This window comes from Oncorhynchus clarkii, chromosome 11 (assembly GCF_045791955.1).
Source record: "Oncorhynchus clarkii lewisi isolate Uvic-CL-2024 chromosome 11, UVic_Ocla_1.0, whole genome shotgun sequence".
NCBI classification, from domain to species: domain Eukaryota; kingdom Metazoa; phylum Chordata; class Actinopteri; order Salmoniformes; family Salmonidae; genus Oncorhynchus; species Oncorhynchus clarkii.
Genome location: NC_092157.1, coordinates 25392599 through 25536777, shown reverse-complemented (window position 1 = coordinate 25536777; position 144179 = coordinate 25392599). Strand labels below are relative to the sequence as shown.

Below are 144179 nucleotides of genomic sequence, written 5' to 3'. Positions count from 1 at the left end.
CCCCATTTGTAACTGTATCGATTTTTGCCTCCCATCACTGAAGTTCAACACAAGTCATGTGGACACACACACACACACACACACACACACACACACACACACACACACACACACACACACACACACACACACACACACACACACACACACACACGTCCCTTTGAGGTCTGTCAGTGGTCCATCTTTCACGGGACTGTGTTGAAAATGTGAGCTGACCAGAAAAGACGAGACACCTAACACCTGCTGACAGTCTAGTGTCACGCTGCCTAAGCGAAACACACCGAATTCCCTTACAGTGGATTCTCTGGGTTCTATGAAGAGATTCCAATCCCCAGGGAAGGTTTCCTACAGAGATAACCTTGTTAAAGGACCATTCAAATAGACATTTAAAACTACTGTTTACAGTACACAAAGTACAAACTGGTTAACATGTACATTACTGGGAGATGCTTAAAAGGTTATGTCATTTGTATCAGACGGCAAAACATAACATCAGGAGTCTGGAGCCACTCAAGGCCTTTCCTTCCACACTACTGGGAAATAACAGTGTGAACTGAAATAGTGAGAGATAAATGCATGTTAACTATTTGTTGGAGCTGTGGCTGTTGTGAACTTTGCTCAGCAATGTATCACCAAGAGGAGAGACAAAGTGTATAGTATAGCTACTAATATAGTTGATATTGGACTGCATGTTTCTATCAATAAAAGACATGATGGCAAAATACAGTACTGCAATGAATGATTCAGACAGTATTCGGCTATAACTTTGGTCCCATGGTCATATATAGAGCCTGAGACACCTCAAGACATTGAAGAACCAGTTTGTGTGAAGTGACAGTGGGAAGACTAGTTTGGGTGTGTGGAAAAAGGATCTGTCATCGTTAGTGAGACTGGTGGGCAGTGTGGCAGGTCTGGACTTGCACAAAGCATTCTGGGAGGACAAAGGGGACACACAGGACCTGGATATGGTTTGTCTGAACTAGTTAATGAGTCTATTGTTTTTTATATCTACGGTAAGCCATAGGGGTCAGCTTGCTACCTTCACGTTGCACCCACTGAAGAGCTATGATAGAGGGTTAAGAGACACACGTTGGTCTAAATACTATGTGAAATCACTGTATTCATCGGCAGGGAGAGAGTTACTGTCCATTAATAACACATGACTCTTGTCAAAATTACACTTCTCCCTGGAGAGGCTCAGTTGATGCTTCCCATACGCAGGCTACGAGCCACAGACGAGAGACATCTTCTCAAACCCTGTGATTAGCGCTCTGTAATGCCTGAGAGCACTGAAAATGCTGCTTCAAATCTGCATCGCCCCTCAAAAAACACAGCTGGCTTGATTTTAGATCCGCAGCATTCGGTATTCAGTCCCTACCCATCATATTTGTTGATGAAACATCTCATCTTCGTAACAGAATGACCCAATTCGACAATCTGCAGCAAAGTAATCATGTGTCAAGTCAACATCTTCTGAAATGAAAGATGTTGCGGCTTTAGAGAAGTACTTAGCCTGGAAATCACATTTCACAGATAATGCTGTAGGCCTAACGATTTTATCTATTAACCAATCAGTCAGTTAATTGTTCCAACCGAACATGTTTAGCCTTGACGGACATGAATAGAGCCTTTAAGCATCTGACATTTTCAAACTACAGTCGGTGGTGTTGTACGGGCTTGTCATGATTTATTAATTCATTGAGAGGATTCCACGAAAAGAACAGCTCAGAAATAACTACACTGTCATCACATGACTGTGTAGCTGCCATCAAAGCAGAGAGGAAACAGGTAAATTATACACAGACTTGGCATCTATGAAGAATAAATGGGATTCTTAATAAAATTCTAATCAAGTCATTTTGAATTGAGTTAGAAGAGGGAATGTTAGTTCACCCTGCCCTCATTTGGAGGACAATTGGGTGGAAACCATTTAGGATAATATAGACACAGCATCCCCTAAAACCCTTCAGAATGGCACACCCAGGAAACCCCACCCTAAGGGCCTGTGCCCCAGCTGTAAGCCCAACTGCAGGCTCTGAAATGGGCATCAATTAGAGCTTTCCCACCCTGGATCACCCAGGGAGTTGGATTGTAGGGAAACCAGTAAGCAGATAATTGGATTTTCCCTTCAGGGAATACTGCCTACGTCCCAAATGGCGCACCATGCCATATATAGTGCACTACATTTGACCATGGCCCACAGAGCTCTGGTCAAAAGTTGTACACTATGTAGGAAATAGGGTGCCATTTGGGACAGTAGGAAATAGGGTGCCATTTGGGGGACAACCTGTTTGAAATGGATCTGGTGAATGCATGAAGAGAAACCATCGGACCAGAACAAGACAAACATCTGTAAATAACTTTAAGTCTCTCATAGATAACTTCTCTAAGTGGAAAAACAACCTTCAGCAAATAGCTAAACAATAGCTAATTATTGTTTACAAAACTATTTCCGTAATAGTTCTGATACGTCTTGGCATACTTCAGAGTTACTCTGAAATATTTACCAACATCAACAACCCCATCCCTCTGTCTGCCAGTCTATTTTCTCAACCACCCTCAGGGCATCATGCCACTTCAAATGTTAGAATACAGCTTCAGACAGTAGAATACAACTTCAGACCTCAGAACACAACTTCAGACGTTCAAATACATCTTCAGACATTAGAATACAACCTGAGATGTTACGAGGACATCCAATAAGATGACTCAGTTCCTCCTCTGAATCATTCCCATGCTATGTTTGTTATGTTCACAGGGTTCTAGAGGGCAGTGTTGTGGTCCGCTAGATCAGATGAGGCCAACACTTCTCCTGGAGAGCTACTGGGTATGCCGGCTTTATACCCAACCCCACTGTACTGCAACACATCTGATTCAGCTCATCAAGGTCCTGGTGAGCAGTTCATTAGTAGAATCAGATGTGATTCGATTGGGTTGGAGCAAAAGCCTGCAAGAGAGGTAGCTCTCCGGGAGGAGGATTGGACACCCCTGGTCTAGAGCATTCCTAATCAATCATGACAGCTAGTCTCGACCTGTGACTCTGTCTGAGGGTCGAACTAAGGAGGGGGATAATGTCCTCCTGTCAAACTGTAACAAGGGACAGGTGGTGACTACGCACATCATCCATCATCGCCAGGTGACATTGGGCACTGAATAATTTGGTATCGCTTTATTGAAAGCCTGCAGGTGTAAAGCATTATGATGCACTTACAGTTTAATGCATTGTGAGACTTGTTATAAGCAGCATGTATGTGTTTACAATCTTATCCCGCAATACGTCTTTAAAAAAGAGGTTCAAACCCAGACCCTGAGAACAGGCTAGTGTTAATTCCCATTGAGGGAAGCCCTACTGTACTTTGATTATAAAGCAATTAAGCCCAAGACTGCCCAGAACTTTACTTGTACTCTGGTCTAAGCTGCAGCCTGCACAGACACAAATCCACTCCAAGACTGTGCTGTAGACTCACACCCTCCATCCTCCACTGCAGCACTGGAAGTTAGAGTAACCACATTTAGTACACCCATTCCTAGGACAGTGTTGCCTAGGTAAAAATGTTTTCCGGGAGGGCAGCAATGACAGACATAGCTTATTGAATCTCATTATAGAATATGCATAAAATGCATCTTCCAATTGTAACGTCTGCCTATGCCAACACATTTGGTCTCAAGAACATTTTCTATTTTTAATACCCTCAAATACTAAGTTAGGCATGCCTCATTTAAAAATCCTCACTGTCAATCGTGAATGATAATTCTTATCACGTTTTATTGGTGAATCATCCAGTCTAACAGTAAACTACTTGCATCTGCATACTGGTCTTTTGATTTCAATCAGTTTCATGTCAATATACATTTAGATCTTATTGAATTACTGTCGCGTGAACAAATTCTTCTTCTTATTTTTATTTTAGCTTTTTCCTGGTGTTAAAACAGTATGTTGTTTCAATCCAAGCACATTCTGCCTGGTGGTGCACGCGATCCACTTTTGGCAGCATGAGAGAAAAGGTGAGACTCTTCAGCAAACCATCCTAAAATCTCATGAGAAATTAGGTGTTGTTTTTGGTCTAACAGTAACGTTATACTATGCTATTATATTTGTTTCTGTTAGGTAGAATACTACTGAATCATTATGTGATCTGGCGAGGCATTGATTCAGCTTTGATCAAACTTGACTAAACAAGCACCATTGTGAGAAGTGGCGGAGCGACACTCCGGTGCGCTCCAGCAGCCCTACACCCCTGCTCCCACTGCACCCAACAAGCTAATTGTAGCGCACGTAGCCTACTCTTTTGCCTCAAGCTAAATTTGGTGATCCAAAACGAGAGACCCCATGTGACTGTTTTATGAAAATCTGTGAATATTTGGCCATGGAAACATTTCTGGTTGGTCTCAGGGAATGTAAAACAGTTAGGAAGAGAGACTATTAAAATGGGATTGTGTTAAGTAGCAGCAAATATGTTGAATGAGCAACTAATGAGCATGGAGAGACTCACAATTTTGACGCAATTACCTTATTTATTCAGTCTAATGCACTCTTAGGTTACTTCTGTAGGACTTCAGAGGCACGCTTTTTGTAAGTAGTTAGTCCTGACTGTCCTCCAAATTTAGCTGGAACATAACCCGGATGGATTTGAGAAATGTGATTGGTTGAGGCCTACCTCTCATCTTGTGCCGTGCATGACCAAAAGTATGTGGACACCTGCTCGTCAAACATCTCATTCTAAAATCATAGGCATTTATATGGAGTTGATCCCCGCATTGTACTATAAAAGCCTCCAATCTTCTGGGAAGGCTTTCAACTAGATGTTGGAACATTGCTGTGGGGCTTGCTTCCATTTAGCCACGCACTAGTGAAGTCGGGCACTGATGTTGGGCGATTAGGTCTGGCTCGCAGTCGTCGTTCCAATTCATCCCAAAGGTGTTCGATGGGGTTAAGGTCAGGGCTCTGTGCAGGCCAGTCAAGTTCATCAACAGATCGACAAACCATTTCTGTATTGACCTCGCTTTGTGCATGGGGGTATTGTCATGCTGAAACAAACCTTTGCCACAAAGTTGGGAGCACAGAATCATCTAGAATGTCATTGTATGCTGTAGCGTTAAGATTTCCCTACACTGAAACTAAGGGGCCTATCCCAAACCATGAAAAACAGCCACAGACCATTGTTCCTCCTCCACCTAACTTTACAGTTGGGGCAGGTGGCGTTCTCCTGGCATCTGGCAAACACAGATTCTTCCGTCGGATTTCCAGATGGTGAAGCGTGATTCATCACTCCAGAGAACGTGTTTCCACTGCTGCAAGCTTTACACCACTCCAACCGACACTTGGCATTGCGCATGGTGATCTTTAGCTTGTGTGCGGCTGCTCGGCCATGGTGAGCAGTTCATTAGTAGAATCAGATGTTTGTCTATGGAGATTGTATGGTTGTGTGCTTGATTTTATACACCTGTCAGCAATGAGTGTGGAGGAAATAGCAGAATCCACTCATTTGAAGGGGTGTCCACATACATTTGTATATACAGTTGAAGTCGGAAGTTTACATACACTTAGGTTGGAGTCATTAAAACTCGTTTTTCAACCACTCCACAAATGTCATGTTAAAACAAACTATCGTTTTGGCAAGTCAGATAGGACATCTACTTTGTGCATGACAAGTAATTTTTCCAACAATTGTTTACAGACAGATTAATTTTCTTTATCACAATTCCAGTGGGTTAGTAGTTTACATACACTAAGTTGACTGTGCCTTGAAACAGCTTGGAAAATTCCATAAAATTATGTCATGGCTTTAGAAGCTTCTGATAGGCTAATTGACATAATTTAAGTCAATTTGAGGTGAACCTGTGGATGTATTTCAAGGTATACCGTCAAACTCAGTGCCTCTTTGCTTGACATCATGGGAAAATCAAAAGAAATCAGCCAAGACCTCAGAAATAAATTTGTAGACCTCCACAAGTCTGGTTCATCCTTGGGAGCAATTTCCAGACGCCTGAAGTTACCACGTTCATCTGTACAAACAATAGTATGCAAGTATAAACCCCATGGAACCATGCAGCCGTCATACCGCTCAGGAAGGAGCGGTTCTCAGTTCTGTCTCCTAGAGATGAACGTACCTTGGTGCGAAAAGTGCAAATCAATCCCAGAACAACAGCAAAGGTCCTTGTGAAGATGCTGGAGGAAACAGGTACAAAAGTATCTATATCTACAGTAAAACAAGTCCTATATTGACATAACCTGAAAGGGCACTCAGCAAGGAAGAAGCCACTGCTCCAAAACCTCCATAAAAAAGCGAGACTGCACATGGGGACAAAGATCGTACTTTACGTACAAAATAGTACAAAAATAGAACTGTTTGGCCATATTGACCATCGTTATGTTTGGAGGAAAAAGGGGGAGGCTTGTAAGCCGAAGAACACCATCCCAACCGTGAAGCACGATGGCAGCATCATGTTGTGGGGGTGCTTTGCTGCCGGAGGGACTGGTTCACTTCACAAAATAGATGGCATCATGAGAAATAATAATTATGTGGATATATTGAAGCAACATCTCAAGACATCAGCTTGGTCGCAAATGGGTCTTCCAAATGGACAAATGACCCCAAGCATACTTCCAAAGTTGTGGCAAAATGGACAAGAAAGTAAAGGTATTGGAGCGGTCATCCCAAAGCCCTGACCTCAACCCTACAGAAAATTTGTGGGCAGAACTGAAAAAGTGTTTGCGAGCAAGGAGGCATTCAAACCTGACTCAGTTACACCAACTCTGTCAGGAGGAATGGGCCAAAATTCACCCAACTTATTGTGGGAAGCTTGTGGAAGGCTACCCGAAACGTTTGACCCAAGTTAAACAATTTAAAGGCAATGCTACCAAATACTAATTGAGTGTTTGTAAACTTCTGACCCACTGGGAATCCTAACTGACCCAAGACAGGGAATTTGTACTAGGATTAAATGTCAGGAATTGTGAAAAACTGAGTTTAAATGTATTTGGCTAAGGTGTATGTAAACTTCCGACTTCAACTGTATAGTGTATCTTGTCATAAACACAACGTGAGAGACCGGTCAGAATGTCTGACCCAAATACGGGACAGACCAACTTTTTTTCTAAATGAGTGGCATTTGAATTTGTTGATCAAATGCGGGACATGATTGTTTGGTTGCAGGACGTGGAACAAAGGGCCAAAATGCGGGACTGTCCCGCACAATCCGGGACATGTGGTCACCGCTCCCCCTACTCTAAGTACTGTATGCCCCCGTTTCTCCCAGCGGCTCAAGTTCATTCAAAAGAAACACATTAGCTGTGGTTCATCGGCTAGCTACTTATGAAGAATGGTGGTGCTTTGCTTGCTTGTATCATCTTGTGCTGACTTGTGCTTTATGTGCCTCCACTTACCATACATGATGTACTATGAGTCAATGTAGCTTTTACCATAATAACTTGAGGCCCACGTTCAGATATGGGTGCATAATGTCAAGGCAAAAGGAAAAGAGAAAAAAAATGGAAGAGATTCAGTTGCAAAGTATAGAAGGTGGCAAGCTCGCCCAAAACCACTGACACACAGAAACACTGGAAATCAAAAGGGATGTTACGGAATATATCAGGGAAACAATGACTAGTCAAACATTAGGCAAAGGAAAGCACTAGGCTCTCTGCTTGACGAAATAACAATAATGTAATATGACGACGTAATGGAGACCAGACCAGGGAGAATTATTCACAAAAACAATTAGGGTTGATGAATAGAGGCCAATTCAAGGCGTCATTAGTCCATGTTTTACAGCAGTTTACAGCACAAAACTCATATGGATCTGAGTTAAAGACTACATTTAAAGGGAGCTTATGGAAATTATATATCAACAGTAAAAATGTCCTGGAGGAAGCATTGCCATTTAAAGCAAAACTGCAATCCACAGAGGATAATTAATTAGCTAACTAGTTCTCTGTGCAGTGATGGCTATTTTCGTTCCATTGTGTTCTTGCATGCTGTATGAGAGAGAAACAAACAAATGATTTTCAGACTAGAAACTTAAGGAAAACTAAAAGCATCCCAATGCCAATAAATTCTCTTTGATGCTGCAATTAAAGTATGCAGTACATATTTATTTGGTACCAATTGGGGCCTTTTCAGCCTTAGCATGTAATTCTGTGCAGTTGGGTGTAGCTAGGTCCTCTAATAGCTAGCTCATGAATGTCAGCCAGTCCAGGGATAATTCCATCTATACTAATAACCACAGTGGATGGTTAAGTCCCAAATTACACCTTATTCCCTATGTAGTGTACTTTTGACCAGGGTCCATGGGGCTATAGAAAAAAGTAGTGCACCAATTGAATAGGATGTAAATGTGGACACAACCAATCTGTAATTAACAGTCTTTCTTTGATCAGACTGAAGGACTAAAACCCTCATGCTCAGACCCTGCATTCCAAACAAACACAAATCCAAGGCCACCTAGGAGAAAGAATCTAGCCTATAGTTTCTTTTGTCTCCTTCTCACAAATATTTCATGTGAATGAAAAACTGAAACTTCTCTTTGTGATGAATACACATGGATCAACCGGAGAGGACACAACAATAGGTTTCAGTTGGCTCCTAAAACATCAGCCACATCCCGTCATAGTAGTCCTTAATAAAATAAGGACACATTTTTAAATCATATTCAGAACCAGGCTTAAAGGGTCTGTGGAACCGCCCATGAAAGTATTCAGTATCGTTTGATAAAGGTTTAGGGCATCTTCCGTACTATTTATACAAGCGTGTTTATTTACCTTGATCCCTCTATGAAACTACTGCAAGAGTTTCTGTGTATTCATTGGTGGGGAGTTGAATGACACTGAAGTCAACAGAGAAAGATTCACACAGTCAGTTACAAGGACACAGTCAGTCCCCTCTGATGATATCTACTTTTAACATCCGTATTGGATTATTCAGATGGTTCCCATATGCCCTTACATGGCATTCATGCTGCCTCCTGTAATAAACACAACAATAGTAATAGTATGGTTAGCCACATAGAACTTGTGCTCACACAGCCAACGTCTTACCATTTCAAATGACTTAAGAGGTTAAGCAAACAAGCTCACCTACAAGATAACCCAGTGCCTCTCTGCAGTCAGTGTAGGTCTGGGTTTAAAATGGAAGATACAAGGGTTGTGGCTAGATGGTGCACAGCTACGGTAAAAACAAGTTGCACGTTCAAATCGCGTCAGGGGGAGATTTTAAGCATTTTAGTGAACCTTAACCCTTTTCCTAACCTAATTATCCTAACCTGCTATGTTAATTCTCCTAACCTTCTGCGTAAGTTCTCTTCACCTGCTACGAAAGGTCCCGTCTGTCCATAGCTGTATACCGTCTAGTCAAAACCAGATACAAGCCATAACAGAAGTCAAGTAACATTGAATACAGCTGAGAACAGATCTGTGATCTTCCATTACTGACAATCATGCAGAGGGTCCTGGGAACTGAAAGACTACGTGATAACATAAGCCCTGTGTCCACAATGACGTATGAAGGATGACCTTGGATAACAAGTGTTTGAGACCCTCTCTCAAAGAAAGTGTTCGCCGTGCTGCACTTGATGATCATACAGTCAAACACCCCTTCAAGCGCTTTCAAACTACTTCTGACTGCAAAAATAAGCTGTTGACAAAACACTGAGAATCACACCCACGACACCAAGGACTCGCCGTAACATGTTGAAACACCACCAACCACATAGTTGGCCTCTGCTACAACTTGTAGCTGTAGGCAGGACTCGCTATCTCAGGGAAACTAAAGATCAGAAAAACAAGACCGAGACACATACTCCTACACTTGAACCAAATCCCAAACAAAAGAGAGTGGTTTTCATTTACTAGGCTTCGGCCTATGCATTTCCTAATCCATGTGTTTGGGCTGGTATCAAAACCATGTGTACTATCCCTCCTTCTCGCAGACATGTTGTAATCATAGTGCACATGATTGAATGATTAAAATACCATCAGGAATGTTTTCAGCTGGAACACTGGAACCATCTGAAGTATGAGAATCTCCCCTCGGTGATCAATAAAGTGAATATCTCAACGAAGCCATGCTAACTATCTCAGATGGCATGACAGATGATTTATGCTGGTCAATGTACAATGGCCTAATAACGTTCTACTCAATTCTATCTCATCATTAGAGCAAAGTGGACTCAGTCAGGATAGTAAGGAGGAGAGGAGGACTGAGATGAGCCAGTGGTTAGCTCTGTGGTCCACTCCAGCATATCATGTGAACTCTCAAACTTCATTGGGCTCATGCTGCCATGAAACAGGAGCTGGACTCTGAGGCCTCTATCTCTGTGTTTCTCGCTCGCTCTCTTTCCTTCCTTTGTCTCGCTCTCAGTCTCCCTTCCCTGCGTCTCAAATCAATTCAATATACTTTATTGGCATGCACAGTAAAACATTTCAATGTTCAACGTAAACACATAACAATTATGGTCCAGCAAGGCAGGAATATACTCGACTGATAATAATTATCATTGCTTGGTTATTATCTCTCCTTTATAGTTATATTTCGGTCTGTGCTGTCTGCTTCCCCAGGGGAGAGGGCTTCAGCAGCCTTGACATTATTCAATGGAAAAGGAATGTGTATATTTTAAGGGCAGTAAAGCAGCCTTCCAAGTTAAGACATGCTGCACGCAAAGCATTAAACTGTCAAAACAGAGCCTTCAGAACGTGTCTAGAATGTTCCGTGTTTTTCCATTGTAGTGACATTAACAAACATAATACTGCCATTTGCCTGAAACGCGAAACATTCAAAGACAAGAGCCATGCTCTCAGTTCCGTTTTAAAAGCATTTCGAGTCCAAGTATGAGTGATGAACTCTTCTGTGGGAATCGTTAGTCCTTGCTGCAGGAAACACAACAGTGGCCAAACATTCTCTGAAACCAGTCACTGGTCTCTGAAACCATTCCTTCTTTCTCTCCCAATAACACCACATCCCAGACAGAGCCCTTTTGACACTACAGGAAGACACCAATCAAATAATTGTTCTACTGTATCTCACCAGAGCCAAACCTTGGAGAAAGCCTGTTTTGTGTTTGAAAAGGTACTTAGAAAACCGAGAACCACTTGACTGGGAGAAGAATAGGTTATACATGTTATGAAGTCCTTTAAAAAGGTACCCTTTAAATAAAGTTGCCATTACTAACCAATACTGTGTTAAAGCCTTGGGTGTCACACTGAGTGGGTTGAGTTTTGCTGTCTGGCTGAATCCTGTGCCACTATTTGGGTGTTTAGTTGTGCTGCTCAGTCACTTTGCTGAACTTTCCCTCTCTCGGTTAAGTACATTTACCCAGGCTAACCCAGAAGCAGTTCCATTAACAAGTCGTGTTCTTCCCTTTCCAAACAAACCCACGCTATCTGATAATGACCACCTGTGAAAACGGGAACACTGGGGTTGGGAGGGGAAAGAGCGAGGGAGGTCAGAAACGTCAGTACGTGTGTGAGTGTGAGTGAGCTCGACAGCCACCAGGATTAGTGTTACTGTCTTCCAAATCTCAAGAGTGCCGTTACCTGGGTAACAGTACAGAAGGTAAACCTGGAGTGCCGGCATATCTGATAGCTATCATATCATTCAGCCTGCGCTCTCTCTCACTAAACCTGTCCCACCGAATAAACAAAAGGTTTAAAAAGGTATGACATCCAGGCACATTATTTATCATCCAAACATTCTGCGGGCTGTGAACCCCGACAGAAAATCCATTCATGAATTTCACATATATTCTTATGTGAAAACATGTGACAACATGCAAAAGCAACATGTGGCATGAAACTACAGGCGAAAACATGATCGTGAAATAAATGTGACATCGTGACGAAAAATTTCAACATGTGATACCATGAAAGTACAAATTTGAGCATGTGAAAACCTGATCGACTATGGAATAAATGTGACAACATGGGGGGATCCACGTTAGATTTTTTATTTTAGGAGTGCCATCTCTATGGAGACAATTTGAGTTTCAAATAATTGGCGCAAAATAAAAAAACACACACACACACACACACACACACACACACACACACACACACACACACACACACACACACACACACACACACACACACACACACACACACACACACACACACACACACACACACACACACACACACACACACACAACCGTTCAAAAGTTTGGGGTCACTTAGAAATGTCCATTTTCTGTCCATTAAAATAACATCAAATTGATCAGAAATACAGTGTAGACATTGTTCATGTTGTAAATGACTATTGTAGCTGGAAACGGCTGGTTTTTCATGGAAAATCTACATAGGCGTAAAGAGGCCATTATCAACAACCATCACTCCTGGTTTAAGGTCTTTAAGGTCTCTGGCAGACATTTCTTTCCTGAAGATATAGTTGAGCCAACCCCGGGAGTGCTGCATCATCTGAGGAAGGGGGCAGTGCCTCTTCTTTTCCATTGGAACAATTATGTTCTTCCCTCAAGGCCGAGTGTTTAGGAGAAGAGAGAGAAACGGAGCTCCGACCATGCAGAGGATGGTGAAGATGAAGTTGATGATGATATGGACTGCTCCCAGAACCACAAATACTGTGCTGTACCTGAGCCAGCAGCAGTTGACTTGGCCTGGTCTGAAAAGGAGATGCAAACTGAGATCGCTAGGCTTGGGAGAGAGCTGGAAGTGATAACTACTTCTGACAGTCTTGGTCTGCAGTGGTTTGTGGGATCAGATGAGGACATAGAATTCTACATTAGGAAGGTTGATGACTCTAAACCAACATAACCTATTGTATGCTATCAATAGGTAGTTAATGATGAAATGTATGCTATTTCCGAGTCCTTAACAGTCCTCTTTTGTTTAATTCTTCCAACAGATTGTAGCTTTTTGGAGACTGATTCAGCCAGCAACTGCCAAGCTTGTGAGCGTTACTCAAGCAGCAAGAGCCACTCAGAGGAATGAGGTCACTCTTCCATCCAAGTACTTCATAAGAGTTTGATTGTTTTCATGTACTAAATGACTTGAAACGTTGTGTTATCAATAACATTTTGTTTTGCGAATGTGATGCATGTTAAATGAAATACACAACAATACACACTGGGTGTACAAAATATTAAGAACACCTGCTCTGTCCATGACAGACCGACCAGGTGTATCCAAGTGAAAGCTATAATCCCTCATTTATGTCACCTGTTAATTCCACTTCAATCCGTGTAGATGAAGGGGAGGAGACAGGTTAAAGACGGATTTTAAAGCCTTGAGACATGGTTTGTGTATGTGTGCCATTCAGAGGGTGAATGGGCAAGACAAAAGATTGAAATGCCTTTGAACGGGGTATGCTAGTAAGTGCCAGGCGCACTGGTTTGTGTCAAGAACTGCAACGCTGCTGGGTTTTTCACGCTCAACAGTTTCCCATGTGTATCAAGAATGGTCCACCACCCAAAGGACATCCAGCCAACTTGACACAACTGTGGGAAGCATTAGAGTCAACATGGGCCAGCATCCCTGTTGTACGCTTGACACTTTCTAGAGTCCATGCCCCGACGAATTGACTCTGTTCCGAGGGCAATTTCATTATTTAGGAAGATGTTAATGTTTTGTACACTTAGTGTACATCGACAGTCAACCTCCTGATTATGCCGCTGCATACAAAATGGCCGCGCAAGTCCTATAAAACTAACAACAACTGTGATTCAAATGTACAGCAATGACAACGATTACATACGTTGACTGTGTTTACTGATACAGGCGTTGCAGCCAGTGGATGAACTACTCCTCTTCCTCACACATCTCGCTCTGGGGATGAAGGACAGAGACCTTTCACCCCTCTACAGTCAGTAGGATCATCATCACCTGGGCCAACGTCCTCTACACGCTGCTCGGAGCAGTGACCATCTGGATGTCACGAGAGGAAGTGAAAGCCAACTTGCCGGAGGAATTTAAAAAGCTAACCAGGCACGAAGTCATTGTTGACAGCACCGCTCTTCTGCTGCAGAGTGAGATGTTCTCAAACTCCAAATCCCACTGCACAATGAAGGCATTAGTGGGAATAGCTCTTCATGGACGATCACCTTTGGATCCGCACTGTTGTGCAATCAGTTGTTTGCTTCAGCGGAGGGAAAAGGAGCGAAATTTGACTACTCATCGTTTATATCGATGCTGATGAATTTATATGTTGTACTGATATTGACATGACATTTTGATTCAACTATTTGTGATACTGAATTTGACATGTTATTTTAAACCTCGATTATCATTGGATTACTATTTACCAGTTGTGAATAAATATGTCGGCTTAGGTTTTCAATTTTAAAAAAGTTAGCTTCCATTCCCTTTAATCCTTCTAAAGTAAACCTATTCTGATTATGAGTATCCTTGCCCAGTTGCACATATAGTTTAAGACAAGAGAATTTTAGTAATTATAAACTGGATGGTTCGAGCCCTGAATGCTGATTGGCTGACAGCTGTGGTATTTCAGACCGTATACCATGGGTATGACAAAAAACATATATTTTTACTGCTCTAATTACGTTGGTAATCAGTTTATAATATCAATAAGGCACCTCAGGGGGGTTTTGGTATATGGCCAACATACCACAGCTAAGTAGCTGTGTCCAGTCACTCTTTATTTCAACCAACCCAAAAGGTGGCCACTCCTTGGGAAACAAACATGCACTGCGATGGCCCAAGCTGGTATTCGATTAGAGGTAGGTATGGTTTTTTGTGGAGCATCTTGCTGGAGTTTGATGTGCTTAGTTGTAAGCTTCGGCTGCTGGTAAGATAGGACACTCCCCTTCTGCACCAACCCGGAAGCAGAGTCCACTAGAGGCTTGTCGACAGTCATGCCCATGGTTTTCACCAGGGGTTTGTCCGGAGTGTGGAAATCCCTGTAAGTCTCTTCCACCTTCAGCACAGAGAAATCCAGCAACAGTCAAACCATTCCTTTGTGTGCTTCTGTACTGTACAAAATATAAATACAAAATCTGTGAATTAATAGACAGAAATTATGAGATCTTAAACAATAAATTACAACAACTTCATAGTTTTCCACACTCCTTCTGCCATGCAGTTTGGTGTAGGCTTGGATATAACCATCTTGTCAATGGGCCCGGGTTTCAAACCCTGCGAGACAAATATAGAGCCATGTTTGCAACCTCTGAGATGGAGAACCAATCGTAGACCAGGAAAACCCTGTTTGTCAACCCTGAATGTGGACCACTGACAGTAAATAGTAATCAAGGGATATGCATGATTATCTCAAGGAATTGTATTTTTAGCTAGTGTGGGTAAATCTAGACATGGTAATTGCATCTATAATTTACTGTTACAACACTTAGTTGTTCTAGGTTTGTGCCATCATTGTTCTGCCTCTGTACAGCTGTGAACAGGAAGTAGTAGAAGTACACCGTCTGGAAGACCAGTGCAACTACATGATTGCAGAGAGCAGCTGCCTGCTACACATGTGCAATGGTGATGGGCGAGGACGACAGGGTCACAATCCCAAAGCAATCTAAACTGATCCCAGAGCAACAACAAAACAGTATGTGATTAGAGGTATTAAAAACATTGATGACAGTGTGAAATATAGCCTACTAAACCAAATATATTTAGGCCTATTTGTTAGTACAAGAGAATTAAGAGCACAGCATACCAAACATTTCAGGCAGTGGATATACAGCCGGCAGCTTTTGGAACCCTATGCCGACCCTTAACTAATCCTCCCTGACATGTTTTGATCCCTAACCTTTGGATCTGCCGGCTGAATGTACACTTCCAACATCTAAACTTCTGACTGGTTGTGAAATTTGAACAATCATATGCTAGCTTTCTCCCTACTCTTTGACTGTGTGGCTTCTTGTTCTTCTTTATTAACCTGTAGCAACAGGCCCTCACACTGACCTCTCCACTCGTCTCTGTTTGACACTGTGATAAACAATAACAAGTCAGAAATATTACACATAAGCAGATAAATCAGCAGTAGAATGCAACTTACCTGCGTACAACAAAAATTATGAGCATACAACTTAAAGCCTTTCTCCAGCTTGCTGGCTGGAGTCTTGATGTCAATTTTGCAATTCAATGGACATTGACAGTTCACAGCTCATTTCGGGATTTCTTGCAGGCAGCGGATGTAAAAAATAAAAGAAAGCCATCCTTCCTTGAAAGCCGTTCGCTAACGATAGTTAGCTATCACTAACGTTAGATGCAGCCACTTGAATTCAAAAATACAACATTTTAAGCAACTAACTGACAAACTAGAAACACACGATACTTATACTAAATATACTTTTTTTATACTTAACTAGGCAAGTCAGTAAAGAACAAATTCTTATTTACAATGAGGGCCTGCCCAAAACAATTGTGCGTGCCCTATGGGACTCCCAATCACAGCCGGATGTGATACAGCCTGGATTTGAACCAGGGACTGTAGTGACGCCTCTGGCACTGAGAGAGTGCCTTAGACCGCTGCGCCACTCGGGAGCCCCCAGCACCACTTAAATATACAGTGCCTTCATAAAGCATTCATAGTAGGTTTACTGAGATTTACTGCCTAAAACTACCTAAATAACTGAAAGAAGCCTGTAAATTATAATAAATGATGTATATGAACAGCATGGCGTTACAGAGAACTGTTCAATCATACAGTTGGAGTCAGAAGTTTACATACACCTCAGCCAAATACATTTAAACTGAGTTTTTCACAATTCCTGGCATTTAATCCTAGTAAAAAATTCCCTGTCTTAAGTCAGTTAGGATCACCACTTTATATTAAGAATCTGAAATGTCAGAATAATAGTAGAAAGAATTATTTATTTCAGCTTTCATTTATTTCATCACATTCCCAGTGGGTCAGAAGTTCGCATACACTCAATTAGTATTTGGTAGCATTGCCTTTAAAATTGTTTTACTTGGGTCAAACGTTTTGGGTTGCCTTCCACAAGCTTCCCACAATAAGTTGGGTGAATTTTGGGCCATTCCTCCTGACAGAGTTGGTGTAAGTGTCAGGTTTGTAGGCCTCCTTGCTCGCACACATGCTTTTCAGTTCTGCCCACAAATGTTCTATAGGATTGGGGTCAGGGTATAGGGATGGCCACTCCAATACCTTGACTTCGTTGTCCTTAAGCCATTTTGCCACAACTTTGGAAGTATGCTTGGGGTCATTGTCCATTTGGAAGACCCATTTGCGACCAAGCTTTAACTTCCTGACTGATGTCTTGAGATGTTGCTTCAATATATCCACATAATGTTCCTGCCTCATGATGCCATCTATTTTGTGAAGTGCACCAGTCCCTCCTGCAGCAAAGCACCCCCACAACATGATGTTGCCACCCCCGTGCTTCACGGTTGGGATGATGTTCTTCGGCTTGCAAGCCTCCCCCTTTTTCCTCCAAACATAATGATGGTCATTATGGCCAAACAGTTCTATTTTTGTTTCATCAGACCAGAGGACATTTCTCCAAAAAGTACAATCTTTGTCCTCATCTGCAGTTGCAAACCATAGTCTGGCTTTTTTTAATGGCGGTTTTGAAGCAGTGGCTTCTTCCTTGCTGAGCGGACTTTCAAGTCATGTTGATATAGGACTCGTTTTACTGTGGATATAGATACTTTTTTACCCGTTTCCTCCAGCATCTTCACAAGGTCCTTTGCTGTTGTTCTGGGATTGATTTTCACTTTTTGCACCAAAGTACATTAATCTCTAGGAGACAGAACGCGTCCTGAGCAGTATGACGGCTGCATGGTTCCATGGGGTTTATACTTGCATACTATTGCTTGTACAGATGAACGTGGTACCTTCAGGCGTTTGGAAATTGCTCCCAAGGATGAACCAGGCTTGTGGAGGTTGACAATTTTATTTCTGAGGTCTTAGCTGATTTCTTTAGATTGTCCCATGACCTCAAGCAAAGGGGCACTAAGTTTGAAGGTAGGCTCAAATGATATCAATTAGCCTATCAGAAAAAAAACTTTTAGCTCTTGGAGTCCCATGCAGGAAAAGCTAGACTAGAATAGCTTGTTGGATATTATTTGTTTTCGCAATTCTTATACCAATAAAGCATTCGAAGAAGGACGCAAGCTCGTTTGCTGAATGTTAAATGCAGCAGCCAATAGAACTCACGAGTAGTTTATTTAGTTTGTTTATTTATTGAGACGCATAACCATTCAATCTTTGTGAAGAGTAGTGAAATCCTGATTTATTCTCAGGGTGGAACATTTGTATAACACCGGGAAAATATTTAACCCTAATTCATACCCCTTGACTTGTTCCAGATTTGGTTGTGTTACATCCTGAATTCAAAATGGATTAAATAGGATTGTTTTCTCACCCATCTACACACATACCCAATAATGACAAAGTGAAAACATGTTTTTAGAAATGATTTGCAAATTTATTGAAAATGAAATACCTAAATATCTAATTTACATCAGTATTCACACCCGAGTCAATACTTTGTAGAAGCACCTTTGACGATTACAGCTTTGAGGCGTCTTGGGTATGTGTCTAACAGAAAATATGGGGTATTGTGTTTAGATGGGTGAGGAAAAAATGATATTGAATCCATTTTGAATTCAGGCTGTAACACAACAAAATGTGGAATAAGCCAAGGGGTATGAATACTTTCTGAAGGCACTGTATATAGACACACAATACAGATATGAGAAGGACCAGAGAGAAATGTCAAGCTAATAGCTGCTAAATACAGGCAACCAATGGCTAAAAACAGGAAGGAGTTAGCCGGAAGCCAGGAAAAACACGCTCATCCCCCGGCTAAACCGGCCTCCACGTCAAAAAGAGTACCTAAAACTTGGTGCGGAGAAAAGATTTCTTAAAGGAAGTTGGAAAAAAAATGGTCATCGCAAAGACAAGAACCAAGAGTGAAAATACATTGTTTGACCAAATACATTTAAAGATTGGATGCAAAAATCAACTGAATGCAATTCAACACGTTTGAATTCTAAATATTTTCATGCAATTCAATATTTTACATTTACATTATTTAACATTTTCAACTTGCATTACTTCACTTTCACTTACAATAAAATAAAGAAAATTACATTCTTTTTTCTTTTGGGACAATTCATTTGAACTCACATCTGCATTGCTATTTTAGTTATTCGTTAATCTCACTATTGATTTAATTTACTTATTTCAGCAATTGGAGGTATCACTATGATAAATATAAAATAATTGTTCTTGTGTATTTCTAACAAAGCAGATTTACTTTACTTAAGTACAACGTGTAGACTAGGAATACATGTGAAATCAGTCTTTGACAGACATGCTGTAGTGGCGTAGCAGGAAGATCAGAATGCCGTGAACCAAGAGGTTGAGAGTTCAAATTGCAGGTGACGACATGTTGAATAAGAATTACTGTATTTAGGGGCTCCCGAGTGGTGCAGTGGTTTAATAAGGCACTGCATCTCAGTGCTAGAGGTGTCACTACAGACCCTGGTTTGATTCCAGGCTGTATCACAACCAGCTGTGATTGGGAGTCCCATAGGGCAGTGCACAATGGCCCAGTGTCGTTAGGGCTGGGGTAGGCTGTCATTGTAAATAATAATTTGTTCTTAACGGACTTGTCTAGTTAAATAAAGGTTAAAATAAAAACATACACAATGTAATCATGTGTGTAAAATATATGTACAAAAGACTGTTAAAAGCACTGTTGTGTGTATCCTAACGACACATTTACATTTGCAGTGTATCACCTGTGAAATCGAATTTTAAAAAATATGACTATTTGAACATTTGAATCCATGTGTGAAAGGTTGTGAAATATCATGACGTGAAGTGTTCCAAAAACACATGATTTCATGTGAAATATCATGACGTGAAGTGTTCCAAAAACACATGATTTCATGTGAAATATCATGACGTGAAGTGTTCCAAAAACACATGATTTCATGTGAAATATCATGACGTGAAGTGTTCCAAAAACACATGATTTCATGTGAAATATCATGACGTGAAGTGTTCCAAAAACACATGATTTCATGTGAAATATCTTCTTTTTTTTTTACATTTACTTATGCAAAACCGTAAGGAATGTGTAACCTTCACTTTAGCTCTGTGTGTGTGTGTGTGTGTGCTGCATTCATAGCTACTGCGATCCTCAACAGTTTAAGGTAATGATTACCCCTGCCTGTCTCAGCCCATCAGCTAACACAACAACAAGAATCAGGATTCCTTCATGCAAGGCCATGGGTGGGATAGAAAACACTGCTTTCCAGAGTTCCTGTTTGGCATGTCACTCTGTGTAGGCTTTCCTGGAGCCACACTATCCTAATACACTCATTTAGAGACTGGCTCAAACAGAGGGACGATAGATTGAACCTCACTCTCTGTCAAGGCCACCTTGGTTTCTGAATGGCTCAATGCATCAGGGATTGTTTTTGTCATACTGGGTCCAGGAAATGGAGAGAAATGACAGCAAATACCAATACCAATCCTTTTTATAGGACTGTTTGATTATGTGACAAACAAGATAACATTGAGATCCCAAAATGAAATAAGCCCAGTGTAGGCCTTTCTGAGCCGGTCTGTTATATGTTTAAAGGGCCATCTTTAAAGGCCCTGTACAGTCAAAAGTGAGATTTTTCTGTGTTTTAAATATATTTAGACACTACGGACGATGGAATAATACTGTGAAATTCCCGTTTAGTCTAAGAGCCGTTTGAAAAGATTGCATGAAATTTCTGACTGTTTTTGTTGGGATGGAGTTTTGGCCTGTCTGGTAGTTCCAAACCTCTCTGCCAATAACAGCAAGTTTTAGGTTTCCCCTCCCCACTCAGACCACACCCAGAGAGTCCGAGCTAAATTCTTGCTTGAGAAATTGCTATTTTCTAAGAAGCTATTTTAGGGTACTTAATTCTTACCCAGAAATTATTTGATATTGAGATAAAAACGGCTGCATTGGACCTTTAAGGCTAACTATCATGTACAGTATTCAGCATTAGTATGTATTACTATACACACCATTACAATCGAAACTTAGCAGATCTATAGTCTTGCTGACTGACTGACCACTCAAGAGAAATCCATGATTAATGAGGGCATGTAAATGAAGAGAGAAACAAAGTCAGTCTTCAGAAATATTCAAACTCTGCATGACCAGACCACAGCTGGTGCCTTTATAATACTTACATGACTCTCTGATCCCCATACTGAACCATATAGACCCACAGATGAATAACTTCCACCATGTGTCACTTACAGACCCAGGAAGGACAGAAACATCATTCTGTATTCTGTTTGAATGGGAAATCTACTTGAACTGTGTTTATTTAGAATTCACTGCTTTATGAATTCAAATTATGGAGCATTCTATATGTGCCCTCTACAGAGTCTCCCTTTTCTATAATGGAGTATAATTGTAGGGTGGAGCAGGTTGAGAGCTTCAAGTTCCTTGGTGTCCACATCACCAAACTATCATGGTCGAAACACATCAAGGCAGTTGTGAAGGGCACAACAAAGCCTATTCGACCTCAGGAGACTGAAAAGATTTGGCATGGGTCCTCAGATCCTCAAAAGGTTCTACCGCTGCACCATCGAGAGCATCGATCACCACCTGGTATGGCAACTGCTTGGCTTCCAACCGACAAGAGGGTAGTGCGTACGGCCCAGTACTTCACTGGGGCCAAGCTTCCTGCCATCCAGGACCTCTATACCAGGCAGTGTCAGCGGAAGGCCCAAAAGTAATGCCAAAGATCAGCCATCCTAGTCATAGACCGTTCTCTCTGCTACAGCAAAGCAAGTGGTACCGGAGCGCCAAGTCTAGGTCCAAAAGGCTTAACAGCCTCTACCCCCAAGCCATAAGATATCTGAACAGCTAATCAAATGGCTACCCGGACTATTTGCATTTTTTACACCCCACCCCCCATTTTTACGCTGCTGCTACTCTGTTAATTATCCATGCATAGTCACTTTACCTACATGTACATATTACCTCAATTACCTCGACTAACCAGTGCCCCAGCACATTGACTCTGTACTGCTACCCCCTGTATATAGCCACTGTTATATTGTTGCTCTTCAATTATTTATTTTTCTTTTTTTTTTACACACATTTTATACTTCAGTTTATTTTAGTAAATACTTTCTTAAAACTGCATTGTTGGTTAAGGGCTTGTAAGTAAGCATTTCACAGTCTACACCTGTTATATTTTGAGCATGTGACAAATAACATTAGATTTTTTTACACACTGTACTGCTCAATCGGTTTTTAAAACGGTCTTGTTTGAACACGACATTCTGTTTTTGCAACAGTTTCACTCCTATTATTTCACACACGCCTATCAATTCACAAAGTAGATGCTGCCTGTAGCCTTTCCATGTTCCAGCACTAGTTCTCAGAGAGGAAAATTGCCTTGAATGATGTTTGACCCGAACTAAAAACAATGTCTAGTAATGCAAATTGGATCGCATTAAAGTTTTAGCTCACGTCTCACCACGGGTCTGCAGTGCACATCCTCTCTTGCTGGGTAGCTCAGCTCATGATTTCTGCAGCAGCGAGGACTGTGGTGGAGACTAAGGCACCATGCTATTCCCCTGAAAGGAACTAGCACGGAAGGACAGGAGAGTGAAGAGCTTACTTAACCAGGTGGAAAGAGCACCGGGTACCATTAGGGGATAAGACTGTGTGAAAGCTGAAGGGGACAAGAGGTTGTCAGGTTCATCCTTTAAACTAGCCCCCTGTCCCTGATCATGTAGTGAAAATGAACAAGGCCTATGAAAGTGTCCAAAAATTGCACCGTATTACCTACAGTATAACGTGCCCTACTTAGTGTATTACACTACTATTACACTATGTATTACACTGTTTAAAAGTAGCGCATTATATAGGGAATAGGGTGCAATTTGGGACTCAAATGATTTCTTCTTGACCACCGTTGTATCAGTGAGGAAACACGTCATCATACTATGGGGGCATATTCATGGTGGTTCCAGTGATATAAGGGCATAACAGCTAATTAATTAGCTATATCATTACCATAATCATTACCATTTGTCAGTTGTAACAGCTCTGACATAACTCAAGTGCTTCAGTCTTATGTAATTAGGTGACGAACCAGAGCCAATGAGCAGAGCACTGACATACATTCCACTGGCTCATCCCAGTTTCCCTAGCGGTGTTTCACAGGCAGCTGACTCTCTCCTAATTCCATTCACTGGCTGAGAGTAGCCAAGGATTACAGCACAGCATTCCCACATTTACATCCTGACTGGAATATCAAAGGAGAAGTACAATACAGTACAGGGATGGGATGAATTCCATTTCAATTCAGGAAGTAAACTTAAATTCCAATTCAAATGTTCCTCATGGGCCATTCCTCTTATGTCCTGAATTTAAATGGAATAGACCTCAACCCTGTACAATTTACTTCCTGAATTGAAACCCCAACTCTGTTATCCACAGGATTGCTGCCGATTCACAGAATTGCTACAGTACTCAGATAATGAATGCTTCCCTTTGCCTCCCTGTTGTTTTCAGTCATGGAAAGCCTAGATATTTCAGTCCACTCAAGTTGCATCGGGTCTAAGGACATCCAGGAGCCAGTCTGGCTGGGCTCTAGAGGTAAAGGGTCATTGGCTGCCTCTGGGAGGGGTGAGGAGGCAGAGATGACGGAGCTCATTCATCCAGAACAGGATGTGAGACATGTTGGTCTAGGAGACAAAGGGAGAATTCTGAGTAGGGCCGTAAGGACACATACGGTGACAGTGTTATGAGGGGCAGGTGGAATAGGCCAAGTGTAGCCCCACAGAATTAAAATGCCATGTATTGCCACACAGAAACACTGTCCTTGATTCCTTAACGATGCACTGCAATAGCAAATGTAAAGACACAGGGAATTAGGGGTACAAAAGATTCCAACCACCATCTAAACGTCCACATCGAATATGAACTCCTGACCAACTGAGCTTTGTTAACCTAAAAACCTGTGATCTCCCCAGATGATTCCACCGCATGTGTTATAATGATCATCTATTTATTTACGTAGCGGTATCCATGCTTAGTCACCATTATGAGGTGTAAAAAATAATAATTTTAAAAAAGGGATGATGCATGGGTGTCTGTCACACACACAAGCTGATTTGAAGATGAAAGAAACAGAGCGCCTTTTAATGTGGCTCTTCGGGGCCAGGCACTGAGCCACATGTCACTTCACACAACAGCACTGAAGCCCTGGGTGAATATGTAGCATCATAGCGTTGTCCACCTAACAAATGTTCTCACCTCAACATTTCAGCTACTCCTGTCCTAACAAGTCCAGACTCCACATCATATTGTACGGGTAATTATGTCATTTCATGAAAAAAGGGCATGAATTGTTTGGCAACACTGCAAACGAGTCAAACAGGTTGGTGATTCTCCACAGTTCACGACATACAGCATTTATGAAATAGGCCCACCACATGTGATGTTTCCTCGCCAGAGCATTTTCAAAACACATTTTTAAAATAAATAAATACTCACATTGTGACACATTCAAGCAACTATTTTCCAACAAAAAGAAGCATTTCCTGAGAATCAATAGATTCATGACTTACTCACTGAGCAGACTCCATCCACCACAACAGTAAAAAGTGATATATCTCAACTCCTACACTGAAGCCAAGTGCTTCTTGAAAGCCAAGGACAGCATCAATTAAAAGCCCATGCTTCATGACTCTGCATTCATTGGCTGAGGTTAAGAGTCCTTGAGTAGGTAATTCACACAGCCAAGTGGTACTGTACCACTGAGAATAGGGAAGCCAAGAGGTTGGCCCCACTAAAGCAGCCTGCCTGGCTCTTCTCCTCCTGCTGGGACGATAACACACAGCAAGAGACTGACTCGGTTTGATTGGGTTCACCACTGATAGGCACAATCAGGCTGGGGCTCAGGAGGAGAGCGCATCTGCATGCCAGATACCAATCAGTCAGTCTGACTCTTAATGTTATTCAGAATGGGCAGCATAGAATAAAACATGTATTGTGTTGCACAGACATTTCTGTAACCCACAGTATCCAACCCGATACACCCCACATGCACAGAGCAGCAGCTACCTTAACACTCAGACTGTTAAAAGGCATATCACATAATCAGCACAACCAGGACACGTTCAGAGGACGCGTTTTTAATAACTTTAAAATGTAAAAAACAATCATAAGAAACAGATAAACTTGAATTTCCCATAACCAATATGAGAGAGAGTAGAGCAGGGATCATCAAATAGTTCAGCCGCGGGCCGATTTTGTCCTTGAGCGGATGGCCGGGGGGCCGGAAAATACGTACAAATCATTTGTAAACTGCAAATTGGCCGCAAGAAGCCCAAACAGATTTAAAATCTGACTAAAACATCATTTTAAACCTGTTATATATCTATTCTGCATGGGAATACTTTGGAACAGATTCCCTAAATTAAAATCACTTGGAGATGGTTTGCTGGTGTTTTTACAGTCTTATGTCCAATTATTATTTACTTTTTTATAATAATTTTGCACAGAAACCCTGTGAGGCCTCTTCAGTTTTGTATTTATTCCGGATCCCCATGAGCTGTTGCCAAGGCAGCAGCTACCCTTCCTGGGGTCCATTCACATTTACATACAATAAAACACCACATTATTACCACTCTACCATAACACATACTACCTTTCAAAAGTTTGGGGTCAATTAGAAATGTTCTTGTTTATGAAAGAAAAGCACATTTGTCATCAATTAAAATAACATCAAATTGATCAGAAATACAGTGTAGACATTGTTAATGTTGTAAATGACAAAGAAATGTCTTTTTTTTTTTTAAGTGACCCCAAACTTTTGAACGGTAGTATATCTACAATACAAAATCAATAATACAGGAAAAGAACAATAAATAAATGGGAGAGAGAGCGAGAGAGCGAGAGCGTGTGTGTGTGTGTGTGTGTGTGTGTGTGTGTGTGTGTGTGCCTCTTCAAAGTTTGTGTGAAGTGTCTCTCTTCACAGCTTCAATGGGCATAGTACCAAAGCTTAGGTTCCATTGTGTTAAGCCCTGGCAGACTCATCGGATAACAGTCTTTTTAGCTAACTGTCCACTCCTGTCATTTGCCAAACACTTGTATACAGATCTTTGGCAAATGACAGGAGCGGCAAGGAGTGGAACGTTATCTAAAAACACTGGTACCCAAGGCTACCGACAGACCAGGCTACCGGTAGACCAGGCTGCCTTAAAATAGTCTAGCGTTGATAGAGGATAGAGGGCAAAGTGGAACTCCAAAGGGGAAACCTACACTTGCTGGATCAATGGAGCAGTCGCCTTCATTCTGCTGAACCATGGAAAAGGAGCAACCATGTCCGACCAGGGGAGTGTTTTAGCGTTTGTGTTACAAGTCAGTGGAGAAGGGAGGGAGGAGTTCGTATTTATATGACCAAAGTCATTGTTTGACTTCGCACTGCACAGCATGTGTTGAAAAGCATGTGCTGAACATAAAGTGCCCTTCTGTGTATAATGAGGTGTCAAGATGTGAGGTAGGTAGCCTACCAAGAGTGTATGGTGCCTGAAGCGACAGCACTTGAGTGTGAAAATGTATATTTGTGTAAGAAGTTGTAATTTAAGAGACATGGGCTTCATAAAATTGAATAGTGTGGACAAACTGGTTCAATCTAGAGTTAACCTCTCAGAAGCCAGGAAATTTGACAGAGGGACCATTTTGAAACAGTTTTCCTTTCTCTCTGACAAGCAATTCAATAGCGAAACAAAAACATTTTAAAACATAATTCAATCTTAAGCACTCCCCAACCTCATTCCTGTCCTCACCGTAAAACCAACCCTTCTACCCTTCTCATACCTTCTCATAGCCTTTCCAGCCACGTCCTCCCTCTCTCTGGTAGAGTGAAAATGTTGAACAATTTTCCATGCACAAACAGCTCCCTGTAAAGAAATATCTTTGCAATACCAGCTTTGGTTCACCAAAGTATATAGACAGAGCTCTGTTAAATGAAAAGGTCCCAGTGATGTGACTCCAATAGTAATGTTGTCACACATTGTTCAGGGGCCAGTCAATGTTGGCACCGGCCATAGCAACAGTAACACATTTGAATTCATTCAGTAGTAATTTAATTTAATGAGCCTAAACCTGACCATTAAAGTGCCACAAAAGGACATGCAATCAGACCCTATTCAGCCCTGGGCTAAAAGCCTGGCACACTGACACTTAAAAACAAGAAGCCTTTTAAGAGTATTACTAACAGATGCTTAGTGTTGATAGGCTACTTAAATTAAGGAAATAATGGAAACAAATTTCGAAAATGTGAAGGATCCCTTTCTGATTACATTACTCATGCGAGTGTTCTTGCTAAATAACATGTGGGAAGATGGATAAGTCTGGGCAATCTGTGCACCATGGACTATGAAGTTGAATAAGTATACACTAGTCTAGACCGTGCATGTATGCACATAAACGTAAGTGATTAATGTTTTAAACATTAGTAAATAACGTGGCAAACTCTTGAGTAAATGTAAGCTAGAGTGCAGTTGATTAACATTTGGTAGCCCAGGGCTATTCATGAATATGATAACATTACAATCTAGACTATAGTTGATAGGCCTTTGATAAATAAGCACGTCAATGGTAGGTTAGAAATAAATATTGCAATATGAGTGCGTTTAATTAGACCAGTTCCAGAGGAATCCAGAATAATCGTACCGTACAAACACACCCCCCCCCCCCCCCCACCTCCGCTCCAGGCCCTGCCTGCGCAATCCAGGAAGCCTGGATTCAGGATTCTAGACCGGTGAGAACGTTGCGTTGTGGCGCGAAATGACACCTTGATTGATAGTTGTCAATCACATTCACCGTCCGATACTGTTCATCAATCCAAGGCACGCACGCACACCGCACACTCGAGCTTCTTGTGATTGTACCACAACACTGCTCTAGCATCGTTGCCATAACATCTGTGGACAAATGCAATAGCATTGTTATACCCTACACTTTTTAGGCTACCGCCAGTTTAGACGTGAGGACTCGCTTATATAAGTTTGACAACATATTTATCTTTTGCACCTAATGTTGTTGTAACATTGTTGGCACAGTTGATACAATGTTCACATTTTAGGATTTGCTATCTATGGGCTAGGCTAGGGCAACTTTGTGCATCGCCCTGTTTTTAGCGCCACTCCACGTCAATCATGTCGTTCAATCAATCAATCATTCAAACAATAATGATTTTCTATATTCCCCTTCCCCATCTTTCTCTAAGAAAATCGCCATATTGAGTAAACTGCACCAGCCTTGCTACAATGTTACCGCAGAAGAACAAAAACACCTATTGCAAAAATTCATAAAAAAAACACTTCCTACCTTCGCAATAGCCTTTTTATATCTCATGGCGGCTTGCTCGATAAGACTGTGGACTTTAATAGTTCCATTGCCACAAGGAACCACCACCCTGGTTCTCCCAAAACACACTGTCACTTTCATATTAGTTCCGAATCCCGATGTACTTCCGTTGAGGTGTATTCCTCACTACTTTGTAGGATGTTCCAATTATGAATTTCCTTTGGTGTCAAAAAGACTGTATTCCAAACAAGCAGACAGCAATAATCTTCATCGTCTCTTCACACCGTCTAAACGTTAACGTTTTACCGACCACCTGTTCTCTAAAGTGTTCCAACTACGATCCTATTCCTTGGACGAATAGCCTGCCTGCATCGCGGCAATCATACACAGCACAGTGCTGGGAGGGTGGCGTGACTGGAGTCTCTCTCCCCGCGCTGGTGACCACGAGTACTGTGGTGACTCACCATGAACCGAAACTTCCCAAGTCTCTTTCAGAATTCCATGTGATAGTTAGTAGTAGTTGGAGCCGTGTGTCACCGCTGGGCATTTTACTATGGACACGTCATGTATCCTGAACAAAAATCTAAACGCAACATGTAAAGTATTGGTCCCATGCTTCATGAGCTGAAGTAGAAGGTTCCAAAAATGTTCCATACTCACAAAAAGCTTATTTCTCAAAAATGTTGGGCACAAATTTGTTTACATCCATGTTAGTGAGCAGTTCTCCTTTGCCAAGATAATCCATCCACCTGACAGGTGTGGCATTTCAAGAAGGGATTAAACAGCATGATCATTACACAGGTACACCTTGTGCTGGGGACAATAAAGTGCCACTACAATGTGTAGTTTTGTCACACAACACAATGCTACAGGTGTCTCAAGTTTTGAGGGAGTGTGCAATTGGCATGCTGACTGCAGGAATGTCTACCAGAGCGGTTGCCAGAGAATTGAAATGTTCATTTCTCTACCAAAAGCCACCTACAATGTAATTTTAGAGAATTTGGCAGTACTACCAACCGGCCTCACAACCGCAGACCACATGTCAGCCCAGGACCTCCATATCCAGCTTCTTCGCTTGTGGGATCGTCTGAGACCAGCCAGCTGATGAAACTGAGGGGTATTTATGTCTGTAATAAAGCCCCTTTGTGGGGAATAACTCATTCTGATTGGCTGGGCCTGGCTCCCAAGTGGGTGGGCCTATGCCCCCCAAGCCCATGCATGTGAAATACATAGATTAGGTCTTTATTGATTTGTTTTTACTTTAACCTTTATTTAACTAGGCAAGTCAGTTAAGAACTTAAGAACAAATTCTTATTTACAATGACTACCCCGACCAAACCCTAACCCGGGCGACGCTGGGCCAATTGTGTGACGCCCTATGGGACTCCCAATCACGGCCGGTTGTAATACAGCCTGGAATCGAACTAGGGTCTGTAGTGATGCATCTAGCACTGAGATGCACCACTCGGGAGCCCAAATTTCAATTGACGGATTTCCTTATATGTAACACACTAAAATCGTTGAAATTGTTGCATATTGTGTTTATATTTTTGTTCAGTCTATTTTCGTATATTTTAGCCTATTCTGTTCTTTTCAACATTATTCTGTTATGTTCTACTCTATTCTATTTTCAATAATACATGTTTTGAAAAATGATCAGGTCCTTAAACAGTCTCTTAATGTGCAAGAAAAACATACCGGTCAAGACTGTTGAAGTTTTAGATTTTTTATTTTTTGCTCGGGTCAGCGCTTCCAAGTTTACTCTTACCTCATTATAATAATACACCAATGTCAGTGACCTTTACACCATAGACAATCTATTTTAGGGTAAAAAATAAATACATCTCTGAAGCACTGTCTATGCTTGCCTAAAAAGGTGTTTAATGGTCTCAATTTGAACAGTTTCTCATGGTATGCACATTTTTGTAAACACATATACATATTCCTCCTCTCCGGTAGTAGGGCTATGCAATAGCATATATTGGGAATCGCGAATTACTTATTGGCTTCAGCCCATGCCTCCTACAAGGAACACAGGCCATTGACGAATATCCTCCCTCTCACTCAGTTTAGGACATTTTTTCCCAGGACCCACCAGTTAGCCGCTCTCTGTCAGCTCTGCTTTCATGAATAGATATTCTGAGTAGAATCCAGCCAAGTATTCAGTTGTCTAAATTGCAGCGCTAATGGTCCTGATCAGCAGAGGGACGGCAGATGGACATAGATTTTTGGAGAGGGACAGAGCACATCTGGATAGATGACCATGCTGCATGCCTCCACTAGAACGGTTTGTCACGTTGTGCAGACAGTTTGTGACTGAGGACGAAAAGGTCTTCAAATATGCCTCTAAACCAGTATGCAATATCTGCATGCCTCATGTGAATCGCGAATAGAAATATATGCTATAATCCAGCCAAATTCCATTGTCCAAATGAAAGTTCTAATGGCCCTGATGAGCAGCAGACGACAGACGTGGGAGAGAGATTTGTGGAGAGGGACAGAGGGAGGCAGGAGAACATCTGGATAGATGTACCAGGGACAGAGCACATCTGGATAGATGACCACGCTGCATGCTAGTGACGAGGGAGCACGTCCAAGTCAGCTGGAATGCAGTCCCATCTCCCAAATAATCCATCACATTAATTAAAATGGTAATACATATTTTATTCTGTAATACATCCATTGTTAGATTAATCAGATGAGGCTAAGAAACAAACCTACATATTCGCAATGGATCCCTCCAAATGGGTGGTATTTAAATAAACCTTATACTAAGTTATGTGCTTACATGCATATGGGGGCCAAATGCCAGAATATGGCATGCCATAGCTCTCTGTTAATCATGACAGCTGGTTGGTCCTCTGTTTCATGTGGTCTTCAGGGTACTCACAGTATGAGACTGCTGTCGCCCAGCTCAGAATGCCTGAAACAGTGATCAGCAAATCTCAGCCTCCTGGCCCTGGATGTATCAAGCGCCTCACAGTAGGACTACAGATCTAGGATCAGTTTAGTCTTTTAAATCATAAAATGGGATTATATGGACAGGAATTACCTAACCCTAGATCAGCACTCCTACTCGGAGATGCTCGATACATACGGCCGTAGATCTTCTCACTGGTCCTTGGGCAGAGCTACTGGTTGGCCAGGTGTTGTGACCAGTGGACCCTGGTTCTCGTCTTATGAATTAACAAATAAAGCAATCAACAGCATTGGAATACAAGAATACAGGATTGTAAATTACATAACAATTTGTAACTCCTTAAGTAATAATAATGTGTCCCCTTGCACTCCCCCTGGAGGTAGGCTTTGGTAATAAAGAGACAATACATCCATCCTGTTCATTTTTCATCACACTGACCCATACACACTCCTTTGAAATATTTACCAAAAACCCTCAGTATTTTATTTATTTATTTGACAAGCAGCAGGATCATGTTTGTCACCTCAACTTGTTTTTTTTCTTTACATTTGAAAGTAGATACAATTATCAGTTTACCGGTTTTATTACAATATTTTTTTTAAACTTCGATACATTTAAAAACAACTGCAAACGTGAGAAAAGAAAGCATGGTTTTCCGCGTCTAGTCTCTAACATTTTTGTCAATGTCACAGCTCACTCGCTTTTTTCCCCCCATTCTTTTTTTGTTTTCGGCTAAGTCGACCAAAAATGTATTATCAGCTTTGCGCTCAGATACCTACAGGCATTTTCCATTGACGCAATGGGTGCGTGGCACTGGTGATGTTGTAAACAGCATAAAATCAGATGAGGGGGGGATGGGGGCCAGAGGGTGTCATGACTCGGTGGCTGTCTGGGTTGAACAGTTTTGTTTGTTTCCAAGATGGAGGCCCACAGACCTGCTTCATCCCTCCCTCCGTATAGGAGCATGCGAGACAGCGACAGCCCAAAAATAAATGAAGAATGGCCTCTGTCGTTCTTTGCTTAGCCAGCAGTTGGTTGGGGTAGGGGCCTTATACACCATTACGCCACGTAGCTATACTCGTCTGCAGAGCTCTGGCTCCTCTCGATGTACTGCTTGTCGATGAGCACCTCAATGCACTTCTTGATCATGCTGATACTGGGGTTAAATCTGGCTTTGGACTGGTTGATGACCTGAGTGGAGAAATAGACAGAGAGAGAAATTAACAAGCTGCGTTACTCTGTCGTTGGTTAATAGATCCATCGTCAACGCAGTGAACATTCCCTCCGGATTCGATATTGTTATTTTTCCTGTTGCAGCATGTCGTTTATTTCTCCAGCTGGATATTAACAAAAACAATCAACCTCAAATGCCTTTGCTTGCGATAGTACAGCTGTGCCCAATGGAATGGTCTGTAAAGCCATAGAGTGAGCTCAGAGGTTTACTGGATGTGTAAAGAAATCCAGTCTGTACTGAAAGGCCGTTCTGATACACTCGCCTTCCGTTCAATTTGCTACAGAACCTCCCTTGGAGCGGTGCTCAGTTATCTCACGCACCTAGTGATAATACAGCTCTTCTCTTGCGCAATCACGTACAGCCCAAGGACCAGTGAGAGCACATGCAGGAGTTAGAGACCACATCACAGGTCGGCCCTGGGCAACCAGCATCTCGGGTATGTACCAATCTCTCCATGGAGAGGTGTTGCAAGCATGAAACAGTATGCGATTGCTCAAGAGATGAGGGGTGCATATGTGGTGGGAAAGGTAAGCCACTAAAGCAGTCACGTATGCCCTCATTATATGCTTCGACTGAAATAACAAATATTGAACCATTTAAAGTACAAACAGAAAAAGAAAAAAACAGCAGTTGGAGGTGGTGTGTTGTTAGGGAGAAAGAATATGGTGAGTGAGTACATGAGAGAGAGCGAGGGTGAAAGAGAGCGAGGGAGAAAGAGGTGACAGCTGAGAGCAAGGGCCCGTCTCTCCAGTCCGCAGGCGTGTTCTGACATCATCCCTAAGGAGAGACACTCATTCCATCCTGACACATCTCTCTGTTCTGGGTTCTCGACTCACAGACGGCATAACAGTATCTTACCATCAGGGAAGGAATTCACCCACCTGACAACAAAGTAGAACATCAACACAGGAAGACAGCAGGAAGAGACATAGGTTAGAGAGGCACACCAGGGAGGACACAGTACTCCCTCTGGCAGGGGAAAGACAGAGCTGTGATCTCGGGGAAATCATTGGATCTCTCCATTTCCATGTCTCAACCTGTATCTCCCTTGCCTGTTCCCAAATCTGCTGGTGCGGTGTAGACAACTCCTATGGCCATTGACAGGACAGCACAAACAGATCTGGGACCAGGCTAGTGTCTCCCTCTATCCCAGGCATCTGTTCAGTTTGTGTACAGTAACTTGCGTGTTTTTATTTATTACATTTTTTTATTTAACCTTTATTTAACCAGGTAGGCTAGTTGAGAACACGTTCTCATTTACAACTGCGACCTGGCCAAGATAAAGCAAAGCAGTTCGACACACACAACACAGAGTTCCACATGGAATAAACAAACATACAGTCAATAATACAGTAGAAAAAGTCTATATACAGTGTGTGCAAATGAGGTAAAATAAGGGAGGTAAGGCAATAAAATAGGCCATAGTGGCAAGGTAATTACGATATAGCAATTAAACACTGGAGTGATAGATGAGCAAAAGATGAGTGTGCAAGTAGATATACTAGGGTGCAAAGGAGCAAAATATATAAATAAATACCGTATGGGCATGAGGTAGTTGGGTGGGCTATTTACAGATGGGCTATGTACAGGTGCAATGATCTGTGAGCTGCTCTGACAGCTGGTGCTTGAAGCTAGTGAGGGAGATATAAGTCTCCAGCTTCAGTGATTTTTGCAGTTCTTTCCAGTCATTGGCAGCAGAGAACTGGAAGGAAAGGCGGCCAAAGGAAGTGTCGGCTTTGGGGGTGACAGGTGAAATATACCTGCTTGGAGCGCGTGCTGCGGGTGGGTGCTACTATGGTGACCAGTGAGCTGAGATAAGGTGGGGCTTTACTTAGCAAAGACTTGCAGATGACCTGGAGCCAGTGGGTTTGGCGACGAGTATGTAGCGAGGACCAGCCAACGGTGGGTAGTATATGGGGCTTTGGTGACAAAATGGATGGCACTGTGATAGATTGCATCCAATTTGTTGAGTAGAGTGTTGGAAGCTATTTTGTAAATGACATCGCTGAAGTTGAGGATTTTGTAGGATAGTCAGTCTTACGAGGGTGTGTCGAACCCTGTACATGGTTGGACGTGTGCGACATTAAAACTCACCTCCTGTATGAGGGCATTGTGTCTGAGCACTTTGCGCGCCTTCATGATTCTCACGATAGCAGCTTGTAAATACATTTTGCGGTCCTCGTCCACTGCACTCCTCGTCTGCTCCATCTCCTGCAGGGTTGGAAACACAGATATAGGGCTTTACACGGAGGCAGACATGTTGACACAGACAACAGCAGATGTGTTTGCATTGTAGGATGAGCAATCAAGGGTACTGTACCTGTGGTGTGTCTTTCTGCATTGACGTTGTGATCTTGAACTTTGTTCTTTTACTGGTGAAACTCATATTTAGTGAAAATGTGGACTCTGCCTCGATTTCCTCCTGAAGACGAGAAAAAGAGTTACCCGCTGACTGATGAGAGTATCCAAAAGAACTGAGGATTAACACAAATGCCAAGATGACATGCTTTAAAATCCTCCTAACCAATAAAGAAGACCCTGCTGACTCCAGATCTCCAGGTGAATCTGTGGCTGCTGACACCTGACCCCTGACCTTTTGGGAGTCGTGGTTGAGCATCTTGACATCCAGCAGGGACTTGATGGTCTTCTGAAGCTCTTTCTCATTCATCTGGGTAGAGTCCTGGAGCTCCTTGTAGCCTACCTGTTAGGATATGATAGCGAGCTAAGTGACTACTTAGTTAAGGCACAGTTAAGACAGCCCATTTCCACTAAACATGTCGGTTTGGTAACACACCGTCTCACTGTTGTTGAACGCCAGCAGCACCGCCATCTGGTAGGTGGTCACCATGGCAACGTAGGGCTTGGAGAGATAGTTCATCTTCACCTCACCTGAAGAAGAGGGGTGCCAATCATTACCATCATCACCACCAATGCTGTATATCAATACCACCATCTTATTCGCCACACCTACTGATAACTGCTTGAAAGAAAAACCAAGGAGAAATCAGACAAAAGTAATCCCCAATCCGGTGTTCTCTGGGTATTCTTGTAACCGCAAAGAGGGATTTAGTTCCAATCCATTAATTGCAGTGTTTGTGTGGGGAATGTATGCTGTTGTAATGTTAGAAGGAGTCATCGCGGTCTTAGCGCTGTGTGATTTCATGGATCATGTAGTAGTGGTGCCAGGTGCAGCTCAGTGTTAGGTAGAATCAGAGCCTCTCTAACATGGACCTGTCGTAGTGTCACACTGATTTGCGATTTCAGACTATAGAAGTCGAAGTCTCACCCTGCTACTCTTGTTGAGCTATGGATGCGATTTCAGTTTCAGTGAAACTGGGGGGGGGGTAAGTTGAGACAGTTTATATTCAGCATCACTCTGTCAATAAAAATACAGTATTCTTTCCAACAAAGATATCTACATATATGTTTCAGGATGTTGTGCATCCCTGGAAATAATCAGAATTCATGTAAACAGAGTTTTGAAAACATAGCTTGTCTAATTTTTTATTTTTCTATTTTTAAAAGGTGGTCTCTCAGCACAACTTACTCCGGTGACAGGGTAAATTAAGCCCCCTACAAATGTCTGTACTGAATTAAATATTATATTTCCCAAACACAATGCAATCGCTTTTTTGTATTTTAATCATTTTAACCATCTTTTAACACCTAACAAACACTGTACTTTCTTTTTTTACACTTTTAACATTGTTGTTACCTCATATCCCAGCGACAATGTGCCATTACGCCTGGGAAGAAAACACATCAATTTGCTCAACTTGCCATTGGATCAACTTACCCCAAGGCAAACATTTTGACTAGATTAGCCCACACAGCTAGAAGGATGCACTTTTATGCTAGGTTAAGTACCTCATATTGTAGCTTATAGAGACCCCAACTGATGTATAGAACAATCTTAAAACAATCTACTTAGATTCAAAGCATCTTGAAACCTATTAACACAAACTAATTTGACTTGGTGAAAATCTGTTTTTTTGGACCTAACTTGCTTACCACTTTTTCCATTTTGTTTCTTCCTTCACATACTCAATGAAATGATGACATTTTCCTAAATATTTGGTAAAATTATAAATTTTGTGTATGGTTTCCTAGTGACAACACTCACCTTTGGCTCAAATTACCAAACTCTTCCCTACTGCTGTCAACTAAACATTCCACATATTTTGCACTGGGTTTCTGTACTACTATAATTTGCTGCGTGTGTGTGTGTGTGTGTATGTGTGTGTGTGTGTGTGTACCTGTGCAGAGATAGTGCAGCCAGGTCAACTTCCTCCCGCTGAAGTGCTGATTATAGAACAACTCAAACTGCAGAGGAAAACAATCATGTCAGAATGACATAAGATTAACATCTGCAGTTTTGTTGAACAGCCATGTGTAATCTTTGGGAACCACAGAAAGATACTGTTATATCTCTATGGGCACGGCCCTCTCTAAAACAACCACGTCTCCAGAACCACTACTCACCATCTGAACACTCTTCTCCAGCTCTTGTGGGATGGCAAAGGTAGAGGAGGGGACGTGTGTGAGGGGCCAGGCTCCTGCCTGCAACGAGCCGACACACACATGCGCAGACACACATGGTAAGATATCTCCACCACCATAGTCATTGAGCTTCACAGCAAACGTGCCTGAAGTTGCCTAATCTTTAAAAACTACTTTAAAAACCACAGATAATTCCCCAATTACCCTGTTTCACTGTACTGTCACAACAACCAATTTATTCTGAAAAAAAAACACATTGGTGTTTTCTTTCCTAGCAGGGAGTCCGGTTCTACTATTGGTAATGGCTATGATGATGTCATTTGGCCACTCTCTGTCCTCGGTTTTGTGTTATATGTGTAACCTCAAGTATGCCTGGCCTATGTTAAATTTAAAAAAATCCCGACCACTCCAGAAGTTTCCCCTCGGGAAAAACAAAGTTATTCCATTATATTCTTTGATGTGACAGTAACAACTACTGGGTGGGTGGGGGGGTGGGGGGTAACATTTTAAAACACCTGTATTTTTCATTCTATAGCTTGTTCTCAATCTTTTTAAATAGTGAGCCAAAATGTTTTCAGCACTTTTAATTTCCCTGACTGATCAAAACCCCTTCTAATCGTGCTCTCTCATCTCTCTGCAGCATTCATATAGTGAGCAATATGTTTGGAAAAACTAATCGAAAAACTATAGAACCGTGATAATCACCTTAATCGTACCAGCAACTACTGTAAGTATGGTGATAATATTGTATCACGAGGTCCCTGGCAATCCCCAGCCCTAGTAACAACCACCTCTCACCTGTAATACGTAGATCTGGAAGCTGATGCCCAGTTCGACCGGTGATTCCTGGGTCTTGATGAAGTTGTTGAATTTGTTGTTCAGGTCTGCGCTGACGCTCATGTCTGTGTACATTCTGTGGAGCTTGCTTGTGAACTCGTAGCCGCACGCTTGCTGCAGGGGGGAGAGAGAGTTCACAGCGTTATACCTGGGAAAGGGAGAAGTGTGTGTGTGTTTGGGGGGGGGGGGGCTTCCTCTTTTGTTCCTCAAGCAAGGGGAGGTCGATGACATCACAGATTCCCATAAGAGTAAAAAGTTCAAAAATCACTGGAGGACGTCTTGGAGGCAGTGGTATTCATACTCTTTCAGCAAGGAACACATTTTTCCCGCAAGTATTTCTCGTGACCCGACCAAAGACACAATCTTAAAATTTACATTTTTAAAACAACAAATAACCTTCAAATCATTACATCTTGATCTCTTATTAAAATTTAAATAAACCAAAAATACATTTACTCAAAATTATTTTTTTTCAAATAATCTTTCTCAAAAATGTTTGTATATTGTTCCATAGAAGAAAAACTTTTTTTAAACTTTTTTATTTTGTCTACCCCTCTGCAGTTCCCCCCACGATCGCACTAGGTGTCACAACTCTGACTTTAAATATCACTGCTTTAAGGGTTGGTTTGAGAGTTATGTGGAAAAGCATTTAAAGTGAAAAACTGACAGTTTAGAGAGTGATGCTTAATTATGGCATGAATTATTGGCATTCCGTTAGCGTCTTGTCCAGGGAGTGTACTTGTACGTCAAGACTTTTCACGCTACAGAAACAGGAGATTATCCCACACGTCAGAAGCCTTTCTGCCTTTCTGGAAAAGGCTTATTTTATGCAAGAAAGACCTTAACCGGCGCCTGCTAAAGTTGAAAAGAGTCTTATTTCACCTTTAGTTTGTTGATCATGGCTTCTTCCGAGTCCATGGACAAAGACAGCCCGTGTATTAACCGCTTGGCTAACATTCTTGCATAAAACTGTGCGAAAGAAAGAAAGGAGGGGGAGAGAGAGAGTGAAAAACATCATTAAGTAGAAAACAAAACATAAATTCATTATATCAGCTTCCAAAAAAAAAAAAAAAAAACATCTGTTTGTTTAATGCTCTTAAAGTGAATCACAAATTCAGTCTGGAAGGAATAAAAAGCAGCCATACTAGCAGTCAATATCCCTGGTCATTTGAGATAATGACGCTAATGCCAGCTACCGTCTGCCAGCTAATGCTAATGCCAGCTGGCGTCTGCCAGCTACCTTTTGAAAAACGTCCTTGTCATCTATGTACTTGAACACGGTAATGAAGCTGGTCAGCTTGTCTTCCACCTCGTTCTCTGTCATTCCCTTTGCAGACTTCTTCAGCAGATTGTCACAATACTTGGCGAGCTATATGGATAAAGGGCAAAACACCACACGGTCAGACATTACTATGGTCTACAAAATAAAAAAATATATATTTTTAAATGCACACAGGCAAAGTAGTAGAGATCTAGACCCACTGCTGTGCACAGGGTTTTTACTTTGTCTATTACCAGGGTATGATCTTATAACACCACACATTTCCAAACCTCGGGTGTTATGAATGAGCCTCACCAGTTCAGGTGCTTTGCAGATGGATTTGGGCTCCCTGTGGTTAACCACTGACGTCAAAGCCTGGGGAGTATCAAACAAGGCAGTCATTTTACGTCATCAGTTTCTGTACATCTACAGCTTAGACGTATATATACCAAGAGTTAACAGTTATGATTTAACCAACGAAGAGCCTTCATATATACAGTGCCTTGCGAAAGTATTCAGCCCCCTTGAACTTTGCGACCTTTTGCCACATTTCAGGCTTCAAACATAAAGATATAAAACTGTATTTTTTTGTGAAGAATCAACAACAAGTGGGACACAATCATGAAGTGGAACGACATTTATTGGATATTTCAAACTTTTTTAACAAATCAAAAACTGAAAAATTGGGCGTGCAAAATTATTCAGCCCCCTTAAGTTAATACTTTGTAGCGCCACCTTTTGCTGCGATTACAGCTGTAAGTCGCTTGGGGTATGTCTCTATCAGTTTTGCACATCGAGAGACTGAAATTTTTTCCCATTCCTCCTTGCAAAACAGCTCGAGCTCAGTGAGGTTGGATGGAGAGCATTTGTGAACAGCAGTTTTCAGTTCTTTCCACAGATTCTCGATTGGATTCAGGTCTGGACTTTGACTTGGCCATTCTAACACCTGGATATGTTTATTTTTGAACCATTCCATTGTAGATTTTGCTTTATGTTTTGGATCATTGTCTTGTTGGAAGACAAATCTCCGTCCCAGTCTCAGGTCTTTTGCAGACTCCATCAGGTTTTCTTCCAGAATGGTCCTGTATTTGGCTCCATCCATCTTCCCATCAATTTTAACCATCTTCCCTGTCCCTGCTGAAGAAAAGCAGGCCCAAACCATGATGCTGCCACCACCATGTTTGACAGTGGGGATGGTGTGTTCAGAGTGATGAGCTGTGTTGCTTTTACGCCAAACATAACGTTTTGCATTGTTGCCAAAAAGTTCCATTTTGGTTTCATCTGACCAGAGCACCTTCTTCCACATGTTTGGTGTGTCTCCCAGGTGGCTTGTGGCAAACTTTAAACAACACTTTTTATGGATATCTTTAAGAAATGGCTTTCTTCTTGCCACTCTTCCATAAAGGCCAGATTTGTGCAATATACGACTGATTGTTGTCCTATGGACAGAGTCTCCCACCTCAGCTGTAGATCTCTGCAGTTCATCCAGAGTGATCATGGGCCTCTTGGCTGCATCTCTGATCAGTCTTCTCCTTGTATGAGCTGAAAGTTTAGAGGGACGGCCAGGTCTTGGTAGATTCGCAGTGGTCTGATACTCCTTCCATTTCAATATTATCGCTTGCACAGTGCTCCTTGGGATGTTTAAAGCTTGGGAAATCTTTTTGTATCCAAATCCGGCTTTAAACTTCTTCACAACAGTATCTCGGACCTGCCTGGTGTGTTCCTTGTTCTTCATGATGCTCTCTGCGCTTTTAACGGACCTCTGAGACTATCACAGTGCAGGTGCATTTATACGGAGACTTGATTACACACAGGTGGATTGTATTTATCATCATTAGTCATTTAGGTCAACATTGGATCATTCAGAGATCCTCACTGAACTTCTGGAGAGAGTTTGCTGCACTGAAAGTAAAGGGGCTGAATAATTTTGCACGCCCAATTTTTCAGTTTTTGATTTGTTAAAAAAGTTTGAAATATCCAATAAATGTCGTTCCACTTCATGATTGTGTCCCACTTGTTGATTCTTCACAAAAAAATACAGTTTTATATCTTTATGTTTGAAGCCTGAAATGTGGCAAAAGGTCGCAAAGTTCAAGGGGGCCGAATACTTTCGCAAGGCACTGTACAAACTTGATTCTTTCCCGCAGGGAGTGAGGAACAATCTGGAAGCACATCCTATAGTGAGGACAAACATCTCACTGCCGCCACCTACTGGTATTAACTGTCTAGTGTCCACATTGTGATTTTGCCAGGGAGTCATTATGATAATACCTTATCAAGTGCGCTCATGAAGTGTAGATCCCCATTCAGCACTGTGTTAATGAGCTGAACAAATTTACTGTGAACCTCCAACACGGACTCCACAAACAGGGTTGGCATCTGGGGAGGGAACCAAATGAAACAACAGGAGGTTTAGCAGTGGCCTGTTATATTATGTTAGCGATATAATCAGATACCGGTAACAGCCAAAATAAAGGAACCACCTGAGTAAATCAGGGATATAAAATATATTGAAAGCAGGTGCTTGGTTTCCATTAGCCAAAATTGCCTATATATATATATATATTTTTTTTTAAATGCTTTTTGGTCTTAATTTACATTTAGGGTTAGGCATAAGGTAAACAGTGTGGTTAAGGTTAAAATCTCATTTTAAGATAATCTGTAGAAATATGGTAACGCAGGTGTGGCAATTAGCATTCCATCATGTATTAAAATGCCAAGTTGGCCATTATTTTGACTACCATGGCTAGAAGAGACCTTGGTGACGTTGAAAGAGGGGATTTAAAAGGAGCATAGGGGGGTTTAAAGGGTTGTGTGTGTGAGCTGTGAGTTATTGATAATCTGATCACGTATAGCTAGTGTTTTAAGCCCCCAAAACAACCCATCTAGGACTGTCGTTTTACTGAGACGGGTTACTGGTGACCTATTCTTGTCATATCAGGTTTATGACAATGATCATGTGAGTCAAATATTCGAGTCAGAAAAGGATATTCATATTATAGGTTAGCTATGCAAAACCTGACAATCACTTAGGGGGGAAAAAAAGATGAACTATTGGAACCCAGACGTAGAAATAATTGCCGTTGGAACATAACTTACGAAATTACAGTTGACAAAAATGTATGCTTAATCCAGTATAAAACTAATGTATAGAATGTATTATACAAGACACTACATTCACAAATTGTACAGCACAATGGCAGAGTCATGTCTTTAAGTGGGAAACTAATAATGACTCAATAATCCATGACTTCTAGGAACTTCTTCGAAAAGTTACGGACGGAGTTTGAAAGATGACTGTCAGAAGTAGTACAATGTAATCCGTCTGTCTGCATATTATAAGACATGAGGGTGCAGTGAGATACCGAAGGATTGGACGATACTTTTCTTGCCAATCATCGTAAAAAAAGTGTATACTTAAAAACTGGAAATCAACAAATCCTCCATAGTTAACACAATGGAAAGGTCAAATGCTTTCTTATCTAAATGTTGAAAGTGCGGGGGAGACAGATAGAAACAAAATGGTGCCGTTTGAGGCCATGAGGCGGAGAGTGATGCGGGCGCTGGAGATGGGGGTGTGAGCAGGTGGGTCTGGGGCATGGGTGATGTCGTTGACGTGAGTCTGTAGGCTGTTGTCAGTGTATGTTTTGTATTGTAAAAGAACAGAACATCTAAAAACACCATCTGATCATGCATACTGATAATGTAGAGTGATAACTTGGGGAGGTGGAGATGTGACGTACGTTTTCCTGAGAGAGGTTACTGGTGGCGCGGATGCCCTCGTCGTGGATATGGACCTGGAGCTCCTGGATCATGTGAGGTAGACCACTGGACACGGCTCGCAGCAGGGTGTACATGTTAGCCATGTCTGTAGGGGGGAGAGAGGGGAAGAGATGGGGGGGGGGGAGGTTATGGAGCTCTTCACAGTCAGCCACAGCTGGATGTTCTATGGTCAATTTGAAATCTGATAGCTATTTGCTATGGTAATGGCCAGAAACATATGGGATTTAGCCAGCCAGGTCAAATACAGCCTGCTCAATCGCCAAAGAAAGGATGACCTGTGCTTAATTAACACTGGCTTTAAGCCAGCCCCTGGATCTATAGGCTAGTAGCTACCAGACTGACCATCTAACTATACTGCCTATCTACACTAAACAAAATTATAAAACGCAACAAGTGTTGGTCCCATGTTGCATGAGCTGAAATAAAAGATCCCAGAAATGTTCCATATAGTTGAAGTCGAAAGATTACATACACTAAGGTTGGAGTCATTAAAACTCATTTTTCAACCACTCCACAAATTTCTTGTTAACAAACTATAGTTCTGTCAAGTCAGTTAGGACATTTACTTTGTGCATGACAAGTAATTTTTCCAACAATTGTTTACAGACATATTGAATTATAAGTGAAATAATCTATCACAATTCCAGTGGGTCAGAAGTTTACATACACTAAGTTGACTGTGCCTTGAAACAGCTTGGAAAATTCCATAAAATGATGTCACGGCTTTAGAAGCTTCTGATAGGCTAATTGACATCATTTGAGTCAATTGGACTCAAGTGTACCTGTGGATGTATTTCATGGCCTACCTTCAATCTCAGTGCCTCTTTGCTTGACATCATGGGAAAACCCAAATAAATCAGCCAAGACCTCCACAAGTCTGGTTCATCCTTGGGAGCAATTTCCAAATGCCTGAAGGTACCACGTTCATCTGTACAAACAATAGTACGCAAGTATAAACACAATGGGACCACGCGGCGGTCATTACCGCGCAGGAAGGAGACGCGTTCTGTCTCCTAGAGATGAATGTCCTTTGGTGAGAAAAGTGCAAATCTATCCCAGAACAACAGTAATGGACTTTGTGAAGATGCTGGAGGAAACAGGTACAAAAGTATCTAAATCCACAGTAAAACTAATCCCATAAACTAATCCCATAATTTGAAAGGCCGCTCAACAAGGAAGAAGCCACTGCTCCAAAACCTCAATTAAAAAAGCCAGACTACGGTTTGCAACTGCACATGGGGACAAAGATTGTACTTTTTGGAGAAATGTCCTCTGGTCTGGTGAAACAAAAATAGAACTGTTTGGCCATAATGACCATCGTTATGTTTGGAGGAAAAAGGGGAGACTTGCAAGCCGAAGAACACCATCCCAACCGTGAAGCACGGTGGTAGCAGCATCATGTTGTGGGGGTGCTTTGCTGCAGGAGGAACTGGTGCACTTCACAAAATAGATGGCATCATGAGGGAAAAAAATGATATGGATGTATTGAAGCAACATCTCAAGACATCAGTTAAAGTTAAAGCTTGGTCGCAAATGGGTCTTCCAAATGGACAATAACCCCAAGCATACTTCCAAAGTTGTGGCAAAATGGCTTAAGGACAACAAAGTCAAGGTATTGGAGTGGCCATCACAAAGCCTTGACCTCAATTCTATAGAACATTTGTGTGCAGAACTGAAAAAGTGTGTGAACAAAGAGGCCTACAAACCTGACTAAGTTACACCAGCTCTGTCAGGAGGAATGGGCCAAAATTCACCCAACTTATTGTGGGAAGTTTGTGGAAGGCTACCTGAAACGTTTGACCCAAGTTAAACAATTTTAAAGGCAATGCTACCAAATTCTAATTGAGTGTATGTAAACTTCTGACCCACTGGGAATGTGATGAAAGAAATAAAAGCTGAAATAAATAATTATTTCTACTATTATTCTGCCATTTCACATTCTTAAAATAAAGTGGTCATTCTAACTGACCTAAAACAGGGAATTTTTACTAGGATTAAATGTCAGGAATTTAAATGTTTAAATGTAAATGTATTTGGCTAAGGTGTATGTAAACTTCCGACTTCAACTGTACGTACTAAAAGCTTATTTCTCATTAATTCTGTGCACAAATTTGCTTACATCCCTGTTAGTGAGCATTTCTCCTTTGCCAAGATAATCCATCCACCTGACAGGTGTGGCATATCAAGAAGCTGATTAAACAGCATAATCCTTACACAGGCGCACCTTGTGCTGGGGACAATAAAAGGCCACTCTACAATGTGCAATTTTGTCACAGAACACAATGCCACAGATGTCAAGTTGAGGGAGTATGCAATTGGCATACTGACTGCAGGAATGTCCACCAGAGCTGTTGGCAGAGAATTTTTCGACCATAACCCGCCTCAAATTGTTTTACGCATTGTTCACACCAATAGCGTCTTTGCGCAAAATCATACGCAGCATCATCTGGATGTGTGTGCAACAAAAGTTCAACATTCACCTTCTACTACCATTTCTGTCAAGCCGTCTACACATAGTTTGATGCATACATTCGATAAATCCAGCGTAAGCACCTTGCGTAAGCAAGGCAAACGCAGCGTTCCATTGGATATGCAATGACGCTGTCAGTGTGATCGAGACGTTAGACATTTTGGCAGTACATCCAACCGGCCTCACAAACGCAGACCATGTGTAACCACCCCAGCCCAGGACCTCCACATTCGGCTTCTTCACCTGCAGGATCGTCTGAGACCAGCCACCCGGGCAGCTGGTGAAACTATGGGTTTGCACAACTGAAGGAATTGCTGCACAAACTGTCATAAACCGTCTCAGGGAAGCTCATCTGCATGTTTGTTGTCCTCACCAGGGTCTTGACCTGACTGCAGTTTGGCATCGTAACTGACTTCAGTGGGCAAATACTCAACTTCGACGGCCACTGGCACGCTGGAGAAGTGTGCTCTTCACAGATGAATCCCGGTTTCAATTGTCCCGGCAAGATGGCATTGTGTGGCGAGCTATTTGCTGATTTCAACACTGTGAACAGAGTGCCCCATGGTGGCGGTGGGGTTATGGTATGGGCAGACAAACTACAGACAGCGAACAAAATGTAATCGATGGCAATTTGAATGCACAGAGATACCGTGACAAGATCCCGAGGCCCATTGTTGTACCATTCATCTGCCGCCATCACCACATGTTTCAACATGATAATGCACAACCCCATGTCGGAAGGATCTGTGCACAATTCCTTGATGACGAAAATGTCTCTGTTCTGGCCTGTATACTCATCAGACATGTCACTCATTGAGCATGTTTGGGATGCTTTGAATCTCCATGGACGACAGCATGTTCCAGTTCCGCCAATATCCAGCAACTTCGCACTGCTATTGAAGAGTAGGACAACATTCCACAGGCCACAATCAACAGCCTGATTAACTCTATGTTAAGATGTGTCGCGCTGCATGAGGCAAATGGTGGTCACACCAGATACGGATTGGTTTTCTGATCCAAGCACCTACTTTTTTTTTTTAAGGTATCTGTGACCACCAAAATCCATGGATTAGGGCCTAATAAATTTAAACTAACTGATTTCCTTATATGAACTGTAACTCAGTACAATCTTTGAAATTGTTGCATGTTGCGTTTATATTTTTGTTCAGTGTACAGACTGACCATCTAATTTACAGACTGTCCTAACTCTCAGACTGACTATCTAACTACAGACTGACCATCTAACTACAGTAATACAGTCTAAGCCAGCCCCTGGATCTATTAGTATCAAACAAACTGACCGTCGCTCCTGTAACCAGACTGACCGTCTCTCTTCTCCTGGCGGATGATGTTCTGACACTCCCCATGGAGGAACTGCAGGTGGTCCGCCACCATCCTCTGCTGGCATTCGTGGATGACTTTGGCGTAGGAGCTGGGATGCAGGTACTTTCGACATCGCACCTCCTCGTCTTTCAACCGTCCTAAAACCTTGGTGGAGTCAGGGAGGGAAGGGAACACATTGGATTGATTCATTTGTTAAATACAGTTAATTGTGCACATGTCAAAGACGCTACTTGCTAACTGGCCCAATCCCAATCGGGCTGAATGACTGCCAACAAACATCAAATGGAACGTATAATTAAACAGAATTTCCAAACGTGGGTCTGCTGTAGACCCATGAAGTTCCTAGTTGAGGTCAGTCCCTCTCTGCTTTCATCATGTCAAAAATAAATGTCCCCCACAAGTTATTTTTTTGTGCCGGTATGGCACACATTCACGACTTTTACTTTGACATGAGGTAAGTAGAGAGGAAGTGGGTCTACAACAGACGCACGCTTGGAAAGTCTCATTTATGTTCTATTAGATGTTTTTGTATAAATGTACCCCCCTGTATAAGGACCAACCCTATGGAAGATCAGCAGAGTAAGTTTAAATTAAATGTTATTTAACGTTGACTTCCGGCAGACTATTACGTTCTTTTTGGAAGCTAATTCCTAGCAACTCTATTGTGCAAATACTAGCGTTGCTAAAAGCAGCTAAAGCGCCTGAGTTTTTCTGAAAAGGAAAGCTACCTCAGTTTGATCGCGTTAGGCTGGTCTGGACATGAGAACCGCAGGCCAGGGCAGCGAGCGAGGCATATCACATATCCCATTTATAGGGAGTTCAGTCACGCTCAGCAGAACAACAGATGGCCAGACACTCCTACACACTGCCGACTGCCCCATTGCCTTTTAAAGCCAGCGTGGTGTTTATCCTGGTTAAAGGGCTATCAGATCACCAATTTACAGGTCCATTCGTGAACAGAGGCCAAGTGCCAAATGGCACCCTACTCCCTATATAGTGCACTACTTTTCGACAAAGCCCATAAGTAGTGGACTACAGTTTATAGTGAATAGGGTGCCATTTCAGACGCAGCAGGCGGCAGCCATGATGTGAGTTAGCTAGCTAATGTAAGGGACTGTCTGTGATCTCTTTTCACTAGAGTCAGTCAGTCAAACAGTAATACACAGATTAAACTCTGACGGTGCTACAGCTGGTTGCTCCATGGGTCTCCGCAGACTCACAGCAGAGCAATGCCCAAGAGTCACCGAGCCTCTGATAAACTAACACCAAGAACCCACAGCAAAATACACCATATCCATTTGTAGCAATGGCAAGTCCCACTATTTAACTGAATTCATAATTTATACTACCCGAACATCAACGGTTTGCCTACATGCTTCCAATGAGACAACAGTATTTCTTAGGGTCACAATAGAGAACAGTAGAGCTCTTGGATTCTATGTACAAAGAATAAAACAGAGAGCAGCGGGTAACAAGGAAGTGAACTACACTACCTGTCCATCAGACATCTTACCCTTTTCCACAACGCTACTGTGAACAGTTAGACCACAGAGATCCTATAATTCATAGAGCACTATAGATCTCTATTAGGTGGACTTACTACAGCCATCTTACCTTTTCCATATACTGTGAGCAGTTGGACTCTTGCAGTAAATTGGAGGCTTCCTGTTTGTAATACTCTCCTGTTTTCGTCAGAAAAGGCCCTTCGAAGATTTCCTGATAAAACTGAAACATAGGAAAAGCCACGCGTGAGTTTAGAGAACACACACGTCGGCATGGACATGCAGTATACTGTACATTAATTAACAAAGGCAAGCACGAACAGTATCAATTATTCAACGGCATAGTGGCTATATAAAAAACGAGTTTCAAAGACAAGCTAACAACTTAAAAATAAAATAATTCACTGTGGGAAAACAGGCTATAGAGTAAACATAAATGACCACTGTCCAGAAATATCTAGAAACCAACATATGACAGATGCTTACTCACCTTGAGAGGAAACTTTTTCTTGTACTGTTCAACATGAACAAAGGAGTTGATAACCCCATGGATTACTTTCTGATTAGGGTCCTCACCGCACCGGTCACTGGAGGAGAACACACTCCATTAGGGGTGATTCCATTTCTATTCAGCATTTAAATGTGTCTTGCAAAATAATTGAATTAAAAGAGTAGAAGGTGACTTGTGGTTTTCAATTTTATTTCAATAAGTAGCCTAACAGTAATAACCTAAACTGGATTAGCCTGCTACAACAATACTATGTCAGAACAGAGCAAAAAGTTATTTATTTATCTTCACAGAAACTAACCTTCAGGCCAAGTCATTATGACAATAACAAATCGCTAAATATGAGAACTGTGCATTTCACCTCAAGAGCTTCTCCTCCAATGCTAGCCTTGTATAATCATAGTGCACATTTGAACCAATAACTACTGTACATATAAACCAAGAACCAACTTTTTGACTTCATTCAGCAGCATCCGTATCAGGACAGCTTGCAGGGGCTCGATCATCAGTTTCCTCCACATGTCTAGTGCTAGCTGAAATTACAGTAAGGAGAATTGTATGAGCACATAATATTGTATGTAAGCACTCAGAAATGCAAACTGATATATTGTGACACTTGTACTGAATAACTGAGAATGTAAGTAATAAGATATGATTGAGACTTACCTCTCCTATCTCCATAAGTGGTTCATTCATGTCAACCCCTCCATAGCCATACTGCAAGTCTGCCTCTGTCAGTTTGTTCTTCTTGATGAACTGTGTGTTGAGGTACCTACATTAGAAAGAGGGAAGAGAAAGTGCAATACACAACATCATATTAAAATAATAACACTTGATAATAACTCTTATCTAGAGTTATTTACCAAAGTGTTGGTAAGACTAGCTCACTATGGGCGACCCATAAGTCTCTACAGATTCAGATGTGTGTGAATGGCCAAGTTCCCAGGGCCTATCAGGCCACAGAGAGAGCAGACAGAAATGCTGGCTCTGATGGCAGTCAGACTATCTACAAGTTGTTTTCACAGCTGTGCTGTCCACTTAGCATCAGCAAGACAGTGATGAGAAGCGATATGAACTATGTATATATACAAAATGATGGGATGACAACGCACTAAATTACCTCTCAAATTGATGAGGAGCTTGTTGTCGAAATATGATTATATCTAAAGCTGTCACTGTGGTGAGGTAGCCAAAGTCTTAAATTTCCCAAAACATCTACCAATGTGAAATATAAAATATCTGCACCTGAGAAATGTAGCTTAGCCTAAATTGTAGAAGTGGCAGTGTTCTTTATATAAGGTGTCAATGGCAGGGTAGGTCAGGAAATAGACATGACTGGGTGATAAGTGCTGGCAGCTATACAATAGCAGTACTCTACTCCAGTACTATCAGATATCACACACACACAAACACATTACCCGCCCAAGTGCACTTGTAAAAATAGATCCAATACCTCTATGGGGTATTGATTTTTAAATGAAGAGGACACACGCAGAAACAGTCAATGGTTGTTGGCACTTCAAAGACAAGCGTTTCAAGGTAACAATCCCCAATAATGAGGGGAGCCTATGGGAGAAGCAGGAAGGACTGAACTCTACAGTAACTACAGTGCTCATGCACCTCATACCGCATTTCTGTGGCAAAATCCTACAAAACACAGCCACAGTCAAGTTCACTGGCACTAAACAATAGGAAAGATAGGGCTTACAGTAAGACTGAACTCATATAAGATGGTCTGTATTATTTCAGATTTAGTCAAACCTGGTGTATTGGCTCGCATATTCCTCTGGGTTCATCAAAACATTCATAAAAAGGATGATGGATATTACCTGTACAAGCAATCCATGTAGTCTGCCCCCTTGCTATACTCCTCCCAGTATCTGTGGTACATAACTAAAACCTTCTCCTCCGACTCCAGAACTTTCTGAAATTACAGACAAAAAAATATAAGTTGGCACCTCAATGAAAAGCAGACAATCAACAAATACAGCTATTAGGCTATCCAATGTTAAGCAATGGAAATGTATCTGAATCAAGTGAAATCAATAGCTTAATGGACTAACATTTAGTAGATAACAGATCACATATATTTCCCCCAAATGATGAATCGTATTTACCTTGTACAATTGTCTGACATGGTTCTCCAGGAACACCTTGGTCTCTGTGTATAACTTTTCACCCAGAGGCTCTGGGTAAGCAACACACAAGGCATAGATGTCACTGATTTTAGAGTAAAGGAGTCAAACACATTCATATGTAACACTGAAGAAGAAAAACATGCAGACATTATTTTCTATTTAAAAAGTGACACGTGAACTTGAAAATGTCCCAAAGTTAACTTTGGCTTGTTTTAATGGCTCGACTACGTAATCACAGACCAGTGGCATTTTAGCCTCCTAAATCATAAGCAAACTAAAACACACAAAAAAACGACCCTTCAGGAACTTTTTTTTTTTTTTTAACTATAGAGCTGAAACGGAAAGGATACGAGAATCTGTCGTTCCATGTGGCCCTCTCCACATAATCAAGCATCACCACAGCCTTGATTGTCGTCAGTAGCTTGTTCCATGTTTCATCAAAGTCCACCACCCGCGGCTTCAAGGACATCGTATGGCTTCTTCTTCAGGCTGAGATAAAGAGGGGAAAATAACAGTTATTGGTGTGATTGCACAGCACTGTAATATTGGAGAAAACTATTTGAGAATTATTAGAGCAGATTAATAATGTATTGTTGTCGAATCAGTTAATATACACTCCAATTTTAATTAGTTAAACATCAGACTGCGAATATGAATGGTATTTTTCCTCTTCTGATTGGATAAACTGTTACATAATATGTATAAATAATTAAACAATACAGATCATTCACTGATCTGCGTGAAGCATAATGATATTAACTCTGATTTGAAGTACTGTTTGCAATTACAATCTCAAACATTGTGTTGTGATAAGGTTAATGTCATTAATTGAACAAATTACAGTTAATGTAACAACTTAAACTAAAAGCCATATCACAAATGGGTCATGTACAAATTTGCAGGGAAATTATTTAAATATTATACTGCATCAGCTCAGTAACACAAATGTCGATTTAGGCCTACATTGCATTAACGTTACACCTCAACATTCAAACAATCAACGAAATTTCATATTAATAGCTAACGTTAAAAAAGGGAATAAACTCGATTGTTGCACCAAATTCACGGGCTGTTACTAGAAAACTAATTGACACATTGTAAACAAAACATTTCGATAAAAGAATCAGTAATCATGGAACCCAACGTTGCTAGCTAACTACATCAGCGATGCTATATGCTAACAATATTCAGTCATTCATGACATGAGTTGAACTGTCACAGGTAGCAAGATGAGTTTAATGCTCACCTTAGATATCCCGCAATACTTTTTTTTAGGCCTGGCTAGCTAGCTTGCAGCTATCCATTCGTCATTCAAGCTAGCTTGTCACTTTCGGAGAATGTTGCTACATGTTAAAGACATAGCTATTTCACTTAGTTAGCTACTCATTGAAGTCACAAACAGTCATATTTTTCTCGAACAATGCCTTAAATTTACTAACCAACCATGTAGCTAGGAAGAAGTACCAAAATATCTAGCTAGGTATAGCTGCTAGCTTAGAGATCCAGTTAAAGCTCGGCATTTCTAACTAGCGACCGATTTGGGGAAGCTTCCTAACGTTAGCTAGCTAGCTGCGACTTCAATACATTTGCACTGACAACACGCTACATCACAGTATCATGGTTTACAGAAACATGTCAACAAGGTTACGTGAAGATTTCCAATATATACATACCTCTAACTAATATATGTGTTAATAAAAGTCAAGTTTCTTCACTGTCACAGGCTTGATCGCTTTCGCTTAGCTACAGCTCTCCATTACCCTACCTTATGGAAAATACCATTGTATCAGCTGTAGGGTGTACTGTATTGGAGTAGTAATTATTTGCATTTAATATAATAATATCAGAGAATGTAAATGTGTATCGTGCACAATGAAAACATGTATATCTAATAAAAGTCACAATTACAGGGGGCGTCGAGTCAAACACTTACAAAAAAAACAAGATTTTAAGGCAAGAACATCCCTATTTTGTAATGGTGTCGGCACAATCTACGGGTACCCGTTAGGGAGCTGTAAGGTAGAGCAAAAAGTCGTTTATGAATGCGTATGAAAACTAATGTACATTTCTTCAGATGTACAAATGCAAGATGTGAAGTATAAATACTAAAATATATACGGTAGGCTATTATTCGTATGATTGGAAGAGTTAAGAACCAGTCTACTTAAAAAGTTGTGTGTCATTCAAGTGGTCTTGAATATTGACTGTGTCAAACTGTATTACTGTATAAAACTTGTTGTTTCGCTCCTGGATGCTGATTGGACGAGCAGCGTTCCAAGCCGTGCTCTATTGGTCATCAAATACACACCTATGCCTGCTAACAGTTCCATCTGAAAAGTATCACTGCGCCTTCAATGAGAATATCATGTTCATGTTGTTGTCAGAATCATCTTTTGTATTGATCTCAACTCGCACATAATTTCCCCTTGCTTCCAGTCTAACATTTAGTTTGGTACAGCCGGGGTTAATATCGCTTAGTACCATACATAGAGTGCCCAGAGACAAGACAACTTTTTCTGAGCCATCACGCAACAACGTCACTATCATGGAAATATCCAAGTAATTGTCAATAGAAAAAAATCTAAAACAAACTAAAATGTAGCTAGTGTACTGTCATTCCAGGTTCATTGTTTGACGTGACTAGCTTGCGAGTGACAATAACTTTATCCAGCCTGCATAGACACCATTTTGTTTAGAATGGACGACCAGTCCAAATAATTTGACAACTAACCCAAGATAAACCAGAGCCTGTCGTTTCCAACGGGAGCAAATTCATCATAGTGGGCAGAACAAGCAAGGAGGTTGGCAGAGCTAGTTAGATTGATTCGTTCTAGCATTTATTTGCATAATTTTTTGGAAACTTTTTCAAGGGGTAAAGTCTACAAAACGCAGTCCACTTTGTTTGGTACAGATCCTGGTTTTGGAAACATGAAAATTGGAGATCAAATGTTTCATCGATGAGAAAATTTGCAGAATGTCGGACAAAATCCATCTTCTCCCACTGCCGGCCACTGGGCTTCCTCTCATCACCATATTTGATAGTGAGTGGAAACGCCAACCGGATGCTTCACATATATACATCCGTTGACTCATCTGACTCATTGTTCTATCTGTGACAAAGCCTTTTGCATAGCAACGAAGCAAAACTAATGAATGACTGCCTTCGCGTCTATAGTAACATGACCAAAAGAACAAACAACCAGATTTTTGTCCGGACTATATTTTCTGGTGGAAGAATGAAATTGTATGAATTGACTCATCAAAATAACTTTTAATGAAAATATGTAATTCATTGTTATTTTAATATGTTGGTAACAGTTTTATAAAAGCAATAAGGAACGTGAGGCAGTGCTGTGTCACGGAAACAGCCATTTACCTGTGACTGTATTCATTGCTTAATTCATTATTTAGGTTATATTCATATCATATTACATTTACACGAAATACACACACTGTGTCAATATAATGTATTTGCCTAGAGGCACATCTTTGTTAAATAAGGAGATCCAGAGATGCATCTACAATTTAGGACCTGTCTGCCCAAAATGTTGAAAATTAACATAACGTACTCTTAGCACATAAACAACATTCAATTACAATTAGACTGAATGACATTATATGTACTTTAGTTTCAAAGTTAGATATAAATTGTAATCTCATGTAACAATCTCTCATAGATACTTATACAAATATTTGGTAGTGTTGTGTTGGTGGGAAGTCTGTCTGTAGCCAAAGGGGTCGATTTACTGACCTAAAACCACCAGATGTCGCTCGCTACTCACTTTTATTCGATCGATACTCTGCTACAAGTAGTAGGCTTAGCTACAGTAGCTATGGACAAAGTAACACAGACAGACCTGAATGGTGCTGAGCCTTCCGGATCAGACAAATCTCAAGATCTGGACCATGTGAATGGGTGTTACAGGGTAGATCGGGTGTGCACTTTGACTGGGGTGGGGATTTGGCCGCAGCAGTTCAACGTTCCAAGAAGAAAGTTAGCTCTGTCCAATCAAAAACACTTTAAATTATACGCATCGCGAGCGTACGATCTATTATGATTTTTAAATAAATACGGTTAAAATTTCCATTGAACTCTAATCGATAGCGATATTTGTTGATCTTAATTTTGAGGTATTTAGCCACACATTAGCCAACAACGCACCTAGACTCAGTTCACAGCCAGCTAAAGTAATTTATATTCGCAGTACTTTTCAAATTTGGTTTGGAAGCCATTGAGTTCCTAGCAGATTTCAGCTGCATCGGAGCTGACGTGGTGTTACGTGTGCGTTGGTTCTCAGACCATCCATTCGAGGCGTAATCAGTGATTTAACGTTAATCAGTGGCTGCATTCGCTATCTATTGGTAAGATAGCGAGAGAGAAAAAAACGATACTACCCGGCTAGCTAAGTTAGTAAATAGCTAACGACTGCTTATTCAACTTGTTACTTAGCTAGCGACTGTACCAATCTAATAATGTAACATCCAGTGGCCTAACTGTAACGTTAGGTTGCTAGCTTTAGCTGCCACCACCACCTTGAGCATGCAAACGGACAGGATAGCTTGAAAGTGGAAACAATATGGTTGACTATTGTGAACCTTGCTAGCACCCAGTCACGGTCAAGACCAGAGTTTAATGTAGTTACGCTTAGGCACACAGTGTTCTGGCATTGGTGACCCACAGCCAGGATGTGCAGTAGCACAGTGCAGGGTTTTGTTCCAACACAGTATCGTTAGCAATTGGCAGAGGTAGTAGTATGACGACTAACGTGAATTAGCCAATCATTCATTTGCCCACCTTTTTGTTCTTTATAGGACGATTATCATGGCAAGCAATGCCTGTCAAATGCAGGAGCAGGGCAGCGGTGGTTCGCTATCATCACTAGCACAGGTATTTAAAATGGAGATAGACCTTCCTCAAAGTGTTATGATCTGCAGATGTCCATCATCCCTAAGCATAGTCTCCAGATGACTGTGATGCTGTTGCCTTGCATACAAGCCAGACATATCAACTGTTAATGGGAGATTTCATTTCCCAGGTAGCAACAAGGAGAGCAAAATCAGAGGACAGAAACTCAAACGAAGATGTTTCTAATGCACACAACAGGAGAGAGCTTCCCTCCAGAAGACAGGCATACAGGTATTACTTTAAATTAAAGTGTAGAATAATAGAGCTGCAATACATTTATTTCACAGTCATCTTTGCAAATGTGTTTTTCTCCCCAGAAAAGTGTCTTCAGATCCAGCAGGTCCAAAAGTTGAAGAGATAAAAGAAGAGGTAGCGCCTTGCAGTGTCCCACCAGGGCCCGGCATGCCAGCCTCTATTTATCAGACAAACCATGGCCAGTTCAGTAAGTCTCACTGGAAGGGACATGTGTTTCAAAAATAAATATGTTTATTTAAAAATCCAGATGTATTTGACACATCTCAGTCTCTGATAGTCCATAGTTGATTTGGTTATGTGAAAGGACAAGACCGCATACTACACGCTCTTAATTAATAAACTGATGTAATTGGCAGCTGTTTACACCATTTCTGCATAACCAAATGGTATGGGACGTCTGTGTAATGCTCAAATGATGACATTCCTGTCTAGTGCCTTTTCATTTTTAAACACGTAGGCATAACGTTTTCACCTAATTTGGAGTGTCCAAGCTTTAACAACAAAACAAACAATGATTGTTTAATTTCCCCCCCTGGATTTATTTATCAGTAGTGGCAAAGGTCATGAGGCCCCAATAAATGTAAATGTAGAAGTTCTGGTGACTTTCTAAAATGACATTCTACTCCAAAATTATAATATGCTGACAAATATAATTTCCCTCTCCATAATTAAGCCCAGCAACATATTGGTCCATATCAAATTAAATGTCACATGCACCAAATAAAACAAGTGTAGACTTTACTGTGAAATGCTTACTTACGTACTTATGACGAGCACATTCCCAACAATGCAGTTAAAAGTAAGAAAATGAACAAATGGATAAAAATAAAATAGTAACACAATAAAGAGGCTATTACAAGGAGTACCAGAACAGTGTACGAGGTAGTTGGGGTGATACATTTTATATTTTTGTACCTTTTTATTTAACTAGGCAAGTCCATTAACAAATTCTTATTTTCAATGACTGCATAGGAACAGTGGGTTAACTGCCTTGTTCAGGGGCAGAACGACAGATGTTTACCTTGTCAGCTCAGGGATCCGATCTTGCAACCTTTCCATTACAAGTCCAACACTCTAACCACTAGGCTACCTGCCACCCCAAATGATTAAGGTAATACTGTATGTACATGTAGGTTTGATTAGGTGATTGATTGAAGTACATGTAGGAAGGGGGTGAAAAGCAGAAAATCCGGGTAGTCGTTTAATTAACTGTTCAGCAGTCTTATGGCATTCAGGTAGAAGCTGTTCAGGAGCCTTTTGGTCCCAGACTTGGTGGTCCAGTACCGTTTGGACCATAATAGGTCTTTAGTGATATGGAAACTGAAGAACTTGAAGCTCTCGACCGTCTCAACTATAGCCCTGTCGATGTGAATGGGGGCGAACTCGGCCCTCCGTTTCCTGTAGTCCACAATAAGCTGACGTTAAGGGAGAGGTTGTTGTCCTGGCACCACACTGGCAGGTCTCTGACCACCTCCCTGTAGGCTGTCTCATTGTCATCGGTGATCAGGCCTACCACCGTCATGTCGTCAGCAAACTTAATGATGATGTTGGAGTTGTGTGCGGTCATGTAGTCGTGGGTGAACGGGGAGTACAGGGAGGGGGCTAAGCACACACCCCTGAGGGCCCCCCATGTTGAGGGGCAGCATAGTGGATGTGTTGTTGCCTATAATCACCACCTGCAGGCGACCTTCAAAGTCCAGTATCCAATTGCAGAGGGAGGTGTTTAATCCCAGGGTGCTTAGCTTATTGATGAGCTTGGAGTGCACTATAGTGTTGAATGCTGAGCTGTAGTCAATGAACAGCATTCTCATGTAGGTGTTCATTTTGTCCAGGTGGGAAAGGGTAGTGTAGAGTGCAATAGAGATTGTGTCATCTGTGGATCTGTTGGGGCAGTATGTGAATTGGAGTGGGTCTAGGGTGTCTGCGATGATGGTTTTGATGTGCAGCCTTTCAAAGCATTTCATGGCTACGGATATGAGTGCTACACAATAATAACACAACCTAGTCATTTAGACAGGTTACCTTGGCCTTCTTGGGCACAGGGACTATGTTGGTCTGCTTGAAACATGGGTCAGGGAGAGGTTGAAAATGTCAGTGAAGACACTTGTTGTTGGGTCATCACATGCTCAGAGTACGTGTCCTTGTAATCTGTCTGAATGTTAACCTGTTTTTAAATGTCTTACTCAAATCTGCTACAGAGAGCGTGATCACACAGTTGTCCGGAACAGCTGGTGCTCTCATGCATGTTTCGGTGTTGCTTGCCTTGATGCAATGATAGAAGGCATTTAGCTAGTCTGTTAGGCTTGCATCACTTTGCAGCTCGTGTCTGGGTTTCCCTTTTGTAATCCATGATAGTTTGCAATTCCTGCCATATCCGACAAACATCAGAGCTGGTGTAGTAGTATCTGATCTAAGTCCTGTATTGACACTTTGCCTGTTTGATGGTTCGTCGGACACCGTAGCAGGATTTTCTTATAAGCGTCTGGATTTGTGTTCTGCTCCTTGAAAGCGGCAGCTCTAGTCTTTAGCTCAGTGTGGATGTTGCCTGTAATCCATGGCTTCTGGTTAGGATATGTTTGTATGGTCACTGTGTGGACTATGTCGTCCATGCACTCAAGCCCCGTTTCCATTGGCACGTTGGAAGTCGGTAAAAGGTTAGCGTTGTCGCTAGCATAACAGGCTAGCTAGCTAGTTTAATTTCTATCTTGCTTGCCATGGCATTGGCTATTAGCTAGCTAGTTAACCAAGCAAACCAAACAACAGGTTTAATACAGTATGATGTAGCTACCTAGCTTTTAATATGACCTGGCCAGCTAAAATTCCTGCTAGCTCACGTTAGCTAACTAGCTTGTTTCAACTTTGATTTGCATGCTAACGTTAGGTAGCTAGCATTCGAGGGCTGACTGTTCTCATACAATTATATTGTGTAGTGCAAAAATGAATGGATCCAGCTATGTTGGTAATTTGTGTCATGTCTGACTACTGCAGTACTGTTTGTCCAGCAACAAGCCCAGATGAGCTAGCTAAACTTTGTCAGCATCCAGCAGTGATCAGCTTGGTGGTTCAATAGAAATGGTGTCACCAGCCCGAATTCCATTTGAGCTGGCACCAGTTGTGAAATTGGGCTGCGCTGGCCCGGGTTTTCCTCGAACCAGCTCGAATTTGGCCCTAATTGGCCCTCCTTTTAAGTGCCAGTGGAAACTGGGCTTTATTAATGAAGCCAGTGACTGATGCGGAAAATCCTCAATGCCATCGGATGAAGCACGGAACAAATTCAACCTGTGCTAGTGAAATAGTCCTGTAACTTCATCGGAAGACTTACCTATTGATTGCATCGCTGGTACTTCATGTTTGAGTTTTTCTTGTAAACAGGAATTAAGAGGATGGAGTTATGGTCAGATTTTTCAAATTGAGGGCGAGTGAGAGCTTTGTATGCGTCTCGTATGTAGAGTAGAGGTGGTGGTAAATAGACAGCTACGAAAAATATAGATGAAAACTCTTGGTAAATAGTGTGGTCTACAGTTTATCATGAGGTATTCTAACTCGGGCGACCAGAACCTAGAGAATTCCTTAATATTAGAGATTGCGCAACAACTGTTGTGGACAAAGATACACAATAACATATTGGTCCATATTATCAGGGAGGTGTGCTATTTAGCAATAAGCATGATCACCTTTAGTAGCCCAACTGATGCAGCGTAGTCACTGGCTATGAATAAATAAGCTGAAGCAGATAGTTGCCGATCTGTATTTACCTCATTGGGCCAATCATTACCTATGGGGTAAATGCAGGCCCTGGGTCAATTTAACCCCTATTCGTTTGTTGTCCTCAGTTGCTTTTACTCAGGATGGTGCCATCCAGCTGACCAGTGCTCTACCTAGGGGACTACAGGCCTTGCAGCCTCTGACCATGTCCAACTCTGGAAACTCCCAGTCTGCTGCAGCCATCGTCCAGTATTCCCAACAGTCAGGAGATGGCACTCAGCAGTTCTATATGCAAGGCAACAAGGGGATGGTCAAAGGTAAATGCTCTAGACCCTCACCATCAAGGTCTGCCATCAATTGGATTAGATTGGATTATTAGCAGAGGTTAAATTGGGCCGGAGCCCGCCTGGGTTGAGAACGGCACCTATGATCCAAACGAGAGACAGGTGGGGATGAGCCCCAGTACCATTGGTTATGCGAATTTTGCCTACAACGATATCTCATAAATTGTTGTCCACATTTTATTTTCTCAACCAACAATACGAGTAATCAACAGCAAAATCAGACAACCCCATAGTAGAATAGTTGACCTATTTAGTTGGTCAGCTTATAAAAATGATAAAAAGAATCCTATTAAATTACTAGAAGGGCTATGTCATAAACCTTCGAAGATCCAGAATGGGTTGAAAATGGCAGCCATATTGGTCATGGAGAAATCCAAACCAGTCTATATAATTGGAATGAATGGCACTAGAGGCATAATCTTGATTTTACTTATGCAAGAAAAATATAACAAAGGCGTGATATATCAGAAATTGTGTATTATAAATATTTTTGTCAACTTTAAAATATTGCCATATAATCATAAATACATTTTATATGGGTTGTATACCAATTTTCTGTATAAATAGCCTCTAAAATATATTTCAACAGACCATAAATGTATACATTTTTGTTTTCTTGGTAAGCTGAGCGTGCTGTTGTATGATACAATATAGCAATATAACCTGTTTCATTTACAACTTGTCTAAGGCTGTGGATTGACTGCGTAGGTGCCGTTAAAGAGGTCAATGGAACGCAGACCGTGGGGGATAGAAGGACGCTGGATTGGCGAACATTCAACAAATCTAACAAAGTGGATATTTGTGAAATTTGTCATGGTTGATGTATTGTAACAGGCTCACAATGTGGTTACTAAAGTTTGATTTGGATATACACTGAGTGTACAAAACATTAAGAACACCTTCCTAATATTGAGTTGCACCCCAACCATTTGGCCCTCAGACTCTACAAGGTGTCAAAAGCGTGCTGGCCCATGTTGACTCCAATGCTTCCCATAGTTGTCAAGTTGGCTGGATGTCCTTTGGGTGGTGCATCACCTTCGATAAACATGGGAAACTGTTGAGCGTTTAAAACCCAGCAGTGTAGCATTTCTTGATGCAAACCGGTGCACCTGGCCCCTACCACCATACCCCTTTCAAAGGCACTTACATATTTTGTCTTGCCCATTCATCCTTTGAATAACACACATACACAATCCATGTCTCAAGGTTTAAAAAATATTATTTAACCTGTCTCCCCTTCATCTACACTGATTGAAGTGGATTTAACAAGTGACACCTAGGGATCATAGCTTTCACCGGGTCAGTTTGTCATGGAAAGAGCAGGTGTTCTTAATGTTTTGTACACTAAGTGTATTTGGCTGGTTTTGCTGCATTACATTTAGAAGTTGTCCCTTTTTCAGGTTTAGAAGAAGTGACTTCGTATAAGCTGGTAGCATACAGTGGGGCAAAAAAGTATTTAGTCAGCCACCAATTGTGCAAGTTCTCCCACTTCATAGGTACACTTCAACAATGACAGACAAAATGAGGGAAAAAAATCCAGAAAATCACATTGTAGGATTTTTAATGAATTTATTTGCAAATGATGGTGGAAAATAAGTATTTGGTCAATAACAAAAGTTTATCTCAATACTTTGTTATATACCCTTTGTTGGCAATGACAGAGGTCAAACGTTTTCTGTAAGTCTTCACAAGGTTTTCAAACACTGTAGCTGGTATTTTGGCCCATTCCTCCATGCAGATCTCCTCTAGAGCAGTGATGTTTTGGGGCTGTTGCTGGGCAACACAGACTTTCAACTCCCTCCAAAGATTTTCTATGGGGTTGAGATCTGGAGACTGGCTAGGACACTCCAGGACCTTGAAATGCTTATTACGAAGCCACTCCTTCGTTGCCCGGGCGGTGTGTTTGGGATCATTGTCATGCTGAAAGACCCAGCCACGTTTCATCTTCAATGCCCTTGCTGATGGTAGGCTTTGTTACTTTGGTCCCAGCTCTCTGCAGGTCATTCACTAGGTCCCCCCGTGTGGTTCTGGGATTTTTGCTCACTGTTCTTGTGATCATTTTGACCTCACGGGGTGAGATCTTGCGTGGAGCCCCAGATCGAGGGAGATTATCAGTGGTCTTGAATGTCTTCCATTTCCTAATAATTGCTCCTACAGTTGATTTCTTCAAACCAAGCTGCTTACCTATTGCAGATCCAGTCTTCCCAGCCTGGTGCAGGTCTACAATTTTGTTTCTGGTGTCCTTTGACAGCTCTTTGGTCTTGGCCATAGTGGAGTTTGGAGTGTGACTGTTTGAGGTTGTGGACAGGTGTATTTTATACTGATAACAAGTTCAAACAGGTGCCATTAATACAGGTAACGAGTGGAGGACAGAGGAACCTCTTGAAGGTCTGTGAAAGCCAGAAATCTTGCTTGTTTGTATGTGACCAAATACTTATTTTCCACCATAATTTGCAAATAAATTCATTAAAAATCCTACAATGTGATTTTCTCGATTTTTATTTTTTTCTAATTTTGTCTGTCATAGTTTGTGTACCTATGATGAAAATTACAGGCCTCTCCTAGTGGCTGATTTAAATACTTTTTTGCCCCCGGAACTGACCCTCTCACAATCGTTCAACCCAAATCACAGCCGTGCAACCCCAAAGAATTGTAGGCCTCTACGACCCTTGCCCATACTGCAAAAACATTCCAGGGAAAACACTAACCAGCTGTTGTTGAAGGTCCAATGCAGATGTTTTCTATCTCTATATCAAATCATTTCTAGCAATGAATTACCTTGCTGTGATTATCAACAATTAAAAAAATTATAAACCTTAGCAAGAATTGAAATGGCTTCTCAAGCAAGAATTGTGCTAGGACTGTCTGGGAGGTGTTCAGTGGAGGCTGCTGAGGGGAGGACGGCTGGAACAGATTAAATGGAATGGCATCAAACACATGGAAACCATGGGTTTGATACCATTCCACTTATTCCGCTCCAGCCATTACCACTAGCCCGTCCTCAGGGAAAACTGAAAATTAGCTGTTATTGTCAGTGGTTTGGAACTCTTTCATAATGACTCATTTTCCGTATGGTGATGTCAACATGGAAGGCCAAAACGCCATCTTACCAAAACAGGCAGAAATTTCAGGCAGTCTTTTCAAACAGCCCTTACACACATTTTATTTCATTTTTGAAATGGAACCTTTATTTAACTAGGCAAGTCAGTGAAGAACAAATTCTTATTTTACAATGACGGCCTTCTGGGGAACAGTATGTTAACTGCCTTGTTCAGGGGCAGAACGACAGATTTTTTTTACCTTGTCAGCTCGGGGATTTGATCCAGCGACCTTTCGGTTACCGGCTCAACGCTCTAACCACGAGGCTACCTGCCGCCCCAAAAAGGGCATTATCATAATTTTCACAGTATTATTCCAACCTCATTATGTGGAAATATATATAAAACTCAGGAAAATCACGTTATTGACTGCACTGGACCTTTAAATTAGTCATGAAGGCTGTACTACTGCAAAGTACTCTTCATCGGGATCCCTGGCAGGAGTCTCCAGAAGCGCCAATATATCCAGAACAGCGCTGCCAGGATCTTGATGAGAGTGCAGAAACACCGTCACATCACCAACATCCTGGAATCTCTGCACTGGCTCCCTGTCTCATTCCCGGATTGAATTCAAAACCCTCTTGCAGTCTTTCCAGTGTACTCATGGCAGTGCCCCTTTTTATCTCAAATAACTTTTCTCCCTCCATAACCCCACCCGCACCCTCAGGTCAAGCAATATTCTGCTCTCCCACACCCCCCAGGACCAAGTTCCGCTCCTTGGGGGATCGGGCATTCTGCTCGACCGCCCCAAACCTCTGGAATGCACTCCCGGACCACCTGAAAGCACAACAGACTCTGGGCTCCTTTTAAAACGGGCCTAAAGACCTTTCTCTTTTAGGAAGGCTTTCTGTTGATAGCTGCGCTCTTTGGTGTCTTTGTCTCTTATAGTGTCAGCTGGGTTATTTGTGTCAGTTGCCCTGTCTAGTTGTGTCCATTTCTTTTTCTATTTGGTTAAAAAAAAATCTAGATTTTATGCACTTAGAGATGATTCTGTATAATGAAAAGCGCTTTTAAAATGTATTAAATTATTAAAGCTTGGACACTTCAAATTAAGTGAAAAAAGTCACTCAACTGGAATGTCAGAATTTGAGCATTTACAATTATGTTTTCACTAGTTTATTAAGTATTTAAGTAGTGTTAAGTAGAGTGATGTCATGTGTTTTTGTCAGTTGTTTATGTTAGTGTATTGGATAATTCACATTCAATACCCAATCCAATGTTTTAAAAAGCTGTACAAATAATCTTGAAAAACATGGTAATATGAAGACATTTGAGAAGCAACTCAAACCTTTTGTCGGACCAAAAAAATAAATAATGAAATACGGGTACATACCAGTGTAGGGGGAGGACTCATAGAGCAATGCATGTCATCATTGACATCAGGAGGCAAATGATGTCATAGTGATGTCAATGCCCTTAATTGTGATTGCACACATAGCTGGTGGTTTTGGAGATATTTCTGTTAGAGAGCTGAGATAAAGGGTTTCTTTTGGACCTCTTAAGAACCGATATGGCTGTTGCTGGGGATGAGACTGAGTCAGGTATGTTAACTTTAATCTTTTGCTTCATGAGAAAGTTGAAGAGAAAATGGTAACTGTAGAGGAACTCTTCTGCCTTTGTGCGACACTAATACTGTACAGCCTGCGTAGCCTCTGCTTTTTGGATTCATGATTAACTGTACAAGATTGTTATTGTATGATAATATCACAGCTGTCTACAGACATTAGCTAATAAAATAGAAAGAAAATGTTCTATAAAGGTATTGAACTCACCATGACGTAATAAAGGTATTGAAAATGTGTTGATATCCAGAGAGCTGAGGTTTTTAAGATATGACACAGTTGTTGTATTGCTTAGGATTTATTTTCTTCCACAAAGCAAATACATTAGAATTTACATGTCATTTAACATGAGTATCCTTGAATGTCTTGGTTTGACTTTTATAAAACTGCAAAACAGCCTGGGAAATATCAGTCTTGTGAAATAAAAAGCAGATTGCAACACGCTGAATACGATTGGAAAATGTTCAGTGTTTCCCTGTGCGCTCTGTCTGTCCATCCCCCCTCCCCTCTCTTCTCTCCCTCTCTGTGAAATGCTCCGATGCTCTGCCCACTCAAAGCACACACACAGTGGCTGACGTCACTTGTTTTCCTGGAACAGGACCCCAGCAGGGAAATGTAAATGCTAACCGGCAAATAAGATGGACATTGACGTCAGTCCCAGTCATGCTGTGATTACAGGCCGTTCCTTTTGCGAGAGCAAGACGTTACCAGATTAATCACCATATGCAATGATATGCAGGCAGCTCCCATGGCACAGAGAAGGGTTATTTAAGGAGAAGTAGGCTACTGTACACAGAGTTGGGAATAACACTCTCAGTGCTTCATCAAATGGTTTGCTTCTACAAAACAATGTTCTTTGTTCTCTGACTGATTTTGGATGGAATTATGCACAAATTGAAACTATCATGTTGAATTGAAATTCAAATAGTAAAATTCCTAGGCATTTTATTTTGTTCAGCTCTCTGTAGAGCCTGTCTGTGTAGCGATCATATCCTCTCTCACGTCCCCACTCACACCCATAGGAATCGGATGACATCAGAACCTTATTGCGTAATCCACCGACGTATTCTTCCATACCTTTTAGTCACTGTGAATTAATTAGACAACTTACCTTTCTGTACTTTGAAGGCGGTGGATGCCTTCTGTTCAGCAAGTTAGCAGCTAATACAAATGGTTGTGCTCTAAGAAGTGTTCCCCATTTCTGTGTTTCTGTCAGCTTCCACTGGTGACATGTCAGGCTACCAGATCTGCACTCCCACCTCCAGCCTGCCCCAGGGCGTTGTGATGGCTGGCTCCCCAGGCTCCCTGCACAGCCCCCCACACGTGGCTGACGAGACCACACGCAAGAGACAACTCCGCCTCATGAAGAACAGGTAGTCTACACCCACATAAAAAATACTACAGTTTACTATAGAATACTACAGTACTTACTATAGAATGATGTAGTATACTGTAGAATACTATACCACACACTAGTATCCCTCGATCATGTGTAGTACTTAGTTTAGATTTTTGTAGTATACTGTAGAATACTATAGTAAATAATATGGTATTATCCACACAAAAAACACTGTAGTAAATAATATAGAAATGTCAGCAAAAACACCACAGTCCACAAAAACAAGACCTTTTTTAAACTACAATATTTAAATTGCATGTACACTGCCAATTCCCCTCCCCCATATTCTAATTTGTGCCACCCTTGCCAAGTATTGTGTTCCCTATGGTTACATACCTACAGGTTATGGAGCATTTACCCTTTTAGTATTTCTCCAGTAGGTTTCCTCAAGGAGAAATTCCCACACGTTTATGTAAAAAATAATAAAACAAAAACACTAAAGTAAATGCTACAGTATGCTAGAGTCCGCAAAAACACTACAGTAAATAATACACTATACTACAGTCCCCCAAAAATACATGAAATACTACAGTCCACAAAAATACTACAATAAATACTATAGTATACTACAGTCCAAAAACACTACAGTGAATACTACACCATACTAAAGTCCCCCAAAAATACATTAAATACTACAATCCACAAAAACACTACAATAAATACTATAGTATACTACAGTCCAAAAACACTACAGTGAATACTGCAGTAAAGTCTGCAAAAACACTACAGTGAATACTGCAGTAAAGTCTGGTATTCTTGCCATGGTATACACTATAGTATTTTTTTCAAGTGGGTACTAAACAGTCTTATGATCGATTCCTGCATGAGAATGTTGGCTAATCATGATGGAACAGATAATTATAAAAATGCTAATAACTAGATTTTTTCATTCATAAATGCTACTAATTAACATGCATGTGCTGTATACTGCATTCTTGGGCTGCCTTTTTTGAGTGCCACCATTTGCCTCAGAACACACACGGACATGCTTGTGCATTTTTGTGCTTTGTCGTGCTTTCACCTGAATGTTTGTCACTAAAGACTATCTTTTCTGTTGACATTTACACTCTGCAATTGCATGTAGTATTATGTCACGATTTTGCACAGGCAAATGTAGTCTCCTGCATGTTGAATTTTGTAAAATTCCTAATTAGTCACTCTGTGGTGGTGTTATTGCTTAAGTTCGTTACCATTATCAGTCTTGACTGAAACTTACTGTGAGTGATTGTTAAAATACTGGATGTAAGCCTTTCTTGTTATGGACGTATGGCCTTGGTATCTTTGTCTGTAGCTACCAGTCTTTTTACGGAGGCTGTGTGTTGTTGCTTCCAGGGAGGCTGCCCGCGAGTGTCGCCGAAAGAAGAAGGAATATGTAAAATGTCTTGAGAATCGGGTGGCTGTGCTCGAAAATCAAAACAGGACTCTCATTGAGGAACTAAAAGCGCTTAAAGACATCTATTGCCACAAAGTTGAATGACCACAGACTGCTAATGGCTTGAGGGTGCGCCGCAGTAACAGTTTACAGATAACTGTAAGGGTATCCTGGAGAATCCGCTTTGACTCGATGTCCAGCATCTGCTCTCACACACCAAAATATACAAAAACAACACCTCTTTTCCCGATCCACTTGTTTAGAAGACATGTTCCGTACTGTCGTCATACAACATTTTACAGTATCTGGCCAGTTGTGGCGCGAGTACAGCGAGTATTATGAGGTGCCCCTGTTGCTTTTCCTTGTTGCAGGCAGGCAGCCAAAGAGTGCCGGCGGAGGAAGAGAGAGTATATTCGCTGTCTGGAGACTCGCCTCACCATGCTGGAGGCCCAGAACAAGAAGCTCATGGATGAGCTAAACTACTTTAAGGAAATGTATGGACTTAAGTCGAGTCAGTAACAGTACAGCATACTGTACATACAAACCATGTAGAGACATGTTATTTATGCCTATCATAACCAGCTACTGTACATAACATTGCACAGTAATGTGTTTATTTTCAATAAAATATGCCATATGGTTGTATGGCATTCGCTTTTAAATTGTTTTAAACATTCTCATCGAAGATCTGTTATTTGAAGATTTATCAGACAAAATGCTCCCAGAGGTTTATCTTGAATGACATGTGGAGTCTCAGGCCTGCACATATAGCAATGTATAGGCATTATTTTGTAGAGACTAGGGCTTGCATAGAGAGCTCTATCTTAAATGACATTTTACAAAGAAACTAACCAGCATATATTACTGTTCTATAAGAGGGATAAAAAATACAAATAAAAAGTTTATTGTACTATTTCATTACTATTTATTTAGTTGTTTTTTATTGTTAGAAATCTTATATGCTTCATGCACAGTGCTTTTTTGTTTTACATTTCTGTATTTAATCTTCGTAAAGAGACGTTTTATTGGTTGATTGTAAATTAATATATACCCTGATGTCACAAAGCACAAACCTGCCGAGCTTTTGTTCATAGTTCATGTGTTTGTAATGTTGTTAAAAGTTTGTCTAAAACAATTCAGCTAAGTTAACCCATGACCCTTCTTGAATGTATTTCTCTAATCTGCACTATTGTTCAAATTCAAGTATATTGTTTTGTAAGTGGAAAAACTCCTTATAATGCTTTGATATCAATTTGATTCTCAAATAAAATGTTTTACACAGCATTAAAAATCACATTTTTGGTGTGATTTCTCTATTTTACTTAACTGACCTTGAAATAGTTTTCATATTGCTCAAAGTGTTAGTTGCAGTAACACATGATTTTAACGCAATAATGGGCTCCCTGTCCCAGGTACTTTACAATGAATGAAAACATTTGCTTACTTACAAAAGATGCATCATAATATGCCTGCCTGTACCAAATCTCCAGCTGTGAATATACATTTGATTAATTACATTTGATACATATACAGTGCATTCAGAAAGTATTCAGACCCCTAGAATATTCCAAATGTTGTTACTTTACAGCCTTATTCTAAAATGGATTAAATAAAATGTCCTCTGCATTCTACACAGAATACCCCATAATGACAAAGCGAAAACGGGTTTTTAGACATTTTTGTAAATAAATAAAAAACAGAAACACCTTATTTGCATAAGTATTCAGACCCTTTGCTATGAGTCTCGAAGTTGAGCTCAGGTGCATCCTGTTTCCATTGATCATCCTTGAGATGTTTCTACAACTTGATTGGAGTCCACCTGTGGTAAATTCAATTGATTGGACATGATTTGGAATGGCACACAACTGTCTATAAAAGGTCCCACAGTTGACAGTGCGTATCACAGCAAAAACCAAGCCATGAGGTTGAAGGAATTGTCCGTAGAGCTCCGAGACGGGATTGTGTCGAGGCACAGATCTGGGAAAGGGTACCAAAACATGCCAAGTGTCATGTCTGGAGGAAACCTGGCACCATCCCTACGGTGAAGCATGGTGGTGGCAGCATCATGCTGTGTGGATGTTTTTCAGTGGCAGGTACTGGGAGACTAGTCAGGATCGAGGCAAAGATGAACGGAGCAAAGTACAGAGCGATCCTTGATGAAAACCTGCTCAGGACCTCAGACTGCGGCGAAGGTTCACCTATCAACAGGACAATGACCCTAAGCACACAGCCAAGAGATCGCAGGTGGGGGGGCTTTGGGATAAGTCTGAATGTCCTTGAGTGGCCCAGCCAGAGCCCGGTGGAACATCTCTGGAGAGACCTGAAAATAGCTGTGCATTAACGTGCCCCATCCAACCTGACAGAGCTTGAGAGGATCTGCAGAGAAGAATGGGAGAAACTCCCCAAATACAGTTGTGCCAAGCTTGCAGCGTCAAACCCAAGAAGACTCGAGACTGTAGTCGCTGCCAAAGGTGCTTCAACAAACTACTGATTAAGGGGTATGAATACTTATGAAAATGTGATATTACAGTTTATTTATGTATTTTTTTTAACAGTTTTTGTATTCTCATTATGGGGTATTGTGTGTAGATTGATGAGAGAAACATTTTTCACAATCAATTTTAGGATAAGGCTGTAACGTAATAAAATGTGGAAAAAGTCAAGGGGTCTGAATCCTTTCTGAAGGCACTGTGTACCTGAAAAGAAAACCTGAAGAGTTTTCAATTATGTTAAAGTAATTAGCTACAATTTAATCTCAGCATCATATGAGGCTATTGGATAACTAGCATGGACTACTTGTTATAATGCCTGGCACAGACACATTACTATCAATTGGGTTATTTAACATTTGCCAACTTAATCGCTTATCCAAGGGCCAAGCTGTGTACTGTATGTGTACCACTCTGTTGACTTGGGTGGGAGATTTATCACCTTGTTCTGTTGATTGTCAGTCTTGGCTTGGTTTTCTTTATAGAACATGCTGTGCTGTACTTTGAATAAGACACTATGATTGTACAGTCCTCAAGGCTGCCACAGTATTGATGCAGGGAGTCTTTTTTTCTCTCACCTTTTGCTCTTGTCGATAACAATTTAGCTTACTGTACAAGCATCCATGCCTCGACGCACTTATCACAAACGTTGTTGAAGGTTCTCGGGAATTTGAGATAATCTCTAGGAACCAGTGCACCTAGAAAATGTTTATTAAATGGCAAAATGATATTTGTGCCACTGGGTGAAAGCGAAGTTGTTACATTTGTTTTTTGTACGTTGAGCTCTGGCTGTTACATTTTTATCATATTTGGGCGACGAGCAAAGTCTATACATTGTATCGTTCATTTTACCTCTGATTGTGAAAAGGAAATTCAACTCCACCGTCTTGAGGGTTTACGGATTTTAAGGTTTAAGGAGGTTTTTTAAGGAAGTTTCAAAATGGCCTCCTATTGGTTAGATTTCTAACAATCACATTGTTTTGTGTTGTATTCCCATTGTTATTGGTCCCTGAACCCATTGGCGACCATTTTTTAAATATATAAAAGCCTCCTTCAGTTTTCTGTTCTGTGAACCATGATTAATGAGAACTGCTCATCTCCATCCGAAACTGTTAAAAAGTTATGATATTAGTGGAGGTACATTATTATTTTTTTTATATCTCAGAATCACAGGTAAAATGTTATAATTTTATAAACCATGTCACTGTACATTTTAAATTAGCTTATTCACGGGCCGCTAACTATTTGTTTAACAAACCTTGTCCAGTCATTTTACCTAGCTGGCTAACAACCTGTAACTTGCCCAGGTGGCCTATGATGTAAAATGGCAGGAAAGGGTCTGGATAGGCTAGTCCAGGTATGTGCTCCAAAGGTAGGATTTTTCTGGTGTTCCTATACTACTTTACTTCTATAAACAAAAAAGTTGTGTTTGAGCCCTATAGATATATTTGAGTTTCTAAGCAATTTCACCATAAATCAGATTTGATAAAATGGAGGTAGGGTTGCCGCAATGGCTATCTGTTGAGAAAAGCCTGCACGTGGCTAATGCTGTTCCAATTCTTGTTTTACTGTATTCATGCACCAACATATACAGCACCATTTGTATTTTTGGCCGGCACTGGTAGTTACGTTTGGGATGTGCATATAACCCACAGACACACTGCTATTGAACCAGCTGCAAAGGACGAGTCAGCCCAGTCCCCTAACCCTAGCTTCATGTCCACATCCCGGTTCAACCCAAATTCTGGCTTCAACCACAACATAAACCTAACCCTAGCTTCATATCCACATCTCAGTTCCACCCTAACCCTAGCCAAACGGGACGGGACGGGCGGGGGGGACGGGACGAAGGACCGAGATGTTATTTTTTGGCTGTGCTACAGATGGCTCTGTCGTTCTGCCCCTGAGCAAGGCAGTTAACCCACTGTTCCCTGAGTGCCAAAGACGTGGATGTGGATTAAGGCAGCTCCCCGCACCTCTCTCATTCAGAGGGGTTAGGTTACATGTGGAAGAGACATTTCAGTTGAATACATTCAGTTGGACAACTGACTAGGTATCTCCCTTTCCCTTTCCTTTCTATATCGGTCTGCTGATACAGGACGAGTAAAGCCCCAGTGCACTACTTTTGTGAGAAAAAAAACATTTTTTTAATGATTTTTTTTTCTTCTGATTTTTCAGGGGGTGCTGCAGCACCCTCAGCACCCCTAGTTCCTGTGGCTATGTCCCTATTTAACCCCTGATTATGAAACAACAAGCTGAACTCACTACCATCCAGAGAGAAAAGACAGTTCAGTAGAACATGAGGAGAGGATTTCTGAAAGTAATGTGTCCAATATCTGAGGCTGAACAGTTTGACACACAAATAATGTGTCTGTGGTTGAATTGCAGAAAAGCAGTATAGGCTACTATTTTGAGGCTCATGTGTAATTTTCCATGTAAGACGCTTGCTCTCCCTAGTGGACAGTGGGCGACAGGTAGCCTAGCGATTAAGAGTGTTGGATCAGTAACTGGAAGTTTGCTGGTTTGAATTCCTGCGCGTTCTAGCTGAAAACTCTGTTGATGTGCCCTTGAGCAAGGCACTTAACCTTAATTGCTCCTGTAAATCACTCTGGATTAGAGTGTCTGCTGAATGACAAAACTGTGTTATCACATGATTTTGATTTGAGATCCTTTCTTCATCAAACGTCATCTTAATCCTCATAACAGTGCAATGCTTTCTTTAGCCTATAACCACTGACCTATAAGTAAGGGTATGCAATAAAGACCTACAACCCTTTACCCCTAAAATGTCTCCCAGAGTAAGCAAAGTCTCTCTCACAGATCCTCTGTCACTTCGCACTTTCAATTTTATTTATTTAACTAGGCAAGTCAATAAAGAACAAATTATTTTTTACAATGACGGCCTACCCCGGCCAAACCCAGATGATGCTGGGCCAATTGTGCACCGCCCTATGGGACTCCCAGTCATGGCCGGTTGTGATACAGCCTGGAATTGAACCAGGGTACGAGCACTGAGACCCAGTGCCTTAGACCGCTGCACCACTCGGGAGGCCAGATTTTCAAACCTTGCCGATTTCAAAATGTGCATCAGTTGGTTTTGTGTTTACTGAGGCTAGTGACGGTGAACGGAAAACCGCTTGCAGTAGACCTGCATTGCTCCCCACTCAGTTCAACAGCATCACAAAATAAGTCTCTTGATTTAGCCTTTTTCAACATTTGTATTTTGTTTCTGACTTGTAATGAGATGTCTGCACCAGTAGGATGTACTAAAGCACCACAGCAGACAATATATATAGATCTGCTGATACCAATGTTACTACTACAGTACATTATAGCTCGTATTTCACATATGTCCCATTTCTATACATTGTCATGAACACATATATAGAGGCATGTCAGGACATTGAACCTCTGCCAGATGAAAGTGTGCCATTCACTATAATAGATTATACATCAGGATTCCTTTCTGTTTACATTAACATTCACTAATCCCAGATAATCTCACAGAGGCATTTACTGTTAATTAATGGCAACAGGCCATTTTCAACCACATTCGATAGCCCTACAAAAGATTAACGGATGGTTGGTCTTCAATCAATTGATGGGAGATTCAAATATCATTTTAACATTGTAGAATGTTTTGAATGGCACACAATTCACTACTTGAAGAGAGGGGAAAGTAAACCTAGGCTACAGTATGGTATGGTCCTTTCTCATGTATTTGAGCGAGCTAGTTTGTAACCACCCACTTGAACCGGAACCTTTTCCATCAAACGGCTACAGTGTTGCTTGCTGTAAGTGTTGCTTGCTCCACTGACAAACGGAATGCGTTGGTTACAATGCAGCGTTGTATCTTGAACGAGATCAGAGTTTTATTCGAATAGTTCTAAAATGATTAAAACGACATTGCAGATTTGGTTCAAATTGTAAGGCAACAGCCGATGGTAAACCTGGAGATTGCGTGGGCAGAGCAGATTTCTGGGTCCGCGGGGGGATTTGGCTCAGGGGGAGTAGCCTAGCATTCTGATGTATTTGTTCCTTCTAGTTTTAAATGGCTCTATGTTACAGCTGCCGCAAGTCAGGACCGGACAAGGGTGTGTAATAGAGCTGCAGAAATATTCGTTCGATCTACCCGCGCGCTGACAAAGAATCCGCGTTTACGCCCTATATCTCTCTCATCCATCCGTTTCGAGACCTAGGAAGACGCTGACGAAAAATATACTTTAGCCTTTCTAGCCTACTACAAGGGACCTAACGATGGGGAACACCACCTCCTGCTGCGTATCGTCGAGCCCCAAGATCCGGAGAAATGCCCATTCGAGGCTAGAACCCTACCGCCCCGAAGCGGAGCTGAGTAGAGAGGATACGGGCTGCAACCTACAACACATCAGCGACAGAGAGAATATGGACGGTAGGACATAAGTCATGTCTTCGTCCCACACTCATGCGAGGTTGAAGTGTTATTGAATGGGCTTTTTTTTGTTAATTAATAGCCTATATTTGATTGGGGCCTATAACATGTTAGGCTAAAGGAAATTGATGGTTAATGTCATGATTATGGAAAACACAATTTAGATGGGGCAATGCACATGAAACATAGAAAAAACAACTAAAACAAAAACTGTTCTTGCAATGCAGTCATTTCCCTTATACCCAGAAAATAATCCATCATGCTTGGCTCCTAAATAAAAATATCCCCCAACTTACTCATTCAGTTATCCATTATGAGAATCCCCCACCCCCAAATGGCACCCTATTCCTAAGGCCCAATAGTGCACTATATAGGAAATAGGGTGCCATTCAGAATGCATCCTGTGACGTCTGTCAGTGCCTGTGGGACCGGGTCTGGGCTGGACTACCTTCCTGGGTTTGTGTGTTGGTCGGAACTGGGGAGAGTCGAGTCCTCTACTCTGGGCCCCTCCATAGGGCCCTTCCATGCAATGAGTGTGTTATGGGAGGACCAAAGAGCTTATGGAGTCCACTATATGTGTGTGTGTGTGTGTGTGTGTGTGTGTGTGTGTGTGTGTGTGTGTGTGTGTGTGTGTGTGTGTGTGTGTGTGTGTGTGTGTGTGTGTGTGTGTGTGTGTGTGTGTGTGTGTGTGTGTGCGGTTCAGCTGTTTGTTCACCTGCACCAGCCTGAAATTTCTAATAACCATTCCGCAACGGCACAACTGTATGTGAAAATCTGAGGCCTGCACCCGACCCTAACCTGCTAATATAGAAAATGCGCTGTGGGCTACAGTCAGATATTGCAGAACACATTTTTTTGACAGGGGGTGCAAGATTTTTTGTTGCCTGATTTAGATATGTTTCTGCTGATAGCCTACCAAAATGTTGGAAATTATTTGTTAGTCAACTTGCCTATAATTCAGTACATTCAGCTTCTCTTCTGTCATGAAATGTTGCCCTAGAAGACTAAATAAACCCTTGCTCACCAGAATAATATCATAGATCGATAGAATTCAGTTTGGCTTGGATGCATATTTTATGTAGTTGAAATAGCCTACTATTAGCTTTTATGAAGCTGATAATGATAACACCTCTACAGATGGTATCTGTGGCAGGAAGCCTAGCGGTTAAGAGCATTAGGACAGTAACCAAAACGTTGCTGGTTTGAATCCCTGAGCCGGCAAGGTGTAAAAACATGCTGCTCTGTTCTTGAGCAAGGCAGTTAACCCCCAACAACAACAACTCCCCATGCGGCGCAGATGTCGATTATTCTCATTTCTCTCTGGTGAAAGAAATGCATCATATTTCTTCACTCCTGTTCCTGAGTAAAAATGTTGCTTAAATTTGGTGTATAATTTTACTGCAAGAAATGCTCAATTTTGCAGACGTTAATATTAAGGTTATATGAGAGGTTATAGACCTACAGTCAGTGTATATATATATATACAGTAGCAGTCAAAATCTTGGACACACCTACTCATTCAAGGGTTTTTATTTATTTTTACTATTTTCCACATTGTAGAATAATAGTGAAGACATCAAAACTATGCAATAACACATATGGAATCATGTAGTAAACCAAAGAAGTGTTAAACAAATCAAAATATATTTGAGATTCTTCAATGTAGCCACCCTTTGCCTTGATGACAGTTTTGCACACTCTTGGCATTCTCTCAACCAGCTTCATGAGGAATGCTTTTCCAACAGTCTTGAAGGAGTTCCCACATATGCTGAGCACTTGTTGGCTGCTTTTCCTTCACTCTGCGGTCCAACTCATCCGAAACCATCTCAATTCGGTTGAGGTCGGGTGATTGTGGAGGCCAGGTCATCTGATTCAGCGCTCCATCACTCTCCTTGGTCAAATAGCCCTTGCACAGCCTAGAGGTGTGTTTTGAGTCATTGTTCTGTTGAAAAACAAATGATAGTCCCACTAAGCGCAAACCAGATCTGATGGCGTTTCGCTGCAGGATGCTGTGGTAGCTATGCTGGTTAAGTGTGCCTTGAATTCTAAATAAATCACTGACATTATCACCAGAAAAGCACCGCCACACCATCAAACCTCCTCCTCCATCCTTCACGGTGGGACCCACACATGCGGAGATCATCCGTTCACCTATTCTGCGTCTCACAAAGACACGTGGTTGGAACCAAAAATCTGAAATTTGGATTCATCAGACCAAAGGACAGATTCCCACTGATCATGTTTCTTGGCCCAAGCAAGTTTATTATTCTCATTGGTGTCCTTTAGTAGTGGTTTCTTTGCAGCAATTCAACCAGGAAGACCTGATTCCCGCAATCTCCTCTGAACAGTTGATGTTGAGATTTGTCTGTTACTTGAACTCTGTAAAGCATTTATTTGGGCTGCAATCTGAGGTGCAGTTAAATCTCATGAACTTCTCATCTACAGCAGAGGTAACTCTTGGTCTTCCTTTCCTGTGGCGTTCCTCATGAGAGCCAGTTTTATCATTGCGTTTGATGGTTTTTGTTACAGCACTTGAAGAAACTTTCGAAGTTCTTGAAATTTTCTGGATTGACTGACCTTCATGTCTTAAAGTAATGATGGACTGTCATTTCTCTTTGTTTATTTGAGCTGTTCTTGTCATAATATGGACTTGGTCTTTTATCTTTTATCTTCTGTATACCATCCTTACCTTGTCACAACAGAACTGATTGGCTCAAATGCATTAAGAAGGAAAGAAATTCCACAAATGAACTTTTAACAAAATATGTTAATTGAAATTCATTCCAGGTGATTACCTCATGAAGCTGGTTGAGAGAATGCCAAGTGTGTGCAAAGCTGTCAAGGCAAAGGGTGGCTACTATGAAGACTCTCAAATATAAAATATATTTTGATTTGTTTAACACAATTTTTAATGATAATGATAACACCTCTACAGATGGTATCTGTGGCAGGAAGCCTAGCGGTTAAGAGCATTAGGACAGTAACCAAAACGTTGCTGGTTTGAATCCCTGAGCCGGCAAGGTGTAAAAACATGCTGCTCTGTTCTTGAGCAAGGCAGTTAACCCCCAACAACAACAACTCCCCATGCGGCGCAGATGTCGATTATTCTCATTTCTCTCTGGTGAAAGAAATGCATCATATTTCTTCACTCCTGTTCATGAGTAAAAATGTGGCTTAAATTTGGTGCATTTCTTGCAGTAAAATCCTTACCTTGTCACAACAGAACTGATTGGCTCAAATGCATTAAGAAGGAAAGAAATTCCACAAATGAACTTTTAACAAAATATGTTAATTGAAATGGGATTCCAGGTGATTACCTCATGAAGCTGGTTGAGAGAATGCCAAGTGTGTGCAAAGCTGTCAAGGCAAAGGGTGGCTACTATGAAGACTCTCAAATATAAAATATATTTTGATTTGTTTAACACAATTTTTTGGTTATTACATTAATTCCATATGTGTTATTTCATAGTTTTGATGTCTTCACTATTATTCTACAATGTAGAAAATTGTTTAAAAAATAAAGAAAAACCCTTTAATGAGTAAGTGTGTCAACTTTTGACTGGTACTATATACACTGCTCAAAAAAATAAAGGGAACACTAAAATAACACATCCTAGATCTGAATGAATGAAATATTATTATTAAATACTTTTTTCTTTACATAGTTGAATGTGCTGACAACAAAATCACACAAAAATTATCAATGGATATCAAATTTATCAACCCATGGAGGTCTGGATTTGGAGTCACACTCAAAATTAAAGTGGAAAACCACACTACAGGCTGATCCAACTTTGATGTAATGTCCTTAAAACAAGTAAAAATGAGGCTCAGTAGTGTGTGTGGCCTCCACGTGCCTGTATGACCTCCCTACAACGCCTGGGCATGCTCCTGATGAGGTGGCGGATGGTCTCCTGAGGGATCTCCTCCCAGACCTGGACTAAAGCATCCGCCAACTCCTGGACAGTCTGTGGTGCAACGTGGCGTTGGTGGATGGAGCGAGACATGATGTCCCAGATGTGCTCAATTCGATTCAGGTCTGGGGAACGGGCGGGCCAGTCCATAGCATGAATGCCTTCCTCTTGCAGGAACTGCTGACACACTCCAGCCACATGAGGTCTAGCATTGTCTTGCATTAGGAGGAACCCAGGGCCAACCGCACCAGCATATGGTCTCACAAGGGGTCTGAGGATCTCATCTCGGTACCTAATGGCAGTCAGGCTACCTCTGGCGAGCAAATGGAGGGCTGTGCGGCCCCCCAAAGAAATGCCACCCCACACCATGACTGACCCACCGCCAAACCGGTCATGCTGTGGAGGATGTTGCAGGCAGCAGAACGTTCTCCACGGTGTCTCCAGACTGTCACGTCTGTCACATGTGCTCAGTGTGAACCTGCTTTCATCTGTGAAGAGCACAGGGAGCCAGTGGCGAATTTGCCAATCTTGGTGTTCTCTAGCAAATGCCAAACGTCCTACACGGTGTTGGGCTGTAAGCACAACCCCCACCTGTGGACGTCGGGCCCTCATACCACCCTCATGGAGTCTGTTTCTGACCGTTTGAGAAGACACATGCACATTTGTGGCCTGCTGGAGGTCATTTTGCAGTGCTCTGGCAGTGCTCCTCCTGCTCCTCCTTGCACAAAGGCGGAGGTAGCGGTCCTGCTGCAGGGTTGTTGCCCTCCTACGGCCTCCTCCACAACTCCTGATGTACAGGCCTGTCTCCTGGTAGCGCCTCCATGCTCTGGACACTACGCTGACAGACACCGCAAACCTTCTTGCCACAGCTCGCATTGATGTGCCATCCTGGATGAGCTGCACTACCTGAGCCACTTGTGTGGGTTGTAGACTCCGTCTCATGCTACCACTAGAGTGAAAGCGCCACCAGCATTCAAATGTGACCAAAATATCAGCCAGGTAGCATAGGAACTGAGAAGTGGTCTGTGGTCACCACCAGCAGAACCACTCCTTTATTGGGGGTGTCTTGCTAATTGCCTATAATTTCCACCTGTTGTCTATTCCATTTGCACAACAGCATGTGAAATTTATTGTCAATCAGTGTTGCTTCCTAAGTGGACAGTTTGATTTCACAGAAGTGTGATTGACTTGGAGTTACATTGTGTTGTTTAAGTGTTCCCTCATTTTTTTTGAGCAGTGTATATTTTATTTTATCCAGTCGCATAAACACTCCAAACAGCCTACCCGACGCTCGGAGGCGTCCACTTGGTCCTAAAGCATACCGCTACCTCATTCTGTATCACATTCCAAGGATAAAATGGGGGGACACATTTTTTGTGAAAGTTGCACCCCTGATTTGAAGTCCCCTTCTTGTGACAGTCGCCTCACAATCATCCTCTTTTACCACTTCACCAAATATTTTTAAAACATTCCTTTTATGGCCCTCTTTTATTTTCAACTCTCCTTTTTGCAGCTTTTCTCTTCATGAATTATACTCTGACATTGTCCATTTTCCCTCGGTGGATCGGAGTTCACTTTTTCTGCCCGTTCCCAAAAGCATTTGGTGGTTGGTGTGTAGGCTATTTAGTGCGTGTATAATTAGGCCCCAAAGCTTAGGCTTATGCACTAATGCCAGATAGCCTAAAATAATGAAATAAAAACCTAAATGTAGCCTATAGATATACGTTTCACAATAATTATATATTTATGGATTTCTTTTAAAGTGGCAATATGTCACTTTTTGGGCGACCTGACCAAATTCACATGGAAATGTGAGTTATACATCTATCATTCTACTTGAAAGCAAGACTAAAGCGGTAGATCTGCTCTATGTTTGCTATTTCTATGCTTCCCGTTCTTAAATTTGAGTTTTTTTACTTTCGGTTTTGTACACCAGCTTCAAACAGCTGAATCAACCATATTTTTGCTTATGGAAAATATATTTCACAGTGGATTAGACGGTACAATGATTCTCTACACTATAGTAGCTTAATCTGTATCAAAAACTGAAATTAAGCAAACTTAAATTTTAGCAACCAGGAAATGGCTGAGCGATTTCTCCATAGTGCAACTTTAAGGTAGGCTATTGTTTTCTCTTTATTCAACCCGCCACCCGCCCTTCATCCACACAGTATGTCTTGACTTCAAACCCGCCCGCCCTGCGGATATAACCGCGGGGGCTGAGGGTTGTGAGTCAACCCGCGCATCACTGTTGTGTTTATCCCGCACCAGCCTGTGTGTGTTTGTGGAGCTGGCCAGGCTACAGCCCTAATCTGGTGTGAGTTTAATGCAGCGAGTGTGCTCTACAGCTGTTAAATGTTTTTAAGCAAGCAGAGCTCCCTTCCAGACAGGCAGCCTCCCTCCACGAATGCAATTTATACCTCTAGAACGAGACGGACAGAACAAAGGGATCATGTGAGACCAGATGCTGTATAGGGGCAAGAGGAGAACTGTGAGTTGAGATCTTAGCTGGCACAGGTATTCTGTGGAAAGATCCATGTATAACGTTTATAGCCGTCATAGTATTGTGTTGGTGCAAATGTCTGGGGGTGAGGCTGACTACACCGCTCACGCGAGCATAGCAAAATAAATGTAGAAATCTATATTATTCAATTATTGCACCCGCACTGCTCGCGCGCGCCAACGAGCGTCTGCGTTGCCAAGGGCTAAAATAGAAGTCTGTTCTATTTTTGACGCAGATCGGGCTGCATGTCCTGCCTTTCCCATCTCCTCATTGGTTTATAGAAGCAGGTACCCACGTGCCATCTCCTCATTGGTTATACCCACATGGGTGACTGAAAGACGAACGAGGTCAGTGGCGGTAATGCACCTAATTTATGAAAATTGCCAATCACAATATAAAGTCAAAAGAAGAAAAAGCCTAGAAGGAGGAGAGATGACTAGAAACGATTTAGTTGACCGTTTTATATGTGGATTAATTGTCGGAACAGAGGACCTTGTGCATTTCAGGTAAAATAACAACTCAATGTTTATATTGAACAGCAAGATAGCTAAATAGGACAAATTAGCTAGCGAGTGCAAGCTAGCTAGCTAAATTGCCATAAATGTTTAATGCTTTTTGACCTGTCCCCAAATTTATGTAACTGGTTCAGAGTTTGTTTTGATATTTTAACCTTCGTGTCGTGACCGCGTTTGGTGTGGGGGGACAAAATACATTTATGCACGATGGCGCACAGCTGGTTTGGCTTCCGTGTTAGCCTGTAATGATGAAATGTAGATTTTAGAGCCCGACCAATATGTTTTTTGAGTTAAATTTTTTTTGGGGAAAAATGACCTATACCGATATATGGGCCCGATATACTGTTTTACTACAGGGAAATGAAAACTTGTCATTTTTCCCATTCTGAATTCTCATCAATTGTCATCCAAAAGAGCAACTGTCCAATAACTATGCTTTAAATGTTGATTTAATACATTGTGACAATAATGACACATCGTGAGAATGGCCAGAAGTGTTCAGATCAGCATGAGGTTCCCTTTTCTCATCCTATTTATTCAATATCAGTTATTGTGGAGTCATCGGCAGGTATCGATATAGAGGTAAAAGGCTAACATAGGTGAACCAATATATCGGTCGGGCTCTAGTAGATTCAGTTTACCAGGAGAATGTAGGATGATTGCAGTGAACAGGTATACAGGTAGCCTGGAATCCAAACTGAATGTTGCTCTGTTTCATTGTGAAGCAATAGTGAAAAGGAGCGATAGTCCGTTTGGATTCTAGGCTAACTATTAGGTCAGTTTGAGAATACAGACAAGTGATGATGAATAATGACCTATAAGTAATTGTATCATCCATGTGTTAGTAGTACGTGTGAGAGAGTGCTCCCGCACATTGGCTAACCGGGCCATCTGCATTTTGTCCCACTACCCGCCAACCCCTCTTTTTACGCTACTGCTACTCTCTGTTCATCATATATGCATAATTACTTTAACCATACCTACATGTACATACTACCTCAATAAGCCTGACTAACAGGTGGCTGTATATAGCCTTGCTACTCTTATTTTTAAATGTCTTTTTACTGTTGTTTTATTTCTTTACTTAGCTATACACACACACACATTTTTTTCACACTATTGGTTAGAGCCTGTAAGTAAGCATTTCACTGTAAGGTCTACTACACCTGTTGTATTCAGCGCACGTGACAAATAAACTTTGATATGATTTGAGAGACCATTGTGATGAGTAGGGTGGTGTCTCAGACAGTTTGTCCAGTCAGTAAGCCCCTGGGAAGCTGCATAGGAAATGACTAATGGGATGAGTCACCAGTCATTAACACCAGCATTGTTACTGAGTCCTCTTTCTGCGGCCCACATGGCATCCTATTCCCTATTTAGTGCCCAACTTTTGACCAGGGCCCACAGCACTCTGGTCAAAAGTAGTGCACTACATAGGGAATAGGGGGTCAAAAGTAGTGCACTACATAGGGAATAGGGGGTCAAAAGTAGTGCACTACATAGGGAATAGGGGGTCAAAAGTAGTGCACTACATAGGGAATAGGGTAGCATTTTGAGACGCAAGCCTGTGACTCACAATCAGAGAAACCAACCGGTATTCACATAACACAGATGTTGGGTAAAAAAGACACACTACAGCCTCAACTCCTAACCCTGTTACCTACCCAGCGTTTTAACTCCGTATCTGGAGTTCCAGGCTTCGGGCACATGAATTCAGTGATGTCAAATAAATAATTAGTCACATGCTTCGTAAACAACAGGTGTAGACTAACAGTGAAATGCTTACTTACGGGTCTTTTTTCCAACAATGCAGAGTTAAAAGGGATACTTCGGGATTTTGGCAATGAGGCCCTTTATCTAGCAGGTACCCATAGACATCCAGTCATTGCGCTAATGCTAGTTAGCATTGGCTCGCAAAACTTCCTCTAACTGCCTTCAAACTGGACACAGAGACATACAAATGGTATCCGTGAGTTCATCTGACTCTGGGGAAGTAGATAAAAGGGCTTCATTGCCAAAATCTCGAGGTATCCCTTTAAAGATACAAAAGCAAATACAAAATTGAAATGGTGACACGAAGAATAAATACACAGTGAATAATGAATAGCAATAATGAGTAAACATAACATGGCTATATACAGGGATTACCAATACAGAGTCAGCATGCAGGTGTAGGAGGTAATTGTTATGTAAATGTGGGTAGGGGTAAAGTGAGTGAGCACAAAAAAAGGTCCATGCAAATTAGGGTTGCACAGTTTGGGGAATATTCAGAGGTGGAAACTTTCCGTGGGAATATATGGAAATTAATGGAAATATATCAAATCAAATTTTTATTTGTCACACACACATGGTTAGCAGATGTTAATGCGAGTGTAGCGAAATGCTTGTGCTTCTAGTTCCGACCATGCAGTAATATCTAACAAATAATCTAACCTAACAATTTCACAACAACTACCTTAGACACACAAGTGTAAAGGAATTAATAAGAATATGTACATAAAAATATATGAATGAGCGATGGCCGAACGGCATACGCAAGATGCAGTAGATGGTATAGAGTAGAGGTCGGCCGATTATGATTTTTCAACACCGATACCGATTATTGGAGGACCCAAAAAAGGCGATACCGATTAATCAGACAATTGTTTTTATTTTTTTTATTTGTAATAATGACAATTACAACAATACTGAATGAACACTTATTTTAACTTAATATAATACATCAATAAAATCAATTTAGCCTCAAGTAAATAATGAAACATGTTCAATTTGGTTTAAATAATGCAAAAACAAAGTGTTGGAGAAGAAAGTCAAATTGCAATATGTGCTATGTAAGAAAGTTAAGTTCCTTGCTCAGAACATGAGAACATATGAAAGCTGGTGGTTCCTTTTAACATGAGTCTTCAATATTCCCAGGTAAGAAGTTTAGTTATTATAGGGATTATAGGACAATTTCCCTCCTATATCATTTGTATTTCATTAACCCTTGACTATTGGATGTTCTTATAGGCACTTTAGTATTGCCAGTGTAACAGTATAGCTTCCGTCCCTCTCCTCGCTCCTCCCTGGGCTCGAACCAGCAACACAACGACAACAGCCACCATCGAAGCAGCGTTACCCATGCAGAGCAAGGGGAACAACTACTAGAAGGCTCAGAGCGAGTGACGTTTGAAACGCTATTAGCGCGCGCTAACTAGCCAGCCATTTCACTTCGGTTACACCAGCCTCATCTCGGGAGTTGATAGGCTTGAAGTCATAAACGGCGCAATGCTTGACGCACAACGAAGAGCTGCTGGCAAAACGCACAAAAGTGCTATTTGAATGAATGTTTACACGCCTGCTTCTGCTGACCACTGCTCAGTCAGATACTTGTATGCTTGTATGCTCAGTCAGATTATATGCAACGCAGGACACGCTAGATAATATCTAGTAATATCATCAACCATGTGTAGTTAACTAGTGATTATGATTGATTGTTTTTTATAAGATAAAAATGTAATGCTAGCTAGCAAGTTACCTTGGCTTACTGCATTCGCATAACAGGCAGTCTCCTTGTGGAGTGCAACGAAAGAGAGGCAGGTCGTTATAGCGTTGGACTAGTTAACTGTAAGGTTGCAAGATTGGATCCCCCGAGCTGACAAGGTGAAAATCTGCCGTTCTGCCCCTGAACAGGCAGTTAACCACTGTTCCTAGGCCGTCATTGAAAATAAGAATTTGTTCTCAACTGACTTGCCTAGTTAAATAAAGGTAAAATTAAATAAAAATATCTGGGTTTAGTCATTTAAGTTAACACTGAAAGCGTTTTTCCATCCTGAAAATGTGTAAAACATTTAATTTATTGTTGTCCCTTTTGTTGTTCACCTTTTAGTAGGCTGTCATTGTAAATAAGAAATGGTTATTAACTGACTTGCCTAGTTAAAGAAAGGTTCAATAAATAAAATGAATGTAAAAAATGTCAGTAAAGACACTAGTGGTTAGTATTGGGCCAGTAACCGAAAGGTTGCTAGATCGAATCCCTGAGCTGACAAGGTAAACATCTGTTGCTCTGCCCCTGAACAAGGCAATTAAACCACTGTTCCTAGGCCGTCATTGTAAATAAGAATTTGTTCTTAACCGACTTGCCTAGTTAAATAAAAATAAAAAAAAATATATATATATATATATATATTTCACCTTTATTTAACCAGGTAGGCCAGTTGAGAACAAGTTCTCATTTACAACTGTGACCTGGCCAAGATGAAGCAAAGCAATGTGACAAAAACAGCAACACAGAGTTACACATGAGATAAACAAACGTACAGTCAATAACACAGTAGAAAAATCTGTATACATTGTGTGCAAATGAAATAAGGAGATAAGGCAATAAATAGGCCATAGTGGCGAAGTAATTATAATTTAGCAATTAACACTGGTGTGATAGATGAGGATGTGCAAGTAGAAATACTGGTGTGCAAAAGAGCCGAAAAACAAATATGGGGATGAGATAGGTAGTTGGTTTGGATGGGCTATTTACAGATGGGCTATTTACAGTTGGGCTGTGTACAGCTGCAGCGATCAGTAAGCTGCTCTGACAGCTGATGCTTAAAGTTAGTGAGGGAGATATAAGTCTCCAACTTCAGTGATTTTTGCAATTCGTTCCAGTCATTGGCAGCAGAGAAGTGCAAGGAAAGGCGGCTTTGGGGGTGACCAGTGAAATATACCTGCTGGAGCACGTGCCACAGGTGGGTGTTGCTATGGTGACCAGTGAGCCGAGATAAGGCAGAGCTTTACCTAGCAAATACTTATAGATGACCTGGAGCCAGTGGGCCTGGCGACGAATATGTAGCAAGGACCAGCCAAAGAGAGCATACAGGTCGCAGTGGTGGATAGTATATGGGGCTTTGGTGACAAAACAGATGGCACTGTGATAGACTGCATCCAGTTTGTTGAGTAGAGTGTTGGAGGCTATTTTGTATATTACATCACCGAAGTCAAGGATCGGTAGGATAGTCAGTTTTACAAGGGTATGTTTGGCAGCATGAGTAAAGGAGGCTTTATTGCGAAGTAGGAAGCCAATTCTAGATTTAATTTTGGATTGGAGATGCTTAATGAGTCTAGCCAGACACCTACAGTAGGTATTTCTAGTTGTCCACATATTCTAAGTCAGAACTGTCCAGAGTAGTGATGCTAGTCGGGCGGGTGCGGACAGTAATCAGTTGAAGAGCATGCATTTCGTTTTACTAGCATTTAAGAGCAGTTGGAGGCCACGGAGGAGTGTTGTATGGCATTGAAGCTCGTTTTGGAGGTGTGTTTGCACAGTGTCCAAAGAAGGGCCAGATGTATACAGAATGGTGTCGTCTGCGTAGAGATGGATCAAATAATCACCCGCAGCAAGAGCGACATCATTGATATATGCAGAGAAAAGAGTTGGCCCGAGAATTGAACCCTGTAGCACCCCCATAGAGACTGCCAGAGGTCCGGACAACAGGTCCTCCGATTTGACACACTGAACTCTATCTGAGAAGTAGTTAGTGAAACAGGCGAGGCAGTTATTAGAGAAGGCTGTTGAGTCTGCCGATAAGAATACGGTGATTGACAGAGTCAAAAGCCTTAGCCAGGTTGATGAAGATGGCTGCACAGTATTGTCTTTTATCGATAGCTGTTATGATATTGTTTAGGACCTTGAGCGGGGCTGAGGTGTACCCGTGACCAGCTCGGAAACCGGATTGCATAGCGGAGAAGGTACGGCGGGATTCGAAATGGTCGGTGATCTGTTTGTTTACTTGGCTTTTGAAGACTTTAGAAAGGCAGGGCAGGATGGTTATAGGTCTGTAACAGTTTGGGTCTGGAGTGTCTCCCCCTTTGAAGAGGGGGATGACCGTGGCCGCTTTCCAATCTTTAGGAATCTCAGATGGTTGAACAGGTTGAACAGACTAGTAATAGGGGTTGCAACAATGGCGGTGGATAATTTTAGGACGAAAGGGTCCAGATTGTCTAGCCCAGCTGATTTGTAGAGATCCAGTTTTTGCAGTTCTATCAGAACATCAGCTGTCCGGATTTGGGTGAAGGCGAAGCGGGCCGGGGCTTGGGCCAGTTGCTGCGGGGGGTGCAGAGCTATTGGTCGGGCTGGGGTTCCCAGGTGGAAAGAATGGCCAGTCGTAGAGAAAAGCTTATTGAAAGTCTCGATTATAGTGGATTTATCGGTGGTGACAGTGTTTCCTAGCCTCAGTGCAGTGGGTAGCTGGGAGTAGGTTCTCTTTTTCTCCATGGACTTTACAGTGTCCCAAAACTTTTTGGAATTAGTGCTACAGGATGCACATTTCTGTATGATACTGTATTATGAAGAAAAATAAGACTACATTAGTGTGAGTGAAACTAAAAATCTACAGTGAAGCTGGGGCGGACAGGTCAGCTCCAGGCCAGGAGTCAGTAGTAGCTAGTAGCCTCTGCTGTGTTAGAGGCTGTTGTTTGACGTGTGCTGTTTGTTTTGGACCAGTGTTTACTGTGCTCATTTGGACCAGCCATTCAGCCCTCCAACTGTCTCCTAATTACATTCCTAGGTCAGGTGACGCATTACATAAGCTAAATGAGCTTCTCTCTAAATGTGTGTGTGTGTGTGTGTGTGTGTGTGTGTGTGTGTGTGTGTGTGTGTGTGTGTGTGTGTGTGTGTGTGTGTGTGTGTGTGTGTGTGTGTGTGTGTGTGTGTGTGTGTGTGTGTGTGTGTGTGTGTGTGCGTGCGTGCGTGCGTGTGTGTGTGTGTGTGTGTGTGTGTGTGTGTGTGTGTGTGTGTGTTGTACTGTATGATTTATATACTGTTAACAGAAGACAAGGTGAATGTTATCATGTGATTTGGGACATTGCTAGTGTTGATATGTTGATTGAAAGTGCTAAGTTGATTTGTAATGGAATATTTTCATAGGCATTACAAAGGCCCCTTATCAGCAACCATCACTCCTGTGTTCCAATGACATGTTGTGTTAGCTAAGTTTATCCAAGTTTATCATTTTAAAAGGCTAATTGATCATTAGAAAACCCTTTTGCAATTATGTTAGCACAGCTGAAAACTGTTCTGATTAAAGAAGCAATAAAATTGGCCTTCTTTAGACTAGTATCTGGAGCATCAGCATTTGTGGGTTCGATTTGTTCCCAAAAAGTTGGAATCACAGAATTGTCTAGAATGTCATTGTATTCTGTAGCGTTAAGATTTCCCTTCACTGGAACTAAGGGGCCTAACCCGAACCATGAAAAACAGCCACAGACCATTATTCCTCCTCCACCAAACTTTACAGTTGGCACTATGCATTGGGGCAGGTAGCGTTCTCCTGGCATCCGCCAAACCCAGATTAGTCCATAGGATGCGTTCTCTCTCATCACTCCAGAGAACGCATTTCCGCTGCTCCAGAGTCCAATTGCGGCGAGCTTTACACCACTCCAGGCGATGCTTGGCATTGTGCATGGTGATCTTACGCTTGTGTGCGGCTGCTCGGCCATGGAAAACCATTTAATGAAGCTCCCGACGAACAGTTCTTGTGCTGACGGTGGTAGTGGTAGTTTGGAACTCTGTAGTGAGTGTTTCAACCAAAGACAGACGATTTGTACATGCTTCAGCCCTCGGCGGCCCCCACTCTGTGAGCTTGTGCGGCCTACCACTTCGTGGCTGAGCCATTGTTGCTCCTAGAAGTTTCCACTTCACAACAACAGCACTTACAGTTGAGCGGGGCAGCTTTAGAAGGAGAGACATTTTATGAACTGACTTGTTGGAAAGGTGGCATCCTATGACGATGCCACGTTGAAAGTCTCTGAGCTCTTCAGTAAGGTCATTCTACTGCCAATGTTTGTCTATGGAGATTGCATGGCTGTTTGCTCGATTTTTAATAATTAATATATATATATATATATATATATATATATATATATATATATATATATATGTATATGTATATGTATATTTTTATATATATTTTTACACTGGTCAGCAACGGGTGTGGCTGAAATAGCTGAATCCATTAATTTGAAGGGGTGTCCACATACTTTTGTGTTTATATAGTGTATTTCCCTATTTGTCAACCAGTCCATTTAGAATGTGTGATAAAACTGTTGTAGCGAGGAATGTAGTTTGCGTATCCCATCGAAGATACCTTTTTATAGGCATTTACTTCTGTAGGCACAAACAGCACGTGTGTGTAGAGGGAGCGGTCGGAACGCAATTGAGTTAGTGACACATGGAGGTGAAAACGGAATTTAGGGAGCAGAACTGTGATGCATGGCTTGGTTTATTTTTGTTTGTTGTGTCCCGCAAATGCACATGCACACATCTTCAAGACAACATTTTGAGTGTATTTATATAGCTACTGGGCGTGGAGGTGATGTCGTTTATTTGAAGCGATAAATCCACGTGACATTGAAACTACGACTAGACCTTAATGTCTCTACTGCAGTCAGTGGTGGAGCATAAAGACTCTGCGCTCGAGGTACAGTGATGAGTGTGTGATGACCTGTGTGTGTGAACAATACACATTTCATCCTGATCTCATCTACAGGCTTGGGCTGTATCCCAAATTGCACATCATTCCCGACACAGTGCACTACTGTTGGGCCGTGGTCAAAAGAAGTGCACTGTATAGGGAAAACGGGTGCCTTTTGGACAGTGTGACATAGAGGTGCAACAATAATTCCCCCGCTGGTCATGGAACAGATGAGAAAAAGAGACCCATGGGACTGGCAGAAATGAGGAAGAGAAAAATGAAGGGGATGTTTCGCTAAGCGCAAACTGAGAGAGACAATCATTGGCTATTTCTAACTGACCTTGTATTGTTGAAGCAGTCCACTCTTAACCCGTGTACCAATCTTTTCAGCTAACATTTCCCCCTCCTTGGCACTCCTGTCATTTGCCAAAGAGACTGGCCTTTCTTCAATCTTCAAATATGAACATTCTACTATTGATGGCCTCAAGGAGATCCGAGGATTTGATCTGGATTCGATAATCCTCATAGCTATCCTCTAATCACAAAGGTTATGCAAATATAACTTTTTTGCCCCCCCATCATGGAAAATATGAACGTTAGTTCCTACAACCAACGAGCAACTCCGACTTAAAAATCCAGCTGCATGTTGAACGTTGAGATTGCCGAAAGGCCCCTGGAAAATGACAGGAGTGGCAAGGTGTGGAATGTTAGATAAACAGACTGGTATGCAGACTAGTCCCCTGTAAGACTGCTGGTAGAGAATGTTCTCCATGAAATTGAGAATGAGGCTACTTCATTTGAAGGGATGGGACCAATGTGAAAGATTAGAAGGGTGTCATCTAGTACGTATTTTGTTTAACAGTGACATCAGTAAATGAGCAGTGTCCTCAGGCAGTCCCTATTAAACTGGTTACAGTGACACACTTGAATCTCTCTAGTAATTAATATCTGCGAATTGATTAATGATGCCAGTCAGGCAACCTCAGTATTGAGACTGCCGTTGGAAATAACTAATTTAACCTAGTGAAGACATAATCCTGTTTCATTGGATGGAACTCTTGTTTGTTGACAGTGTATTTCTTGATTCTCTCCAGCCCTGATATGATGAATTGCATCGTGCCATGGGTCTGACTCTACCAGTGTGCTGTAGTGTCCTTCCTGTCCCAGACTCCATCTCTCCCTAGGGGTCTCAGGCTATGACAGCCAGGACATCCCTTCCTCCTGAGAGTGGATGTGTCCCAAATGGCATCCTATTCCATATTGTGTGCACTACTTTTGACAAGCGGTGCACTATGTAGGGGATAGGGTGCCATTTGGGACACAGTCACTGTCTCAGGTGCCAGTCTGGTTTGGCTACTTCTGTCATCTCTTGGCCTGGTTTGGCTCAGCTTGGCTCGGGGGCTCTTCCTCCCCCATCGCCTGGCACGGTGCCCGTCTCGGTGAGCCCGGCATAGTAAGCAGTCAGCTCAATTATCCTTGTCATAGGGTCATTTCCTCCTGTGTGTCCTGCTGTGTGTGTCTCTCTTCAGGGGAAGGGGGAGGGTGGCTGATGCGAGGAAGGTTTGATTTGAGTCCTGTCTGGTTCAGGTAAGGAGAGGGAGTGAGATGAAGGCAGTAGGGATGATGATGAAGTGAGAGGTAGAGAGCAGTTGCTATTCTTAGATGAGATGATTTGTGTCCATCCAGTGATGCAATTAATGGGCTTGGACACGGCACAGAACTTTTGGTAGACGTTGAACACATCCTACTGTAATGCTTCTGTCTTGGCTGTAATTTACAGTTGGAGCAAGGTTACCTGAAATAGCATGCCTTGTCAACGTTTTCTGTGTAGGCTAGAAGACATCCGCTCACAAAAGGAAAACGCTTAGGCAGAGTGACTGTTCCATGAATATATTAAGCACCTAAGAAGTATCTCTTGGGAAATGGTGAATGGGGAGGAAAGATTTTAATGGGTAGTCACAGCAGAAACATCATGTGTAACGTTGATCTCTCAGAATGATTTTGGTCTCATATTGCCTGCAATTTCACCAAGGAATAGCATCGCACATTTATTCCTAGAGAAAGGACTCCATTTCAAGACAAATTGACTGATTCGTGAAGCGGTAATGAGTATGCAGTTGCCTGTAACAACCTCATCTAGCTGCCCGTCATTCAGTGTAGAAGGCCAGTGTGGGATCTCTGTTGATGCTGAGGCTACAATCAGTTAATCCCCTATTCACCTCAGAAGAAATCAGTCTAGATATTAGTTTCTGTAAAAATGAGATATCTTTAGTTGATGGTGGGAATTCACATTTTCTCCGAAATTAAAGGACCACTCTGCCTTCGTCTATAAATCAGGGGTCCCCAATTGGCATTTTTAATGTAATATTGTTGGACATAAGACTATTAAAAACACCAGCGAATCAGCTCCAAGTGATTTTAATTTTGGAAATTTGTTCCAAAGTATTCCCACGCAGAATAGAGAGATATGTGATCGTATACGAATGGAGGTAAGGTTTGAAATGATTGTTTTAGTCAAATGTTATATCTGTTTGGGCTTCTTATGGTCGATTTTGCTGTCTGTATATTATATGTAATTATGTTTCGGCCCCCTGACCAAGCGGCTCAAGAACAAAATAGGCCGTGGCCAAATATAGTTGATGATCCCTGCTATAAAGCCATTGGTGCTGGTGATGATCGTAAAATGCTGTCTACTGAAGTGTCTTTCAAAATGTGCTTTTAGCGTACCATCGTAGGGGTGACTGGTCATGGATCAAGGATGTGTAATTTACCAATTTAATAGGGTAAATATAATTCTTTAATCCTATACGTGTCAATCTGTTAGTCAAGGCGAACTTCCTAATACTCACATATGCTGTCTGAAGCATAGGGTCTGAATCTTGCAACTGCCACGGTCAGATTTGCACTGCCTGTATAAGGCTCCATTTGATTTCCTTGTTTTACCATCACTTCTTGAAATGTCCCTGGGTGCACTTTGGGGTCTCAATTCCTAGTACCTGATGCTATGGCAGATTCATGAGTCCCTATGGCCCAGATTATTTGTTTGTCTGCTATATTAATGCTGTAAATTCAACCTGGCAAGTGCATTTTATGATCGCTGCTGCTGACTGTTCAGCACAAGTACAGAAACACTTCAACCGTGCTGTAATGAATCTACCAATGAAAAACATCTGGATCATCTGAAAATGTCCATCCACCCCAGTCGTAAATAAATGACCTCTGAAATGTGAACAGAAAATGAAGGTGCAGGGTCAAATTAGAAAGCTTTACACAGGATGTGTCTAAGTTTTCAAAGAGGGCAAAGGATTCTGTAAAAGGGTAAGGAGCCTTTAAACAGCGGAAGTCCGACCCCGACCACTCTCAGGCATTTACAGACCTGTTTGAAGTCTGCCCTCAACGTATCCCACGTTAGAGGGTCCCCCTTGTTTCCCCTGTAAATGCTTTGGTCCCCCCCCCCCCCCCCCCGAGGTAGACGGTAGTTGATGCTGCTCCTCGGCTAAGGCAGGAACAGGCACCATAACTTGGCCCATGATGCTCTTTCTGTGGTCCATATGGTGATTTAAAAAAAAAAAACATCCAAACTTTTCATTCAAGAGAGCTGTTAGGCATTTCCACGTTTAGTGTATTATTAAGCAGAGGTTGTCTGGTATTCACTAGACATTGTAATTTGGGATGCACGATATATATCGGTGAACATATCGGAATCGGACGATATTAGGTAAAAATGCCAACATCGGTATCGGCCGATGTCAAGTTTAAAGCCGATGTGCAAAAACGATGTCAAAGCTGACGTGCATCCCTATATAACGTAGGTACATGACATAATGACGCCATGTAAAATGTAGAGCTATGCGTGCAACACAGCATTCCTAAACTAGCCCACAATGTCTGCTGTCTGAATCAAGCAGTCAACAAGTCGAGCAGTCAACAAGTCGAGCAGTCATTTGAAAGAGTAACAAAATTTCAGCGAGACAACTCAAAGACGAAATCCATTAAAGTCAAGATAATGGGATTCATAGCACCGTGACAATCAACCTTTCTCTGTAGTGGGTGATGTTGGCTTTCACTTACTGGTTGAGCACCGGTACACACTACCAAGTGCACTATTTTTCAGATGTTGCTCTACCAGAGTTACACAGTAATAGCGTCACTGCTATTAGCTTCACGACATACATACTATGGAACACCGTTTGGGTCTTTGCGTGTCACAAAAGATACAGTAGCACTGTCAAAGCTGTACAAAAAGTCTGCAAACACCGGCCACGAACGATGTGTTTACAATACCGCGTTGGTAATAAAGCATAATTTGTTCGACCGCAACTTCTGGGGTAGCTAGCTTTAGCTTGGTACCTAGCTAGCACCAATACAACCAGCCTGAAAACAATGATCAGTAGAAACTGCAGTCATTTTCATTATTCTTAGCAATGACTTAGGAATCCTTGTAAGTAAGTATTAGCTAGATTGCCACTTGTTGTTAACCTATTGAAATTGAACTTCAGTTCATGAAAATAAATTGCTAGCAAGCTACTTAACCCTGTTTCCCAAAGCTAAAGCTATAAGCAGCCAGCTAGCTTCATCTGGCTAGTGAGGCTCGACCGGACAGGGTTATGTGTTGTGACGCTAGACACTAAGGTTTAGGCACAACAATGGAATTTGCGGTTTGTCTTCAAAATAAAAGTGTCATTGACAGTGATGCAAATGAATACAAATAGTAGAATTATGCCATATTTTTATTTTGAAGGCTAACCGCAAAGTCCACTGTGGTGGATAATCCTTATTGTGGCTAGCTTCACATAGATGGGCCTCGACCATTAATCAAATAAGAACTGTCTTATAAATTAGGGTAATTGTAGATGACATCTAGCTATATAGTTAGCTATGACGCTGGTAAAGTTGTCTCGCGCACCTACAGTGCTGGTCATAAAAAAAAGCTAGCTAGCTCATGGATGCAAACAATGTACTTAGCTAGCTAGCTTTTTTTTATGACCAGCACTGTAGGTGCGCGAGACAACTTTACCAGCGTCATAGCATACATATCGATGAATCATTGTGACATATGAAATACAAGTGATAGTGTAATCAATGAGTAATAACTACATAAAAAATGTATGAACACGTAACATTATGTGATGTGCAGTCATATCCAGGTCCTGATTGGTCAACAAGTTTATTTGACACGTCAAATAGTTTTAAATAGTATGTTTTTTTGACACGCAAAGACCCAAATGGCGTTCCATAGAAATCCTGGTTGAGAATGAAATGACTGAACAACAAACCAGCACAGCAAGTAAGTTAAACAAATAGGTTTTGATTATGTTTACTGGTAATGGGGACATACGTAAAAGCCATCACTTGTGTGTGTGTAACCTTTATTTAACTAGGCAAGTCAGTTAAGAACACATTCTTATATACAATGACGGCCTACCCCATCAATTTATGTGCCGCCCTATGGGACACCCAATCACGGACGGATGTGATACAGCCTGGATTCGAACCAGGGACCGTAGTGACACCTCTTGCACTGAGATGCAGTGCCTTAGACCGCTGCGTCCGTGTATGTTTTAACTATTTAACTGTACCAGAATGCTTAAAAGGCCGCAAAAATGTTAAATATCGGGTATAGTTTCTTTTTTGGCAAGTAAAATATCGGTATCGGCCAAAAATGGCATATCTGTACGTCACTAATTGTAATGCATATAACATCCATATGTGAGTGTTTGGATATTTGGCTCAACAGCAATTAGATGTAGTACTTGTGTATGAAAGTAAGTACATTTTCATGTGGTAAAGCTGTACGCTCAGATAAGTGCTTTTTCTACTCTTCAGTGTGAAATGTAATGGATGATATGTCTAGTCTCTTTTTGGTCGAGATAGTGAGTGCTTAGGGCTAGACTAAACAAACTGAATACTCTGCATTTTTTTATCCAGTTACTGTCTCTGCATTCCACCCCTGATGGCACATGTAAAGTCCTCCACTCTTCTTCTATGGTGTTACTGTTTACTCAAGTGAGCTGCCGTAATGCAGTATTGGATGAATTGCCGTCAGCAGCATCAAACGCTTTGTCAGTGCGTCTCGGCAGCCATTGTTTGGGGGTGTAGGAGTCGGAGCAGTGGTGTTCTGGAGCTGTGCATAAATATCTCCCAGCAGCCTTTTCATGTGGCCACGACTAGAAGGGGGCCACATGAAAAAGCTTCTGGCCAGGTCTCCATCCAGCCGTCTCTCGCTCTCTCTATCTTCCTTTGTCTTAACTATGTTATTTCCCACAGACATTCGGCTTTGTTTTCTCTTTCTAGCCCCAATTAATCCACTCCTGGTTGAAAATATTATAATTCTCCCATTTTATTTACCGAATAGTATCCATTATCTCTGAAGTGCAGGTTGTAAAAAGTCGTCTTTATTATGCCTAATGAGAACCAGACAGTAATTTTAATGAGTTATTACACCGATTAACCCTACACACTGCCGGTTTGAAGATTTTAACGAAATTACATTAGTCTGAATGCTGTATTCCTCATAGGGAAATGTGGAGGAAAAATGTCTTCCTCAATGAATATCTGTAGTTTTTTTAAATCAATCCATAGTCACTTTTTTATTTTTAAACAAGATCAGCTTTAAAACCATATTTTTCTTTCTTTTCTTCCATGAGATACAAATAGTTGTTTGCATCATTTCTTGTTTTGTATATATTTATTTTGTTGCTTTACAATTTTTATTACAATTATTTTGAAACTGGACTAATACAATTTAAGTGATAATACCCTAGAAGCTGGTATTTGGAGGATATATTGGCACGAAGTTGAAGTCGAGGTCCGGCAAACCGTGCCGTTATATCCTCCAAAAGCCGGCTTCGAGGGCATTATCACTTTTATACAACAGGTTACCAACATATTCAAATAATGATTGACATATTTCCATAAAAACGTTATTTTTATTAATTTATTCATACTATTTCATCTGTCTTCAAAATATAGCCCGACACAAATCTAGGGTTGCTACCCAAGCCGGCTGGTCGTTCGTTCTATCGGTTCGGTTGCCAGAGACGCGACCAGTTTTTTTTGTTCCTCTTACAACTCCTTGCAAAACAGCTCGAGCTCAGTGAGGTTGGATGGAGAGCATTTGTGAACAGCAGTTTTCAGTTCTTTCCACAGATTCTCGATTGGATTCAGGTCTGGACTTTGACTTGGCCATTCTAACACCTGGATATGTTTATTTTTGAACCATTCCATTGTAGATTTTGCTTTATGTTTTGGATCATTGTCTTGTTGGAAGACAAATCTCCGTCCCAGTCTCAGGTCTTTTGCAGACTCCATCAGGTTTTCTTCCAGAATGGTCCTGTATTTGGCTCCATCCATCTTCCCATCAATTTTAACCATCTTCCCTGTCCCTGCTGAAGAAAAGCAGGCCCAAACCATGATGCTGCCACCACCATGTTCGACAGTGGGGATGGTGTGTTCAGCTGTGTTGCTTTTACGCCAAACATAACGTTTTGCATTGTTGCCAAAAAGTTCAATTTTCGTTTCATCTGACCAGAGCACCTTCTTCCACATGTTTGGTGTGTCTCCCAGGTGGCTTGTGGCAAACTTTAAACAACACTTTTTATGGATATCTTTAAGAAATGGCTTTCTTCTTGCCACTCTTCCATAAAGGCCAGATTTGTGCAATATACGACTGATTGTTGCCCTATGGACAGAGTCTCCCACCTCAGCTGTAGATCTCTGCAGTTCATCCAGAGTGATCATGGGCCTCTTGGCTGCATCTCTGATCAGTCTTCTCCTTGTATGAGCTGAAAGTTTAGAGGGACGGCCAGGTCTTGGTAGATTTGCAGTGGTCTGATACTCCTTCCATTTCAATATTATCGCTTGCACAGTGCTCCTTGGGATGTTTAAAGCTTGGGAAATCTTTTTGTATCCAAATCCGGCTTTAAACTTCTTCACAACAGTATCTCGGACCTGCCTGGTGTGTTTCTTGTTCTTCATGATGCTCTCTGAGGTTTTAACAGACCTCTGAGACTATCACAGTGCAGGTGCATTTATACGGAGACTTGATTACACACAGGTGGATTGTATTTATCATCATTAGTCATTTAGGTCAACATTGGATCATTCAGTGATCCTCACTGAACTTCTGGAGAGAGTTTGCTGCACTGAAAGTAAAGGGGCTGAATAATTTTGCCCAATTTTTCAGTTTTTGATTTGTTAAAAAAGTTTGAAATATCCAATAAATGTCGTTCCACTTCATGATTGTGTCCCACTTGTTGTTGATTCTTCACAAAAAAATACAGTTTTATATCTTTGTTTGAAGCCTGAAATGTGGCAAAAGGTCACAAAGTTCAAGGGGGCCGAATACTTTCGCAAGGCACTGTAGGTAGGGGTAAAGTCATTGAAACTAAACGAGGAGAGGGTGAACAATGGGAATTTCTTATTGTTAAAAAAATAAGTTTAGTTTGTTTAGTTTCAATGACTTTACCCAATGACTTTACCCCTACCTACCTACTGTAAGTATTAATTTGTTCTTAACTGACTTGCCTAGTTAAATAAATGTTATATAAAAAAAAATACACCTGTTGTATTCAGCTCATGTGACAAATAAAATGTTTTGGTTAAAGCAGACATAGATAGCCTAGTGCATATGTCCACATGCTTCCTATGCCGTCTAAAGAGACCAGGCTAAGATATAATACCATATAGGATGACAAGTTTTACGTAGATGTCATAGTTTTCCATATGGGAAAGAAAAGATATGTCAAGAAAAGAAAATGGCGCTAGGCAAGGCTACTTCTTCTGTTTCTGATTTCTGGATGGCTGAGTGGACTGGCGGCATTGAAAGAGGAGCATTGAAAGAGGAGTGCATCCGCAGTCACTTCTAAGACACTGGCACCTTGTGGTGAAGTAGGGCTTAGCTAGGCTAATCTAGAGAGCAAATTGACCATGCAGTAAATCAGTCGTATATATGAGCTGGAGCTATCAGAGCAGGTGTGTAAATAATTACTCGCAGTGGGGATTGCCTCCCGGCACCAAGGCTGCAGTAGATTGGCCAGAGCAACCAACCAACCCTCACTGACAGGCAGTAGCACAGTCCACACTGCAGATGGGGAAAGCCAGGGCCAACAATGCTGCTGCTGCCCAATGTTTGTCATGGTTTTTGAGAGAGATAAAAATCAATCAGTGAATAGTTTGTTGTGATGTTACCATCGGTTACCATGCCAAACAATATAACTTATCCCTCCCTTAATTTTGTCTAAGCTCCAGCCTGTGTTGACCTTTTTTCAGCGTTCATTTCAACACTGCTAGCTGGCTCTGTGGTCCAACCCACACATTCCTCCCAGGCTGGAGTCAGGCAGATAAATGGCCAGCTCTCGTACATGTGTCAGCGCTTGCAAGACCCTTGTTGACTTCACACAGCACAGATGCATCCTAGTGCCCTACCTGCCTGTGTTTGTGTATGTGGTTGCGTGCACCGGGACCTCAAACAGAGGCTTCCGCGTCCCCTGCCTGTGCAGCTGTGGCAAAACATGCCCTTTGGGGGCTCTGTGATGCAAGCTCTACCCCAAGATGATACCGTGTCACGGGTAGGATAGGTTTTCTCTCCTCCACTGTGAGCTTTGACAGATTAGACCTGTCTGTCTAATAAGATATGTAATGTACTCCAACCAGTGGCGCTTCCAATTGTGTCAATTCTGCTGCAAATTGAATATGGTGTATGTGAATGGGGCTCCCGTGATAGTCAACATTGTCTGTTCATTGTTCAGAGCCGTTAATCCTGTGGCAGCATAATGGTGAGATGTAGAGTGGTTAGGCTACCCAGAGAGGTCTTGTTAAATGGCTGAGCTTTGGGAGAGTCTGTGTCTGTCTGTCTCTCTGTTTCTGTCTGCCTGCTTGTCTCTCGGCCTCTCTCTTTGATGAGGACATCCTCTGCAGACCCAGTCTTTTCAAGCCTCCGTTGCTTAGTTACAGGGAGCGGAGTGCCTGTGGGTCTCAGCTGGGCTTGTTGTGGAGCTTGGGGGCGAACCAACCACCCCCTCTCCCCTGCTCCCCGTCCTTGAATCCCAGTCCCCTGAGCTTCAAAGGCAGGCAGGGTGCCAGATCTTTATGACCCCCTTCATCCTCTCACCCACTCACATCCCCACCTGTCCTATGATCTGCTCGTCTCAGCAGATCTACCGTTGCCTTGACGATGACTTATTATTAACGGTGGAAATATGTTGACTTGAACCTTGGCCCACAAGGAATTTAAATCTGTTAGAGGAAACGACTCGACTCAAGAGCTGTGGAAACAATGGTTCAAACATTATTCGAAATGTAGAAGTGATTTGTCTCGCATGCATTTAGTTCGACATGTTCCACTCATTTTGTGTGTGTGTGTGTGCATGCCTGTGTTAGCTGGTCTTCTCATTGTCCCTGTTCCAATACTGTTAACCAGATTTCCTGCTCATGGTTTCCCGGGACTAAGCTCTATATGAGCGGTACCTAGTGGGGCCCTAGCTACTCATCGTCCATTGGAGCTGGGGTTGGCTGGAACCTGGCGGAGCATGATACCTCACTGTCTCCACTGGCTGCACTGCTTCAACTCCCGGCTAATTGCAGCCATCCATCTCCTCTAAACGATCCGTCCTCAGCACTAAAATACCAGGCTCTACAACGCTAACTAACCACATTGGTATGTATGACAAGATATATGCCACAAGGGGGAAGAATCCAGGGAAACTTAGGCCCGGGTTTTGAATGCGCGTTCATTGAGTAATTCCGATTTTTCGATAATGGGGTTTGGTCTTGTGTGTTTTTATGTGACTTGGTAACTTCTCTACTTGTTCTGTCTCACTGGATGATAATCTGTTGTATCCTATCCCCTGCTGTATACCCACTGACCTCTATCTGTTGGGTTCATTTATCTTCACCGGCCTCTCTCTCCCTCGTCTTTCTGTTGCTCTACCAGACTGCCTGGTATTTGTAGCACAATGGGATACCAGTGATTCATGTCAGAACCACACACCGAGGAAACTCATTGATACATTTTTTTTATTTTTTTAAGTTGGTGACTGTAGAGCTGGAAAGCTGGGTAAAAACATACCAGGCTCTTTACCTCCAAGATAAATCTGTTTATTTTGTTAAAGATGTGGTTTTGATAGATAAATGGCAAGGTGTCTTCTAGTATTATGCAGGTTGTGGTTATATAAAGTATCTTAGTTACTAGTTTCCCTTATGAATGTTTTTGAATGCCTTATTAAGCATTGTAAGGTGACATTATCTTATCAGTTGCCTCTACTACTGTAGCGTCTTCCCAGGGCGAGGAGAGGATATGGCCCGTCCTCTAGACAGGAAATGCCTTCCCATCTGTCCACGCTCACAGGAAGTGCGGGACAAGTGAGTGTGGCACAATGTGTCGGCTCACAGATGGCTTTTAGAACAGACCATTGGAAGCGTCCCTTCAATAGGCTAAGGACGTTGGCTCTAATGATGTCATTAAATGGCAAGAACTGCTCATCAGCTCTGACTCGCAACTTTACAATTTTTTGTGGCTAAAGTAATAAATGAATAGCACTTTTTCCTCATACTAGGATGACACTAACCTCTATCATTCATTTAGAGTGAAAACATCACCAAAGGCAGTCGGTCATTCATATTGCATGTTGGGTAAGTATACCTATTAAGCAGCAAAATCTAAGTTTAGACATTTCTAACACATACTACCCTAATTTTTGTAAGAAAAGGGGAGATAAAATGACAAATGTATCTCTCGTGAGGTTGTACATGATACATATATATACTATAATATTATGCAGAGTTAGTATTGATCATGTTGAACAATTATTTTTGATTTTTTCCATTTCCATTCTGTCTAGAGTTCTTTTTGTGCTACTGTACCCTTTCAGCTCACCTGAGATTAATGTCAAATGTACATTAATGGCATCTACAGTGGCGCAGTGGGCTCCCGAGTGGCGCAGTGGGCTCCCGAGTGGCGCAGTGGGCTCCCGAGTGGCGCAGTGGGCTCCCGAGTGGCGCAGTGGGCTCCCGAGTGGCGCAGTGGGCTCCCGAGTGGCGCGGCGTTCTAAGGCACTGCATCTCAGTGCTTAAGGCGTAACTATAGTACCTGGTTCGAATCCAGGCTGTATCCAGGCCGTGATTGGGAGTGCCATAGGGCGGCGCACAATTGGCCCAGCGTCGTCCGGATTTGGCCGGAGTAGTCCGTCATTGTAGATAAGAATTTGTTCTTAACTGACTTGCCTAGTTAAATGCCTAGTTAAATAAGGCTAAATAAATCAAATAAAAACAGTGCCTTCAGAAAGAATTTAAACCCCTTGACCTTTTCCACATTTTGTTGTGTTACATTTTGATCCCACTTTGTATTTAATTGTAGTTTTTGTCAACGATCTACAGAAAATACTAATGTCAAAGTGGAAGAAAATTTCTGAAAATTATAACACTAATATATCTTGATTAGAGTAGTATTCAATCCCCTGAGTCAGTCACAGGAAGTTGGTCTCACCTTAATTGTGGAGGACGGGCTCGTTCCAGACATTATTATGACCCGTTCTTCCTCAAGCAGCCTCCAATGGAGGCAATACATGTTAGAATCACCTTTGGCAGCGATTACAGCTGTGAGTATTTCTGGTTAAGTCTCTTAAGAGCTTTCCACACCTGGATTGTGCAACATTGGTGCATTTGTTCTTTTAAAAATTCTTCATGCTCTGTCAAATTGATTATTGAGCATTGCTAGACAACCATTTTCAGGTCTTGCCATAGATTTTCAAACAGATTTAAGTCAAAACTGTAACTCGGCCAATCAGGAACATTTACGGTCTTCTTGGGAAGCAACTCAAGTGTAGATTTGGCCTTTTAGTTTATTGTCCTGCTGAAAGGTGATTTCATTTCCCAGTGTCTGGTAGAAAGCAGACTGAACCAGGTTTTCCTTTAGGATTTTTCCTCTTCTCCATTCCATCTATTTTGCATTCTGAAAAACTCCCCAGTTCATAACCATTACAAACATACCCATAACATGATGCAACCACCACCATGCTAAGAAAATATGGAGAGTGCTACTCAGACATGACACTGCATTCAGGACAAAAAGTTCATTGCTATTCTACATTTCTTTGCAGTATTATTTTAGCGCCTTGTTGCAAACAGAATGTTTTGCAATATTTTTATTCTGTACAGGCTAATTTCATTTCACTCTTATTGACTCAAGACGTTTCAGCTTTTCATTGTTGAATGAAAAAAATGAAAAACATAATCCACTTTGACATTATGGGGTATTGTGTGTAAGCCAGTGACAAAAAATCTAACTTTAATCAACTTTTTATTCAGGTTTAACACAACAAAATGTGGAAAAAGTCGAGGGGTGTGAATACTTAAAAAAAAAAATATATATATATATATATATATATTTCACCTTTATTTAACCAGGTAGGCTAGTTGAGAACAAGTTCTAATTTACAACTGCGACCTGGCCAAGATAAAGCAAAGCAGTTCGACACAAACACAGAGTTACACATGGAGTAACATGGAATAAACAATAAACAAGCCAATAACACAATAAAGTCAATGACAGTAGAAAGAAAATAAAGTATATATACAGTGTGGGCAAAAGGCATGAGGAGGAGGGCAATAAATAGGCCATAGTAGCGAAGAATTACAATTTAGCAGATGAACACTGGAGTGATAAATGAGCAGATGATGATGTGCAAGTAGAGATACTGGTGTGCACTTTCGGATGGCACCGTATGTATAATAATGCAAGGTTAATTTAATAGTGAAATAAGACAAAATTATATTTAAAAAATGTAAGCTGTGAATACCTGAAATCTATTATCTTGTTGTATTTCACCAAGTTATGATGCTGCTGTGTGACTGACATGCTAGCATAAAAAACCCATATTTTCAATTGGTAAGAAATGGTGATTAATACCCATGAAATATGTTATTATGTGCATTTATCAGCACGTTAATCTCTTAAATGTACATAAAGTATGATCACTTATCTGAGAAGGTACTAAAAATATCTGGAAAATGTGTATAACACAAGTTGTTTTTGCAGCTTTGAAATTGTCCACTAGTGGAAAGTTACACAACTGTCAGTAACTTCATTGTAAAACATCTCATTGGCTTAGAATAAAAACTGATATCACACTCAGATTAATTGGTTGAAACATTAAACAGCAGGGGGAATATATATTTTATCTTTGAATCCAAGATAGAAGTTGGCTTAATGGGTACCTGGGCTTAATGGGTACCTGGGCTTAATGGGTACCTGGGCTTAATGGGTACCTGGGGCTTAAAGGGTACCTGGGCTTAATGGGTACCTGGGGCTTAAAGGGTACCTGGGCTTAATGGGTACCTGGGGCTTAAAGGGTACCTGGGCTTAATGGGTACCTGGGGCTTAAAGGGTACCTGGGCTTAATGGGTACCTGGGCTTAATGGGTACCTGGGCTTAATGGGTATCTGGGGCTTAAAGGGTACCAGGGCTTAATGGGTACCTGTGCTTAATGGGTATCTGGGGCTTAAAGGGTACCTGGGCTTAATGGGTACCTGGGCTTAATGGGTACCTGGGGCTTAATGGGTACCTGGGGCTTAAAGGGTACCTGGGGCTTAAAGGGTACCTGGGCTTAATGGGTACCTGGGCTTAATGGGTACCTGGGCGTAATGGGTACCTGGGCTTAATGGGTACCTGGGCTTAATGGGTATGTTAATCCATTAAAATATGAAAACCTTTACAGTCAATGCCCGTGTCTGGTCTCTGTATTGGCTGTGACCACTGTTAATACGGCCCGCCATAGTAACCACTATCAGGGCTAGAGTCCAGGCCAGGGTGCATGTGTAAACACTGCCCCGGGTTTGGCGGGTGGGCTGCTGGCTTCCTGTATAAGGATTTAGTGGTCCATTGTTGACGAGACCCGCTGAGTATTGACCTTCAGGTCTGGCTGTGTTTGTGTGTGGTGCTGCAGCGAAGGTCAGCAGTCTCCCTTCCTCTCCCTGACCCCCCCTGCTGGGGCTCCATCCACTTGGCTCCAACTTAATGAGAAACCACCCCTGGAGAAGAGTAGACACACCCAGGGATACTCTGTCCCCATACCAAGGACTATTTGGTTGAACACACAATGAGACGTTGTATTTTTATTTAGAAATTTGAAAATAATGACATAAATAAATAACTCATATTCTGTATATCATATTCTCTATATCTCCCCCATATTCCTCTGGGATCTCATTTGGGACTTTGTAAAAATGACTCCCATTCATTTGAATTTTGTGACTGCAGATAGAAGTTTGTGGAATAAATAGTTTTTACAGAAAGTGCCCGGTCACTTTCATAAGTTTGTGCTGGTCATGTACTGTATTATCTAGGCTTGGTTTTCACTAAATGGTGATAGTGACTGACTGGGGAATTAGATTAACAAGCAACAAGTGTTACATATCATCTTTGTGACACTGGCGGGACTAACTACAGGATAAGGGTGAATGCTATTTGATTTTCAGTCAATGCTAGGTTCTCAGAATGATATCAAATGAATCGACTGATACTACTATTTACTCTCCTACTTCTAGTTGTATTGTATGCATTACTCACACATTCCATTAGTCTGGCGAGCAGATTTGTCTTACAGTATGTTTCCGTGATGGAACGTGGTGGCGATGCAGCGGGGATATTGATGTTGCTTTAGCCTGACTCTGATCATTTAGCGTTGTTGGCATTGTTAGCCGTTCTGGGTGCTCTGCGCCGTGTGGGAGGTCCCATTTATCTCTCCCCAGTCTGCCTAGAGAAGTAGGCATAAACATTGCCTGGTTGAAGTGAATGCTGGGATAATGATGGAGAACGGAGAGAGATAACCGGAGAAAGAAGTGACCCACACTCCCAGAATCAGGAGGCAGATGGCAAAGGAACATGTGTGAGGTCAGTTAGCCGTGTCACCTCCCAGGCTGTTAAGCTCTTATTGACTCCATTTATCAGGTCTTTATTTGACATCACTGCACATTCATATAGGGGACACTTAGCATCTCTCTGTTTTAACACTGACTTATGACCTTGTTGGTTTGGTTCACACACACACACACACACACACACACACACACACACACACAGAGACAAAGATAGCAATCTTGGTACTGAAATATTAATTTCTTCTTGAGGGTGTTAATTGTTCTGAAACTGAGACCTAATGAATCTCAGTGTGTCAGTGTTGACTTTCATCAAGTTCAGGGTTCATTAAGTTCAAATATCACAGAGTAAATGTTTAAACCTACATTAATGCACAGTTTAATCACTCTTGACATTTAAAGCCACACGAAAGAGAAGATAAAGCCAGATGAATGAAAAAAACTAAGCATAGTTATCTTTGTCTCTCTAGCCAAGAACACTGAGGGTCATGTTTGTTTATGAGTGTAGTTACACTGTGTTCAGTGTTTTAAACCAGCGTCATGAGGTAGTCACCTGGGATGCATTTCAATTAACAGGTGTGCCTTGTTAAAAGTTAATTTGTGGAATTAAGCCGGAAACGTTCCACATGGATGTTGGTCCATGCTGATGCAATGGCATCAAGCAGTTGCTGCATATTGGATGGCGGTAGACCACCAGCCTGTACCGTTGACACCAGGCAGGATGGGTCCATGGACTCATGCCGCTTACGCCAGATCCTGACTCTGCCATCAGCATGACGCAACGGGAACTGGGATTCATCAGACCACGCAATGTTTTTCCACTCCTCAATTGTCCAGTGTTGGTCGCATTTCCACTGGGGCCGCTCCTTCTTGTTTTTATCTGATAGGAGTGGAACCCGGTGTGGTCGTCTGCTACAATAGCCCATCCGTGACAAGGATCAATGAGTTGTGCTCACCGAGGTGCGGTTCCTGACACCACTGTTGTACTGCTCTGTTATTTGTCTGTTTGTGGCCAGCCGTTCTCTTTCGACCTCGCTCATCAACAATGATTGGATGATTTTGGTTTGTCGCGTCATTCTGGGGAAACACTAGACACCTTCGTTCATAAAAGCCCCGGAGGGAAGCCGTTTCTGAGATACTAGATCTGGCGTGCCTGGCACTGACGATCATACCACGCTCTAAGTCACTTAGGTCACTTGTTTTGCCCATTCTAAAATTGAATCGAACAGTAACTGAATGCCTCGATGCCTGTCTGCCTGCTTTATATAGCAAGCCATGTGACTCACTGTCTGTAGGTGTGATCCATTTTCGTGAACAGGGTGGCCTGTTTTCTTGTCCCGGACAAGCATTTATGTCGGGTCCTGGAGATTTAATCACCATCACAGGGGTCCACACACACTCAGCCATCAGTATAAGAGATGCAATCAGAGATGTGAGACAGTCACAGTAGACTGCTGAAGTCATGGAAAAGAGAATCCGGAGACGTGCATCTCCTTTTGTCTAAATCACTTGACTAAATGTCCTTTATTTGTTTGCTTTTCAAGGATGACTGTGAGTGTGTGTGTGTGTGTGTTCTACTCAGCAGCAGTTTCTTATGATACATTTCAGCACAGTGATACACACTGTACACATGTCTAAGTTAAGGTTAAGTTTAGGCATTAACTCAGAATGGTTCAGGTTTAGGATAGGCTTAAAACAAAAATGGAAAAACAACTTCCTATTGCTGTATTTGAACTTCCAACCTTGGGAGTCAAATGCTTTCTGCTCTCACTGTAACCCCTTGTGGCCGGTTTCCGTGTCATCTCCCGACGTCCTCGGACACAGATGGACGTCGAATACCGACTTGTGTCATGGGTGACCAGGATTACCCCTGACTGCTGAGCTACTGGGTCTCACTGAGCTGGTCATACACTACCATCACACATACTGTTATTGCTAGTGTCATGCTCAGTGTAAAGGAGACTTCTTGTGTAACATTCACAGTAAACCTGTTACTGTAGTTGTAGGGTCATTCATAAGTGAGGAATCACGTTTGGGTTTGAAAAGCCAGTGGGGATAACACAGTCCTGACTATTTGCCCAGGCCATTTAGCCAGCTGTGTCAGATTAGGTTCTAGCCTCTAGCCTCATGCTTTACCGCTTCAGGGTGAATTATCTTCAGAAATACCAGTTCATCGCCAGGCTCTCTGACTCTATCACACAAGTCCCTTACTCGTTTTCCAATGCTGCTATCACCACCAGGGTCAGGAGAAATGGAACTTCTTTTATTAACCAGTTCAGTTCAGTGAGGAAGCTCCCATGGGCCTGATAAGTGTGAGAGAGCCTCCATCAGTTCACAGCGCTAAGCTGCTCTAAAGTGGCTATTTCAACTCGGAGAGGAGACGGACAAGATTTTAGTGGAGGGTCATGGCGAATATATAAAATACAGGGAAATCAAGTTTTTGACTGCGCTGGGCCTTTAAAGTGCACTTCTTTTGAACAGGACATGTGCCATTTGTGACCCTGGTCGTCTGTAATGCTCTGGTACGTCTTGTCAGGCACGTCCTGCAGCTCTGAGGAAAACATGCTTGGAAGGATCGGTTCGAATTATCGGGTTGAGTGGAGTCAACCTTGTGACTCTATGTCCTTGTCTTTGTGCCTGTCTCTCCACACTGAAAGGTGGCGTCATGCTAATCCTGGATCACATTCGTGTAATTGAATGTTCCTTATTTAGCCAGGATAGTCCACTCAGTAACAATTACCACTGTGTTCCAGGGAGTCCTGGGTTCCATGGAATCAATAAAAACATACACGTCACATCAAGGTTTACTCTGTAACACGCCATAAACAGAAGCATATACTACATGTGCAGTAGCATACATACAAAAGCAAGCTCACATTACATCTATCTAGATGTGTGTACTGCTCTTCTTGTCTCCTCTCCTTGTCTCCTTTCCTTCCAGATTGCAGACTATAAAGACAAGTTTCATTTGCTAACTAAGGAAAGGAGGCATGAGTATAGGGTTAGTCAAGCTCAGGACCAAGTGTTACATGAAAGAAGACTACGCTCTCTACCAAGATAACAGCCGAGATCCTATAATTTGTGAATAACAGGATCTCTGACACACAGTCAGTCAGAGATGCCATGGAGTTGGCGCAGCCATCTGGTCTCTCCTGGCTGGTGTCGCGGTAGTAAGTTCTTGGTGAATCATTGGGTTCTCTGCTCTTTGTGCTGTCTGTCTGGTGACTTGTAATGACGGACTGCCAGCCCTGGGCCTAGCTGGTCCAATGTGCTACAGTGACAGGACCAGCCTGCCTGGCAGCCTGCCGACCCACACTGCCCTCGGTGATGGTGAAGGGATGGAGGGACAGCGAACAGGAGCTGTGGCCACTGTCCATGTAAGTCTGCAGCTGTTGGGCGCAATGTATGAGGGCTCAGACAAGGAGCAGCAGCAGGGGACACTGATGTACCTCATTGATTTATCAGCTTGGCCAAGCACCCTGCGATCGCTGTGGGAGTGTATTAAGTGGCGTTTTGATGTTGCCATTCTGTCAACACCGGTGCCCAATAAGACCCTTGGCTCACTGAGAAATGGCCCGTAAATCCAATGTGTTTGTTGGATGCTTGATTCATTTGAACAAACGTTTGTTGGCAGCGAAAGTGGATGGAAGTTGAGCTGCACAGAAGCAGGACTGACGGAAGGATAATGGGAATACAGGGGGTGTGCGTGTACAATACAGTCTCACCGAGTATGATTATTTGCAAACAAAATACAATTATTGTGGATAGTCAGATTAATATGATAGTTTGATTAAGACCTTCACATGCTTTGAAAGAAGAACGATTTCCCTAATAATCCTGTTTACATGGCCACATCTGAAATCAGGCTACTTGATGGGACTTTGATAAATGCAGAAAATCTCAATAAAAATAAGAGTTCTACCACTGCGACCATGTTATTTTCGGGAAGCCTATTTGATTCCGAGTTCAGACATACAGTGCATTCGGAAAGTATTCAGACCCCTTGACTTTTTCCACATTTTGTTACGTTATAGCCTTATTCTAAAATGGATTAAATAAAACAAAATCCTCATCAATCTACACACAATACCCCATAATGACGAAGCAAAAACACGTTTTTAGAAATGTTTGCAAATTTACAATAAATTAAAAACTGAAATATCTTATTTACATAAGTATTCAACCCCTTTGCTATGAGACTCGAAATTGAGCTCCTGTGCGTCCTGTTACCATTGATCATCCTTGAGATGTTTCTACAACTTGATTGTGGTAAATTCAATTGATTGGACATTATTTGGAAAGGCAAAAGGTCCCACAGTTGACAGTGCATGTCAGAGCAAAAACCAAGCCATGAGGTCAAAAGAATTGTCTGTAGACAGGATTGCGTCAAGGCAAAGATCTGGGGAAGGGTAGCAAAACATTTCTGCAGCATTGAAGGTCCTCAAGAACACAGTGGCCTCCATTATTCTTAAATGGAAGAATTTTGGAACCCCCAAGACTCTTCCTATAGCTTGCCGCCCGGCCAAACTGAGCAGTCGGGGGAGAAGGGCCTTGGTCAGGGAGGTGACCAAGAACCCGATGGTCACTCTGACAGAGCTCCAGAGTTCCACTGTGGAGATGAGAGAACCTTCCAGAAGGACAACCATCTCTGCAGCACTCCACCAATCAGGCCTTTATGGTAGAGAGGCCAGACGGAAGCCACTCCTCAGTAAAAGGCACATGACAGCCCGTTTGGAGTTTGCCAAAAGGCAGCTAAAGGACTCTCAGACCATGAGAAACAATATTCTCTGGTCTGATGAAACCAAGATAGAACTCTTTGGCCTGAATGCCAAATGTCATGTCTGGAGGAAATTTGGCATCATCTCTACGGTGAATCATGGTGGTGGCAGCATCATGCTGTGGGAATGTTTTTCAGCGGCAGGGACTGGGAGACTAGTCAGGGTTGAGGGAAAGATGAACGGAGCAATGTACAGAGAGATCTTTGATGAAAACCTGCTCCAGAGTGCTCAGGATCTTAGACGGGGGCGAAGGTTAACCTTCCTACAGAACAACAATCTTAAGCACACAGCCAAGACAACACAGGAGTGGCTTCGGGACAAGTCTTTGAGTGTCCTTGAGTAGCCCAGCCAGAGCTCGGACTTGAACCTTGAGATGGAACATCTCTGGAGAGACCTGAAAGTAGCTGTGCAGTAACACTCCCCATCCAACCTGACAGAGCTTGAGAGGATCTGCAGAGAAGAATGGGAGAAACTCCCCAAATACAGGTGCACCAAGCTTGTAGCGTCATACTCAAGAAGACTCGAGGCTGTAATCGCTGCCAAAGGTGCTTCAACCAAGTACCGAGTAAAGGGCCTGAATATATAAATGTGATTAAAAAAAATACATATATAAATTTGCAAAGAAATGTTTAAAAAAAAGTTAATTTAATACATTTTAGAATAAGGCTGTAATGTAACAAAATGTGAAAAACTTTAAGGAGTCTGAATGCTTTCCGGATGCACTGTATATAGACTTTTTATGTGAAAATGTCTTCAAAGATGGATACTTTCAGTTGTTCCGAACTCACTTCACTGGCGCTAAAGAGGGAGGCTCTCGGCTGGTGTTAGTACACGCACATGTTAAGATAAGCAGAGTAAGGTGTTTGCATGACTAATGCTATACTCGGCCTACTGCCATAATCGGTTTAATATCAAATTATTAGTGTGCATGTAAACATACGCTTTGATTTACCTCATTTCGGTAGCGCAAGACAACTCCCCCTTTTGTCATAACTCTAAAACAATAGAGCTGGTTAGTTTTGTGTAGCAGACCCCGATGTGACTTCCTGTCCAGTTTCCTGAAACACAGGAAGTTAGAAGGGTGGACAGTGTGTGTGAATGTGCGCGCGTGGACGTGCACCACTGTACAGGCTGAGAGGAAGGGCCACTCCAAAGAAAACCCTAAATCAAAGGGTACTGAGACAATCATATTGTGTTTGCGTGCCTGTATTTAACACTAACTTTTCATTGAGTAGACTTCTGAAATACAGATCAGGCTGTTACAGTACACATTGGACTAATAAACCTTGTTTTCGTCTCTCGCGTCTTCTGGCTCCTTCCCACACCGTTGATAAACTACCCCATCTTTTATTCATCACATAGTTCTCCTCCTCCTCGGAGTGCTGCCTGCGCCGTACGTAGGTCACTGGAGTGTGTGGAGGGAGCTAGCTGTATCTCCTTTGAGCTTTAAGTGCCTCTTACACACAAAAGAACTGCAGTTCAAAAGAGTTTGAGCATAATAGTAGCTGCTCCACTCAGATGACCTCCTATAGGAGTCGTTATTTCCCCCAGCTTAACTAGGTCTCCTCATATCACTATAATGTGATCCATCAGTTAATTTGTAAAGCAATAGCTCAACCATATCAAGTCACAACTCCCGCTCTGTTACGACCGGCGTAGAGCGCCATCTGATGTATTTGTGCTCTGGTAAGACAGTAGTATTATGCCAGGGCTGAAGAAAGAAAGCAGGGCATCTCAACCTACGATGACTCATATTTCTAAGGCTTTGGGTCTGTAGGCGGGCGCTTGAACCCTGTCTTCCACTCCTCTTTCACACTCACTCACTCTCTCCTCTCATCTATCACCTCTGTTGAGGAGCTGTTCTTCGGGCAGTGGCTCTCCTCTCCTCTCCTCTCTGCAGCTGGTGGTATGGCTGGGTGTAGTCCCTATCTGGCCTTTCCTGCCAGGATGACGTTATGCTTGGATCCCCGTGGCTGCTGACAGGGTCAGGACCCAGGGCCTGGCCCAGAGGCAGAGACAGGGGGGCTGGGTAGTGGATGTCAGGACTGACAGCGGTCCCCTGGGTGGGATCCTGGCCCAGAGCCAGAGACCGGGGGGCTGGGTAGTGGATGTCAGGCCTGACAGCGGTCCCCTGGGTGGGATCCTGGCCCAGAGTCAGAGACACAGGGGACTGGGTAGTGGATGTCAGGACTGACAGCGGTCCCCTGGGTGGGATCCTGGCCCAGAGCCAGAGACAGGGGGACTGGGTAGTGGATGTCAGGCTTGACAGCGGTCCCCTGGGTGGGATCCTGGCCCAGAGACAGGGTGGCTGGGTAGTGGATGTCAGGACTGACAGCGGTCCCCTGGGTGGGATCCTGGCCCATAGTCAGAGACAGGGGGGGCTGGGTAGTGGATGTCAGGCTTGACAGCGGTCCCCTGGGTGGGATCCTGGCCCAGAGACAGGGTGGCTGGGTAGTGGATGTCAGGACTGACAGTGGTCCCCTGGGTGGGATCCTGGCCCAGAGACAAGGGGGGCTTGGTAGTGGATGTCAGGACTGACAGTGGTCCCCTGGGTGGGGTCCTGGCCCAGAGCCAGAGACAGGGGGGGCTGGGTAGTGGATGTCAGGACTGACAGCGGTCCCCTGGGTGGGATCCTGGCCCAGAGCCAGAGACCGGGGGGGCTGGGTAGTGGATGGTCAGGCTTGACAGCGGTCCCCTGGGTGGGATCCTGGCCCAGAGACAGGGTGGCTGGGTAGTGGATGTCAGGACTGACAGCGGTCCCCTGGGTGGGGGTCCTGGCCCAGAGCCAGAGACAGGGGGACTGGGTAGTGGATGTCAGGCTTGACAGCGGTCCCCTGGGTGGGATCCTGGCCCATAGTCAGAGACAGGGGGGACTGGGTAGTGGATGTCAGGACTGACAGCGGTCCCCTGGGTGGGGGTCCTGGCCCAGAGCCAGAGACAGGGGGACTGGGTAGTGGATGTCAAGCCTGAGACAGTTAAAGTAATACAATTATCTGCCAGTGCACTAAGATAGGTTGTCTTGGTAAGACATCAAATCAATGCATTCTTATGGTAAGAGATATCTAGGTAGCATCAACATTTTTTTGCAGTGTAACTAATATGTTAATTTTTATTGCCTGGTGCCATGGTAACTTCCGCAATATTCCGTAATTTATGCTGATGGACCTGTTATCAAGTTAACACCCAGTGTGTAAAAGCATCACATGAAAACAGGCATTTGATCAAATAAGACTTTTTCATTGCCGTACCAGTCTGCCTCGATCTCCGCCAAACCGCTGCTCCTCGGCGTTACGCCACCTGGTGGTTGCTATGTTTAACTACATGCTCCCCTGAAATGGACCTTTCAGTCAGAATGTATTTGCATCCCGTTTGGCACCCTATTCTTTCATCTGGGTCCATAGGGCTCTGGTCAAAAGTAGTGCATTATATAAGGAATAGGGTCCCATTTGGGACAAATCCTACACTACTGGTATCCCCAGACAGTCAGTATTCAAGGCAGTCTTTCTGTACTCATGATCACCTTTTTTCTCATCTGTTCAACAAATGGCTGTGTGCGACGCCTCTTTCTCATCAGCATGTGTGTTGTTCCGTGATCCAGGTCTATACCTGTCTGGGTTCGTTGTTTGCCCTCTCTGAATCGATATACAACCAGCAGAGTATACAGTACATTGAGCAGTATGCACCGGAGCTGATGGCTGTTTGTTTCCTCCTTCATCAGATCTGAACATGGAGTACAACCCTTCAGACCATCCCAGAGCCAGCACCATATTCCTCAGCAAATCCCAGACAGATGGTGAGTGTCCCTCTCCTCTCACTCTTTCATTTTCAATCTCTCCTCTCTCTCTAGTACGTTGCACTCTCTCTTTCTCTCTCTCTCTCTCACCTCTCTCTCTCCTTTTGAATCTCTGTGTCTCTCCTTCTCACTATCTTTCTCTTTTTAATCTCTTTTCATTTCTCTCTCGCCCTCCTTTCCCTTCCCAATCGCTCTCTTCCTCCCTCACTCTCTTCCTCCCTCTCTCTCTCTCTCTCTCTGAACACTAACTTCTCCACTACGCTGAGTCATGGGATATTATCTGTGGCACTATGAAGCCTTTTCGTAAAAACCCTTATTTTCAAAGCGAATCCATTTTTACAGTGGTGAGAAGACGACGTCTGCAGGAATGAATTGGAAGTCACAGATGCCGATCGTGTTCAAACTATAATAACGGTTTAATCAAATGAATTTCTCATTTCTCATCTCATGCCTTGCAGCGTGGATGATTTGGCAGACAGCTCATGTGTAGCCGACCGCGGGTTGATGTCGTAGTAAAGTATTGCTTTAAGCGTTGTAGATAATTACCGTTTTGTGAGGTGCTTTCTTTGTTATGTAACAGTCTACTGTCCTAGTTAGCGATGGCTGTGTCCCAAATGGGTTCCTATTCCTTTAACTGTACACTATGTAGGAAATGGGGTGCCGTTTGGGATGCAGGCTCATTGATGCGATATGAGAAAGATAAAAAGACAGGAATCCAACTGCATTTGTTACTTGTCCCTTTTTACGTTGCTAGGTAAATAGATATATGTAGAGACCGCTTCAACTTTGTCTTTTTCAGTTCCTGTCCTCAATAAGAAAGGTAAGTAGGATTTGGTGTAGGCTGGTGTGACGGGTGCGTGTTTGGCTTGTGTTTTGGGGTATAGCCCTGCTCTGTCGTCTCAAGCTGTGTGCTTCTGACGGGAACACCGCAATATGTTTTTGCAGCAGATTTCTGTGTGTGTGTGTGTGTGTGTGTGTGTGTGTGTGTGTGTGTGTGTATATACAGCATATGTGTTCATATTTTGTGGATTATTGTAAGCTTTACCTCCTGCATGACGCGTGTTATCTGTACAACCCTAGCCACTTCTGCTAAAACTGGAATGTACCGATGAGACATTCTCGCACACCCAGCCCCTCTGTGCCTTTTTAAGAAGCACAATCAGAGTTTCCCAGCTAGATCAATATTTGAACATGTGAAAATGTGTGACGCCTTGTGTTGCAAACGCTCGCCTCCACGCTTTATTTTAGAATGTGCACAGCCATGATTCCTCACAGGGTTTAGGTGTGTGTGTGTGTGTGTGTTTTGGGTGTGTGTGTGTGTGTGAGCTGATTGTGTAGCAAGGTGCCAGAGCTTCACGATGTCAGCGTTGTGTATCTCGTCCTGCCCTGCTGCTTGGCCATGCAGCGCTCCTTCTATGTCGCTACGTCACTCTCACACACACACACACACACACACACACACACACACTGGATCTCCGTCACCCAATCAGAGCGGCTTCCATACTTGGAGTCAACCCATCAATCGCAGCAAGGCCCAATGAGGAATCATTAGACTACTGATAAACAGTATGAATGCCCTGTATTCACCACATGAATACAATGACATGATTGAAATAAAGCCAGATAGCGAAGTGGCGCTATAGTTATAGACATGACAATATTAGCGTGAATGAACCATTTAGATTTGATGTAATCCCCAGAGGATTTTTTTAGGGGCAAACGCATGAAAGGATTAATTAAGCAATTAACTCAATTGCTTTGCTTTCTGCTTTCACACAGTTCAGAGGGCTAAACGTGATGTTAATTTAAGGCCTTTGAGGAATGAAAAGCATTTGTATTACCCCACAGCCGTTCATCTATGTCAGAAATGAGCATAAGTGTCATTTTGAAGGAAATGTTGACTTGTCGCAATTATTTGCTTGAGCAGTACTTTTGAGCGATACATATTTTTTTTATTTTTTTCGAGTTCCCACAAAGCTGATATTGAAAAATGGCCAATCCATATAGAGCAGGACAGCCTTGGGATTGACTGCCCCCTGTCAGTAATGGCTGTGTACTGCAACCTGCCTTGACCCCTATCAGCGTGTGTTTCAACTCCAGGGGATGAACTCTGCTCAATCTTGTGTGCTTAATCATTGACTGTTGCCATGCTGTCACTGATTTCATCTCGCTCTCTCTCTCAATTTGCAGTGCGAGAAAAACGGAAGAGCATCTACATCAATCATGTGAGTGTCAATCTCAGATTGGACGCCATATTGAATATAATGCTGTATTTGCATAGAGGATGATGCTGATGAAATCGTTGGCGTTTGCATGGTAATATGCTATGCTTTGTCATTGATTTTAATCAGGTCATTGATGTATGCCCTACTGAATAGAGAGTATTTGGTTAGCAGTGTTCCCCTGTCATATGTCAGACTGCATTATTTCTTTGAGCACATGATTGTTCCTGTGATTTTGTTTATGAAGATTTTAATCAACTTTATTATTTTGCAAGTTAACACACATTTCGGAGAACAAGGTAAAGTATTTTGTATCCCTGGCATTTGTGTGTTTAGATATAGATTTAGTCTAGATGTGCCTGTTATATCCACTCCTGTCTCTTCTTGTCATCTGAGTACAGAAGGAAAGTGTATGTATGTACAGTATGTATGTACAGGTAAATGCCAAAATAAAGGAAACACCAACATAAAGTGTCTTAACCATGAGCCAGAACAGCTTTTTTTAATTGAACCTTTATCAAACTAGGCAAGTCAGTTAAGAACAAGTACATATTTACTGGGGTGGCAGGGTAGCCTAGTGGTTAGAGCGTTGGACTAGTAACCGGAAGGTTGCAAGTTCAAACCCCCGAGCTGACGAGGTACAAATGTGTCGTTCTGCCCCTGAACAGGCATTTAACCCACTGTTCCTAGGCCGTCATTGAAAATAAGAATTTGTTCTTAACTGACTTGCCTAGTTAAATAAAGGAAAAAAATAAAATAAAATTAGCCTTTTTAAAAAATGACGGCCTACCGCGGAACAGGGGTAAAATGACAGATTTTTACCTTGTCAGCTCGGGATTCAATCCAGCAACATTTCAGTTACTGGCCCAACGCTCTAACCACTAGGAGACCTTCCGCCCCACCTTGACATAAACTCAGCAAAAAGAGAAATGTCCTCTCACTGTCAACTGTGTTTATTTCCAGCAAACTTAACATGTGTAAATATTTGTATGAACATAAGATTCAACAACTGAGACATCCGGGCTCGTCGCTGGCCATGGAGGAACACTGACATTCCTGTCTTGCTGGAAATCACGCACAGAACGAGCAGTATGGCTGGTGGCATTGTCATGCTGGAGGGTCATGTCAGGATGAGCCTGCAGGAAGGGTACCACATGAGGAGCATGTCTTCCCTGTAACGCACAGCATTGAGATTGCCTGCAATGACAACAAGCTCAGTCCGATGATGCTGTGACATACCGTCCCAGACCATGACGGACCCTCCACCTCCAAATCGATCTCGCTCCAGAGTGCAGGCCTCAGACGTTGTTGCCGGTGATGTCTGGTGAGGACCTGCCTTACAACAGGCCTACAAGCCCTCAGTCCAGCCTCTCTCAGCCTATTGCGGACAGTCTGAGCACTGATGGAGGGATTGTGCATTCCTGGTGTAACTCAGGCAGTTGATGTTGCCACCCTGTACCTGTCCCACAGGTGTGATGTTCGGATGTACCGATCCTGTGCAGGTGTTTTTACACGTGGTCTGCGACTACGAGGACGATCAGCTGTTATCCTCTCCCTGTAGCGCTGTCGTAGGCATCTCACAGTACGGACATTGCAATTTATTGCCCTGGCCACATCTGCAGTCCTCATGCCTCCTTGCAGCATGCCTAAGGTACGTTCACGCAGATGAGCAGGGACCCTGGGCATCTTTCTTTTGCTGTTTTTCAGAGTCAGTAGGAAGGCCTCTTTAGTGTCCTAAGTTTTCATAACTGTGACCTTAATTGCCTATCGTCTGTAAGGTGTTAGTGTATTAACGACCGTTCCACAGGTGCATGTTCATGAATTGTTTACGGTTCATTGAATAAGCATGGGAAACAGTGTTTAAACACTTTACAATGAAGAGCTGTGAAGTTAATTCGTAAAACTCCAAATATCTTTGAAAGACGGTCCTGAGAAACGGACGTTTCTTATTTTGAGTTTATATTCTACACTGTCTGGAACTCTATTGAAGGGATGTGACACCATTGCTCCACGAGAAATTCCATAATTTGGTGTTTTGTTGATGGTGGTGGAAAACGCTGTCTCGGGCGCCGCTCCAGAATCTCCCATAAGTGTTAAATTGGGTTGAGATCTGGTGACTGAGACCGCCTTGGCATTTTGCTTTCATCGTTTTCATGCTCGCCTAACCATTCAGTGACCACTCGCGCCCTGTAGATGGGGGAATTGTCATCCTATGGGGGGCATAGCCATGGTAGCCAAAATTAATAGCCTGCCCAGCATTTTTATACAAGAATGATGGGATGTTAATTGCTTAATTAACTAAGGGCCCACACCTGTGTGGAAGCACCTGCTTTGAATATACTTTGTATCCCTCATTTACTCAAGTGTTTCCTTTACTTTGGCAGTTACCTGTATGTCTGTCTATATGAATCATGCTGATTGTACATGACATGCTGTACTAGGTTGATGAGATTAATAGAGTGAAAGGGTTGGTGATTGGCTGATATAAGCCATCTCAATGTGCAGTAGACTGATGGATTAAAGTAGAAGCTACTGTTTTTAGCGAAACCCATTCATTCCGTCTGTATGTGTACAGTATGTCACTCATATAAAACCACAAAGCAGGGGTATTAGCTGGTCTACAGCAGTTGTTTCAAGGCTTTTTACAGGACCTGCTGTGAGTGTGCGCATGCCTGTACGTTTTGTGTGTGGATGCATGCGTTCTAGCCTGCCTGCGTGTGTGTGTGTGTATGTGGACTGTGGACATAACAGTAACAGCGTGTGATGTGTGTGTGTGTTGCAGCACCATGCTGCTCCAGTCAGACGGAAGTACAGCTCCTGTTCCACCATTTTCCTAGATGACAGCACCGTCAGTCAGCCTAACCTCAAATACACCATCAAGTGGTAGGTTAATCACCAATCAGTCAGTCAACCAATGAATCCATCAAAATGTATTTCTGTTGTGTTTGTAAGAATCCTGTATGCAGTTATCATTGTGAAAGTCTAAATAGCAAATGAAATTGTAACTTCATTGTAATGATTTGTCTTTACAGTGTAGCCCTGGCGATATACTACCACATAAAGAACCGGTAAGAATGACCTGTTAGGATGGGGCAAAAAACAAACAAAAGATGACTAATGTCAAATATACTATGTCTGTCAAATGTACTGTATATTGTATGTATAAGCTGAACGTAGAAGTCGAAGAGTTATTGTCCATTGTTTAAAGTGGCTAGTGATACATGTATTACATAAAGATGGCAAGATGCAGTTGATGGTATAGAGTACAGTATATACATATGAGATGAGTAATGTAGGATATGTGAACATTATATTAAGTGGCATTGTTTAAAGTGGCTAGTGTATGTAAACTTCCGATTTCAACTGTACAATAATATGTGGGGGATTGGAAATGATGCAGACAATTCCATAGATGGAAGCCACAATCCTCCCCCCCCCCCAAAAGGAAAAGAAAGAATGATCTGTCACATTAGAATCAGCCTCTCCTAGTGCTATTGCAGAGCCAGCCCATGTCATACTGTAGTCCTATGTTGAAAGAACACCCCCCCCCCCCCCCCCCCGTCACTGAAGGTTATTACATTCTATTTGGACATCCAGCATCAATAATGGGTGAGGGAGGGTCACACATAAAAGTCAGCCTTTGATAACACGAACAGACCCCCATTGCCCCCCTGGCATGAGTCCAGAATTACAGTCTTTAGAGGTCTAGTACTTTAGGTACTGTGAGTATGTGTCTGAAATGACACCCTTTTCCCTTTATAGTGTACTATATTTGACCAAGGCCCATAGGGCTATTGTCAAAAGTAGTGCACTACGTAGGGAATAGGGCGCCATGTGGGACACCATTCTGAGTGTTCTGTGGCAAGATGGATCAATGTGCCTTTCAAACAGAGTGGCGAGGTCACTGAGGCTGTGTTCCCCTATTGGTCTACAGCCTGACTGACTTTGTAGAGGATCGAAACAGCATCCCTCTCCTCTCCTCAGTCAAAACAGTCAAAGCCACAGGGTGTTTGTGAACGAGCCTTCGAACTTGGGTCTCGTGACTGGTTACTGTCATCACTTGTCATTCAGCAACTGACCTGCGTGGCCTTTTTTTTTGTCATTCCAGGGAGATCGATGGGAGAATGGTTTTAGATATTTTTGATGAAAAGCTTCATCCACTTACGGTAAGACTTTTGTAGTTATATATAATACATTATGGATATGCTTGTGTATTAGGCTGCATTTACACAGGCAGCCCAATTATGATTATTTTGACACTAAATAGTCTTTAGATCAATTCAGAATTGGGTCAGAATTGGGCTGTTCCCATGTTTCATTACTATATTATCGGTCTCTTTGCTCCTCTGTTGATTACAGAAATCTGAGATTCCTGCGGACTATGAAAAGCACGACCCGGAGCAGAAACAGATCTATCGCTTTGTCCGGACGCTGTTCAGTGCAGCCCAGCTCACTGCAGAGTGTGCTATCGTCACACTAGTGAGTGACATCGTCATCACACCCTGCCACACAACACTAGGAGGGAGTGTTGCTCCCATTTAATAACATCTTAACTAAATGGCACCATATTCCCTATATAGTACACTACTTTTGACCCGGGCCCATAGGGCTATATATGGAATAGGGTGCAAGTTGAGGTACATCACTGTCATTTTGGGCCTACTTGTCCTTGTTCAGGTCAAGTTAAAGTACATGGGTCTTTCTAAACACTGAGGATTTCCTACACTGGACAACTTGTTATAACTTATTAATAATAATCTGCATAAAATGTTAATGTCAAGATACAGTATATGGCCGAGGGATCATAGCTATATTCAATAAATTCTCGAGTTGATTAACAACCTATGTTTAATCCTTTTATCATGTTTGGTGTCTTAAAGGATTTGTCCAATATCTACCAAATGGCAACCTATTCCTTATGTAGTTCACTGCTTTCAACCAGGGCCTTTCAGCAGTAAACCCCCCGAAAACAGCAGGTGTTATTGGGGCGGAGCATAGCCTAGTGGTTAGAATGTTGGGCCAGTAACTGAAAGGTTGCTAGATCGAATCCCCGAGCTGACAAGGTAATAATCTGTCGTTCTGCCCCTGAACAAGGCAGTTAACATATTGTTCCTAGAATTTGTTCTTAACTGACTTGCCTAGTTAAATAAATAAAAAAGTAAAAATTGAGATGGATGGAGGATTTTTCCGAGCAGAGTGGAGAGGTGTTCTGCTCTACAATGGTTTACACGGAGTACACAAACCATTAATAACGTGTCCGTGACTAGGGAAAGTATTCAGACCCCTTGAATTTTCCCACATTTTGATAGGTTATGCCTTATTCTAAAATTGATTAAATAGTTTGTTTTCTTCATCAATCTACACACAGTGCCCCATAATGATGAAGCAAAAACATGTTTTTAGGTATTTTTGCTAGTTTCTTAAAAATAAAAAACGGAAATATCACATTTACATAAGTATTCAGACCCTTTACTCAGTAGTTTGTTGAAGCACCTTTGGCAGCGATTACAGCCTCGAGTCTTCTTGGGTATGATGCTTCAAGCTTGGCACACTTTCATTTGGGGAGTTTCTACCATTCTTCTCTGCAGATCCTCTCAAGCTCTGTCGGGTTGGATGGGGTGCATTACTGCACAGCTATTTACAGGTTTATGTCCGGGCTTTGGCTGGGCCACTTAAGGACATTCAGAGACTTGTCCCGAAGCCACTCCTGCATCATCTTGGCTGTGTGCTTTGGGCCCTGGTCCTGTTGGAAGGTGAACCTTCGCCCCAGTCTGAGGTCGTGAGCGCTCTGGAGCAGGTTTTCATCAAGGATCTCTCTGTACTTTGCTCCGTTCATCTTTACCTCGATCCTGACTAGTCTCCCAGTCCCTGCCGCTGAAAAACATGCCTACAGCATGATGCTGCCACCACCATGCTTCACCGTAGGGATGGTGCCAGGTTTCCTCTAGACATGACACTTCGCATTCAGGCCAAAGAGTTCAATCTTGGTTTCATCAGACCAGAGAATCTTGTTTCTCATGGTCTGCCCCAAGCGGGCTGTCATGTGCCTTTTACTGAGGAGTGACTTCCGTCTGGTCACTCTACCATAAAGTCCTTATTGGTGGAGTGCTGCAGAGATGGTTGTCCTTCTGGAAGGTTCTCCCATCTCTACAGAGGAACTCTAGAGCTCTGTCAGAGTGACTATCGGCTTCTTGGTCACCTCCATGACCAAGACCCTTCTCCCCGGATTGCTCAGTTTGGCCGGGCGGCCGGCACTAGGAAGAGTTTTGTTTGTTTCAAACCTCTTCAATTTCAGAATGATGGATGGCCAGTGGACCTTCAAGGCTGCAGAAATCTTTTGGTACCCTTCCCCAGATCTGTGCCTCGATACGATCCTGTCTCGGAGCTCTATTGACAATTCCTTCAACCTCATGGCTTGGTTTTTGCTCTGACATGCACTGTCAGGTGTGTGCCTTTCCAAATCATGTCCAATCAATTGAATTTACCACAGTTGTAGAAACATCTGAAGGATGATCAATGGAAACCGGATGCACCTGAGCAAAATGTTGAGTCTCATAGCAAAGGGTCTGAATATTTATATGTAATAAATTTGCAAAAAATGATAACCTGTTTTCGCTTTGTCATTATGGGTATTGTGTGTAGATTGCTGAGGATTTTTATTTATTTAATCCATTTTATAATAAGGCTGTAACATAATAACAATTTGGAAAAAGTCAAAGGGTCTGAATTCTTTCCAAAGGCACTGTACAGTATGTCATGGAGGTGTTCTTAATGTTTTGTGTAAACCATTGTAGAGCAGAACACCTCTCCACTCTGCTTGGAAACATCCTCCATCCATCTCAATAACACCTGCTGTTTTTTTGGTTTACTGCTGAGAGGCCCTTGTTGAAAGCAGTGAACTACATAAGGGATGGGTTTCCATTTGGCATGCAGCCCCGGCCTGATGGAGCTTTGGTCTGTGGCCCTGAGATGTGTGGTCCTCCTGTGGTGTTCTGACACTCCATTGTCTGGTTATGACTTCACTGGCCTGTCATCTCTGTCACTTGGGATGATCTGGTTTCCACAAACACTCACACACACCGCACACCTGGCCCACAGACTGTCCCATTGACCCCACACCCTAGAGGGAATGCAGGGATGGGATGCCGACAGTAATTGAATAGGGAACAGGACCAGTTTCAACTGGAGAAAATGCGGAGGTTTTCCTGTGTTTTAGAGTCGGAGTGCTGATCTAGGATCAGGCCCAGCTTGTCCATTCATAGCGATTCAAAATGCGAAACTGATCCTAAATCAGCATTCATCCTCTTGAGACGTTATATGAATATGGGCACTGGAGGGGTGAGGTTGTGCTGGGTGGGTGGGTGGTGTTTTACTTTACATACTGCCAGTGGTTAACAACACAATGTTTCCATGTTGGGGGAGTTTCCGTCTTCACTGTGTGAAGCCATGACAGGGATGCCGCTGTGCATCATAAGGCAATCTCTCCAAAAATGTGGGTGTCACGTACCCTGCCACCTCCGCTGTATATAATCCTACGCACACATTTCCAACAAGTTGTTTTGTGTAGAAGACCAGCTGTGTATCTAGGCTTAGGTTTGGGTGAATCTAGATGTACAATCTGAAGCTGTAGGTGATGAATTCTGTGGACAATAGAGGAACGGAGCACAGTCCTTGGAGACTGCTGGATGGAATAACTGAAGTGTGTGTTCTATTAGCAAGTCTGACACATACAGTACAGGCCTCTAGATTCACCACCCACCTACCACATAGCACGGACTGTGTCTTAAGACAGACCAAACACATTTCCTCAAGGAAATGACTAAAATGATGATACATGGAGAGAATATAAAAGAAATTGCTGTAAATTAGACTACTCCTAATATATTGTGCCTAACGGTTCAGTGCATTTTTTTTAAATTCACTGACGAACTGAATGGAGACTGTGGCTGCGATAATGGAAAGGCTTTTTGATTGACATGTATATTTTACGAGAAAGCCCAGAGAAACTGCATTACTTATTATTATCAGGTTTTGACATGGTCTGTTATTTTGGCTTTGTGGAGACGGAATGCCAGGGGAGTTTGGAATGGAACATTCATTCCAGAATCTATTCAGGCACACAGAGAACAGGGTAATTATCTGGATCTGAAGTAATTATCTTAGATGAGGAAGAACTGTACTGTATATTGTTGTTCATACATCATCTGGGAAATGTCCATTTGTTATTTGAATTTTTCACAATTCAACAAGATTCTTGTTTTTGCTCCAATTATGTATTGAATTGAGTCTATCACACACCAGACCAGAGGATAGTTGAGGAATGTCTTTGACGTCAGACATCTTTTAAAAGGAGGACTGTCTTTGTCATCTATTTATTTATTTATTTTTCTCTCCCAGGTGTACCTGGAGCGCCTGTTAACTTATGCAGAGATAGACATCTGCCCAGTCAACTGGAAGCGTATCGTCCTGGGAGCCATTCTGCTGGCGTCCAAGGTGTGGGACGACCAGGCTGTGTGGAACGTAGACTACTGCCAGATCCTCAAAGACATCACCGTGGAGGACATGTGAGTCTGGAACAGTCCATTAAGCACACTAACCCAGATCAACCAGCAGCCAGCTAGTCCATCTAACAGTTTTCAGCAGAAGCTACAGGTTAAATCTGTCTCCTTTTTACAACAGACTTTCAATTGTCCTTATGCAAATAGACAGGGTATAGACCGTCTATTGTAGGATGCATGCATGCATGCATAATAACAGTATACATTATCTCATGTAGGGATAGGCATGAGTAATCGAGTACTCGAACGGACGTCAAAGCTCGATTTCTAACCAGAGATGGTGCAAAACTATTTAGTGGAATGCTCGTTCATTTGCCTTGACTCTAGTTTTCCATTTGTACATGTGCATTTGCAGGGCACAACTAAAAAGAAACCAAGCTAAGCATCACACTGCTCTTCTCCCTAAATTCCCTTTCCACTCCGTGTCTCATTCACTCAGTTGTGTTCCACCCGCTCCCTACACAGGTGTGCTGAGTGAGCACACAAGCTCCCGTTAGGCCTACAGAAATAAATATGTACAACAACATATCTAACTGATGGGATACACAAGCTCCCGTTAGGCCTACAGAAATACATGCCTACAACAACACATCTAACTGATGTGATACACAAGCTAAATTCCTTGCCAAATGAGGACAGTTTTATCACCAATTCAAAATGGACTGGTTGATCGAAGTATGAAAATATGTGTTCCAACAACGAGCTGCAGTTTTGGAATAATTGCTTCCAGTCTGGTTTCTACTTAAGATACTTTGCGAACTGCTAGTGCCATTTAGAATTGTTTAGCCTAGGCAATAACCCTCCCTAAACATAGACCGGTTCCACACTGAAAATATGCCAAAACATTAGTTTGGTAAAGACAGAGCATATTTTCATCAGAATCATGCCTACTCACCAAACGGATGTTGTAGCCGTAATTCCTCACCGTGCAGTGTTCAATGTGAAATTGTTCATCCATTTACAAAATTCCAAAATGGTTTTCTAATGATCAATTAGCCTTTTAAAAATGATTAGCTAACACAACGTGCCATTGGAACACAGGAGTGATGGTTGCTGATAATGGGACTCTGTACACCTATGCAGATATTCCATAAAAAATCTGCTGTTTCCAGCTACAATAGTCATTTACAACATTAACAATGTCTACACTGTATTTCTGACCAATTTGATGTTATTTTAATGGACAGAAAATGTGCTTTTCTTTCAAAATCAAGGACATTTCTAAGTGACCCCAAACTTTTGAAAGGTAGTGTTTACTTTTTCAGCATAAATCAAATGTCTGTATATCAAAAATAACACTGATTTTTTAATTTTGTTTAAAAAAAAAATAGTCTTTCAACTCACCAAATGGAGCACATCACTTCGCACTGGCAACCGTTTTCCTTTGTAAAAATATTCTGTTATTTTATTCTGTTATATTACATAATGTTTTTTTACTATAAAATATGTGCTTTTTGACTGTGATAAAGGCTCAGGAAATAAGGGCATCTTGTCTGCTAAATGAATAAAACAAGCCTATGCCATTGCACAGCCATAGGTTTCTACTAGCAAGCGTCACTGCTGATGTTCCTGCCTTTTTGAAGATTGTGTTCCACGATATAATATAACCAGTTGATATTACAGTTTCAATAAATTAATCTTAAATGGCACTTGCTTTTTTATTTACTTATATATTTCTTTATATATATACAGTTGAAGTCAGAAGTTTACATACACCTTAGCCAAACACATTTAAACTGTTTTTCACAATTCCTGACATTTAATCCTAGTAAAAATTCCCTGTCTTAGGTCAGTTAGGATCCCCACTTTATATTAAGAATGTGAAATGTCAGAATAATAGCAGAGATAATTATATATTTCAGCTTTTATTTCTTTCATCACATTCTCAGTGGGTCAGAAGTTTACATACACTCAGTTAGTATTTGGTAGCATTGCCTTTAAATTGTTTAACTTGGGTCAAACATTTTGGGTAGCCTTCCACAAGCTTCCCATAATAAGTTGGGTGAATTTTGGTCCATTCCTCCTGACAGAGTTGGTGTAACTGATTCAGGTTTGTAGGTTTGCTTGCAGGTTTCCTTCTTGCTCGCACACACTTTTTCAGTTCTGCCCACAAATGTTCTATAAGATTGAGGTCAGGGCTTTGTGATGGCCACTTCCATACCTTGACTTTGTTGTCCTTAAGCCATTTTGCCACAACTTTGGAAGTATGCTTGGGGTCATTGTCCATTTGGAAGACCCATTTATGACCAAGCTTTAACTTCCTGACTGATGTCTTGAGATGTTGCTTCAATACATCCATATCATTTGTTTTCCTCATGATGCCATCTATTTTGTGAAGTGCACCAGTCACTCCTGCAACAAAGCACCCCCCAACATGATGCTGCCACCCCCGTGCTTCATGGTTGGGATGGTGTTCTTCGGCTCGCAAGCCTCATCCTTTTTCCTCCAAACATAATGATGGTCATTATGACCAAACAGTTCTATTTTTGTTTCATCAGACCAGAGGACATTTCTCGAAGAAGTACGATCTTTGTCCCCATGTGCAGTTGCAAACCGTAGTCTGGCTTTTTTATGGCGGTTTTGGAGCAGTGGCTTCTTTCTTGCTGAGCGGCCTTGCAGGTTATGTCGATATAGGACTTGTTTTACTGTGGATATAGATACTTTTGTACGTGTTTCCTCCAGCATCTCACAAGGTCCTTTGCTGTTGTTCTGTGATTGATTTGCACTTTTCGCACCAAAGTAAATTCCTCTCTAGGAGACAGAACGCGTCTCCTTCCTGAGCGGTATGACGGCTGCATGGTCCCATGGTGTTTATACTCGCGTACTATTGTTTGTACAGATGAACGTGGTACCTTCAGGCGTTTGGAAATTGCTCCCAAGGATGAACCAGACTTGTGGAGGTCTATATATTTTTATCTGAGGGCTGATTTTATTTTGATATTCCCATGATGTCAAGCAAAGAGGCATTGATTTTGAAGGTAGGCCATGAAATACATCCACAGGTACACCTCCAATTGACTCAAATTATGTCAAGGGGGCGGCAGGGTAGCCTAGTGGTTAGAGCGGTGGAATAGCAACCGGAAGGTTGCAAGTTCAAACCCCCGAGCTGACAAGGTACAAATCTGTCGTTCTGCCCCTGAACAGGCAGTTAACCCACTAGGCCGTCATTGAAAATAAGAATTTGTTCTTAACTGACTTGCCTAGTTAAATAAAGGAAAAATTAAAATAATAAAATTAGCCTATCAGAAGCTTCTAAAGCCATGACATCATTTTCTGGAATTTTCCAAGCTTTTTAAAGGCACAGTCAACTTGGTGTATGTAAACTTCTGACCCACTGGAATTGTGATACAGTAAATTATAAGTGAAGTGATCTGTCTGTAAACAATTGTTGGAAAAATTACTTGTGTCATGCACAAAGTAGATGTCCTAACCGACTTGCCAAAACTATAGTTTGTTAACCAGAAATTTGTAGAGTGGTTGAAAAAGGAGTTTTAATGACTCCAACCTAAGTGTATGTAAACTTCCGACTTCAACTGTGTGTATATATATCTATACACACACATTCACACACACACACAACATGTTCAGTAAGTGTAATAGTCAAATGCCCATCCCTAATCTCATGCTCTACTGCCAACCCCACTCAGTGCTGGGAACAGTCGGGGACAAATGCCCATCCCTAATCTCATGCTCTACTGCCAACCCCACTCAGTGCTGGGAACAGTCGGGGACAAATGCCCATCCCTAATCTCATGCTCTACTGCCAACCCCACTCAGTGCTGGGAACAGTCGGGGACAAATGCCCATCCCTAATCTCATGCTCTACTGCCAACCCCACTCAGTGCTGGGAACAGTCGGGGACAAATGCCCATCCCTAATCTCATGCTCTACTGCCAACCCCACTCAGTGCTGGGAACAGTCGGGGACATTTCGCGTTGTGAACTCAGAATAATCTTGATATGGGGTCAGTGGTGGTTTAGTCGGTATTGGGACAGTCTGGTGTTTTGGAATCAGGCATGACTCAGGTCTGCTTCCCCCAGTCTGGTGCCCAGGGCTGGGGATTGGTTATAGGGCTGCGTTAGGGGCTGGTCCTGAGACTGGGGCTAGGGCTAGGGTTGAGGCTAGAGCTTGAGCTGAGATTAGGGCTGGGCCAGGGGCTGGGGTCTTGAGCTGTGGTTGGGGCTGGGGTGTTTTCAGACAGGCGGTATCTGCGGCATGGGTACAGTCTGAAGTCTCATAGCCTGGTAGACAATAGTTAACTAAGGCCACAGGCCACTGGGGTTTCGACCTCCTTACCCAAAATGAATCACAAACAGACTATGTGGATTATTTAGAGACGTTATCTGACACCTTGAATGTGTAGCCGCCAGTAAACCTCCTGACCCATCCTGAGTACACAGTTAGTTTTAAGACTGCTTGTTGTCCCGACCCCCTCTCAGTGGGCTTATAGAACATAGCCCTGAACCCAAAACAAATGCATGCGATTCTTTCTCTTGGTCTCTCTCTCTCTCTCTGAGGAGTAGGAGGAGGAGAGGAGTTTTATTAGGCAGAGCCTCCACCGCTCCACGGCTGGCTAAATTTAGCTCGTCTGTTGCTGCATGAATTAGAATATCTATGTAGGTGGTGAGAAAAGCACGATGCTTGGTGTAGCAGACGTCTTTAACCTTGTGAATCAAAGACCGGGGCTTTGCTACAGAGACACAGACCGACCAATTAGGCTGTCTCAAGGATGTCAGAGAAACAGTCGGTCAGGGGAAACGGTCAACTGAAACCAATCAAAGCTAAGCTGCATCCACAGTTAATTGACTTGATACCATGGAGTCTGTAATTTTGATTAATTCTAAAAGCTTAGCACATAAGACAGTTGGCGACGTCTCTTTTTCAGTTGTTTAGTTCTTCTTAAAGATCAGTTCAAGACACTGACTGGTGATCATTTCTTTCGTTCTCTCTCTCTGTCTCTCTCTCTCCGTATGAAGGAATGAGCTGGAGCGTCAGTTTCTGGAGCTGCTGCAGTTCAACATCAACGTTCCGTCTAGTGTTTACGCTAAGTACTACTTTGACCTGCGCTCCATGGCCGAGGCCAACAACCTCAGCTTCCCTCTGGAGCCACTGAGCAGGGACAAGGCTCAGAAACTAGAGGTGAGTCGCAGTGGCGCATACAGTCGCTGCTTCTCCACCATCCCATCAGCTGTGAGGATGCTGATCTTGTTTTCGTTGACAGCATTCAAAGGACCTACACAATGCTACTTGTTTATAGACACTGCTACTACTGTCATCACCAACTAATTGAAGCCTCTTTGAAAACAGCATGCACAATTCCTTATCATTCATTTGTGCTCCAGAGGGAGATTTTCTCCTTCCCCTTTCATCAAGATATTAACTCTGTAAAACATGGCTGGAGGATGCACAAACACAATGGCAAGATATAGCCTGCTAATTAGTGGGCAGTGAGCACAGTGTGCATTTGACAGAGGTGGTGGTGTGTTCTCTGCGTTCGTTTTGTGTCTGTGACGGAGGACGTGTGGCGGCATTCGTTGCCATGTAATTATCTCCCCAGCAGCACCAGCGACCCCCTTCTCTCCCATCCGCTCTTCCTCCTCATCCCTCCTTCCTCCCCTTCCCCTCGTCCCCCTGCCTCTCCGCTGGGCAATTAAGGTCTGAAATGAGCCCTTGTGGTATGGATGCTGGTTGAGACGTCGTGTCGTGTCGTTCTCCGTTCTCTGTCAGTGGAGCTGTAATAGTACTGCTTATCTGCTGGTACACTGATCACTGGAGAAGGAAACAGGCAGAGTTTTGGATCGTATTCAATATTGATCTGACTTGTTAAAGAAATGCCACCAAAGATAATAAGTGATCTTGCTCTGTTTCAGAGCAGAATTATGAATATCCCTACATTTTTGTTATTAGGCTTCCATTGTAGTTTATGTAGCTCTGTGTACATGAACATAGAATAATATGAAACATAATTAACTTTGTCTTATTGTGCATTTTTCCATGTCTCAGGCCATCTCCAGGTTGTGTGATGACAAGTATAAAGACTTGAGGAAAGCGGCCAAGAAGAGGTCTGTGAGTGCAGACAATCTGGCGGTGGTGAGGTGGAATCCGGCCATCATATCCTAACAGCGTCCTTCGCCACCAGGAGGAGGACAGCGCATCCACCATGACGGAGACATGACATGGCTGCCTGGCCTGGGAGGTCAAGGGTTAGGGCAGGAGAACTTAGACTCAGAACTCAGTTGTCCAGTTGCGTCTGTGTGGTTTGTTTCACACAGAAATGACCTGCTGGCACTTTTGTGGATAATAAGTGTTATCGTTGCTCTGATGGTCCACTTGTGTACTGTACATACAAGATGTCCCTCTGGTTGTCTGAAGTTGAACTTGAGTCCTACAGGTGACTTGGTGACCAATGGCAGAAGAGCAGTGGCCAGATGGGAAAAGATTAAAAGAACGTTGGAAAGATCAAGAGACAGTGGAAAGATTTGAAAAATCCTAGAATAATAACCCATAAACTCAAACAAAAGCATTCCAATAGCCATTTTAAAGGTTGACTGTCTTGTATAGAGAAGAAATCGCTCGGGTATACTGTACATTCCTATGATTTTCAAGGATTTCAGCAAATTCCTCTCTAAAGCACAATGTTTTTTTCCCAGGTAACAGGCAAACCTAATTTGTACACATTCCTGAAATATAGAAATGTCTCTACTTTCCTTGGAGGCAGTAACAAGAGCTCATCAAGTTTTATTCTTACTGTGTTTGGTTGCAATGAAATCAAACTGCCAAAACCTCAAGGGTTTCTTTCTCTGTAACGTTCAACAAACTGCACCTGTGTTTGAGTTTAAAATGGCAACTGTTTTGTATTTACATTTACATGTACCAAGAGAGGGAAAGTGAAGTGAGAGATATACAGTAAAGGAAGACAGACATTTGAAGAATAACTTAATTAGGGCGATAAGACTGATAAATGAAGTTCAGTTGAAGGTGAACAAAATTATCTTTATCTTTAATTGCATTCCCTTCTATCTCTAGCTATACCAATTTGCCACTGAGTGATGATTATCTAAAACTATTTCACACATTAGTTCTATCTCTCTCTTTCTCATGGCCAAAATGATACAGGCTGCGTCCCCAAATGGCACCCTTTTCACTATATAGTGCACTACTTTTGACCAGGGCCCATAGGGTAGCCATTTGGGATACTACCACATTGAAACATTCCAGTGAACATTCCGCTCACGCCAAGCAATATTCATGTCCCACTTTGTTTCATGCTAGGTCTCGAATGACGTACTGGGATGAGTTTGAAGGACAAGCCCTCGAATAGAAAGGAGAAAAACATCTTCCAAGAACAGGAAATAACTAGTATAAGTAAGACAAAATGGTGAGTTTGAACATCCATATAGTGTATTCACTGCCGTTTTTCTGACCTGTGGTGCCTGTAACATGCTAGTGTAACATGCTAGTGTAACATGGAGACCTTCCTTTTTAAAGTGCAACTGGGGTTGAGTTTTTTTCTTGAGTGTTTATTTTTTAAATTACTTATCTTCCAACTCCTAAAGAAACAGCAGAAACGTAATTTCAGAAAGCCAATTTGCATGATGATTCTTCAACATATTGGAAATGTATTTCTAAAAATGTCCTACAGTATATTAGAATAAAAGGACGTTTATTGATTAACAAACACTGTTCACAAAACCATTAGGAATAAATAAAATATAATTATTTAGCAAATTAATTGATTTTGTACAGTGTATATAAGATATCAGTGTGCAGACAAAGAGCACATTAACTTTCAAACATGGAGAATTGGGGTGAAATATTTATAAATATCTGATCAGTATTTACATTTTTAAACATTTCAATGTCTTATTATACCAGATATGAGGAGAGTTATGTGGAAGCTGGTATTATTTTATCTAGAATCTAGATAGTAAAACCATTGGAAGGAATTTGAATCTTTGTCAGGATCTAGTTTTTCATATCAAGTTTGCATAGCTCAGATAAACTACAGTGAATGATGGGTTCATGTGTTTTTCACACTCAAACATTGAATTGAGGCCGTTCTGTTAGACTCTCTCATCTTATCGTACATATATTTTCTGTGACCGTATGAATGATGTTTTCAGTGTTACATGGTTTTATGATATCCCTGTTGCAAAACCAGGTATGTAAGTGAAACATTCCTCTTGTTCTTGATGCTGTTTTATTTTAAAGTTGTTGAGTTCACGGTGTTTCCCCTCTCTTAAGCAATCTTAACTATTGAAAAGATAAAAGCAATTCCTTATCAAGGGTCTCTACAGTTGTTGTTTTCATAGTTTTATTTGATAGCATTCCGTGAATACCAATCAGCATTCATTCAAACCATTCATCAGGACCAACTATCTGCCAGATGTTTCACTTTCATATGTAAAAAGGGATGGAGTTGAACCAAAGTATCAGACAATGAAGGACTAGCCTTGGAATATGTATTGTTGTGATATAATAGATCCCCTTTGCACGTGATCGGAATGGTATAAGGACTCTGAAACGGAACAGTTGGAATGGCATGGCCTTGGAAACAGAACAGTTGGAATGATGTGGGGACTCTGAAACGGAACTGTTGGAATGATGTGGGGACTCTGAAACGGAACTGTTGGAATGATGTGGGGACTCTGAAACGGAACTGTTGGAATGATGTGGGGACTCTGAGACGGAACTGTTGGAATGATGTGGGGACTCTGAAACGGAACTGTTGGAATGGCATGGCCTTGGAAACAGAACAGTTGGAATGGCATGGCCTTGGAAACAGAACAGTTGGAATGATGTGGGGACTCTGAAACAGAACAGTTGGAATGGCATGGCCTTGGAAACAGAACAGTTGGAATGATGTGGGGACTCTGAAACAGAACAGTTGGAATGATGTGGGGACTCTGAAACAGAACTGTTGGAATGATGTGGGGACTCTGAAACAGAACAGTTGGAATGGCATGGCCTTGGAAACAGAACAGTTGGAATGATGTGGGGACTCAAACGGAACTGTTGGAATGATGTGGGGACTCTGAAACAGAACTGTTGGAATGATGTGGGGACTCTGAAACGGAACTGTTGGAATGATGTGGGGACTCTGAAACGGAACTGTTGGAATGATGTGGGGACTCTGAAACGGAACTGTTGGAATGATGTGGGGACTCTGAAACGGAACTGTTGGAATGATGTGGGGACTCTGAAACGGAACAGTTGGAATGATGTGGGGACTCTGAAACGGAACAGTTGGAATGATGTGGGGACTCTGAAACGGAACTGTTGGAATGATGTGGGGACTCTGAAACGGAACTGTTGGAATGATGTGGGGACTCTGAAACGGAACTGTTGGAATGATGTGGGGACTCTGAAACGGAACTGTTGGAATGATGTGGGGACTCTGAAACGGAACTGTTGGAATGATGTGGGGACTCTGAAACGGAACAGTTGGAATGATGTGGGGACTCTGAAACGGAACTGTTGGAATGATGTGGGGACTCTGAAACGGAACTGTTGGAATGATGTGGGGACTCTGAAACGGAACTGTTGGAATGATGTGGGGACTCTGAAACGGAACTGTTGCGTTCTATGGCGCTGTGACTGTGAGCGACTGGAGTGCAAATGTCTTTGGGCGAGAAGAAACAGGCGTTGTCGTGAGGAGACAGTAGAGGTATTTCTAAGATTGTATATCTTATTTATTGTATGTATGTGTGTGTGCATACAGTCTGATGTTGATTTCTAGAAATGAAAATGAACTCCTCATGCTCTATGGGCCCGAGCCTGTGGTATAACCTAGGCTAGGGACTGGGGTGATAGTCGTGTGCACTAGACTCTACCTCTGCATAGAGTTTTTACTTCTTCTACCTTTTCTCTTTCTATCTCTTCTACGACAATGTTAGGATTTACCAATGCAACTCTCAGTTGTCAATGATTTCCTGTGCTAATGAAAGAAACTGCTATAGTTGTGTGAACTCTGTTTTTACGTTTTGTTTTATAGTTTATTTCTGGGATTTTATTGCTGTTTTATGTTGTTTGTTCCTGTTCTCAGTTTGCCCAATGTGGTTAGTCTGTATCTTTTTGAGTACTAATCTCTTAGTTAATTGTAGCCTACATTCTAAGAAGTGATCCCAGGACCAACAACCCTAAGGGACTGGAGTCTGAATAAGCCGCGGTCTCTCTCCCTATATGGACTGTTCTAACTATGATTTTAGTTTAACTGATGTGCCCAGTTCAGAAGCAATGTTTAGAAACCTGCACAATAAATAAACGTTTAAACCTTGCAATAAAAATACCACGTGTCACTTTACTTGGACGTCAAATTGTAGCATTCGTAAAGTCTTCATATACAAATGTCAGTCCCTGTGTTTTATATCATCTTTTATAAATACTTTATGTCGTTGTTTTTTGCTGTACTTGAACGGTATCAGTTCCATTTTCAATGGGGAGTACTCCTGTTTATGCAATACGCGTCTCCAAGTCAAGTGTATACTACAGTGTCACCCATTTGACTATGAACCTTGCTTTGGTTCTGTGGTGGTCAGGGCTACTTAGCACGTCTATCGGTGTCTCTGATTGAGCAGCCCTGGAAGAGAGACGATGATTCTGTCACGTCGTCCCAATGTAAAGGACTGGGTCGATGTCGGTGCAAGAGAGACGGTTTTGAATGAGAAATATGAATGTAAAGTTCAATTAGTTGGCCGCTAGACTATCTTCCGTCAATGTTATGTCCTATTGTGCCATTCAAAGTTGGTCACTCACAACGTTAGGTATCTGGAGTTCAAGCAGGGCCTATTTTTTAAAGAAGATCACCACTACACATGACTTCAGGCCAAAATCAAAGTAGTTATTTTTTATTTTTTTTAAGGAAAAGTGAGTCGTTTCTATTATTCTGCTAATGTAGCCCATGTTGTGATCGGTATGCGTGTTTTTTTCTCTCCCTAAGAAACAAAGATTTAAAAGCCAGAAAAGCTCTCTGTTTACATTCGCACAGTCACATTGTCCCTAAGGACCGTGTATAATCCTCCATATTAGCCCAGATTTACATTTCAAATACTGAGTGGTAATTGCTGCGCTAGTCAATTGATTCTCTGCCGTGACATTTACTGAAGGAGAGCTGTAGGCTAATGAATAACATGCTGCCACATTTCTTATAAACACACACCTGCAGGACCATCTCTGTGCTGAACCAGCCAGGAGTACTAATATGTTACACAAGGAAAAGCTTCATTTGATGAAATATTGGTTCAAGTGATGTGTGGGTATGATATTAATAAGTCTACCAAGCTGAGGGAGAGATGATAATCAGTTAAAAAATCCTACATTTATTACAAGCCAATCTGTTCAACTGACTGGTGATGCCCATCACAAAGTAAATGTATTCCTTTGGTCCATTTTTATTTTAGTATGGCCATTGTGTATCCTTAACGTGCACATTTGCTGATCGAATGGAGCCATTCAAATAGCAACGTGCTTAACCTGTTTCCCAACCTTTTTAAAATAAGTAATTACCCATGTTTTACAGACATTTACAGCAAATCCACTGCAGTCCTCAAACACACATACAGACAATGACCCCCCACGCTCAACCTAAATCCCCCTGGGTGTTCACCACAGCCCGTAACTTAATCCCCACAAAGCAGCCTCCACACATGGAACAGGTTTCCACACAAGTACATGATAATAACTGGAACTCTTTGTTTATGTTTATTTATTTTTTATTTAACCTTTATTTAACCAGGTAGGCTAGTTGAGAACACGTTCTCATTTGCAACTGCGACCTGGCCAAGATAAAGCGTAGCAACTTGACACATACAACAACACAGAGTTACACATGGAATAAACAAAACATACAGTCAATAATACAGTAGAACAAAAGAAAACAAAAAGTCTATATACAGTGAGGGAAAATGAGGTAAGTTATGGAAATAAATAGGCCATGGTGGCGAAGTAATTACAATATAGCAATTAAACACTGGAATGGTAGATCGGCAGAAGATGAATGTGCAGGTGGAGATACTGGGGTGCAAAGGAGCAAAATAAATACATTAATACCAGTATGGGGATGAGGTAGGTAGATAGATGGGCTGTTTACAGATAGGCTAAGTACAGGTGCAGTGATCTGTAAGCTGCTCTGACAGCTGGTGCTTAAAGCTAGTGAGGGAGATGTGAGTCAACAGCTTCAGAGGTTTTTGCAATTTGTTCCAGTCATGGGCAGCAGAGAACTGGAAGGAAAGACGACCAAAGGAGGAATTGGCTTTGGGGGCGACCAGTGAGATATACCTGCTGGAGCGCGTGCTACGAGTGGGTGCTGCTATGGTGACCAGTGAGCTGAGATCAGGCGGGGCTTTACCTAGCAGAGACTTGTAGATAACCTGTAGCCAGTGGGTTTGGCGACGAGTATGAAGCGAGGGCCAACCAACGAGAGCGTACAGGTCGCAATGGTGGATAGTGTATGGGGCTTTGGTGACAAAACGGATGGCACTGTGATAGACTGCATCCAGTTTGTTGAGTAGAGTGTTGGAGGCTATTTTATAGATGACATCACTGAAGTCGAGGATCTGTAGGATGGTCAGTTTTACGAGGGTATGTTTGACAGCATGAGTGAAGGATGCTTTGTTGCGATATAGGAAGCCGGTTCTAGATTCAATTTTGGATTGGAGATGCTTAATGTGAGTCTGGAAGGAGAGTTTACAGTCTAACCAGACACCCAGATATTTGTAGTTGTCCACGTATTCGAAGTCAGAGCCGTCCAGAGTAGTGATGCTGGACGGGCGAGCAGGTGACTTTATGACTGCTTATTGCCTGGCATCTGCCAATGCTAATCAGCATAAATCTCCAGCCTAGACTGTACCCCATGCTATGTGTCCAGTAAAGATGTCCTTCTCTGAGAGGGTGAAAGGATTTATGACAGCAAGGCAACAATACAGGGGAATACCAATGTGGGCCTTCTTTCCCATGGCAACGGTTAAAGCTTCCATCCTTGCTTTTCGTCTATCCTTTTGTTTATTATATATAATTCCAGAGTTTTTTTTCCTTCAAGTCTCACACAAAAGCCATTTTAAAACTTGCCATGAATTATCCCGATTCAACACAATTCATCATTCACCATGGTATCCAGCCAACATGACAATGTGAAGAAGATGCCACATGGACCCTCGATGTCCTTGGCAGGGATATACATTGGGACTAGCTTTGAAATGCTTTCCATTGTGCTTGAGAACTTAATACGGCAACTTTAATGAGTAATCCTGCAGCTTGTTATTCTCCTGGAAGGACACCCAGCCAGCCACCAAAATATCTCAGCAATGCCAGGATGGTGGACATGCCTCTCTTAACTGGTGGGTAAGAATAACCCTTACAATGGGGCTCACTCCCATCTCCTGTTCTGTTGTCTGAGGACAGTGGTCGCTGGGACAGGACAGACGTTGGGAAGAGACCAGTGGCAAGAAGGGACTGACGTTGGGCTGACGTCAGGCACGGTCGACTCCACGGACTCTGGAGGTGTACGGACTCTGGAGACTAAAGAATTTGGGAAGATGTTCAGATTTGTATCCGTTGTGTTAGGAGAAACTAGCCACCTATTCTATCTGATCACCTGGAGCTGACTGGCTGATGTAGATTCTAGAAGAGAGATTGTACTATTCTAAATGAAGAGAGATTAATCTGTTCGAACTGGACTCGAGTGTCTCGTTAATCTGCTCACCTGGAGGTCACTGGCTCCTGTGGAACCATTTTTGCCCTGGTTTGGAGGCGGGTTAGGGTGGACAGTGTACTGGTGATCGAGGAGGAGAAGAGGCTCAGACAAGCCTGGAGGGCAACAGCGTGGCTTCAGAGGGCCTTCATCATCATCATCTGCTAACATGGGCAGACAGAGCGCTTCCGAGGTGGTCTTCATCTGTCTAAACCACAACATAACGCTTGTAGGTGAGTATCTTGTGGATCTTTCACTGAGCGGAATGCGGACTGCATTTGTCATTGTAAGAGATTGTCAATCAGAAAATATCAGAGAGAACATAAGTTTGCTTTGCATATATGATTATGTATGTTTAATGCAGTTCTGTCAATTCTGGAAGTTATATCCTTCCATTGGTTTGATTTGACATCTGACAAGGGCTTATTGAATAGATCATCAGAATGCCAATGTCTGTCAGCCTGTCTAAGCTCAAACTCAAGGTGAGAACTTTTCTGTTAGGTATGAATGATTGACAAATGTTTGACCCATATAGGTAAAATAAGTGCAACTTACTAAACTCCCTGTCAGACAACATTCTGTTTGAAAGTTTTACACTTCGGGATATTTTCCATTTAGAATATATTGATATTCCACAAAATACCTAACAATTTTGATGAAAATATACAGGCAAGATATATTTTCTTGGTAAGCTTATTAACACATTTATTATTAGCAGTTAAAAATAATTTAAGACTTTACCAGTCCTGCAATATGAAATTAAATTAAACTACGTGATTTCAACATATCTGTAATATTTATTGCAATATAAATAGCAAGTGTGAGTGGTTGTGACTAACTCTGACATTCTTTACTTCACCTCCACTGTCTTCCAGGGAAGATATGGTTGATCCTGATGATTTTACTGAGGATCCTGGTCCTGCTCTTTGCAGGATACCCCCTCTACCAAGATGAACAGGAACGCTTTGTGTGTAACACTATCCAGCCGGGCTGTGCTAACGTCTGCTACGACATCTTCGCTCCTATCTCTCTGTTCCGCTACTGGCTTGTTCAGCTGCTCGTTCTCTGTCTCCCGTACATCATCTTCGTTATCTACGTCATCCACAAAGTCACATCACGCCTCACCGTCGACACTACTGACCCCTCCGATAGAGTTAGAGCTGAACCTCTCTACCAGATCCAGCAGGAGTCATTCAGGAAGATGGCCCTGGCCAAGACAGCTCTCCAGGCTCAGCATGGCAGGAGTCAGTGCTTCACAGGAGCATACACCCTCCATCTTCTGTTCAGGATACTGCTGGAGGCCGGGTTCGGGGTGGCCCACTACTACCTGTTTGGGTTTTATATCCCCAGGAGGTTCCTGTGCCAGCAGACTCCCTGCACCACTCAGGTAGACTGCTACATCTCCAGGCCCACGGAGAAGACTGTCATGCTTAACTTCATGCTGGGGGCCGGAGCCCTGTCGTTATTACTCAACTTGGCTGATCTCATCTGCGCCATCAAGCGCTCGGTGACGCAGAAGACCAAAAGGAAGATGTTGGTGGAGAAGATGTACGAGGAGGAGCAGTACTACCTCCCCTCCAGCGGGGGGAGCAGAGGTGTGGAGGCTAACATCCCTCTACTTCCCCAGAACCTGGTGGTGGAACCTATAACCTTCCGGAGGAGAGGGGACAGTAAGTCCAGCACTGCTGACCAGGGAGCCTATCCCCATCTGGGGGAGGCTGAGAACACCTCTGCCCCTCGCTGTGGCTCTAGTTTCTCCTCGGGGCATCCAGGCGCCAACACCAATGGGAACAACCTCTACCCTGCAGCCCAGGAGGAGGGCCCCGAAGCAGAGGGGAGCGAGGTGGCTCTGTGCCCTGTAGAGCCCATCGGGACACCCAGGTCCATCAGGGTTTGCAAACGCAGTCGCCTCAAACCGCCCCCGCCCCCACGACGGAACCTGTGCCCCCCAACGGCAACCGCTGCAGGCGTCCCACCAGGAACAGAGGTGTGCACCAGGAGAGTGGGTCAGTACACCCTGGTAGAGATGACAGCCTCGGACATGCAGTCCAACACCAGCGAGGGCCAGGAGAAGAGGTCTGAGTGGGTTTGATTGGACTGAGATGATGCGAGAGCTGCAGCTCTGAGGAGAGTGATTTTATTTATTTCAATGATGGAGACGTGAGAACCAGTGTTGGGGAAGCTACTCTGAAAATATAGTTTACGGAGTTAACAATTACTTCACACTGAAATAACTCAATTAAGCTACACTAAAGCGACCCTTAAACATATAATTAACTTGACTAAAGTTACTTTAAAGAAGTAGTTCACTACATCCAAACTACATGATAAATCATATCTAAATATGAAGTATCATAGACTACATATTGCAAGAACAGATCACTCTGGAGTCAGATAATAACACAAAAACAATGTTTCAAGTGAGAACTAGAAAGGTCTGATGCCAAAAAAAAAAGGAAATGATTGCCTACTTAAATAGTTAACCACTACATGGCTAAAATGTAATACAAAAAATACACTGCCAAGATTTGAATGTAGTTCAACTACCACCGAGCTACTGTAAAGGGTAGTTACATTACTAGTTGAACTCAATGTAGTTCACTACTCCCAAACGCGGGTGAGAATGTCAGGATCAAACCCACCTGCCTCTGTGGGATGTGGTGACAGATTCTTATGTGGCTAATACAGCAGCAACTGTTGGAGAAATGAAATCCTTTAGGCCCATTGTGTGCTGTAAGACTGAAGTTCATTCTGACATTCAGACTACACATTCACGCCAGGATAATTACATGAAATACGTGTCTGTCATTTCTATCTGACCATGTGAAAAATGCACATAGTTGTGCTGTTATTATACCATCAGTGCGTTGGCATAAACTGTATAATGTATATTCTTTTAGGATGACGCAGAGAGAAGATAATCCAGTCGTGGATACTGTCTTACTGCCAGGGACTCACTGCCTTGGTGCCTATCATTATAGCCGAGTGTCCTTCAGTAAAACCTTTAGTAAAAAGCTATAACTGTTCTGCCCACCTGTTCTCTCTGTCTACGTTAGATCCCCTATCACTGTCAGTAAACAAAGACAGGCCTTGACCTGTCCTGGCCCTGCCCCCAGCTAGGTCAAAGGCCAAAGATTACTGTAGAGCCTAGCTCTTAGCTCTGGGGTCAAGGTGGACATGTACATACAGCCTGCGGATGGAGTCGTGTTTTTGATGGACACAAGGTCAGGTGGTCGGGTCGAGTTAAAAGACAATGACCCTGTAAGGTGCTACTCCTACAGGCCAGGGTCTTCAGTAGGGAATGATATACCAGACCTGTCATCAAATAATATTCAAAGTCATTTCAAATACTTTCTGTGCTTTATTGAGCTTGCCTGGCTTAATAGAACCAACAGAATAGTCCCAAAACTTCAAACCTTCTGCCTCTGGCATTTCAGGCAGGCTCAATGTATTTGACTTAGAATAGAATTTGAACCCAGGTCTGGAGGATATACTTCCCCTCAGATATGGCCCATCCACAGTTGGAATCTGCCACAGTTGGAATCTGTATTTATGGAGATAGATTGTCACTCTATTTCAAGGCCTCTGAGGGCTTCAGACATATACAGAGTCTGGAAATAGAGTGAGGTGGTGCAGGGTGTAACTCAACTGGACACTACTAGAGCTGCATCCCAAATGGAACCCTACTCCCTATACTTAGAATGTTTTTATTTAACCTTTATTTAACTAGGCATGTCAATATTATTTTCAACGATGGCCTACCTTGGCCAAACCCTCCCCTAACCCGGACGACGCTGGGCCAATTGTGCGCCGCCCTATGGGACTCCCGATCATGGCCGGTTGTGATAAGGCCCGGGATCAAATCAGGGTCTGTAGTGACGCCTCTAGCACTGAGATGCAGTGCCTTAGACCGCTGCGCCACTCGGGAGCCCTATATAGTGCACTACATTTGGCCAGAGCCCTATGGGGTAGGTCGAAAGTAGTGCACTAAATAGAAAATAGGTTTCCATTTGGGATGTAAACTTGATGTGGCCTACCTGGCTGCCTGCCCTTCAGTATGTCATTGTAGCGTTTGTTTCACCTCGACGGTCAGATTCATTTGTGAGAGTCGGTGTGTGCACGGTGCAGAGTGCCATTACTTGTGGCTGACTGTCAATCGTAGTATGTCATGAAAGAAGCATTTGATTCCTTTTTTCACATTGTTAGAACCCTGTCAGAGCATGACTGTTTAGTGTTTTATTAGCCTTCACCTTGGCTGACATGTCCTTTGGTTTAAAACATTTTTTGTTGAGATGTCATTTATTTTTTTCTCTCAAAAGGTTATATTTCATTGTTTTGTTATACAATGATTTCTTTTCTAGGGCAAAGAATCCAGCCGTCGTCATTGTGACTGACATAAGCACTTTATACGTATTTCTAAACATATCTAAACATGTATTTAACCAGTGACTAACCAACAAAGGATTGCACTGTATACCAGTGCCCAGTTATAAATGATCCCCATAGATTGGGGTACAATCTGATTTGGCCATGGGGTGAACCTCTGTGTAAAGGGATAGCTCTTGATCTTGATTTGCCATTATGTCTCCTCCTATGGTCCCTTTGAAGGTGACAACAAAGCTGGCTCCTACCTCACTGAGTCTCTAACGACACTGTAATGTGAGTGAACTGAGCTCAGGGCCATAGGGCAATAAGCTCAACTCCTCTCTGGTGAGATGCTTGATGTCATCTGATCTGTCTTCATCTAGGGTACTTGTTGCAGATAAATGAGTTCTGTGAAACAGGATGTACAATTTATAAAAGTGTTTTATTTGTTTGTATTAGAGACGAAACGGACGTTCAATTCCTTCTGTCTTCATCTACTTTTTGCAGGTATCTGATCAACTTCTTTGAGACACGACGCAACATTTTTAAAATCGTTTTTCTTTGTTTTTTATTAGCATGAAAGCAGGCATCCATTCCCCTCTGTTTCATTGGTGTTATGATTGGTTGGGTGAAATGGGTTTGGAGGCCATTCAATGCAATGAAAAGAGTCTGTGAAGTGACTACTGCAGGTGATTTTGTGTCTCTACAGATGACTGTTTATTACTGTGCCATAACTACTTTATTGTCCAGCCACATTCTTTCAACAATTGATTTCATAATATTTGTTTCATTATCTGTTTGCCATGGTCAACTGAAGAGCTATGCCCTGGCCTAGTATTTGTATCTTAGTGTTTACACTGAAAGTCAGCTGACAAAAGTTTATTAGAAATATCAAAACATGAGGTAACCTTTACTGAAATAAGGTCTGTGAAAGAATGGAATAATGTTGTTTTTTTAAGACTAGATATAGAATTTGTTTGGATGTTTTCTTGTAACACCTCACTGCCCCCCAGTGGTATGAATCATGAAGTATTTTTTTCATTTACAATCATACCCATTTGGTATCTAACCACCTCATAATACTATATTTATGATGATAAATATCAATGTTTATATAAATGTATGTTTATATTTCATGAACTCTATGGGTTCAGTTCATTCAGTCTGAGTGAATGTGAGACAGTGCTGCGTTGATAGATGATCAAAGCCTTTCTTCC

The 144179-nt window shown here is 42.2% G+C and overlaps 5 protein-coding genes across 22 annotated transcripts in view; 3 read left to right on the top strand and 2 right to left on the bottom strand.

The window, feature by feature from the left end:
• Nucleotides 1-28693, bottom strand: part of LOC139420411 (partitioning defective 3 homolog) — a 546201-nt gene extending 517508 nt beyond the window's left edge. For 3 of the 5 annotated variants that reach the window (XM_071170486.1, XM_071170487.1, XM_071170490.1), the window contains exon 1: nt 28294-28674. In XM_071170486.1, the coding sequence (XP_071026587.1) occupies nt 28294-28413 (120 nt within the window). In that variant the 5' untranslated portion in view covers nt 28414-28674. Of the gene's footprint in view, nt 1-28293 lie in introns of all 5 variants that reach the window. The other 2 variants (XM_071170491.1, XM_071170488.1) reach the window with 2 other exon arrangements.
• Nucleotides 28694-31668: 2975 nt separating this feature from the next.
• LOC139420408 (cullin-2-like) lies at nt 31669-65931 on the bottom strand. Of its 9 annotated transcripts, none has more exons than XM_071170475.1 (22): nt 65751-65931; nt 51120-51258; nt 50749-50851; nt 50461-50555; nt 49298-49403; nt 49082-49164; nt 48614-48710; nt 48236-48346; nt 46579-46765; nt 42768-42892; nt 41296-41403; nt 39340-39399; nt 39004-39132; nt 38646-38732; nt 37725-37877; nt 36909-36986; nt 36683-36749; nt 35221-35315; nt 34951-35127; nt 34747-34848; nt 34521-34637; nt 31669-32383 (listed from the first exon to the last, which is right to left on the bottom strand). In XM_071170475.1, exons 2-22 carry the CDS (start codon nt 51236-51238, stop codon nt 32252-32254), a joined length of 2331 nt encoding a protein of 776 aa, XP_071026576.1. In that variant the 5' UTR covers nt 51239-51258; nt 65751-65931; the 3' UTR covers nt 31669-32251. The 9 variants fall into 9 exon arrangements, with proteins under 9 accessions (XP_071026576.1, XP_071026574.1, XP_071026582.1 ...); XM_071170473.1 differs by lacking the exon at nt 65751-65931 and adding an exon at nt 52443-52546; XM_071170481.1 differs by lacking the exon at nt 65751-65931 and adding an exon at nt 52443-52546 and having other exon boundaries at nt 35020-35127.
• On the top strand, nt 56018-68705 carry LOC139420410 (cAMP-responsive element modulator-like). Of its 3 annotated transcripts, XM_071170483.1 has the most exons (4): nt 56018-56117; nt 59764-59952; nt 65856-66012; nt 67371-67752. In XM_071170483.1, exons 1-4 carry the CDS (start codon nt 56078-56080, stop codon nt 67513-67515), a joined length of 531 nt encoding a protein of 176 aa, XP_071026584.1. In that variant the 5' UTR covers nt 56018-56077; the 3' UTR covers nt 67516-67752. The 3 variants fall into 3 exon arrangements, with proteins under 3 accessions (XP_071026584.1, XP_071026586.1, XP_071026585.1); XM_071170485.1 differs by lacking the exons at nt 56018-56117; nt 59764-59952 and adding an exon at nt 64473-64618 and having other exon boundaries at nt 67371-68705; XM_071170484.1 differs by lacking the exons at nt 56018-56117; nt 59764-59952; nt 67371-67752 and adding exons at nt 64473-64618; nt 67782-68163.
• A 4975-nt stretch (nt 68706-73680) lies between these two features.
• Nucleotides 73681-135196, top strand: LOC139420407 (cyclin Y). 4 transcript variants are annotated; one of them, XM_071170469.1, is made up of 12 exons: nt 73693-74310; nt 114056-114130; nt 114930-114950; nt 116321-116355; nt 116628-116651; nt 119135-119235; nt 119385-119420; nt 120461-120518; nt 120712-120831; nt 124750-124916; nt 129887-130049; nt 130914-135196. In XM_071170469.1, exons 1-12 carry the CDS (start codon nt 74157-74159, stop codon nt 131028-131030), a joined length of 1071 nt encoding a protein of 356 aa, XP_071026570.1. In that variant the 5' UTR covers nt 73693-74156; the 3' UTR covers nt 131031-135196. The 4 variants fall into 4 exon arrangements, with proteins under 4 accessions (XP_071026573.1, XP_071026570.1, XP_071026571.1 ...); XM_071170470.1 differs by lacking the exon at nt 114930-114950; XM_071170471.1 differs by lacking the exon at nt 116628-116651.
• A 3500-nt stretch (nt 135197-138696) lies between these two features.
• Nucleotides 138697-140689, top strand: LOC139420690 (gap junction protein delta 4). The gene is made up of 2 exons (XM_071170913.1): nt 138697-138830; nt 139473-140689. The coding sequence occupies exons 1-2, from the start codon at nt 138767-138769 to the stop codon at nt 140687-140689; spliced, it is 1281 nt and encodes a 426-aa protein (XP_071027014.1). The 5' UTR covers nt 138697-138766.
• The last annotated feature ends 3490 nt before the right edge of the window (nt 140690-144179 follow it).

Coding starts and splice junctions, on each gene's coding strand:
- LOC139420408 (XM_071170475.1), bottom strand. CDS start 51,238: ATGTCCTTGAAGCCGCGGGTGGTGGACTTTGATGAAACATGGAACAAG. Junction 36,750..36,908: donor TGGAGAAGAGTGTTCAGATG/GTGAGTAGTGGT, acceptor TTTCCTCTGCAG/TTTGAGTTGTTCTATAATCA. Junction 32,384..34,520: donor ACAATGCCCTCATACAGGAG/GTGAGTTTTAAT, acceptor TTCTCCACTCAG/GTCATCAACCAGTCCAAAGC.
- LOC139420410 (XM_071170483.1), top strand. CDS start 56,078: ATGCCAGCCTCTATTTATCAGACAAACCATGGCCAGTTCA. Junction 56,118..59,763: donor GACAAACCATGGCCAGTTCA/GTAAGTCTCACT, acceptor TGTTGTCCTCAG/TTGCTTTTACTCAGGATGGT. Junction 66,013..67,370: donor CTCCGCCTCATGAAGAACAG/GTAGTCTACACC, acceptor TGTTGCTTCCAG/GGAGGCTGCCCGCGAGTGTC.
- LOC139420407 (XM_071170469.1), top strand. CDS start 74,157: ATGGGGAACACCACCTCCTGCTGCGTATCGTCGAGCCCCAAGATCCGG. Junction 119,421..120,460: donor TACTACCACATAAAGAACCG/GTAAGAATGACC, acceptor TTGTCATTCCAG/GGAGATCGATGGGAGAATGG. Junction 120,519..120,711: donor AAAAGCTTCATCCACTTACG/GTAAGACTTTTG, acceptor TGTTGATTACAG/AAATCTGAGATTCCTGCGGA.
- LOC139420690 (XM_071170913.1), top strand. CDS start 138,767: ATGGGCAGACAGAGCGCTTCCGAGGTGGTCTTCATCTGTCTAAACCAC. Junction 138,831..139,472: donor CCACAACATAACGCTTGTAG/GTGAGTATCTTG, acceptor ACTGTCTTCCAG/GGAAGATATGGTTGATCCTG.